Consider the following 144,179-nt stretch of genomic DNA (forward strand, 5'->3'; position numbering starts at 1 on the left):
CCACGGGGGTAAAATTGAAAAAAGTTGAAAAAATTTTTTTTTTTGGACTTAGTCATTTTTCCGGTGTTTATCAGACTTTCAGATAGGGGAAATGTCAGTGAGTGTTCCGATTTCAGTTCCAGAGCGATTCGCCCAATGAGTCCTTGATATTTAGTCGTTTTCAGCCAATATTTTGGATTTTTGAAAATTTCACTTTTTTGTGAAAATATCCACTAAATGAGGGAATAATATGTGTGAGGATACCCCAGGAGAGTTCCAAATGTGTGTGGGTAGAATATATATCCCACAGGGGTAAAATTGAAAAAAGTTGAAAACATTTTTTTTTTGGACTTAGTCATTTTTACGGCGTTTATCAGACTTTCAGATAGGGGAAATGTCAGTGAGTGTTCCGATTTCAGTTCCAGAGCAATTCGCCCAATGAGTCCTTGATATTTAGTCGTTTTCAGCCAATATTTTGGATTTTTGAAAATTTCAATTTTTTGTGAAAATATCCACTAAATGAGGGAATAATATCTGTGAGTGCAACCCAGGAGAGTTCCAAATGTGTGTGGGTAGAATATATATCCCACGGTAGTAAAATTGAAAAAAGTTGAAAAATCATTATTTTTTGGACTTTGTTATTTTTTCGGCATTCATCAGACTTTCAGAGAAGGGTAAATGTCAGTGAGTGTTCCGACTTCAGTTCCAGAGCGTTTCGCCCAATAAGTCCTTGATATTTAGTCGTTTTCAGAAAATATTTAGGATTTTTGAAAATTTCACTTTTTTTGTGAAAATATCCACTAAATGAGGGAATAATATGCGTGAGGATAACCCCAGGAGAGTTCCAAATGTGTGTGGGTAGAATATATAACCCACGGGGGTAAAATTGAAAAAAGTTGAAAAACATTTTTTTTGGACTTAGTCATTTTTCCGGCGTTTATCAGACTTTCAGATCAAGGAAATGTCAGTGAGCGTTGCGATTTCAGTCCCAGAACGATTCGCCCAATGAGACCTTGATATTTAGTCGTTTTCAGCCAATATTTTGGATTTTTGAAAATTTCACTTTTTTGTGAAAATATCCACTAAATGAGGAAATAATATGTGTGAGGGTACCCCAGGAGAGTTCCAAATGTGTGTGGGTAGAATATATATCCCACGGGGGTAAAATTGAAAAAAGTTGAAAAAAATTTTTTTTTGGACTTAGTCATTTTTCCGGCGTTTATCAGACTTTCAGATGGGGGAAATGTCAGTGAGCGTTCCGATTTCAGTTCCAGAGCGATTCGCCCAATGAGTTCTTGATATTTAGTCGTTTTCAGCCAATATTTTGTATTTTTGAAAATTTCACTTTTTTGGGAAAATATCCACTAAATGAGGGAATAATATGTGTGAGGGTACCCCAGGAGAGTTCCAAATGTGTGTGGGTATAATATATATCCCACGGGGGTAAAATTGAAAAAAGTTGAAAAATTTTTTTTTTTTTGGACGTTGTCATTTTTCGGAGTTTATCAGACTTTCAGATAGGGGAAATGTCAGTGAGTGTTCCGATTTCAGTTCCAGAGCGATTCGCCCAATGAGTCCTTGATATTTATTCGTTTTCAGCCAATATTTTGGATTTTTGAAAATTTCACTTTTTTGTGAAAATATCCACTAAATGAGGGAATAATATGTGTGAGGATACCCCAGGAAAGTTCCAAATGTGTGTGGGTAGAATATATATCCCACGGGGGGAAAATTGAAAAAAGTTGAAAAAATTTTTTTTTTGGACTTAGTCATTTTTCCGGCGTTTATCAGACTTTCAGACAGGGGAAATGTCAGTGAGCGTCCCGATTTCTGCTCCAGAGCGATTCGCCCAATGAGACCTTGATATTTAGTCGTTTACAGCCAATATTTTGGATTTTTGAAAATTTCACTTTTTTGTGAAAATATCCACTAAATGAGGGAATAATATGTGTGAGGGTACCCCAGGAGAGTTCCAAATGTGTGTGGGTAGAATATAAATCCCACGGGGGTAAAATTGAAAAAAGTTGAAAAAATTTTTTTTTTGGACTTAGTTAGTTTTCCGGCGTTTATCAGACTTTCAGATAGGGGAAATGTCAGTGAGCGTTCCGATTTCAGTTCCAGAGCGATTCGCCCAATGAGCTCTTGATATTTAGTCGTTTTCAGCCAATATTTTGGATTTTTGAAAATTTCACTTTTTTGTGAAAATATCCACTAAATGAGGGAATAATATGTGTGAGGATACCCCATGAGAGTTCCAAATGTGTGTGGGTAGAATATATATCCCACAGGGGTAAAATTGAAAAAAGTTGAAAACATTTTTTTTTTGGACTTAGTCATTTTTCCGGCGTTTATCAGACTTTCAGATAGGGGAAATGTTAGTGAGTGTTCCGATTTCAGTTCCAGAGCGATTCGCCCAATGAGTCTTTGATATTTAGTCGTTTTCAGCCAATATTTTGGATTGTTGAAAATTTCACTTTTTTGTGAAAATATCCACTAAATGAGGAAATAATATGTGTGAGGGTACCCCAGGAGAGTTCCAAATGTGTGTGGGTAGAATATATATCCCACGGGGGTAAAATTGAAAAAAGTTGAAAAGCATTTTTTTTTGGACTTAGTCATTTTTCCGGCGTTTATCAGACTTTCAGATCATGGAAATGTCAGTGAGCATTCCGATTTCAGTTCCAGAGTGATTCGCCCAATGAGTCCTTTGATATTTAGTTGTTTTCAGCCAATTTTCTGGATTTTTGAAAATTTCACTTTTTTGTGAAAATATCCAATAAATGAGGGAATAATATGTGTGAGGGTACCCCAGGAGAGTTCCAAATGTGTGTGGGTAGAATATATATCCCACGGGGGTAAAATTGAAAAAAGTTGAAAAATCATTATTTTTTGGACTTTGTTATTTTTTCGGCATTCATCAGACTTTCAGACAGGGGAAATGTCAGTGAGCGTTCCGATTTCTGTTCCAGAGCGATTCGCCCAATGAGACCTTGATATTTAGTCGTTTTCAGCCAATATTTTGGATTTTTGAAAATTTCACTTTTTTGTGAAAATATCCACTAAATGAGGGAATAATATGTGTGAGGGTACCCCAGGAGAGTTCCAAATGTGTGTGGGTAGAATATATATCCCACGGGGGCAAAATTGAAAAAAGTTGAAAAAATTTTTTTTTTGGACTTAGTCATTTTTCCGGCGTTTATCAGACTTTCAGATAGGGGAAATGTCAGTGAGCGTTCCGATTTCAGTTCCAGAGCGATTCGCCCAATGAGTTCTTGATATTTAGTCGTTTTCAGCCAATATTTTGTATTTTTGAAAATTTCACTTTTTTGTGAAAATATCCACTAAATGAGGGAATAATATGTGTGAGGGTACCCCAGGAGAGTTCCAAATGTGTGTGGGTAGAATATATATCCCACGGGGGTAAAATTGAAAAAAGTTGAAAAATTTTTTTTTTTTGGACGTCATTTTTTACGGCATTTATCAGACTTTCAGATAGGGGAAATGTCAGTGAGTGTTCCGATTTCAGTTCCAGAGCGATTCGCCCAATGAGTCCTTGATATTTAGTCGTTTTCAGCCAATATTTTGGATTTTTGAAAATTTCACTTTTTTGTGAAAATATCCACTAAATGAGGGAATAATATGTGTGGGGATACCCCAGGAGAGTTCCAAATGTGTGTGGGTAGAATATATATCCCACGGGGGTAAAATTGAAAAAGGTTGAAAAATTAATTTTTTTTGGACTTTGTTATTTTTTCGGCATTTATTAGACTTTCAGAGAGGTGAAATGTCAGTGAGCATTCCGATTTCAGCTCCAGAGCGATTCGCCCAATGAGTCCTTGATATTTAGTCGTTTTCAGCCAATTTTCTGGATTTTTGAAAATTTCACTTTTTTGTGAAAATATCCACTAAATGAGGGAATAATATGTGTGAGGGTACCCCAGGAGAGTTCCAAATGTGTGTGGGTAGAATATATATCCCACGGGGGTAAAATTGAAAAAAGGTGAAAACAAATTTTTTTTGGACTTAGTCATTTTTCCGGCGTTTATCAGACTTTCAGTTAGGGGAAATGTCAGTGAGTGTTCCGATTTCAGTTCCAGAGCGATTCGCCCAATGAGTCCTTGATATTTAGTCGTTTTCAGCCAATATTTTGAATTTTTGAAAATTTCACTTTTTTGTGAAAATATCCACTAAATGAGGGAATAATATGTGTGAGGATACCCCAGGAGAGTTCCAAATGTGTGTGGGTAGAATATATAGCCCACGGGGGTAAAATTGAAAAAAGTTGAAAACATTTTTTTTTGTACTTAGTCATTTTTCCAGCGTTTATCAGACTTTCAGATAGGGGAAATGTCAGTGAGTGTTCCGATTTCAGTTCCAGAGCGATTCGCCCAATGAGTCCTTGATATTTAGTCGTTTTCAGCCAATTTTTTGGATTTTTGAAAATGTCACTTTTTTGTGAAAATATCCACTAAATGAGGGAATAATATGTGTGAGGATACCCCAGGAGAGTTCCAAATGTGTGTGGGTAGAATATATATCCCACGCGAGTAAAATTGAAAAAAGTTGAAAAAATTTTTGGGGGGACTTAGTCATTTTTCTGGCATTTATCAGACTTTCAGATAGGGGAAATGTCAGTGAGCGTTCCGATTTCAGTTCCAGAGCGATTCGCCCAATGGGTCCTTGATATTTAGTCGTTTTCAGCCAATTTTCTGGATTTTTGAAAATTTCACTTTTTAGTGAAAATATCTACTAAATGAGGGAATAATATGTGTGAGGGTACCCCAGGAGAGTTCCAAATGTGAGTGGGTAGAATATATATCCCACGGGGTAAAATTGAAAAAAGTTGGCAAAAAATTTTTTTGGACTTAGTCATTTTTCCGGCATTTATCAGACTTTCAGATAGGGGAAATGTCAGTGAGCGTTCCGATTTCAGTTCCAGAGTGATTCGCCCAATAAGTCCTTGATATTTAGTCGTTTTCAGCCAATTTTCTGGATTTTTGAAAATTTCACTTTTTTGTGAAAATATCCACTAAATGAGGGAATAATATGTGTGAGGATACCCCACGAGAGTTCCAAATGTGTGTGGGTAGAATATATATCCCACGGGGGTAAAATTGAAAAAAGTTGAAAAATTTTTTTGGGGGGACTTAGTCATTTTTCCGGCGTTTATCAGACTTTCAGATAGGGGAAATGTCATTGAGCATTCCGATTTCAGTTCCAGAGCGATTCGCCCAATGAGTCCTTGATATTTAGTCATTTTCAGCCAATATTTTGGATTTTTGAAAATTTCACTTTTTTGTTAAAATATCCACTAAATGAGGGAATAATATGTGTGAGGATACCCCAGGAGAGTTCCAAATGTGTGTGGGTAAAGTATATATCCCACGGGGATAAAATTGAAAAAAGTTGAAAACAATTTTTTTTTGGACTTAGTCATTTTTCCGGCGTTTATCAGACTTTCAGATAGGGGAAATGTCAGTGAGCGTTCCGATTTCAGTTCCAGAGCGATTCGCCCAATATGTCCTTGATATTTAGTCGTTTTCAGCCAATATTTAAGATTTTTGAAAAATTTCACTTTTTTGTGAAAATATCCACTAAATGAGGGAATAATATGTGTGAGGGTACCCCAGGAGAGTTCCAAATGTGTGTGGGTAGAATATATATCCCACGGGAGTAAAATTGAAAAAAGTTGAAACTTTTTTTGGGGGACTTAGTCATTTTTCCGGCATTTATCAGACTTTCAGATAGTGGAAATGTCAGTGAGCGATCCGATTTCAGTTCCAGAGCGATTCGCCCAATGAGTCCTTGATATTTAGTCGTTTTCAGCCAATTTTCTGGATTTTTGAAAATTTCACTTTTTTGTGAAAAGATTCACTAAATGAGGGAATAATATGTGTGAGGGTACCCCAGGAGATTTCCAAATGTGTGTGGGTAGAATATGTATCCCACAGGGGTAAAATTGAAAAAAGGTGAAAAAAAATTTTTTTTGGACTTAGTCATTTTTCCGGCGTTTATCAGACTTTCAGATAGGGGAAATGTCAGTGAGCGTTCCGATTTCAGTTCCAGAGCGATTCGCCCAATGAGTCCTTGATATTTAGTCATTTTCAGCCAATATTTAGAATTTTTGAAAATTTCACTTTTTTGTGAAAATATCCACTAAATGAGGGAATAATATGTGTGAGGATACCCCAGGAGAGTTCCAAATGTGTGTGGGTAGAATATATATCCCACGGGGTAAAATTGAAAAAAGTTGAAAAATTTTTTGGGGGGACTTAGTCATTTTTCCAGCGTTTATCAGACTTTCAGATAGGGGAAATGTCAGTGAGCGTTCCGATTTCAGTTCCAGAGCGATTCGCCCAATGAGTCCTTGATATTTAGTCGTTTTCAGCCAATATTTTGGATTTTTGAAAATTTCACTTTTTTGTGAAAATATCCACTAAATGAGGGAATAATATGTGTGAGGGTACCCCAGGAGAGTTCCAAATGTGTGTGGGTAGAATATATATCCCACGGGGGTAAAATTGAAAAAAGTTGAAAAAAAATTTTTTTTGGACTTAGTCATTTTTCCGGCGTTCATCAGACTTTCAGATAGGTAAATGTCAGTGAGCGTTCCGATTTCAGTTCCAGAGTGATTTGTTCAATGAGTCCTTGATATTTAGTCGTTTTCAGCCAATTTTCTGGATTTTTGAAAATTTCACTTTTTTGTGAAAATATCCACTAAATGAGGGAATAATATGTGTGAGGATACCCCAGGAGAGTGCCAAATGTGTGTAGTTAGAATATATATCCCATGGGGGTAAAATTGAAAAAAGTTGAAAAAAATTTTTTTTTGGACTTAGTCATTTTTCCGGCGTTTATCAGACTTTCAGATAGGGGAAATGTCATTGAGCGTTTCGATTTCAGTTAAAGAGCGATTCGCCCAATGAGTCCTTGATATTTAGTCGTTTTCAGCCAATTTTCTGCATTTTTGAAAATTTCACTTTTTTGTGAAAATATCCACTAAATGAGGGAATAATATGTGTGAGGATACCCCAGGAGAGTTCCAAATGTGTGTGGGTAGAATATATATCCCACGGGGGTAAAATTGAAAAAAGTTGAAAACATTTTTTTTTTGTACTTAGTCATTTTTCCAGCGTTTATCAGACTTTCAGATAGGGGAAATGTCAGTGAGTGTTCCGATTTCAGTTCCAGAGCGATTCGCCCAATGAGTCCTTGATATTTAGTCGTTTTCAGACAATATTTTGGATTTTTGAAAATTTCACTTTTTTGTGAAAATATCCACTAAATGAGGGAATAATATGTGTGAGGGTACCCCAGGAGAGTTCCAAATGAGTGTGGGTAGAATATATATCCCACGGGGGTAAAATTGAAAAAAGTTGAAAAATTTTTATTTTTTGGACTTAGTCATTTTTCCGGCATTTATCAGATTTTCAGAGAAGGGGAAATGTCAGTGAGTGTTCCGATTTCAGTTCCAGAGCAATTTGCCCAATGAGTCCTTAATATTTAGTCGTTTTCAGCCAATATTTTGGATTTTTGAAAATTTCACTTTTTTGGGAAAATATCCACTAAATGAGGGAATAATATGTGTGAGGATACCCCAGGAGAGTTCCAAATGTGTGTGGATAGAATATATATCCCACAGGGGTAAAATTGAAAAAAGTTGAAAACATTTTTTTTTTGGACTTAGTCATTTTTCCGGCGTTTATCAGACTTTCAGATAGGGGAAATGTCAGTGAGTGTTCCGATTTCAGTTCCAGAGCGATTCGCCCAATGAGTCTTTGATATTTAGTCGTTTTCAGCCAATATTTTGGATTGTTGAAAATTTCACTGTTTTGTGAAAATATCCACTAAATGAGAGAATAATATCTGTGAGTGCAACCCAGGAGAGTTCCAAATGTGTGTGGGTAGAATATATATCCCACGGGGGTAAAATTGAAAAAAGTTGAAAAAATTTTTTTTTTGGACTTAGTCATTTTTCCGGCGTTTATCAGACTTTCAGATAGGGGAAATGTCAGTGAGTGTTCCGATTTCAGTTCCAGAGCCATTCGCCCAATGAGTCCTTGATATTTAGTCGTTTTCAGCCAATATTTTGGATTTTTGAAAATTTCAATTTTTTGTGAAAATATCCACTAAATGAGGGAATAATATCTGTGAGTGCAACCCAGGAGAGTTCCAAATGTGTGTGGGTAGAATATATATCCCACGGGGGTAAAATTGAAAAAAGTTGAAAAATCATTATTTTTTGGACTTTGTTATTTTTTCGGCATTTATCAGACTTTCAGAGAAGGGTAAATGTCAGTGAGTGTTCCGACTTCAGTTCCAGAGCGTTTCGCCCAATAAGGCCTTGATATTTAGTCGTTTTCAGCCAATATTTTGGATTTTTGAAAATTTCACTTTTTTGTGAAAATATCCACTAAATGAGGGAATAATATGCGTGAGGATAACCCCAGGAGAGTTCCAAATGTGTGTGGGTAGAATATATATCCCACGGGGGTAAAATTGAAAAAAGTTGAAAAACATTTTTTTTGGACTTAGTCATTTTTCCGGCGTTTATCAGACTTTCAGATCAAGGAAATGTCAGTGAGCGTTGCGATGTCAGTCCCAGAGCGATTCGCCCAATGAGTCCTTGATATTTAGTCGTTTTCAGCCAATATTCTGGATTTTTGAAAATTTCACTTTTTTGTGAAAATATCCACTAAATGAGGGAATAATATGTGTGAGGATACCCCAGGAGAGTTCCAAATGTGTGTGGGTAGAATATATATCCCACGGGGGTAAAATTGAAAAAAGTTTAAAAATTTTTTTTTTTGGAATTAGTCATTTTTCCGGCGTTTATCAGAATTTCAGATAGGGGAAATGTCAGTGAGCGTTCCGATTTCAGTTCCAGAGCGATTCGCCCAATGAGTCCTTGATATTTAGTCGTTTTCAGCCAATATTTTGGATTTTTGAAAATTTCACTTTTTTGTGAAAATATCCACTAAATGAGGGAATAATATGTGTGAGGATAACCCCAGGAGAGTTCCAAATGTGTGTGGGTAGAATATATATCCCACGGGGGTAAAATTGAAAAAAGTTGAAAAACATTTTTTTTGGACTTAGTCATTTTTCCGGCGTTTATCAGACTTTCAGATCAAGGAAATGTCAGTGAGCGTTGCGATTTCAGTCCCAGAGCGATTCGCCCAATGAGTATTTGATATTTAGTCGTTTTCAGCCAATTTTCTGGATTTTTGAAAATTTCACTTTTTTGTGAAAATATCCACTAAATGAGGGAATAATATGTGTGAGGATACCCCAGGAGACTTCCAAATGTGTGTGGGTAGAATATATATCCCACGGGGGTAAAATTGAAAAAAGTATAAAAAATTTTTTTTTTGGACTTAGTCATTTTTCTGGCGTTTATCAGTCTTTCAGATAGGGGAAATGTCAGTGAGTGTTCCGATTTCAGTTCCAGAGCCATTCGCCCAATGAGTCCTTGATATTTAGTCGTTTTCAGCCAATATTTTGGATTTTTGAAAATTTCAATTTTTTGTGAAAATATCCACTAAATGAGGGAATAGTATCTGTGAGTGCAACCCAGGAGAGTTCCAAATGTGTGTGGGTAGAATATATATCCCACGGGGGTAAAATTGAAAAAAGTTGAAAAATCATTATTTTTTTTACTTTGTTATTTTTTCGGCATTTATCAGACTTTCAGAGAAGGGTAAATGTCAGTGAGTGTTCCGATTTCAGTTCCAGAGCGTTTCGCCCAATAAGGCCTTGATATTTAGTCGTTTTCAGCCAATATTTTGGATTTTTGAAAATTTCACTTTTTTGTGAAAATATCCACTAAATGAGGGAATAATATGTGTGAGGATAACCCCAGGAGAGTTCCAAATGTGTGTGGGTAGAATATATATCCCACGGGGGTAAAATTGAAAAAAGTTGAAAAAATTTTTTTTTTTGGACTTAGTCATTTTTCCGGTGTTTATCAGACTTTCAGATAGGGGAAATGTCAGTGAGTGTTCCGATTTCAGTTCCAGAGCGATTCGCCCAATGAGTCCTTGATATTTAGTCGTTTTCAGCCAATATTTTGGATTTTTGAAAATTTCACTTTTTTGTGAAAATATCCACTAAATGAGGGAATAATATGTGTGAGGATACCCCAGGAGAGTTTCAAATGTGTGTGGGTAGAATATGTATCCCACAGGGGTAAAATTGAAAAAAGTTGAAAACATTTTTTTTTTGGACTTAGTCATTTTTCCGGCGTTTATCAGACTTTCAGATCAAGGAAATGTCAGTGAGCGTTGCGATTTCAGTCCCAGAGCGATTCGCCCAATGAGTCCTTGATATTTAGTCGTTTTCAGCCAATTTTCTGGATTTTTGAAAATTTCACTTTTTTGTGAAAATATCCACTAAATGAGGGAATAATATGTGTGAGGATACCCCAGAAGACTTCCAAATGTGTGTGGGTAGAATATATATCCCACGGGGGTAAAATTGAAAAAAGTATAAAAAAAATTTTTTTTGGACTTAGTCATTTTTCCGGCGTTTATCAGACTTTCAGATAGGGGAAATGTCAGTGAGTGTTCCGATTTCAGTTCCAGAGCCATTCGCCCAATGAGTACTTGATATTTAGTCGTTTTCAGCCAATATTTTGGATTTTTGAAAATTTCAATTTTTGGTGAAAATATCCACTAAATGAGGGAATAATATCTGTGAGTGCAACCCAGGAGAGTTCCAAATGTGTGTGGGTAGAATATATATCCCACGGGGGTAAAATTGAAAAAAGTTGAAAAATCATTATTTTTTGGACTTTGTTATTTTTTCGGCATTTATCAGACTTTCAGAGAAGGGTAAATGTCAGTGAGTGTTCCGACTTCAGTTCCAGAGCGTTTCGCCCAATAAGGCCTTGATATTTAGTCGTTTTCAGCCAATATTTTGGATTTTTGAAAATTTCACTTTTTTGTGAAAATATCCACTAAATGAGGGAATAATATGTGTGAGGATACCCCAGGAGAGTTCCAAATGTGTGTGGGTAGAATATATATCCCACAGGGGTAAAATTGAAAAAAGTTGAAAACATTTTTTTTTTGGACTTAGTCATTTTTACGGCGTTTATCAGACTTTCAGATAGGGGAAATGTCAGTGAGTGTTCCGATTTCAGTTCCAGAGCAATTCGCCCAATGAGTCCTTGATATTTAGTCGTTTTCAGCCAATATTTTGGATTTTTGAAAATTTCAATTTTTTGTGAAAATATCCACTAAATGAGGGAATAATATCTGTGAGTGCAACCCAGGAGAGTTCCAAATGTGTGTGGGTAGAATATATATCCCACGGTAGTAAAATTGAAAAAAGTTGAAAAATCATTATTTTTTGGACTTTGTTATTTTTTCGGCATTCATCAGACTTTCAGAGAAGGGTAAATGTCAGTGAGTGTTCCGACTTCAGTTCCAGAGCGTTTCGCCCAATAAGTCCTTGATATTTAGTCGTTTTCAGCCAATATTTAGGATTTTTGAAAATTTCACTTTTTTTGTGAAAATATCCACTAAATGAGGGAATAATATGCGTGAGGATAACCCCAGGAGAGTTCCAAATGTGTGTGGGTAGAATATATATCCCACGGGGGTAAAATTGAAAAAAGTTGAAAAACATTTTTTTTGGACTTAGTCATTTTTCCGGCGTTTATCAGACTTTCAGATCAAGGAAATGTCAGTGAGCGTTGCGATTTCAGTCCCAGAACGATTCGCCCAATGAGTCCTTGATATTTAGTCGTTTTCAGCCAATTTTCTGGATTTTTGAAAATTTCACTTTTTTGTGAACATATCCACTAAATGAGGGAATAATATGTGTGAGGATACCCCAGGAGACTTCCAAATGTGTGTGGGTAGAATATATATCCCACGGGGGTAAAATTGAAAAAAGTTTAAAAAATTTTTTTTTTGGAATTAGTCATTTTTCCGGCGTTTATCAGACTTTCAGATAGGGGAAATGTCAGTGAGCATTCCGATTTCAGTTCCAGAGCGATTCGCCCAATGAGTCCTTGATATTTAGTCGTTTTCAGCCAATTTTCTGGATTTTTGAAAATTTCACTTTTTTGTGAAAACATCCACTAAATGAGGGAATAATATGTGCGAGGGTACCTCAGGAGAGTTCCAAATGTGTGTGGGTAGAATATATATCCCACGGGGGTAAAATTGAAAAAAGTTGAAAAATTTTTTTTTTTGGACGTTGTCATTTTTCCGGCATTTATCAGACTTTCAGAGAAGGGGAAATGTCAGTGAGCGTTCCGATTTCAGTTCCAGAGCGATTCACCCAATGAGTCCTTGATATTTAGTCGTTTTCAGCCAATATTTTGGATTTTTGAAAATTTCACTTTTTTGTGAAAATATCCACTAAATGAGGGAATAATATGTGTGAGGGTACCCCAGGAGAGTTCCAAATGTGTGTGGGTAGAATATATATCCCACGGGGGAAAAATTGAAAAAAGTTGAAAAAATTTTTTTTTTTGGACTTAGTCATTTTTCCGGCATTTATCAGACTTTCAGACAGGGGAAATGTTAGTGAGCGTTCCGATTTCTGTTCCAGAGCGATTCGCCCAATGAGACCTTGATATTTAGTCGTTTTCAGCCAATATTTTGGATTTTTGAAAATTTCACTTTTTTGTGAAAGTATCCACTAAATGAGGGAATAATATGTGTGAGGATAACCCCAGGAGAGTTCCAAATGTGTGTGGGTAGAATATATATCCCACGGGGGTAAAATTGAAAAAAGTTGAAAAAATTTTTTTTTTTGGACTTAGTCATTTTTCCGGTGTTTATCAGACTTTCAGATAGGGGAAATGTCAGTGAGTATTCCGATTTCAGTTCCAGAGCGATTCGCCCAATGAGTCCTTGATATTTAGTCGTTTTCAGCCAATATTTTGGATTTTTGAAAATTTCACTTTTTTGTGAAAATATCCACTAAATGAGGGAATAATATGTGTGAGGGTACCCCAGGAGAGTTCCAAATGTGTGTGGGTAGAATATATATCCCACGGGGGTAAAATTGAAAAAAGTTGAAAAAAATTTTTTTTTGGACTTAGTCATTTTTCCGGCGTTTATCAGACTTTCAGATGGGGGAAATGTCAGTGAGCGTTCCGATTTCAGTTCCAGAGCGATTCGCCCAATGAGTTCTTGATATTTAGTCGTTTTCAGCCAATATTTTGTATTTTTGAAAATTTCACTTTTTTGTGAAAATATCCACTAAATGAGGGAATAATATGTGTGAGGGTACCCCAGGAGAGTTCCAAATGTGTGTGGGTATAATATATATCCCACGGGGGTAAAATTGAAAAAAGTTGAAAAATTTTTTTTTTTTGGACGTTGTCATTTTTCGGCGTTTATCAGACTTTCAGATAGGGGAAATGTCAGTGAGTGTTCCGATTTCAGTTCCAGAGCGATTCGCCCAATGAGTCCTTGATATTTATTCGTTTTCAGCCAATATTTTGGATTTTTGAAAATTTCACTTTTTTGTGAAAATATCCACTAAATGAGGGAATAATATGTGTGAGGATACCCCAGGAGAGTTCCAAATGTGTGTGGGTAGAATATATATCCCACGGGGGGAAAATTGAAAAAAGTTGAAAAAATTTTTTTTTTGGACTTAGTCATTTTTCCGGCGTTTATCAGACTTTCAGACAGGGGAAATGTCAGTGAGCGTTCCGATTTCTGCTCCAGAGCGATTCGCCCAATGAGACCTTGATATTTAGTCGTTTACAGCCAATATTTTGGATTTTTGAAAATTTCACTTTTTTGTGAAAATATCCACTAAATGAGGGAATAATATGTGTGAGGGTACCCCAGGAGAGTTCCAAATGTGTGTGGGTAGAATATATATCCCACGGGGGTAAAATTGAAAAAAGTTGAAAAACATTTTTTTTGGACTTAGTCATTTTTCCGGCGTTTATCAGACTTTCAGATAGGGGAAATGTCAGTGAGCATTCCGATTTCAGTTCCAGAGCGATTCGCCCAATGAGTCCTTGATATTTAGTCGTTTTCAGCCAATTTTCTGGATTTTTGAAAATTTCACTTTTTTGTGAAAACATCCACTAAATGAGGGAATAATATGTGCGAGGGTACCTCAGGAGAGTTCCAAATGTGTGTGGGTAGAATATATATCCCACGGGGGTAAAATTGAAAAAAGTTGAAAAATTTTTTTTTTTGGACGTTGTCATTTTTCCGGCATTTATCAGACTTTCAGAGAAGGGGAAATGTCAGTGAGCGTTCCGATTTCAGTTCCAGAGCGATTCACCCAATGAGTCCTTGATATTTAGTCGTTTTCAGCCAATATTTTGGATTTTTGAAAATTTCACTTTTTTGTGAAAATATCCACTAAATGAGGGAATAATATGTGTGAGGATACCCCAGGAGAGTTCCAAATGTGTGTGGGTAGAATATATATCCCACGGGGGGAAAATTGAAAAAAGTTGAAAAATTTTTTTTTTTGGACGTTGTCATTTTTCCGGCATTTATCAGACTTTCAGAGAAGGGGAAATGTCAGTGAGCGTTCCGATTTCAGTTCCAGAGCGATTCGCCCAATGAGTCCTTGATATTTATTCGTTTTCAGCCAATATTTTGGATTTTTGAAAATTTCACTTTTTTGTGAAAATATCCACTAAATGAGGGAATAATATGTGTGAGGATACCCCAGGAGAGTTCCAAATGTGTGTGGGTAGAATATATATCCCACGGGGGGAAAATTGAAAAAAGTTGAAAAAATTTTTTTTTTGGACTTAGTCATTTTTCCGGCGTTTATCAGACTTTCAGACAGGGGAAATGTCAGTGAGCGTTCCGATTTCTGCTCCAGAGCGATTCGCCCAATGAGACCTTGATATTTAGTCGTTTACAGCCAATATTTTGGATTTTTGAAAATTTCACTTTTTTGTGAAAATATCCACTAAATGAGGGAATAATATGTGTGAGGGTACCCCAGGAGAGTTCCAAATGTGTGTGGGTAGAATATATATCCCACGGGGGTAAAATTGAAAAAAGTTGAAAAACATTTTTTTTGGACTTAGTCATTTTTCCGGCGTTTATCAGACTTTCAGATAGGGGAAATGTCAGTGAGCATTCCGATTTCAGTTCCAGAGCGATTCGCCCAATGAGTCCTTGATATTTAGTCGTTTTCAGCCAATTTTCTGGATTTTTGAAAATTTCACTTTTTTGTGAAAACATCCACTAAATGAGGGAATAATATGTGCGAGGGTACCTCAGGAGAGTTCCAAATGTGTGTGGGTAGAATATATATCCCACGGGGGTAAAATTGAAAAAAGTTGAAAAATTTTTTTTTTTGGACGTTGTCATTTTTCCGGCATTTATCAGACTTTCAGAGAAGGGGAAATGTCAGTGAGCGTTCCGATTTCAGTTCCAGAGCGATTCACCCAATGAGTCCTTGATATTTAGTCGTTTTCAGCCAATATTTTGGATTTTTGAAAATTTCACTTTTTTGTGAAAATATCCACTAAATGAGGGAATAATATGTGTGAGGGTACCCCAGGAGAGTTCCAAATGTGTGTGGGTAGAATATATATCCCACGGGGGAAAAATTGAAAAAAGTTGAAAAAATTTTTTTTTTTGGACTTAGTCATTTTTCCGGCATTTATCAGACTTTCAGACAGGGGAAATGTCAGTGAGCGTTCCGATTTCTGTTCCAGAGCGATTCGCCCAATGAGACCTTGATATTTAGTCGTTTTCAGCCAATATTTTGGATTTTTGAAAATTTCACTTTTTTGTGAAAATATCCACTAAATGAGGGAATAATATGTGTGAGGGTACCCCAGGAGAGTTCCAAATGTGTGTGGGTAGAATATATATCCCACGGGGTTAAAATTGAAAAAAGTTGAAAAAAATTTTTTTTTGGACTTAGTCATTTTTCCGGCGTTTATCAGACTTTCAGATAGGGGAAATGTCAGTGAGTGTTCCGATTTCAGTTCCAGAGCCATTCGCCCAATGAGTCCTTGATATTTAGTCGCTTTCAGCCAATATTTTGGATTTTTGAAAATTTCAATTTTTTGTGAAAATATCCACTAAATGAGGGAATAATATGTGTGAGAATACCCCAGGAGAGTTCCAAATGTGTGTGGGTAGAATATATATCCCACAGGGGTAAAATTGAAAAAAGTTGAAAACATTTTTTTTTTGGACTTAGTCATTTTTACGGCCTTTATCAGACTTTCAGATAGGGGAAATGTCAGTGAGTGTTCCGATTTCAGTTCCAGAGCAATTCGCCCAATGAGTCCTTGATATTTAGTCGTTTTCAGCCAATATTTTGGATTTTTGAAAATTTCAATTTTTTGTGAAAATATCCACTAAATGAGGGAATAATATCTGTGAGTGCAACCCAGGAGAGTTCCAAATGTGTGTGGGTAGAATATATATCCCACGGGGGTAAAATTGAAAAAAGTTGAAAAACATTTTTTTTGGACTTAGTCATTTTTCCGGCGTTTATCAGACTTTCAGATCAAGGAAATGTCAGTGAGCGTTGCGATTTCAGTCCCAGAACGATTCGCCCAATGAGTCCTTGATATTTAGTCGTTTTCAGCCAATTTTCTGGATTTTTGAAAATTTCACTTTTTTGTGAACATATCCACTAAATGAGGGAATAATATGTGTGAGGATACCCCAGGAGACTTCCAAATGTGTGTGGGTAGAATATATATCCCACGGAGGTAAAATTGAAAAAAGTTTAAAAAATTTTTTTTTTGGAATTAGTCATTTTTCCGGCGTTTATCAGACTTTCAGATAGGGGAAATGTCAGTGAGCGTTCCGATTTCAGTTCCAGAGCGATTCGCCCAATGAGTCCTTGATATTTAGTCGTTTTCAGCCAATTTTCTGGATTTTTGAAAATTTCACTTTTTTGTGAAAACATCCACTAAATGAGGGAATAATATGTGCGAGGGTACCTCAGGAGAGTTCCAAATGTGTGTGGGTAGAATATATATCCCACGGGGGTAAAATTGAAAAAAGTTGAAAAATTTTTTTTTTTGGACGTTGTCATTTTTCCGGCATTTATCAGACTTTCAGAGAAGGGGAAATGTCAGTGAGCGTTCCGATTTCAGTTCCAGAGCGATTCACCCAATGAGTCCTTGATATTTAGTCGTTTTCAGCCAATATTTTGGATTTTTGAAAATTTCACTTTTTTGTGAAAATATCCACTAAATGAGGGAATAATATATGTGAGGGTACCCCAGGAGAGTTCCAAATGTGTGTGGGTAGAATATATATCCCACGGGGGAAAAATTGAAAAAAGTTGAAAAAAAATTTTTTTTTGGACTTAGTCATTTTTCCGGCGTTTATCAGACTTTCAGATGGGGGAAATGTCAGTGAGCGTTCCGATTTCAGTTCCAGAGCGATTCGCCCAATGAGTTCTTGATATTTAGTCGTTTTCAGCCAATATTTTGTATTTTTGAAAATTTCACTTTTTTGTGAAAATATCCACTAAATGAGGGAATAATATGTGTGAGGGTACCCCAGGAGAGTTCCAAATGTGTGTGGGTATAATATATATCCCACGGGGGTAAAATTGAAAAAAGTTGAAAAATTTTTTTTTTTTGGACGTTGTCATTTTTCGGCGTTTATCAGACTTTCAGATAGGGGAAATGTCAGTGAGTGTTCCGATTTCAGTTCCAGAGCGATTCGCCCAATGAGTCCTTGATATTTATTCGTTTTCAGCCAATATTTTGGATTTTTGAAAATTTCACTTTTTTGTGAAAATATCCACTAAATGAGGGAATAATATGTGTGAGGATACCCCAGGAGAGTTCCAAATGTGTGTGGGTAGAATATATATCCCACGGGGGGAAAATTGAAAAAAGTTGAAAAAATTTTTTTTTTGGACTTAGTTATTTTTCCGGCGTTTATCAGACTTTCAGATAGGGGAAATGTCAGTGAGCGTTCCGATTTCAGTTCCAGAGCGATTCGCCCAATGAGCTCTTGATATTTAGTCGTTTTCAGCCAATATTTTGGATTTTTGAAAATTTCACTTTTTTGTGAAAATATCCACTAAATGAGGGAATAATATGTGTGAGGATACCCCATGAGAGTTCCAAATGTGTGTGGGTAGAATATATATCCCACAGGGGTAAAATTGAAAAAAGTTGAAAACATTTTTTTTTTGGACTTAGTCATTTTTCCGGCGTTTATCAGACTTTCAGATAGGGGAAATGTTAGTGAGTGTTCCGATTTCAGTTCCAGAGCGATTCGCCCAATGAGTCTTTGATATTTAGTCGTTTTCAGCCAATATTTTGGATTGTTGAAAATTTCACTTTTTTGTGAAAATATCCACTAAATGAGGGAATAATATCTGTGAGTGCAACCCAGGAGAGTTCCAAATGTGTGTGGGTAGAATATATATCCCACGGGGGTAAAATTGAAAAAAGTTGAAAAAAATTTTTTTTTTGTACTTGGTCATTTTTCCGGCGTTTATCAGACTTTCAGATAGGGGAAATGTCAGTGAGAGTTCCGATTTCAGTTCCAGAGCGATTCGCCAGATAAGTCCTTGATATTTCGTCGTTTTCAGGCAATTTTCAGAATTTTTGAAAATTTCACTTTTTTGTGAAAATATCCACTAAATGAGGAAATAATATGTGTGAGGGTACCCCAGGAGAGTTCCAAATGTGTGTGGGTAGAATATATATCCCACGGGGGTAAAATTGAAAAAAGTTGAAAAGCATTTTTTTTTGGACTTAGTCATTTTTCCGGCGTTTATCAGACTTTCAGATCATGGAAATGTCAGTGAGCATTCCGATTTCAGTTCCAGAGTGATTCGCCAAATGAGTCCTTTGATATTTAGTTGTTTTCAGCCAATTTTCTGGATTGTTGAAAATTTCACTTTTTTGTGAAAATATCCACTAAATGAGGGAATAATATCTGTGAGTGCAACCCAGGAGAGTTCCAAATGTGTGTGGGCAGAATATATATCCCACGGGGGTAAAATTGAAAAAAGTTGAAAAAATTTTTTTTTTGGACTTAGTCATTTTTCTGGCGTTTATCAGACTTTCAGATAGGGGAAATGTCAGTGAGCATTCCGATTTCAGTTCCAGAGCGATTCTCCCAATGAGTTCTTGATATTTAGTCGTTTTCAGCCAATATTTTGGATTTTTGAAAATTTCACTTTTTTGTGAAAATATCCACTAAATGAGGGAATAATATGTGTGAGGGTACCCCAGGAGAGTTCCAAATGTGTGTGGGTAGAATATATATCCCACGGGGGTAAAATTGAAAAAGGTTGAAAAATTAATTTTTTTTGGACGTTGCTATTTTTTCGGCATTTATCAGACTTTCAGAGAGGTGAAATGTCAGTGAGCGTTCCGATTTCAGTTACAGAGCGATTCGCCAGATGAGTCCTTGATATTTCGTCGTTTTCAGGCAATTTTCAGAATTTTTGAAAATTTCACTTTTTTGTGAAAATATCCACTAAATGAGGAAATAATATGTGTGAGGGTACCCCAGGTGAGTTCCAAATGTGTGTGGGTAGAATATATATCCCACGGGGGTAAAATTGAAAAAAGTTGAAAAACATTTTTTTTGGACTTAGTCATTTTTCCGGCGTTTATCAGACTTTCAGAAAGGGGAAATGTCAGTGAGCATTCCGATTTCTGTTCCAGAGTGAATCGCCCAACGAGTCCTTGATATTTCGACGTTTTCAGGCAATTTTCAGAATTTTTGAAAATTTCACCTTTTTGTGAAAATATCCACTAAATGAGGGAATAATATGTGTGAGGGTACCCCAGGAGAGTTCCAAATGTGTGTGGGAAGAATATATATCCCACAGGGGTAAAATTGAAAAAAGTTGAAAAAAATTTTTTTTTTGTACTTGGTCATTTTTCCGGCGTTTATCAGACTTTCAGATCATGGAAATGTCAGTGAGCATTCCGATTTCAGTTCCAGAGTGATTCGCCCAATGAGTCCTTTGATATTTAGCTGTTTTCAGCCAATTTTCTGGATTTTTGAAAATTTCACTTTTTTGTGAAAATATCCAATAAATGAGGGAATAATATGTGTGAGGGTACCCCAGGAGAGTTCCAAATGTGTGTGGGTAGAATATATATCCCACGGGGGTAAAATTGAAAAAAGTTGAAAAATCATTATTTTTTGGACTTTGTTATTTTTTCGGCATTCATCAGACTTTCAGACAGGGGAAATGTCAGTGAGTGTTCCGATTTCAGTTCCAGAGCGATTCGCCCAATGAGTCCTTGATATTTATTCGTTTTCAGCCAATATTTTGGATTTTTGAAAATTTCACTTTTTTGTGAAAATATCCACTAAATGAGGGAATAATATGTGTGAGGATACCCCAGGAGAGTTCCAAATGTGTGTGGGTAGAATATATATCCCACGGGGGGAAAATTGAAAAAAGTTGAAAAAATTTTTTTTTTGGACTTAGTTATTTTTCCGGCGTTTATCAGACTTTCAGATAGGGGAAATGTCAGTGAGCGTTCCGATTTCAGTTCCAGAGCGATTCGCCCAATGAGCTCTTGATATTTAGTCGTTTTCAGCCAATATTTTGGATTTTTGAAAATTTCACTTTTTTGTGAAAATATCCACTAAATGAGGGAATAATATGTGTGAGGATACCCCATGAGAGTTCCAAATGTGTGTGGGTAGAATATATATCCCACAGGGGTAAAATTGAAAAAAGTTGAAAACATTTTTTTTTTGGACTTAGTCATTTTTCCGGCGTTTATCAGACTTTCAGATAGGGGAAATGTTAGTGAGTGTTCCGATTTCAGTTCCAGAGCGATTCGCCCAATGAGTCTTTGATATTTAGTCGTTTTCAGCCAATATTTTGGATTGTTGAAAATTTCACTTTTTTGTGAAAATATCCACTAAATGAGGGAATAATATCTGTGAGTGCAACCCAGGAGAGTTCCAAATGTGTGTGGGTAGAATATATATCCCACGGGGGTAAAATTGAAAAAAGTTGAAAAAAATTTTTTTTTTGTACTTGGTCATTTTTCCGGCGTTTATCAGACTTTCAGATAGGGGAAATGTCAGTGAGAGTTCCGATTTCAGTTCCAGAGCGATTCGCCAGATAAGTCCTTGATATTTCGTCGTTTTCAGGCAATTTTCAGAATTTTTGAAAATTTCACTTTTTTGTGAAAATATCCACTAAATGAGGAAATAATATGTGTGAGGGTACCCCAGGAGAGTTCCAAATGTGTGTGGGTAGAATATATATCCCACGGGGGTAAAATTGAAAAAAGTTGAAAAGCATTTTTTTTTGGACTTAGTCATTTTTCCGGCGTTGATCAGACTTTCAGATCATGGAAATGTCAGTGAGCATTCCGATTTCAGTTCCAGAGTGATTCGCCAAATGAGTCCTTTGATATTTAGTTGTTTTCAGCCAATTTTCTGGATTGTTGAAAATTTCACTTTTTTGTGAAAATATCCACTAAATGAGGGAATAATATCTGTGAGTGCAACCCAGGAGAGTTCCAAATGTGTGTGGGTAGAATATATATCCCACGGGGGTAAAATTGAAAAAAGTTGAAAAAATTTTTTTTTTGGACTTAGTCATTTTTCTGGCGTTTATCAGACTTTCAGAAAGGGGAAATGTCAGTGAGCATTCCGATTTCAGTTCCAGAGCGATTCTCCCAATGAGTTCTTGATATTTAGTCGTTTTCAGCCAATATTTTGGATTTTTGAAAATTTCACTTTTTTGTGAAAATATCCACTAAATGAGGGAATAATATGTGTGAGGGTACCCCAGGAGAGTTCCAAATGTGTGTGGGTAGAATATATATCCCACGGGGGTAAAATTGAAAAAGGTTGAAAAATTAATTTTTTTTGGACGTTGCTATTTTTTCGGCATTTATCAGACTTTCAGAGAGGTGAAATGTCAGTGAGCGTTCCGATTTCAGTTACAGAGCGATTCGCCAGATGAGTCCTTGATATTTCGTCGTTTTCAGGCAATTTTCAGAATTTTTGAAAATTTCACTTTTTTGTGAAAATATCCACTAAATGAGGAAATAATATGTGTGAGGGTACCCCAGGTGAGTTCCAAATGTGTGTGGGTAGAATATATATCCCACGGGGGTAAAATTGAAAAAAGTTGAAAAACATTTTTTTTGGACTTAGTCATTTTTCCGGCGTTTATCAGACTTTCAGAAAGGGGAAATGTCAGTGAGCATTCCGATTTCTGTTCCAGAGTGAATCGCCCAACGAGTCCTTGATATTTCGACGTTTTCAGGCAATTTTCAGAATTTTTGAAAATTTCACCTTTTTGTGAAAATATCCACTAAATGAGGGAATAATATGTGTGAGGGTACCCCAGGAGAGTTCCAAATGTGTGTGGGAAGAATATATATCCCACAGGGGTAAAATTGAAAAAAGTTGAAAAAAATTTTTTTTTGTACTTGGTCATTTTTCCGGCGTTTATCAGACTTTCAGATAGGGGAAATGTCAGTGAGCATTCCGATTTCAGTTCCAGAGCGATTCTCCCAATGAGTTCTTGATATTTAGTCGTTTTCAGCCAATATTTTGGATTTTTGAAAATTTCACTTTTTTGTGAAAATATCCACTAAATGAGGGAATAATATGTGTGAGGGTACCCCAGGAGAGTTCCAAATGTGTGTGGGTAGAATATATATCCCACGGGGGTAAAATTGAAAAAGGTTGAAAAATTAATTTTTTTTGGACGTTGCTATTTTTTCGGCATTTATCAGAATTTCAGAGAGGTGAAATGTCAGTGAGCGTTCCGATTTCAGTTACAGAGCGATTCGCCAGATGAGTCCTTGATATTTCGTCGTTTTCAGGCAATTTTCAGAATTTTTGAAAATTTCACTTTTTTGTGAAAATATCCACTAAATGAGGGAATAATATGTGTGAGGGTACCCCAGGAGAGTTCCAAATGTGTGTGGGTAGAATATATATCCCACGGGGGTAAAATTGAAAAAGGTTGAAAAATTAATTTTTTTTGGACTTTGTTATTTTTTCGGCATTTATTAGACTTTCAGAGAGGTGAAATGTCAGTGAGCATTCCGATTTCAGCTCCAGAGCGATTCGCCCAATGAGTCCTTGATATTTAGTCGTTTTCAGCCAATTTTCTGGATTTTTGAAAATTTCACTTTTTTGTGAAAATATCCACTAAATGAGGGAATAATATGTGTGAGGGTACCCCAGGAGAGTTCCAAATGTGTGTGGGTAGAATATATATCCCACGGGGGTAAAATTGAAAAAAGGTGAAAACAAATTTTTTTTGGACTTAGTCATTTTTCCGGCGTTTATCAGACTTTCAGATAGGGGAAATGTCAGTGAGTGTTCCGATTTCAGTTCCAGAGCGATGCGCCCAATGAGTCCTTGATATTTAGTCGTTTTCAGCCAATATTTTGGATTTTTGAAAATTTCACTTTTTTGTGAAAATATCCACTAAATGAGGGAATAATATGTGTGAGGGTACCCCAGGAGAGTTCCAAATGTGTGTGGGTAGAATATATATCCAACGGGGGTAAAATTGAAAAAAGTTGAAAAAAATTTTTTTTTGGACTTAGTCATTTTTCCGGCGTTTATCAGACTTTCAGATGGGGGAAATGTCAGTGAGCGTTCTGATTTCAGTTCCAGAGCGATTCGCCCAATGAGTTCTTGATATTTAGTCGTTTTCAGCCAATATTTTGTATTTTTGAAAATTTCACTTTTTTGTGAAAATATCCACTAAATGAGGTAATAATATGTGTGAGGGTACCCCAGGAGAGTTCCAAATGTGTGTGGGTATAATATATATCCCACGGGGGTAAAATTGAAAAAAGTTGAAAAATTTTTTTTTTTTGGACGTTGTCATTTTTCGGCGTTTATCAGACTTTCAGATAGGGGAAATGTCAGTGAGTGTTCCGATTTCAGTTCCAGAGCGATTCGCCCAATGAGTCCTTGATATTTATTCGTTTTCAGCCAATATTTTTGATTTTTGAAAATTTCACTTTTTTGTGAAAATATCCACTAAATGAGGGAATAATATGTGTGAGGATACCCCAGGAGAGTTCCAAATGTGTGTGGGTAGAATATATATCCCACGGGGGGAAAATTGAAAAAAGTTGAAAAAATTTTTTTTTTGGACTTAGTCATTTTTCCGGCGTTTATCAGACTTTCAGATAGGGGAAATGTTAGTGAGTGTTCCGATTTCAGTTCCAGAGCGATTCGCCCAGTGAGTCTTTGATATTTAGTCGTTTTCAGCCAATATTTTGGATTGTTGAAAATTTCACTTTTTTGTGAAAATATCCACTAAATGAGGGAATAATATCTGTGAGTGCAACCCAGGAGAGTTCCAAATGTGTGTGGGTAGAATATATATCCCACGGGGGTAAAATTGAAAAAAGTTGAAAAAATTTTTTTTTTGGACTTAGTCATTTTTCTGGCGTTTATCAGACTTTCAGATAGGGGAAATGTCAGTGAGCATTCCGATTTCAGTTCCAGAGCGATTCTCCCAATGAGTTCTTGATATTTAGTCGTTTTCAGCCAATATTTTGGATTTTTGAAAATTTCACTTTTTTGTGAAAATATCCACTAAATGAGGGAATAATATGTGTGAGGGTACCCCAGGAGAGTTCCAAATGTGTGTGGGTAGAATATATATCCCACGGGGGTAAAATTGAAAAAGGTTGAAAAATTAATTTTTTTTGGACGTTGCTATTTTTTCGGCATTTATCAGACTTTCAGAGAGGTGAAATGTCAGTGAGCGTTCCGATTTCAGTTACAGAGCGATTCGCCAGATGAGTCCTTGATATTTCGTCGTTTTCAGGCAATTTTCAGAATTTTTGAAAATTTCACTTTTTTGTGAAAATATCCACTAAATGAGGAAATAATATGTGTGAGGGTACCCCAGGTGAGTTCCAAATGTGTGTGGGTAGAATATATATCCCACGGGGGTAAAATTGAAAAAAGTTGAAAAACATTTTTTTTGGACTTAGTCATTTTTCCGGCGTTTATCAGACTTTCAGAAAGCGGAAATGTCAGTGAGCATTCCGATTTCTGTTCCAGAGTGAATCGCCCAACGAGTCCTTGATATTTCGACGTTTTCAGGCAATTTTCAGAATTTTTGAAAATTTCACCTTTTTGTGAAAATATCCACTAAATGAGGGAATAATATGTGTGAGGGTACCCCAGGAGAGTTCCAAATGTGTGTGGGTAGAATATATATCCCACAGGGGTAAAATTGAAAAAAGTTGAAAAAAATTTTTTTTTTGTACTTGGTCATTTTTCCGGCGTTTATCAGACTTTCAGATAGGGGAAATGTCAGTGAGAGTTCCGATTTCAGTTCCAGAGCGATTCGCCAGATGAGTCCTTGATATTTCGTCGTTTTCAGGCAATTTTCAGAATTTTTGAAAATTTCACTTTTTTGTGAAAATATCCACTAAATGAGGAAATAATATGTGTGAGGGTACCCCAGGAGAGTTCCAAATGTGTGTGGGTAGAATATATATCCCACGGGGGTAAAATTGAAAAAAGTTGAAAAGCATTTTTTTTTGGACTTAGTCATTTTTCCGGCGTTTATCAGACTTTCAGATCATGGAAATGTCAGTGAGCATTCCGATTTCAGTTCCAGAGTGATTCGCCAAATGAGTCCTTTGATATTTAGTTGTTTTCAGCCAATTTTCTGGATTGTTGAAAATTTCACTTTTTTGTGAAAATATCCACTAAATGAGGGAATAATATCTGTGAGTGCAACCCAGGAGAGTTCCAAATGTGTGTGGGTAGAATATATATCCCACGGGGGTAAAATTGAAAAAAGTTGAAAAATCATTATTTTTTGGACTTTGTTATTTTTTCGGCATTCATCAGACTTTCAGACAGGGGAAATGTCAGTGAGCGTTCCGATTTCTGTTCCAGAGCGAATCGCCCAATGAGACCTTGATATTTAGTCGTTTTCAGCCAATATTTTGGATTTTTGAAAATTTCACTTTTTTGTGAAAATATCCACTAAATGAGGGAATAATATGTGTGAGGGTACCCCAGGAGAGTTCCAAATGTGTGTGGGTAGAATATATATCCCACGGGGGCAAAATTGAAAAAAGTTGAAAAAATTTTTTTTTTGGACTTAGTCATTTTTCCGGCGTTTATCAGTCTTTCAGATAGGGGAAATGTCAGTGAGCGTTCCGATTTCAGTTCCAGAGTGATTCGCCCAATGAGTTCTTGATATTTAGTCGTTTTCAGCCAATATTTTGTATTTTTGAAAATTTCTCTTTTTTGTGAAAATATCCACTAAATGAGGGAATAATATGTGTGAGGGTACCCCAGGAGAGTTCCAAATGTGTGTGGGTAGAATATATATCCCACGGGGGTAAAATTGAAAAAAGTTGAAAAATTTTTTTTTTTGGACGTCATTTTTTACGGCATTTATCAGACTTTCAGATAGGGGAAATGTCAGTGAGTGTTCCGATTTCAGTTCCAGAGCGATTCGCCCAATGAGTCCTTGATATTTAGTCGTTTTCAGCCAATATTTTGGATTTTTGAAAATTTCACTTTTTTGTGAAAATATCCACTAAATGAGGGAATAATATGTGTGGGGATACCCCAGGAGAGTTCCAAATGTGTGTGGGTAGAATATATATCCCACGGGGGTAAAATTGAAAAAGGTTGAAAAATTAATTTTTTTTGGACTTTGTTATTTTTTCGGCATTTATTAGACTTTCAGAGAGGTGAAATGTCAGTGAGCATTCCGATTTCAGCTCCAGAGCGATTCGCCCAATGAGTCCTTGATATTTAGTCGTTTTCAGCCAATTTTCTGGATTTTTGAAAATTTCACTTTTTTGTGAAAATATCCACTAAATGAGGGAATAATATGTGTGAGGATACCCCAGGAGAGTTCCAAATGTGTGTGGGTAGAATATATATCCCACGGGGGTAAAATTGAAAAAAGTTGAAAAATTTTTTGGGGGGACTTAGTCATTTTTCCGGAATTTATCAGACTTTCAGATAGGGGAAATGTCAGTGAGCGTTCCGATTTCAGTTCCAGAGCGATTCGCCCAATGAGTCCTTCATATTTAGTCGTTTTCAGCCAATTTTCTGGATTTTTGAAAATTTCACTTTTTAGTGAAAATATCTACTAAATGAGGGAATAATATGTGTGAGGGTACCCCAGGAGAGTTCCAAATGTGAGTGGGTAGAATATATATCCCACGGGGTAAAATTGAAAAAAGTTGGCAAAAAATTTTTTTGGACTTAGTCATTTTTCCGGCATTTATCAGACTTTCAGATAGGGGAAATGTCAGTGAGTGTTCCGATTTCAGTTCCAGAGCGATTCGCCCAATGAGTCCTTGATATTTAGTCGTTTTCAGCCAATATTTTGGATTTTTGAAAATTTCACTTTTTTGTGAAAATATCCACTAAATGAGGGAATAATATGTGTGAGGATACCCCACGAGAGTTCCAAATGTGTGTGGGTAGAATATATATCCCACGGGGGTAAAATTGAAAAAAGTTGAAAAATTTTTTTGGGGGGACTTAGTCATTTTTCCGGCGTTTATCAGACTTTCAGATAGGGGAAATGTCAGTGAGCGTTCCGATTTCAGTTCCAGAGCGATTCGCCCAATATGTCCTTGATATTTAGTCGTTTTCAGCCAATATTTAAGATGTTTGAAAAATTTCACTTTTTTGTGAAAATATCCACTAAATGAGGGAATAATATGTGTGAGGGTACCCCAGGAGAGTTCCAAATGTGTGTGGGTAGAATATATATCCCACGGGAGTAAAATTGAAAAAAGTTGAAACTTTTTTTGGGGGACTTAGTCATTTTTCCGGCATTTATCAGAGTTTCAGATAGTGGAAATGTCAGTGAGCGATCCGATTTCAGTTCCAGAGCGATTCGCCCAATGAGTCCTTGATATTTAGTCGTTTTCAGCCAATTTTCTGGATTTTTGAAAATTTCACTTTTTTGTGAAAAGATTCACTAAATGAGGGAATAATATGTGTGAGGGTACCCCAGGAGATTTCCAAATGTGTGTGGGTAGAATATGTATCCCACAGGGGTAAAATTGAAAAAAGGTGAAAAAAAATTTTTTTTGGACTTAGTCATTTTTCCGGCGTTTATCAGACTTTCAGATAGGGGAAATGTCAGTGAGCGTTCCGATTTCAGTTCCAGAGCGATTCGCCCAATGAGTCCTTGATATTTAGTCGTTTTCAGCCAATATTTTGGATTTTTGAAAATTTCACTTTTTTGTGAAAATATCCACTAAATGAGGGAATAATATGTGTGAGAATACCCCAGGACAGTTCCAAATGTGTGTGGGTAGAATATATATCCCACGGGGGTAAAATTGAAAAAAGTAAAAAAAATTTTTTTGGGGACTTAGTCATTTTTCCAGCGTTTATCAGACTTTCAGATAGGGGAAATGTCAGTGAGCGTTCCGATTTCAGTTCCAGAGCGATTCGCCCAATGAGTCCTTGATATTTAGTCGTTTTCAGCCAATATTTTGGATTTTTGAAAATTTCACTTTTTTTGTGAAAATATCCACTAAATGAGCGAATAATATGTGTGAGGGTACCCCAGGAGAGTTCCAAATGTGTGTGGGTAGAATATATATCCCACGGGGGTAAAATTGAAAAAAGTTGAAAAATTTTTTTTGGGGACTTAGTCATTTTTCCAGCGTTTATCAGACTTTCAGATAGGGGAAATGTCAGTGAGCGTTCCGATTTCAGTTCCAGAGCGATTCGCACAATGAGTCCTTGATATTTAGTCGTTTTCAGCCAATATTTATGATTTTTTAAAATTTCACTTTCTTGTGAAAATATCCACTAAATGAGGGAATAATATGTGTGAGGGTACCCCAGGAGAGTTCCAAATGTGTGTGGGTAGAATATATATCCCACGGGGGTAAAATTGAAAAAAGTTAAAAAAAATTTTTTTTTGGACTTAGTCATTTCTCCAGCGTTTATCAGACTTTCAGATAGGGGAAATGTCAGTGAGCGTTTCGATTTCAGTTCCAGAGTGATTCGCCCAATGAGTCCTTGATATTTAGTCATTTTCAGCCAATATTTTGAATTTTTGAAAATTTCACTTTTTTGTGAAAATATCCACTAAATGAGGGAATAATATGTGTGAGGATACCCCAGGAGAGTTCCAAATGTGTGTCGGTAGAATATATATCCCACGGGGGTAAAATTGAAAAAAGTTGAAAACAATTTTTTTTTGGACTTAGTCATTTTTCCGGCGTTCATCAGACATTCAGATAGGGGAAATGTCAGTGAGCGTACCGATTTCAGTTCCAGAGCGATTCTCCCAATGAGTCCTTGATATTTAGTCGTTTTCAGCCAATATTTTGGATTTTTGAAAATTTCACTTGTTTGTGAAAATATCCACTAAATGAGGGTATAATATGTGTGAGGATACCCCAAGATAGTTCCAAATGTGTGTGGGTAGAATATATATCCCACGGGGTAAAATTGAAAAAAGTTGAAAAATTTTTTGGGGGGACTTAGTCATTTTTCCAGCGTTTATCAGACTTTCAGATAGAGGAAATGTCAGTGAGCGTTCCGATTTCAGTTCCAGAGCGATTCGCCCAATGAGTCCTTGATATTTAGTCGTTTTCAGCCAATATTTTGGATTTTTGAAAATTTCACTTTTTTGTGAAAATATCCACTAAATGAGGGAATAATATGTGTGAGGGTACCCCAGGAGAGTTCCAAATGTGTGTGGGTAGAATATATATCCCACGGGGGTAAAATTGAAAAAAGTTGAAAAAAAATTTTTTTTGGACTTAGTCATTTTTCCGGCGTTCATCAGACTTTCAGATAGGGAAATGGCAGTGAGCGTTCCGATTTCAGTTCCAGAGTGATTCGTCCAATGAGTCCTTGATATTTAGTCGTTTTCAGCCAATTTTCTGGATTTTTGAAAATTTCACTTTTTTGTGAAAATATCCACTAAATGAGGGAATAATATGTGTGAGGATACCCCAGGAGAGTTCCAAATGTGTGTGGGTAGAATATATATCCCACGGGAGTAAAATTGAAAAAAGTTGAAAAAATTTTTTGGGGGGACTTAGTCATTTTTCCAGCATTTATCAGACTTTCAGATAGGGGAAATGTCAGTGAGCGTTCCGATTTCAGTTCCAGAGTGATTCGCCCAATGAGTCCTTGATATTTAGTCGTTTTCAGCCAATTTTCTGGATTTTTGAAAATTTCACTTTTTTGTGAAAATATCCACTAAATGAGGGAATAATATGTGTGAGGGTACCCCAGGAGAGTTCCAAATGTGTGTGGGTAGAATATATATCCCACAGGGGTAAAATTGAAAAAAGTTGAAAACATTTTTCTTTTTGGACTTGGTCATTTTTCCGGCGTTTATCAGATTTTCAGATACGGGAAATGTCATTGAGCGTTCCGATTTCAGTTCCAGAGCGATTCGCCCAATGAGTCCTTGATATTTAGTCGTTTTCAGCCAATATTTTGGATTTTGGAAAATTTCACTTTTTTGTGAAAATATCCACTAAATGAGGGAATAATATGTGTGAGGATACCCCAGGAGAGTGCCAAATGTGTGTAGTTAGAATATATATCCCATGGGGGTAAAATTGAAAAAAGTTGAAAAAAATTTTTTTTTGGACTTAGTCATTTTTCCGGCGTTTATCAGACTTTCAGATAGGGGAAATGTCATTGAGCGTTTCGATTTCAGTTCCAGAGCGATTCGCCCAATGAGTCCTTGATATTTAGTCGTTTTCAGCCAATTTTCTGCATTTTTGAAAATTTCACTTTTTTGTGAAAATATCCACTAAATGAGGGAATAATATGTGTGAGGATACCCCAGGAGAGTTCCAAATGTGTGTGGGTAGAATATATATCCCACGGGGCTAAAATTGAAAAAAGTTGAAAAATTTTTTTGGGGGGACTTAGTCATTTTTCCGGCGTTTATCAGACTTTCAGATAGGAGAAATGTCAGTGAGTGTTCCGATTTCAGTTCCAGAGCGATTCACCCAATGAGTCTTTGATATTTAGTCGTTTTCAGCCAATATTTTGGATTTTGGAAAATTTCACTTTTTTGTGAAAATATCCACTAAATGAGGGAATAATATGTGTGAGGATACCCCAGGAGAGTTCGAAATGTGTGTGGTTAGAATATATATCCCACGGGGGTAAAATTGAAAAAAGTTGAAAACATTTTTTTTTGTACTTAGTCATTTTTCCAGCGTTTATCAGACTTTCAGATAGGGGAAATGTCAGTGAGCGTTCCGATTTCAGTTCCAGAGCGATTCGCCCAATGAGTCCTTGATATTTAGTCGTTTTCAGCCAATATTTTGGATTTTTGAAAATTTCACTTTTTTGTGAAAATATCCACTAAATGAGGGAATAATATGTGTGAGGGTACCCCAGGAGAGTTCCAAATGTGTGTGGGTAGAATATATATCCCACGGGAGTAAAATTGAAAAAAGTTGAAAAATTTTTTTGGGGGGACTTAGTCATTTTTCCGGCATTTATCAGACTTTCAGATATCGGAAATGTCAGTGAGTGTTCCCATTTCAGTTCCAGAGCGATTCGCCCATTGAGTCCTTGATATTTAGTTGTTTTCAGCCAATTTTCTGGATTTTTGAAAATTTCACTTTTTTGTGAAAATATCCACTAAATGAGGGAATAATATGTGTGAGGATACCCCAAGAGAGTTCCAAATGTGTGTGGGTAGAATATATATCCCACGGGGGTAAAATTGAAAAAAGTTGAAAAAAATGTTTTTTTCGACTTAGTCATTTTTCCGGCGTTTATCAGACTTTCAGATAGGGAAAATGTCATTGAGCGTTCCGATTTCAGTTCCAGAGCGATTCGCCCAATGAGTCCTTGATATTTAGTCGTTTTCAGCCAATTTTCTGGATTTTTGAAAATTTCACTTTTTTGTGAAAATATCCACTAAATGAGGGAATAATATGTTTGAGGATACCCCAGGAGAGTTCCAAATGTGTGTGGGTAGAATATATATCCCACGGGGGTAAAATTGAAAAAAGTTGAAAAAAATTTTTTTTTGGACTTAGTCATTTTTTCGGCGTTTATCAGACTTTCAGATAGGGGAAATGTCATTGAGCGTTCCGATTTCAGTTCCAGAGCGATTCGCCCAATGAGTCCTTGATATTTAGTCGTTTTCAGCCAATATTTTGGATTTTTGAAAATTTCACTTTTTTGTGAAAATATCCACTAAATGAGGGAATAATATGTGTGAGGATACCCCAGGAGAGTTCCAAATGTGTGTCGGTAGAATATATATCCCACGGGGGTAAAATTGAAAAAAGTTGAAAACAATTTTTTTTTGGACTTAGTCATTTTTCCGGCGTTCATCAGACATTCGGATAGGGGAAATGTCAGTGAGCGTACCGATTTCAGTTCCAGAGCGATTCTCCCAATGAGTCCTTGATATTTAGTCGTTTTCAGCCAATATTTTGGATTTTTGAAAATTTCACTTGTTTGTGAAAATATCCACTAAATGAGGGTATAATATGTGTGAGGATACCCCAAGATAGTTCCAAATGTGTGTGGGTAGAATATATATCCCACGGGGTAAAATTGAAAAAAGTTGAAAAATTTTTTGGGGGGACTTAGTCATTTTTCCAGCGTTTATCAGACTTTCAGATAGAGGAAATGTCAGTGAGCGTTCCGATTTCAGTTCCAGAGCGATTCGCCCAATGAGTCCTTGATATTTAGTCGTTTTCAGCCAATATTTTGGATTTTTGAAAATTTCACTTTTTTGTGAAAATATCCACTAAATGAGGGAATAATATGTGTGAGGGTACCCCAGGAGAGTTCCAAATGTGTGTGGGTAGAATATATATCCCACGGGGGTAAAATTGAAAAAAGTTGAAAAAAAATTTTTTTTGGACTTAGTCATTTTTCCGGCGTTCATCAGACTTTCAGATAGGGAAATGGCAGTGAGCGTTCCGATTTCAGTTCCAGAGTGATTCGTCCAATGAGTCCTTGATATTTAGTCGTTTTCAGCCAATTTTCTGGATTTTTGAAAATTTCACTTTTTTGTGAAAATATCCACTAAATGAGGGAATAATATGTGTGAGGATACCCCAGGAGAGTTCCAAATGTGTGTGGGTAGAATATATATCCCACGGGAGTAAAATTGAAAAAAGTTGAAAAAATTTTTTGGGGGGACTTAGTCATTTTTCCAGCATTTATCAGACTTTCAGATAGGGGAAATGTCAGTGAGCGTTCCGATTTCAGTTCCAGAGTGATTCGCCCAATGAGTCCTTGATATTTAGTCGTTTTCAGCCAATTTTCTGGATTTTTGAAAATTTCACTTTTTTGTGAAAATATCCACTAAATGAGGGAATAATATGTGTGAGGGTACCCCAGGAGAGTTCCAAATGTGTGTGGGTAGAATATATATCCCACAGGGGTAAAATTGAAAAAAGTTGAAAACATTTTTCTTTTTGGACTTGGTCATTTTTCCGGCGTTTATCAGATTTTCAGATACGGGAAATGTCATTGAGCGTTCCGATTTCAGTTCCAGAGCGATTCGCCCAATGAGTCCTTGATATTTAGTAGTTTTCAGCCAATATTTTGGATTTTGGAAAATTTCACTTTTTTGTGAAAATATCCACTAAATGAGGGAATAATATGTGTGAGGATACCCCAGGAGAGTGCCAAATGTGTGTAGTTAGAATATATATCCCATGGGGGTAAAATTGAAAAAAGTTGAAAAAAATTTTTTTTTGGACTTAGTCATTTTTCCGGCGTTTATCAGACTTTCAGATAGGGGAAATGTCATTGAGCGTTTCGATTTCAGTTCCAGAGCGATTCGCCCAATGAGTCCTTGATATTTAGTCGTTTTCAGCCAATTTTCTGCATTTTTGAAAATTTCACTTTTTTGTGAAAATATCCACTAAATGAGGGAATAATATGTGTGAGGATACCCCAGGAGAGTTCCAAATGTGTGTGGGTAGAATATATATCCCACGGGGCTAAAATTGAAAAAAGTTGAAAAATTTTTTTGGGGGGACTTAGTCATTTTTCCGGCGTTTATCAGACTTTCAGATAGGAGAAATGTCAGTGAGTGTTCCGATTTCAGTTCCAGAGCGATTCACCCAATGAGTCTTTGATATTTAGTCGTTTTCAGCCAATATTTTGGATTTTGGAAAATTTCACTTTTTTGTGAAAATATCCACTAAATGAGGGAATAATATGTGTGAGGATACCCCAGGAGAGTTCGAAATGTGTGTGGTTAGAATATATATCCCACGGGGGTAAAATTGAAAAAAGTTGAAAACATTTTTTTTTGTACTTAGTCATTTTTCCAGCGTTTATCAGACTTTCAGATAGGGGAAATGTCAGTGAGCGTTCCGATTTCAGTTCCAGAGCGATTCGCCCAATGAGTCCTTGATATTTAGTCGTTTTCAGCCAATATTTTGGATTTTTGAAAATTTCACTTTTTTGTGAAAATATCCACTAAATGAGGGAATAATATGTGTGAGGGTACCCCAGGAGAGTTCCAAATGTGTGTGGGTAGAATATATATCCCACGGGAGTAAAATTGAAAAAAGTTGAAAAATTTTTTTGGGGGGACTTAGTCATTTTTCCGGCATTTATCAGACTTTCAGATATCGGAAATGTCAGTGAGTGTTCCCATTTCAGTTCCAGAGCGATTCGCCCATTGAGTCCTTGATATTTAGTTGTTTTCAGCCAATTTTCTGGATTTTTGAAAATTTCACTTTTTTGTGAAAATATCCACTAAATGAGGGAATAATATGTGTGAGGATACCCCAAGAGAGTTCCAAATGTGTGTGGGTAGAATATATATCCCACGGGGGTAAAATTGAAAAAAGTTGAAAAAAATGTTTTTTTCGACTTAGTCATTTTTCCGGCGTTTATCAGACTTTCAGATAGGGAAAATGTCATTGAGCGTTCCGATTTCAGTTCCAGAGCGATTCGCCCAATGAGTCCTTGATATTTAGTCGTTTTCAGCCAATTTTCTGGATTTTTGAAAATTTCACTTTTTTGTGAAAATATCCACTAAATGAGGGAATAATATGTTTGAGGATACCCCAGGAGAGTTCCAAATGTGTGTGGGTAGAATATATATCCCACGGGGGTAAAATTGAAAAAAGTTGAAAAAAATTTTTTTTTGGACTTAGTCATTTTTTCGGCGTTTATCAGACTTTCAGATAGGGGAAATGTCATTGAGCGTTCCGATTTCAGTTCCAGAGCGATTCGCCCAATGAGTCCTTGATATTTAGTCGTTTTCAGCCAATATTTTGGATTTTTGAAAATTTCACTTTTTTGTGAAAATATCCACTAAATGAGGGAATAATATGTGTGAGGATACCCCAGGAGAGTTCCAAATGTGTGTGGGTAGAATATATATCCCACGGGGGTAAAATTGAAAAAAGTTGAAAACATTTTTTTTTGTACTTAGTCATTTTTCCGGCATTTATCAGACTTTCAGATATCGGAAATGTCAGTGAGTGTTCCCATTTCAGTTCCAGAGCGATTCGCCCATTGAGTCCTTGATATTTAGTTGTTTTCAGCCAATTTTCTGGAATTTTGAAAATTTCACTTTTTTGTGAAAATATCCACTAAATGAGGGAATAATATGTGTGAGGATACCCCAAGAGAGTTCCAAATGTGTGTGGGTAGAATATATATCCCACGGGGGTAAAATTGAAAAAAGTTGAAAACATTTTTCTTTTTGGACTTGGTCATTTTTCCGGCGTTTATCAGACTTTCAGATAGGGGAAATGTCAGTGAGCGTTCCGATTTCAGTTCCAGAGCGATTCGCCCAATGAGTCCTTGATATTTAGTCGTTTTCAGCCAATATTTTGGATTTTTGAAAATTTCACTTTTTTGTGAAAATATCCACTAAATGAGGGAATAATATGTGTGAGGATACCCCAGGAGAGTTCCAAATGTGTGTGGGTAGAATATATATCCCACGGGGGTAAAATTGAAAAAAGTTGAAAACAATTTTTTTTTGGACTTAGTCATTTTTCCGACGTTTATCAGACTTTCAGATAGGGGAAATGTCATTGAGCGTTCCGATTTCAGTTCCAGAGCGATTCGCCCAATGAGTCCTTGATATTTAGTCGTTTTCAGCCAATTTTCTGGATTTTTGAAAATTTCACTTTTTTGTGAAAATATCCACTAAATGAGGGAATAATATGTGTGAGGGTACCCCAGGAGAGTTCCAAATGTGTGTGGGTAGAATATATATCCCACGGGGGTAAAATTGAAAAAAGTTGAAAACATTTTTCTTTTTGGACTTGGTCATTTTTCCGGCGTTTATCAGACTTTCAGATAGGGGAAATGTCAGTGAGTGTTCCGATTTCAGTTCCAGAGCGATTCGCCCAATGAGTCCTTGATATTTAGTCGTTTTCAGCCAATATTTTGTATTTTTGAAAACTTCACTTTTTTGTGAAAATATCCACTAAATGAGGGAATAATATGTGTGAGGGTACCCCAGGAGAGTTCCAAATGTGTGTGGGTAGAATATATATCCCACGGGAGTAAAATTGAAAAAAGTTGAAAAATTTTTTTGGGGGGACTTAGTCATTTTTCCGGCATTAATCAGACTTTCAGATAGCGGAAATGTCAGTGAGTGTTCCGATTTCAGTTCCAGAGCGATTCGCCCATTGAGTCCTTGATATTTAGTCGTTTTCAGCCAATTTTCTGGATTTTTGAAAATTTCACTTTTTTGTGAAAATATCCACTAAATGAGGGAATAATATGTGTGAGGATACCCCAGGAGAGTTCCAAATGTGTGTGGGTAGAATATATATCCCATGGGACTAAAATTGAAAAAAGTTGAAAATTTTTTTTGGGGGGACTTAGTCATTTTTCGGGCATTTATCAGACTTTCAGATAGCGGAAATGTCATTGAGCGTTCCGATTTCAGTTCCAGAGCGATTCGCCCATTGAGTCCTTGATATTTAGTCGTTTTCAGCCAATTTTCTGGATTTTTGAAAATTTCACTTTTTTGTGAAAATATCCACTAAATGAGGGAATAATATGTGTGAGGATACCCCAGGAGAGTTCCAAATGTGTGTGGGTAGAATATATATCCCACGGGGGTAAAATTGAAAAAAGTTGAAAACATTTTTTTTTTGTACTTAGTCATTTTTCCAGCGTTTATCAGACTTTCAGATAGGTGAAATGTCAGTGAGTGTTCCGATTTCAGTTCCAGAGCAATTCGCCCAATGAGTCCTTGATATTTAGTCGTTTTCAGCCAATATTTTGGATTTTTGAAGATTTCACTTTTTTGTGAAAATATCCACTAAATGAGGGAATAATATGTGTGAGGGTACCCCAGGAGAGTTCCAAATGTGTGTGGGTAGAATATATATCCCACGGGACTAAAATTGAAAAAAGTTGAAAAATTTTTTGGGGGGGACTTAGTCATTTTTCCGGCATTTATCAGACTTTCAGATAGCGGAAATGTCAGTGAGTGTTCCGATTTCAGTTCCATAGCGATTCGCCCAATGAGTCCTTGATATTTAGTCGTTTTCAGCCAATTTTCTGGATTTTTGAAAATTTCACTTTTTTGTGAAAATATCCACTAAATGAGGGAATAATATGTGTGAGGATACCCCAGGAGAGTTCCAAATGTGTGTGGGTAGAATATATATCCCACGGGGGTAAAATTGAAAAAAGTTGAAAACATTTTTCTTTTTGGACTTGGTCATTTTTCCGGCGTTTATCAGACTTTCAGATAGGGGAAATGTCAGTGAGCTATCCGATCTTAGTTCCAGAGCGATTCGCCCAATGAGTCCTTGATATTTAGTCGTTTTCAGCCAATTTTCTGGATTTTTGAAAATTTCACTTTTTTGTGAAAAGATTCACTAAATGAGGGAATAATATGTGTGAGGGTACCCCAGGAGATTTCCAAATGTGTGTGGGTAGAATATGTATCCCACGGGGGTAAAATTGAAAAAAGTTGAAAACAATTTTTTTTTGGACTTAGTCATTTTTCCGGCGTTTATCAGACTTTCAGATAGGGGAAATGTCAGTGAGCGTTCCGATTTCAGTTCCAGAGTGATTCGCCCAATGAGTCCTTGATATTTAGTCGTTTTCAGCCAATTTTCTGGATTTTTGAAAATTTCACTTTTTTGTGAAAATATCCACTAAATGAGGGAATAATATGTGTGAGGGTACCCCAGGAAAGTTCCAAATGTGTGTGGGTAGAATATATATCCCACGGGGGTAAAATTGAAAAAAGTTGAAAACAATTTTTTTTTGGACTTAGTCATTTTTCCGGCGTTTATCAGACTTTCAGATAGGGGAAATGTCAGTGAGCGTTCCGATTTCAGTTCCAGAGTGATTCGCCCAATGAGTCCTTGATATTTAGTCGTTTTCAGCCAATTTTCTGGATTTTTGAAAATTTCACTTTTTTGTGAAAATATCCACTAAATGAGGGAATAATATGTGTGAGGGTACCCCAGGAAAGTTCCAAATGTGTGTGGGTAGAATATATATCCCACGGGGGTAAAATAGAAAAAAGTTGAAAACAATTTTTTTTTGGACTTAGTCATTTTTCCGACGTTTATCTGACTTTCAGATAGGGGAAATGTCATTGAGCGTTCCGATTTCAGTTCCAGAGCGATTCGCCCAATGAGACCTTGATATTTAGTCGTTTTCAGCCAATTTTCTGGATTTTTGAAAATTTCACTTTTTTGTGAAAATATCCACTAAATGAGGGAATAATATGTGTGAGGGTACCCCAGGAGAGTTCCAAATGTGTGTGGGTAGAATATATATCCCACGGGGGTAAAATTGAAAAAAGTTGAAAAAAATTTTTTTTTGGACTTAGTCATTTTTCCGGCGTTTATCAGACTTTCAGATAGGGGAAATATCAGTGAGCGTTCCGATTTCAGTTCCAGAGCGATTTGCCCAATGAGTCGTTGATATTTAGACGTTTTCAGCCAATATTTTGGATTTTTGAAAATTTCACTTTTTTGTGAAAATATCCACTAAATGAGGGAATAATATGTGTGAGGATACCCCAGGAGAGTTCCAAATGTGTGTGGGTAGAATATATATCCCACGGGAGTAAAATTGAAAAAAGTTGAAACTTTTTTTAGGGGGACTTAGTCATTTTTCCGGCATTGATCAGACTTTCAGATAGGGGAAATGTCAGTGAGCTATCCGATTTCAGTTCCAGAGCGATTCGCCCAATGAGTCCTTGATATTTAGTCGTTTTCAGCCAATTTTCTGGATTTTTGAAAATTTCACTTTTTTGTGAAAAGATTCACTAAATGAGGGAATAATATGTGTGAGGGTACCCCAGGAGATTTCCAAATGTGTGTGGGTAGAATATGTATCCCACGGGGGTAAAATTGAAAAAAGTTGAAAACATTTTTCTTTTTGGACTTGGTCATTTTTCCGGCGTTTATCAGACTTTCAGATAGGGGAAATGTCAGTGAGCGTTCCGATTTCAGTTCCAGAGCGATTCGCCCATTGAGTCCTTGATATTTAGTCGTTTTCAGCCAATATTTTGGATTTTTGAAAATTTCACTTTTTTGTGAAAATATCCACTAAATGAGGGAATAATATGTGTGAGGATACCCCAGGAGAGTTCCAAATGTGTGTGGGTAGAATATATATCCCACGGGAGTAAAATTGAAAAAAGTTGAAACTTTTTTTGGGGGACTTAGTCATTTTTCCGGCATTGATCAGACTTTCAGATAGGGGAAATGTCAGTGAGCTATCCGATTTCAGTTCCAGAGCGATTCGCCCAATGAGTCCTTGATATTTAGTCGTTTTCAGCCAATTTTCTGGATTTTTGAAAATTTCACTTTTTTGTGAAAATATCCACTAACTGAGGGAATAATATGTGTGAGGGTACCCCAGGAGAGTTCCAAATGTGTGTGGGTAGAATATATATCCCACAGGGGTAAAATTGAAAAAAGTTGAAAACATTTTTCTTTTTGGACTTGGTCATTTTTCCGGCGTTTATCAGACTTTCAGATAGGGGAAATGTCAGTGAGCGTTCCGATTTCAGTTCCAGAGCGATTCGCCCAATGAGTCCTTGATATTTAGTCGTTTTCAGCCAATATTTTGGATTTTTGAAAATTTCACTTTTTTGTGAAAATATCCACTAAATGAGGGAATAATATGTGTGAGGATACCCCAGGAGAGTTCCAAATGTGTGTGGGTAGAATATATATCCCACGGGGGTAAAATTGAAAAAAGTTGAAAAAATTTTTTTTTTGGACTTAGTCATTTTTCCGGCGTTTATCAGACTTTCAGATAGGGGAAATATCAGTGAGCGTTCCGATTTCAGTTCCAGAGCGATTCGCCCAATGAGTCGTTGATATTTAGACGTTTTCAGCCAATATTTTGGATTTTTGAAAATTTCACTTTTTTGTGAAAATATCCACTAAATGAGAGAATAATATGTGTGAGGATACCCCAGGAGAGTTCCAAATGTGTGTGGGTAGAATATATATCCCACGGGAGTAAAATTGAAAAAAGTTGAAACTTTTTTTGGGGGGACTTAGTCATTTTTCCGGCATTGATCAGACTTTCAGATAGGGGAAATGTCAGTGAGCTATCCGATTTCAGTTCCAGAGCGATTCGCCCAATGAGTCCTTGATATTTAGTCGTTTTCAGCCAATTTTCTGGATTTTTGAAAATTTCACTTTTTTGTGAAAAGATTCACTAAATGAGGGAATAATATGTGTGAGGATACCCCAGGAGAGTTCCAAATGTGTGTAGGTAGAATATATATCCCACGGGGGTAAAATTGAAAAAAGTTGAAAACAATTTTTTTTTGGACTTAGTCATTTTTCCGGCGTTTATCAGACTTTCAGATAGGGGAAATGTCAGTGAGCGTTTCGATTTCAGTTCCAGAGTGATTCGCCCAATGAGTCCTTGATATTTAGTCGTTTTCAGCCAATTTTCTGGATTTTTGAAAATTTCACTTTTTTGTGAAAATATCCACTAAATGAGGGAATAATATGTGTGAGGGTACCCCAGGAAAGTTCCAAATGTGTGTGGGTAGAATATATATCCCACGGGGGTAAAATTGAAAAAAGTTGAAAACAATTTTTTTTTGGACTTAGTCATTTTTCCGACGTTTATCAGACTTTCAGATAGGGGAAATGTCATTGAGCGTTCCGATTTCAGTTCCAGAGCGATTCACCCAATGAGTCCTTGATATTTAGTCGTTTTCAGCCAATTTTCTGGATTTTTGAAAATTTCATTTTTTTGTGAAAATATCCACTAAATGAGGGAATAATATGTGTGAGGGTACCCCAGGAGAGTTCCAAATGTGTGTGGGTAGAATATATATCCCACGGGGGTAAAATTGAAAAAAGTTGAAAACATTTTTCTTTTTGGACTTGGTCATTTTTCCGGTGTTTATCAGACTTTCAGATAGGGGAAATGTCAGTGAGCGTTCCGATTTCAGTTCCAGAGTGATTCGCCCAATGAGTCCTTGATATTTAGTCGTTTTCAGCCAATTTTCTGGATTTTTGAAAATTTCACTTTTTTGTGAAAATATCCACTAAATGAGGGAATAATATGTGTGAGGGTACCCCAAGAAAGTTCCAAATGTGTGTGGGTAGAATATATATCCCACGGGGGTAAAATTGAAAAAAGTTGAAAACAATTTTTTTTTGGACTTAGTCATTTTTCCGACGTTTATCCGACTTTCAGATAGGGGAAATGTCATTGAGCGTTCCGATTTCAGTTCCAGAGCGATTCGCCCAATTAGTCCTTGATATTTAGTCGTTTTCAGCCAATTTTCTGGATTTTTGAAAATTTCACTTTTTTGTGAAAATATCCACTAAATGAGGGAATAATATGTGTGAGGGTACCCCAGGAGAGTTCCAAATGTGTGTGGGTAGAATATATATCCCACAGGGGTAAAATTGAAAAAAGTTGAAAACATTTTTCTTTTTGGACTTGGTCATTTTTCCGGCGTTTTTCAGACTTTCAGATAGGGGAAATGTCAGTGAGCGTTCCGATTTCAGTTCCAGAGCGATTCGCCCAATGAGTCCTTGATATTTAGTCGTTTTCAGCCAATATTTTGGATTTTTGAAAATTTCACTTTTTTGTGAAAATATCCACTAAATGAGGGAATAATATGTGTGAGGATACCCCAAGAAAGTTCCAAATGTGTGTGGGTAGAATATATATCCCACGGGGGTAAAATTGAAAAAAGTTGAAACTTTTTTTGGGGGGACTTAGTCATTTTTCCGGCATTGATCAGATTTTCAGATAGGGGAAATGTCAGTGAGCTATCCGATTTCAGTTCCAGAGCGATTCGCCCAATGAGTCCTTGATATTTAGTCGTTTTCAGCCAATTTTCTGGATTTTTGAAAATTTCACTTTTTTGTGAAAAGATTCACTAAATGAGGGAATAATATGTGTGAGGGTACCCCAGGAGATTTCCAAATGTGTGTGGGTAGAATATATATCCCACGGGGGTAAAATTGAAAAAAGTTGAAAACTATTTTTTTTTGGACTTAGTCATTTTTCCGACGTTTATCAGACTTTCAGATAGGGGAAATGTCATTGAGCGTTCCGATTTCAGTTCCAGAGCAATTCGCCCAATGAGTTCTTGATATTTAGTCGTTTTCAGCCAATTTTCTGGATTTTTGAAAATTTCACTTTTTTGTGAAAATATCCACTAAATGAGGGAATAATATGTGTGAGGGTACCCCAGGAGAGTTCCAAATGTGTGTGGGTAGAATATATATCCCACGGGGGTAAAATTGAAAAAAGTTGAAAACATTTTTCTTTTTGGACTTGGTCATTTTTCCGGCGTTTATCAGACTTTCAGATAGGGGAAATGTCAGTGAGCGTTCCGATTTCAGTTCCAGAGCGATTCGCCCAATGAGTCCTTGATATTTAGTCGTTTTCAGCCCATATTTTGGATTTTTGAAAATTTCACTTTTTTGTGAAAATATCCACTAAATGAGGGAATAATATGTGTGAGGATACCCCAGGAGAGTTCCAAATGTGTGTGGGTAGAATATATATCCCACGGGGGTAAAATTGAAAAAAGTTGAAAACAATTTTTTTTTGGACTTAGTCATTTTTCCGGCGTTTATCAGACTTTCAGATAGGAGAAATGTCAGTGAGAGTTCCGATTTCAGTTCCAGAGTGATTCGCCCAATGAGTCCTTGATATTTAGTCGTTTTCAGCCAATTTTCTGGATTTTTGAAAATTTCACTTTTTTGTGAAAATATCCACTAAATGAGGGAATAATATGTGTGAGGGTACCCCAGGAAAGTTCCAAATGTGTGTGGGTAGAATATATATCCCACGGGGGTAAAATTGAAAAAAGTTGAAAACAATTTTTTTTTGGACTTAGTCATTTTTCCGACGTTTATCAGACTTTCAGATAGGGGAAATGTCATTGAGCGTTCCGATTTCAGTTCCAGAGCAATTCGCCCAATGAGTTCTTGATATTTAGTCGTTTTCAGCCAATTTTCTGGATTTTTGAAAATTTCACTTTTTTGTGAAAATATCCACTAAATGAGGGAATAATATGTGTGAGGGTACCCCAGGAGAGTTCCAAATGTGTGTGGGTAGAATATATATCCCACGGGGGTAAAATTGAAAAAAGTTGAAAACATTTTTCTTTTTGGACTTGGTCATTTTTCCGGCGTTTATCAGACTTTCAGATAGGGGAAATGTCAGTGAGCGTTCCGATATCAGTTCCAGAGCGATTCGCCCAATGAGTCCTTGATATTTAGTAGTTTTCAGCCAATATTTTGGATTTTTGAAAATTTCACTTTTTTGTGAAAATATCCACTAAATGAGGGAATAATATGTGTGAGGATACCCCAGGAGAGTTCCAAATGTGTGTGGGTAGAATATATATCCCACGGGGGTAAAATTGAAAAAAGTTGAAAACATTTTTTTTTGGACTTAGTCATTTTTCCGGCGTTTATCAGACTTTCAGATAGGGGAAATATCAGTGAGCGTTCCGATTTCAGTTCCAGAGCGATTCGCCCAATGAGTCGTTGATATTTAGATGTTTTCAGCCAATATTTTGGATTTTTGAAAATTTCACTTTTTTGTGAAAATATCCACTAAATGAGGGAATAATATGTGTGAGGATACCCCAGGAGAGTTCCAAATGTGTGTGGGTAGAATATATATCCCACGGGAGTAAAATTGAAAAAAGTTGAAACTTTTTTTGGGGGGACTTAGTCATTTTTCCGGCATTGATCAGACTTTCAGATAGGGGAAATGTCAGTGAGCGTTCCGATTTCAGTTCCAGAGCGATTCGCCCAATGAGTCCTTGATATTTAGTCGTTTTCAGCCAATTTTCTGGATTTTTGAAAATTTCACTTTTTTGTGAAAAGATTCACTAAATGAGGGAATAATATGTGTGAGGATACCCCAGGAGAGTTCCAAATGTGTGTGGGTAGAATATATATCCCACGGGGGTAAAATTGAAAAAAGTTGAAAACAATTTTTTTTTGGACTTAGTCATTTTTCCGGCGTTTATCAGACTTTCAGATAGGGGAAATGTCAGTGAGCGTTCCGATTTCAGTTCCAGAGTGATTCGCCCAATGAGTCCTTGATATTTAGTCGTTTTCAGCCAATTTTCTGGATTTTTGAAAATTTCACTTTTTTGTGAAAATATCCACTAAATGAGGGAATAATATGTGTGAGGGTACCCTAGGAAAGTTCCAAATGTGTGTGGGTAGAATATATATCCCACGGGGGTAAAATTGAAAAAAGTTGAAAACAATTTCTTTTTGGACTTGGTCATTTTTCCGGCGTTTATCAGACTTTCAGATAGGGGAAATGTCAGTGAGCGTTCCGATTTCAGTTCCAGAGCGATTCGCCCAATGAGTCGTTGATATTTAGACGTTTTCAGCCAATATTTTGGATTTTTGAAAATTTCACTTTTTTGTGAAAATATCCACTAAATGAGGGAATAATATGTGTGAGGATACCCCAGGAGAGTTCCAAATGTGTGTGGGTAGAATATATATCCCACGGGAGTAAAATTGAAAAAAGTTGAAACTTTTTTTGGGGGGACTTAGTCATTTTTCCGGCATTGATCAGACTTTCAGATAGGGGAAATGTCAGTGAGCTATCCGATTTCAGTTCCAGAGCGATTCGCCCAATGAGTCCTTGATATTTAGTCGTTTTCAGCCAATTTTCTGGATTTTTGAAAATTTCACTTTTTTGTGAAAAGATTCACTAAATGAGGGAATAATATGTGTGAGGGTACCCCAGGAGATTTCCAAATGTGTGTGGGTAGAATATGTATCCCACGGGGGTAAAATTGAAAAAAGTTTAAAAAAAATTTTTTTTGGACTTAGTCATTTTTCCGGCGTTTATCAGACTTTCAGATAGGGGAAATGTCAGTGAGCGTTCCGATTTCAGTTCCAGAGCGATTCGCCCAATGAGTCCTTGATATTTAGTCGTTTTCAGCCAATTTTCTGGATTTTTGAAAATTTCACTTTTTTGTGAAAATATCCACTAAATGAGGGAATAATATGTGTGAGGATACCCCAGGAGAGTTCCAAATGTGTGTGGGTAGAATATATATCCCACGGGAGTAAAATTGAAAAAAGTTGAAACTTTTTTTGGGGGACTTAGTCATTTTTCCGGCATTGATCAGACTTTCAGATAGGGGAAATGTCAGTGAGCTATCCGATTTCAGTTCCAGAGCGATTCACCCAATGAGTCCTTGATATTTAGTCGTTTTCAGCCAATTTTCTGGATTTTTGAAAATTTCGCTTTTTTGTGAAAATATCCACTAAATGAGGGAATAATATGTGTGAGGGTACCCCAGGAAAGTTCCAAATGTGTGTGGGTAGAATATATATCCCACGGGGGTAAAATTGAAAAAAGTTGAAAACAATTTTTTTTTGGACTTAGTCATTTTTCCGACGTTTATCAGACTTTCAGATAGGGGAAATGTCATTGAGCGTTCCGATTTCAGTTCCAGAGCGATTCGCCCAATGAGTCCTTGATATTTAGTCGTTTTCAGCCAATTTTCTGGATTTTTGAAAATTTCACTTTTTTGTGAAAATATCCACTAAATGAGGGAATAATATGTGTGAGGGTACCCCAGGAGAGTTCCAAATGTGTGTGGGTAGAATATATATCCAACGGGGGTAAAATTGAAAAAAGTTGAAAACATTTTTCTTTTTGGACTTGGTCATTTTTCCGGCGTTTATCAGACTTTCAGATAGGGGAAATGTCAGTGAGCGTTCCGATTTCAGTTCCAGAGCGATTCGCCCAATGAGTCCTTGATATTTAGTCGTTTTCAGCCAATATTTTGGATTTTTGAAAATTTCACTTTTTTGTGAAAATATCCACTAAATGAGGGAATAATATGTGTGAGGATACCCCAGGAGAGTTCCAAATGTGTGTGGGTAGAATATATATCCCACGGGGGTAAAATTGAAAAAATTTTTTTTTTGGACTTAGTCATTTTTCCGGCGTTTATCAGACTTTCAGATAGGGGAAATATCAGTGAGCGTTCCGATTTCAGTTCCAGAGCGATTCGCCCAATGAGTCGTTGATATTTAGACGTTTTCAGCCAATATTTTGGATTTTTGAAAATTTCACTTTTTTGTGAAAATATCCACTAAATGAGGGAATAATATGTGTGAGGATACCCCAGGAGAGTTCCAAATGTGTGTGGGTAGAATATATATCCCACGGGAGTAAAATTGAAAAAAGTTGAAACTTTTTTTGGGGGACTTAGTCATTTTTCCGGCATTGATCAGACTTTCAGATAGGGGAAATGTCAGTGAGCTATCCGATTTCAGTTCCAGAGCGATTCGCCCAATGAGTCCTTGATATTTAGTCGTTTTCAGCCAATTTTCTGGATTTTTGAAAATTTCACTTTTTTGTGAAAAGATTCACTAAATGAGGGAATAATATGTGTGAGGGTACCCCAGGAGATTTCCAAATGTGTGTGGGTAGAATATGTATCCCACGGGGGTAAAATTGAAAAAAGTTGAAAAAAAATTTTTTTTGGACTTAGTCATTTTTCCGGCGTTTATCAGACTTTCAAATAAGGGAAATGTCAGTGAGCGTTCCGATTTCAGTTCCAGAGTGATTCGCCCAATGAGTCCTTGATATTTAGTCGTTTTCAGCCAATTTTCTGGATTTTTGAAAATTTCACTTTTTTGTGAAAATATCCACTAAATGAGGGAATAATATGTGTGAGGGTACCCCAGGAGAGTTCCAAATGTGTGTGGGTAGAATATATATCCCACAGGGGTAAAATTGAAAAAAGTTGAAAACATTTTTATTTTTGGACTTGGTCATTTTTCCGGCATTGATCAGACTTTCAGATAGGGGAAATGTCAGTGAGCTATCCGATTTCAGTTCCAGAGCGATTCGCCCAATGAGTCCTTGATATTTAGTCGTTTTCAGCCAATTTTCTGGATTTTTGAAAATTTCACTTTTTTGTGAAAATATCCACTAAATGAGGGAATAATATGTGTGAGGGTACCCCAGGAGAGTTCCAAATGTGTGTGGGTAGAATATATATCCAACGGGGGTAAAATTGAAAAAAGTTGAAAACATTTTTCTTTTTGGACTTGGTCATTTTTCCGGCGTTTATCAGACTTTCAGATAGGGGAAATGTCAGTGAGCGTTCCGATTTCAGTTCCAGAGCGATTCGCCCAATGAGTCCTTGATATTTAGTCGTTTTCAGCCAATATTTTGGATTTTTGAAAATTTCACTTTTTTGTGAAAATATCCACTAAATGAGGGAATAATATGTGTGAGGATACCCCAGGAGAGTTCCAAATGTGTGTGGGTAGAATATATATCCCACGGGGGTAAAATTGAAAAAATTTTTTTTTTGGACTTAGTCATTTTTCCGGCGTTTATCAGACTTTCAGATAGGGGAAATATCAGTGAGCGTTCCGATTTCAGTTCCAGAGCGATTCGCCCAGTGAGTCGTTGATATTTAGACGTTTTCAGCCAATATTTTGGATTTTTGAAAATTTCACTTTTTTGTGAAAATATCCACTAAATGAGGGAATAATATGTGTGAGGATACCCCAGGAGAGTTCCAAATGTGTGTGGGTAGAATATATATCCCACGGGAGTAAAATTGAAAAAAGTTGAAACTTTTTTTGGGGGACTTAGTCATTTTTCCGGCATTGATCAGACTTTCAGATAGGGGAAATGTCAGTGAGCTATCCGATTTCAGTTCCAGAGCGATTCGCCCAATGAGTCCTTGATATTTAGTCGTTTTCAGCCAATTTTCTGGATTTTTGAAAATTTCACTTTTTTGTGAAAAGATTCACTAAATGAGGGAATAATATGTGTGAGGGTACCCCAGGAGATTTCCAAATGTGTGTGGGTAGAATATGTATCCCACGGGGGTAAAATTGAAAAAAGTTGAAAAAAAATTTTTTTTGGACTTAGTCATTTTTCCGGCGTTTATCAGACTTTCAAATAGGAGAAATGTCAGTGAGCATTCCGATTTCAGTTCCAGAGTGATTCGCCCAATGAGTCCTTGATATTTAGTCGTTTTCAGCCAATTTTCTGGATTTTTGAAAATTTCACTTTTTTGTGAAAATATCCACTAAATGAGGGAATAATATGTGTGAGCGTACCCCAGGAGAGTTCCAAATGTGTGTGGGTAGAATATATATCCCACAGGGGTAAAATTGAAAAAAGTTGAAAACATTTTTATTTTTGGACTTGGTCATTTTTCCGGCATTGATCAGACTTTCAGATAGGGGAAATGTCAGTGAGCTATCCGATTTCAGTTCCAGAGCGATTCGCCCAATGAGTCCTTGATATTTAGTCGTTTTCAGCCAATTTTCTGGATTTTTGAAAATTTCACTTTTTTGTGAAAAGATTCACTAAATGAGGGAATAATATGTGTGAGGATACCCCAGGAGAGTTCCAAATGTGTGTGGGTAGAATATATATCCCACGGGGGTAAAATTGAAAAAAGTTGAAAACAATTATTTATTGGACTTAGTCATTTTTCCGGCGTTTATCAGACTTTCAGATAGGGGAAATGTCAGTGAGCGTTCCGATTTCAGTTCCAGAGTGATTCGCCCAATGAGTCCTTGATATTTAGTCGTTTTCAGCCAATTTTCTGGATTTTTGAAAATTTCACTTTTTTGTGAAAAGATTCACTAAATGAGGGAATAATATGTGTGAGGATACCCCAGGAGAGTTCCAAATGTGTGTGGGTAGAATATATATCCCACGGGGGTAAAATTGAAAAAAGTTGAAAACAATTATTTATTGGACTTAGTCATTTTTCCGGCATTGATCAGACTTTCAGATAGGGGAAATGTCAGTGAGCTATCCGATTTCAGTTCCAGAGCGATTCGCCCAATGAGTCCTTGATATTTAGTCGTTTTCAGCCAATTTTCTGGATTTTTGAAAATTTCACTTTTTTGTGAAAATATCCACTAAATGAGGGAATAATATGTGTGAGGATACCCCAGGAGAGTTCCAAATGTGTGTGGGTAGAATATATATCCCACGGGGGTAAAATTGAAAAAATTTTTTTTTTGGACTTAGTCATTTTTCCGGCGTTTATCAGACTTTCAGATAGCGGAAATATCAGTGAGCGTTCCGATTTCAGTTCCAGAGCGATTCGCCCAATGAGTCGTTGATATTTAGACGTTTTCAGCCAATATTTTGGATTTTTGAAAATTTCACTTTTTTGTGAAAATATCCACTAAATGAGGGAATAATATGTGTGAGGATACCCCAGGAGAGTTCCAAATGTGTGTGGGTAGAATATATATCCCACGGGAGTAAAATTGAAAAAAGTTGAAACTTTTTTTGGGGGACTTAGTCATTTTTCCGGCATTGATCAGACTTTCAGATAGGGGAAATGTCAGTGAGCTATCCGATTTCAGTTCCATAGCGATTCGCCCAATGAGTCCTTGATATTTAGTCGTTTTCAGCCAATTTTCTGGATTTTTGAAAATTTCACTTTTTTGTGAAAATATCCACTAAATGAGGGAATAATATGTGTGAGGGTACCCCAGGAAAGTTCCAAATGTGTGTGGGTAGAATATATATCCCACGGGGGTAAAATTGAAAAAAGTTGAAAACAATTTTTTTTTTGGACTTAGTCATTTTTCCGACGTTTATCAGACTTTCAGATAGGGGAAATGTCATTGAGCGTTCCGATTTCAGTTCCAGAGCGATTCGCCCAATGAGTCCTTGATATTTAGTCGTTTTCAGCCAATATTTTGGATTTTTGAAAATTTCACTTTTTTGTGAAAATATCCACTAAATGAGGGAATAATATGTGTGAGGATACCCCAGGAGAGTTCCAAATGTGTGTGGGTAGAATATATATCCCACGGGGGTAAAATTGAAAAAAGTTGAAAAAATTTTTTTTTTGGACTTAGTCATTTTTCCGGCGTTTATCAGACTTTCAGATAGGGGAAATATCAGTGAGCGTTCCGATTTCAGTTCCAGAGCGATTCGCCCAATGAGTCGTTGATATTTAGACGTTTTCAGCCAATATTTTGGATTTTTGAAAATTTCACTTTTTTGTGAAAATATCCACTAAATGAGGGAATAATATGTGTGAGGATACCCCAGGAGAGTTCCAAATGTGTGTGGGTAGAATATATATCCCACGGGAGTAAAATTGAAAAAAGTTGAAAACATTTTTATTTTTGGACTTGGTCATTTTTCCGGCATTGATCAGACTTTCAGATAGGGGAAATGTCAGTGAGCGTTCCGATTTCAGTTCCAGAGTGCTTCGCCCAATGAGTACTTGATATTTAGTCGTTTTCAGCCAATTTTCTGGATTTTTGAAAATTTCACTTTTTTGTGAAAATATCCACTAAATGAGGGAATAATATGTGTGAGGGTACCCCAGGAAAGTTCCAAATGTGTGTGGGTAGAATATATATCCCACGGGGGTAAAATTGAAAAAAGTTGAAAACAATTTTTTTTTGGACTTAGTCATTTTTCCGACGTTTATCAGACTTTCAGATAGGGGAAATGTCATTGAGCGTTCCGATTTCAGTTCCAGAGCGATTCGCCCAATGAGTCCTTGATATTTAGTCGTTTTCAGCCAATTTTCTGGATTTTTGAAAATTTCACTTTTTTGTGAAAATATCCACTAAATGAGGGAATAATATGTGTGAGGGTACCCCAGGAGAGTTCCAAATGTGTGTGGGTAGAATATATATCCCACGGGGGTAAAATTGAAAAAAGTTGAAAACATTTTTCTTTTTGGACTTGGTCATTTTTCCGGCGTTTATCAGACTTTCAGATAGGGGAAATGTCAGTGAGCGTTCCGATTTCAGTTCCAGAGCGATTCGCCCAATGAGTCCTTGATATTTAGTCGTTTTCAGGCAATATTTTGGATTTTTGAAAATTTCACTTTTTTGTGAAAATATCCACTAAATGAGGGAATAATATGTGTGAGGATACCCCAGGAGAGTTCCAAATGTGTGTGGGTAGAATATATATCCCACGGGGGTAAAATTGAAAAAAGTTGAAAACATTTTTTTTTTGGACTTAGTCATTTTTCCGGCGTTTATCAGACTTTCAGATAGGGGAAATATCAGTGAGTGTTCCGATTTCAGTTCCAGAGCGATTCGCCCAATGAGTCGTTGATATTTAGACGTTTTCAGCCAATATTTTGGATTTTTGAAAATTTCACTTTTTTGTGAAAATATCCACTAAATGAGGGAATAATATGTGTGAGGATACCCCTGGAGAGTTCCAAATGTGTGTGGGTAGAATATATATCCCACGGGAGTAAAATTGAAAAAAGTTGAAACTTTTTTTGGGGGACTTAGTCATTTTTCCGGCATTGATCAGAATTTCAGATAGGGGAAATGTCAGTGAGCTATCCGATTTCAGTTCCAGAGCGATTCGCCCAATGAGTCCTTGATATTTAGTCGTTTTCAGCCAATTTTCTGGATTTTTGAAAATTTCACTTTTTTGTGAAAAGATTAACTAAATGAGGGAATAATATGTGTGAGGGTACCCCAGGAGATTTCCAAATGTGTGTGGGTAGAATATGTATCCCACGGGGGTAAAATTGAAAAAAGTTGAAAAAAAAATTTTTTTGGACTTAGTCATTTTTCCGGCGTTTATCAGACTTTCAAATAGGGGAAATGTCAGTGAGCGTTCCGATTTCAGTTCCAGAGTGATTCGCCCAATGAGTCCTTGATATTTAGTCGTTTTCAGCCAATTTTCTGGATTTTTGAAAATTTCACTTTTTTGTGAAAATATCCACTAAATGAGGGAATAATATTCGTGAGGGTACACCAGGAAAGTTCCAAATATGTGTGGGTAGAATATATATCCCACGGGGGTAAAATTGAAAAAAGTTGAAAACAATTTTTTTTTGGACTTAGTCATTTTTCCGACGTTTATCAGACTTTCAGATAGGGGAAATGTCATTGAGCGTTCCGATTTCAGTTCCAGAGCGATTCGCCCAATGAGTCCTTGATATTTAGTCGTTTTCAGCCAATTTTCTGGATTTTTGAAAATTTCACTTTTTTGTGAAAATATCCACTAAATGAGGGAATAATATGTGTGAGGGTACCCCAGGAGAGTTCCAAATGTGTGTGGGTAGAATATATATCCAACGGGGGTAAAATTGAAAAAAGTTGAAAACATTTTTCTTTTTGGACTTGGTCATTTTTCCGGCGTTTATCAGACTTTCAGATAGGGGAAATGTCAGTGAGCGTTCCGATTTCAGTTCCAGAGCGATTCGCCCAATGAGTCCTTGATATTTAGACGTTTTCAGCCAATATTTTGGATTTTTGAAAATTTCACTTTTTTGTGAAAATATCCACTAAATGAGGGAATAATATGTGTGAGGATACCCCAGGAGAGTTCCAAATGTGTGTGGGTAGAATATATATCCCACGGGAGTAAAATTGAAAAAAGTTGAAACTTTTTTTGGGGGACTTAGTCATTTTTCCGGCATTGATCAGACTTTCAGATAGGGGAAATGTCAGTGAGCTATCCGATTTCAGTTCCAGAGCGATTCGCCCAATGAGTCCTTGATATTTAGTCGTTTTCAGCCAATTTTCTGGATTTTTGAAAATTTCACTTTTTTGTGAAAATATCCACTAAATGAGGGAATAATATGTGTGAGGGTACCCCAGGAGAGTTCCAAATGTGTGTGGGTAGAATATATATCCCACAGGGGTAAAATTGAAAAAAGTTGAAAACATTTTTATTTTTGGACTTGGTCATTTTTCCGGCATTGATCAGACTTTCAGATAGGGGAAATGTCAGTGAGCTATCCGATTTCAGTTCCAGAGCGATTCGCCCAATGAGTCCTTGATATTTAGTCGTTTTCAGCCAATATTTTGGATTTTTGAAAATTTCACTTTTTTGTGAAAATATCCACTAAATGAGGGAATAATATGTGTGAGGATACCCCAGGAGAGTTCCAAATGTGTGTGGGTAGAATATATATCCCACGGGGGTAAAATTGAAAAAAGTTGAAAACATTTTTTTTTTGGACTTAGTCATTTTTCCGGCGTTTATCAGACTTTCAGATAGGGGAAATATCAGTGAGCGTTCCGATTTCATTTCCAGAGCGATTCGCTCAATGAGTCGTTGATATTTAGACGTTTTCAGCCAATATTTTGGATTTTTGAAAATTTCACTTTTTTGTGAAAATATCCACTAAATGAGGGAATAATATGTGTGAGGATACCCCAGGAGAGTTCCAAATGTGTGTGGGTAGAATATATATCCCACGGGAGTAAAATTGAAAAAAGTTGAAACTTTTTTTGGGGGACTTAGTCATTTTTCCGGCATTGATCAGACTTTCAGATATGGGAAATGTCAGTGAGCTATCCGATTTCAGTTCCAGAGCGATTCGCCCAATGAGTCCTTGATATTTAGTCGTTTTCAGCCAATTTTCTGGATTTTTGAAAATTTCACTTTTTTGTGAAAAGATTCACTAAATGAGGGAATAATATGTGTGAGGGTACCCCAGGAGATTTCCAAATGTGTGTGGGTAGAATATGTATCCCACGGGGGTAAAATTGAAAAAAGTTGAAAAAAAATTTTTTTTGGACTTAGTCATTTTTCCGGCGTTTATCAGACTTTCAAATAGGGGAAATGTCAGTGAGCGTTCCGATTTCAGTTCCAGAGTGATTCGCCCAATGAGTCCTTGATATTTAGTCGTTTTCAGCCAATTTTCTGGATTTTTGAAAATTTCACTTTTTTGTGAAAATATCCACTAAATGAGGGAATAATATTCGTGAGGGTACACCAGGAAAGTTCCAAATATGTGTGGGTAGAATATATATCCCACGGGGGTAAAATTGAAAAAAGTTGAAAACAATTTTTTTTTGGACTTAGTCATTTTTCCGACGTTTATCAGACTTTCAGATAGGGGAAATGTCATTGAGCGTTCCGATTTCAGTTCCAGAGCGATTCGCCCAATGAGTCCTTGATATTTAGTCGTTTTCAGCCAATTTTCTGGATTTTTGAAAATTTCACTTTTTTGTGAAAATATCCACTAAATGAGGGAATAATATGTGTGAGGGTACCCCAGGAGAGTTCCAAATGTGTGTGGGTAGAATATATATCCCACAGGGGTAAAATTGAAAAAAGTTGAAAACATTTTTATTTTTGGACTTGGTCATTTTTCCGGCATTGATCAGACTTTCAGATAGTGGAAATGTCAGTGAGCTATCCGATTTCAGTTCCAGAGCGATTCGCCCAATGAGTCCTTGATATTTAGTCGTTTTCAGCCAATTTTCTGGATTTTTGAAAATTTCACTTTTTTGTGAAAAGATTCACTAAATGAGGGAATAATATGTGTGAGGATACCCCAGGAGAGTTCCAAATGTGTGTGGGTAGAATATATATCCCAAGGGGGGAAAATTGAAAAAAGTTGAAAACAATTATTTTTTGGACTTAGTCATTTTTCCGGCGTTTATCAGACTTTCAGATAGGGGAAATGTCAGTGAGCGTTCCGATTTCAGTTCCAGAGTGATTCGCCCAATGAGTCCTTGATATTTAGTCGTTTTCAGCCAATTTTCTGGATTTTTGAAAATTTCACTTTTTTGTGAAAATATCCACTAAATGAGGGAATAATATGTGTGAGGGTACCCCAGGAAAGTTCCAAATGTGTGTGGGTAGAATATATATCCCACGGGGGTAAAATTGAAAAAAGTTGAAAACAATTTTTTTTTGGACTTAGTCATTTTTCCGACGTTTATCAGACTTTCAGATAGGGGAAATGTCAGTGAGCGTTCCGATTTCAGTTCCAGAGCGATTCGCCCAATGAGTCCTTGATATTTAGTCGTTTTCAGCCAATATTTTGGATTTTTGAAAATTTCACTTTTTTGTGAAAATATCCACTAAATGAGGGAATAATATGTGTGAGGATACCCCAGGAGAGTTCCAAATGTTTGTGGGTAGAATATATATCCCACGGGGGTAAAATTGAAAAAAGTTGAAAACATTTTTTTTTTGGACTTAGTCATTTTTCCGGCATTGATCAGACTTTCAGATAGGGGAAATGTCAGTGAGCTATCCGATTTCAGTTCCAGAGCGATTCGCCCAATGAGTCCTTGATATTTAGTCGTTTTCAGCCAATTTTCTGGATTTTTGAAAATTTCACTTTTTTGTGAAAAGATTCACTAAATGAGGGAATAATATGTGTGAGGGTACCCCAGGAGATTTCCAAATGTGTGTGGGTAGAAAATGTATCCCACGGGGGTAAAATTGAAAAAAGTTGAAAAAAAATTTTTTTTGGACTTAGTCATTTTTCCGGCGTTTATCAGACTTTCAAATAGGGGAAATGTCAGTGAGCGTTCCGATTTCAGTTCCAGAGTGATTCGCCCAATGAGTCCTTGATATTTAGTCGTTTTCAGCCAATTTTCTGGATTTTTGAAAATTTCACTTTTTTGTGAAAATATCCACTAAATGAGGGAATAATATTCGTGAGGGTACACCAGGAAAGTTCCAAATATGTGTGGGTAGAATATATATCCCACGGGGGTAAAATTGAAAAAAGTTGAAAACTATTTTTTTTTGGACTTAGTCATTTTTCCGACGTTTATCAGACTTTCAGATAGGGGAAATGTCATTGAGCGTTCCGATTTCAGTTCCAGAGTGATTCGCCCAATGAGTCCTTGATATTTAGTCGTTTTCAGCCAATTTTCTGGATTTTTGAAAATTTCACTTTTTTGTGAAAATATCCACTAAATGAGGGAATAATATGTGTGAGGGTACCCCAGGAAAGTTCCAAATGTGTGTGGGTAGAATATATATCCCACGGGGGTAAAATTGAAAAAAGTTGAAAACTATTTTTTTTTGGACTTAGTCATTTTTCCGACGTTTATCAGACTTTCAGATAGGGGAAATGTCATTGAGCGTTCCGATTTCAGTTCCAGAGCGATTCGCCCAATGAGTCCTTGATATTTAGTCGTTTTCAGCCAATATTTTGGATTTTTGAAAATTTCACTTTTTTGTGAAAATATCCACTAAATGAGGGAATAATATGTGTGAGGATACCCCAGGAGAGTTCCAAATGTGTGTGGGTAGAATATATATCCCACGGGGGTAAAATTGAAAAAAGTTGAAAAAATTTTTTTTTTGGACTTAGTCATTTTTCCGGCGTTTATCAGACTTTCAGATAGGGGAAATATCAGTGAGCGTTCCGATTTCAGTTCCAGAGCGATTTGCCCAATGAGTCGTTGATATTTAGACGTTTTCAGCCAATATTTTGGATTTTTGAAAATTTCACTTTTTTGTGAAAATATCCACTAAATGAGGGAATGATATGTGTGAGGATACCCCAGGAGAGTTCCAAATGTGTGTGGGAAGAATATATATCCCACGGGAGTAAAATTGAAAAAAGTTGAAACTTTTTTTGGGGCACTTAGTCATTTTTCCGGCATTGATCAGACTTTCAGATAGGGGAAATGTCAGTGAGCTATCCGATTTCAGTTCCAGAGCGATTCGCCCAATGAGTCCTTGATATTTAGTCGTTTTCAGCCAATTTTCTGGATTTTTGAAAATTTCACTTTTTTGTGAAAAGATTCACTAAATGAGGGAATAATATGTGTGAGGGTACCCCAGGAGATTTCCAAATGTGTGTGGGTAGAATATGTATCCCACGGGGGTAAAATTGAAAAAAGTTGAAAAAAAATTTTTTTTGGACTTAGTCATTTTTCCGGCGTTTATCAGACTTTCAGATAGGGGAAATGTCAGTGAGCGTTTCGATTTCAGTTCCAGAGTGATTCGCCCAATGAGTCCTTGATATTTAGTCGTTTTCAGCCAATTTTCTGGATTTTTGAAAATTTCACTTTTTTGTGAAAATATCCACTAAATGAGGGAATAATATGTGTGAGGGTACCCCAGGAAAGTTCCAAATGTGTGTGGGTAGAATATATATCCCACGGGGGTAAAATTGAAAAAAGTTGAAAACTATTTTTTTTTTGACTTAGTCATTTTTCCGACGTTTATCAGACTTTCAGATAGGGGAAATGTCATTGAGCGTTCCGATTTCAGTTCCAGAGCGATTCGCCCAATGAGTCCTTGATATTTAGACGTTTTCAGCCAATATTTTGGATTTTTGAAAATTTCACTTTTTTGTGAAAATATCCACTAAATGAGGGAATAATATGTGTGAGGATACCCCAGGAGAGTTCCAAATGTGTGTGGGTAGAATATATATCCCACAGGGGTAAAATTGAAAAAAGTTGAAAACATTTTTCTTTTTGGACTTGGTCATTTTTCCGGCGTTTATCAGACTTTCAGATAGGGGAAATGTCAGTGAGTGTTCCGATTTCAGTTCCAGAGCGATTCGCCCAATGAGTCCTTGATATTTAGTCGTTTTCAGCCAATATTTTGGATTTTTGAAAATTTCACTTTTTTGTGAAAATATCCACTAAATGAGGGAATAATATGTGTGAGGATACCCCAGGAGAGTTCCAAATGTGTGTGGGTAGAATATATATCCCACGGGAGTAAAATTGAAAAAAGTTGAAACTTTTTTTTGGGGGACTTAGTCATTTTTCCGGCGTTTATCAGACTTTCAGATAGGGGAAATGTCAGTGAGCGTTCCGATTTCAGTTCCAGAGCGATTCGCCCAATGAGTCCTTGATATTTAGTCGTTTTCAGCCAATATTTTGGATTTTTGAAAATTTCACTTTTTTGTGAAAATATCCACTAAATGAGGGAATAATATGTGTGAGGATACCCCAGGAGAGTTCCAAATGTGTGTGGGTAGAATATATATCCCACGGGGGTAAAATTGAAAAAAGTTGAAAACAATTTTTTTTTGGACTTAGTCATTTTTCCGGCGTTTATCAGACTTTCAGATAGGGGAAATGTCAGTGAGCGTTCCGATTTCAGTTCCAGAGTGATTCGCCCAATGAGTCCTTGATATTTAGTCGTTTTCAGCCAATTTTCTGGATTTTTGAAAATTTCACTTTTTTGTGAAAATATCCACTAAATGAGGGAATAATATGTGTGAGGGTACCCCAGGAAAGTTCCAAATGTGTGTGGGTAGAATATATATCCCACGGGGGTAAAGTTGAAAAAAGTTGAAAACAATTTTTTTTTGGACTTAGTCATTTTTCCGACGTTTATCAGACTTTCAGATAGGGGAAATGTCATTGAGCGTTCCGATTTCAGTTCCAGAGCGATTCGCCCAATGAGTCCTTGATATTTAGTCGTTTTCAGCCAATTTTCTGGATTTTTGAAAATTTCACTTTTTTGTGAAAAGATTCACTAAATGAGGGAATAATATGTGTGAGGGTACCCCAGGAGATTTCCAAATGTGTGTGGGTAGAATATGTATCCCACGGGAGTAAAATTGAAAAAAGTTGAAAAAAAATTTTTTTTGGACTTAGTCATTTTTCCGGCGTTTATCAGACTTTCAGATAGGGGAAATGTCAGTGAGCGTTCCGATTTCAGTTCCAGAGTGATTCGCCCAATGAGTCCTTGATATTTAGTCGTTTTCAGCCAATTTTCTGGATTTTTGAAAATTTCACTTTTTTGTGAAAATATCCACTAAATGAGGGAATAATATGTGTGAGGGTACCCCAGGAAAGTTCCAAATGTGTGTGGGTAGAATATATATCCCACGGGGGTAAAATTGAAAAAAGTTGAAAACTATTTTTTTTTTGACTTAGTCATTTTTCCGACGTTTATCAGACTTTCAGATAGGGGAAATGTCATTGAGCGTTCCGATTTCAGTTCCAGAGTGATTCGCCCAATGAGTCCTTGATATTTAGACGTTTTCAGCCAATATTTTGGATTTTTGAAAATTTCACTTTTTTGTGAAAATATCCACTAAATGAGGGAATAATATGTGTGAGGATACCCCAGGAGAGTTCCAAATGTGTGTGGGTAGAATATATATCCCACGGGAGTAAAATTGAAAAAAGTTGAAACTTTTTTTGGGGGACTTAGTCATTTTTCCGGCATTGATCAGACTTTCAGATAGGGGAAATGTCAGTGAGCTATCCGATTTCAGTTCCAGAGCGATTCGCCCAATGAGTCCTTGATATTTAGTCGTTTTCAGCCAATTTTCTGGATTTTTGAAAATTTCACTTTTTTGTGAAAAGATTCACTAAATGAGGGAATAATATGTGTGAGGGTACCCCAGGAGATTTCCAAATGTGTGTGGGTAGAATCTGTATCCCACGGGGGTAAAATTGAAAAAAGTTGAAAAAAAATTTTTTTTGGACTTAGTCATTTTTCCGGCGTTTATCAGACTTTCAGATAGGGGAAATGTCAGTGAGCGTTCCGATTTCAGTTCCAGAGCGATTCGCCCAATGAGTCCTTGATATTTAGTCGTTTTCAGCCAATATTTTGGATTTTTGAAAATTTCACTTTTTTGTGAAAATATCCACTAAATGAGGGAATAATATGTGTGAGGATACCCCAGGAGAGTTCCAAATGTGTGTGGGTAGAATATATATCCCACGGGGGTAAAATTGAAAAAAGTTGAAAACAATTTTTTTTTGGACTTAGTCATTTTTCCGGCGTTTATCAGACTTTCAGATAGGGGAAATGTCAGTGAGCGTTCCGATTTCAGTTCCAGAGCGATTCGCCCAATGAGTCCTTGATATTTAGTCGTTTTCAGCCAATATTTTGGATTTTTGAAAATTTCACTTTTTTGTGAAAATATCCACTAAATGAGGGAATAATATGTGTGAGGATACCCCAGGAGAGTTCCAAATGTGTGTGGGTAGAATATATATCCCACGGTGGTAAAATTGAAAAAAGTTGAAAAAATTTTTTTTTTGTACTTAGTCATTTTTCCGGCATTTATCAGACTTTCAGATAGGGGAAATATCAGTGAGCGTTCCGATTTCAGTTCCAGAGCGATTCGCCCAATGAGTCCTTGATATTTAGACGTTTTCAGCCAATATTTTGGATTTTTGAAAATTTCACTTTTTTGTGAAAATATCCACTAAATGAGGGAATAATATGTGTGAGGATACCCCAGGAGAGTTCCAAATGTGTGTGGTTAGAATATATATCCCACGGGAGTAAAATTGAAAAAAGTTGAAACTTTTTTTGGGGGACTTAGTCATTTTTCCGGCATTGATCAGACTTTCAGATAGGGGAAATGTCAGTGAGCTATCCGATTTCAGTTCCAGAGCGATTCGCCCAATGAGTCCTTGATATTTAGTCGTTTTCAGCCAATTTTCTGGATTTTTGAAAATTTCACTTTTTTGTGAAAAGATTCACTAAATGAGGGAATAATATGTGTGAGGGTACCCCAGGAGATTTCCAAATGTGTGTGGGTAGAATATGTATCCCACGGGGGTAAAATTGAAAAAAGTTGAAAAAAAATTTTTTTTGGACTTAGTCATTTTTCCGGCGTTTATCAGACTTTCAGATAGGGGAAATGTCAGTGAGCGTTCCGATTTCAGTTCCAGAGTGATTCGCCCAATGAGTCCTTGATATTTAGTCGTTTTCAGCCAATTTTCTGGATTTTTGAAAATTTCACTTTTTTGTGAAAATATCCACTAAATGAAGGAATAATATGTGTGAGGGTACCCCAGGAGAGTTCCAAATGCGTGTGGGTAGAATATATATCCCACGGGGGTAAAATTGAAAAAAGTTGAAAACATTTTTCTTTTTGGACTTGGTCATTTTTCCGGCGTTTATCAGACTTTCAGATAGGGGAAATGTCAGTGAGCGTTCCGATTTCAGTTCCAGAGCGATTCGCCCAATGAGTCCTTGATATTTAGTCGTTTTCAGCCAATATTTTGGATTTTTGAAAATTTCACTTTTTTGTGAAAATATCCACTAAATGAGGGAATAATATGTGTGAGGATACCCCAGGAGAGTTCCAAATGTGTGTGGGTAGAATATATATCCCACGGGGGTAAAATTGAAAAAAGTTGAAAACAATTTTTTTTTGGACTTAGTCATTTTTCAGGCGTTTATCAGACTTTCAGATAGAGGAAATGTCAGTGAGCGTTCCGATTTCAGTTCCAGAGTGATTCGCCCAATGAGTCCTTGATATTTAGTCGTTTTCAGCCAATTTTCTGGATTTTTGAAAATTTCACTTTTTTGTGAAAATATCCACTAAATGAGGGAATAATATGTGTGAGGGTACCCCAGGAAAGTTCCAAATGTGTGTGGGTAGAATATATATCCCAAGGGGTAAAATTGAAAAAAGTTGAAAAATTTTTTTTGGGGACTTAGTCATTTTTCCAGCGTTTATCAGACTTTCAGATAGGGGAAATGTCAGTGAGCGTTCCGATTTCAGTTCCAGAGCGATTCGCCCAATGAGTCCTTGATATTTAATCGTTTTCAGCCAATTTTCTGGATTTTTGAAAATTTCACTTTTTTGTGAAAATATCCACTAAATGAGGGAATAATATGTGTGAGGATACCCCAGGAGAGTTCAAAATGTGTGTGGGTAGAATATATATCCCACGGGGGTAAAATTGAAAAAAGTTGAAAAAAATTTTTTTTTGGACTTAGTCATTTTTCCGGCGTTTATCAGACTTTCAGATCGGGGAAATGTCAGTGAGCGTTCCGATTTCAGTTCCAGTGCGATTCGCCCAATGAGTCCTTGATATTTAGTCATTTTCAGCCAATATTTTGGATTTTTGAAAATTTCACTTTTTTGTGAAAATATCCAATAAATGAGGGAATAATATGTGTGAGGGTACCCCACGAGAGTTCCAAATGTGTGTGGGTAGAATATATATCCCACGAGGGTAAAATTGAAAAAAGTTGAAAACATTTTTCTTTTTGGACTTGGTCATTTTTCCGGCGTTTATCATACTTTCAGATAGGGGAAATGTCAGTGAGCGTTCCGATTTCAGTTCCAGAGCGATTCGCCCAATGAGTCCTTGATATTTATTCGTTTTCAGCCAATATTTTGGATTTTTGAAAATTTCACTTTTTTGTGAAAATATCCACTAAATGAGGGAATAATATGTGTGAGGATACCCCAGGAGATTTCCAAATGTGTGTGGGTAGAATATATATCCCACGGGAGTAAAATTGAAAAAAGTTGAAACTTTTTTTGGGGGACTTAGTCATTTTTCCGGCATTGATCAGACTTTCAGATAGGGGAAATGTCAGTGAGCTATCCGATTTCAGTTCCAGAGCCATTCGCCCAATGAGTCCTTGATATTTAGTCGTTTTCAGCCAATATTTTGGATTTTTGAAAATTTCACTTTTTTGTGAAAATATCCACTAAATGAGGGAATAATATGTGTGAGGATACCCCAGGAGAGTTCCAAATGTGTGTGGGTAGAATATATATCCCACGGGGGTAAAATTGAAAAAAGTTGAAAACAATTTTTTTTTGGACTTAGTCATTTTTCAGGCGTTTATCAGACTTTCAGATAGGGGAAATGTCAGTGAGCGTTCCGATTTCAGTTCCAGAGTGATTCGCCCAATGAGTCCTTGATATTAAGTCGTTTTCAGCCAATTTTCTGGATTTTTGAAAATTTCACTTTTTTGTGAAAATATCCACTAAATGAGGGAATAATATGTGTGAGGGTACCCCAGGAAAGTTCCAAATGTGTGTGGGTAGAATATATATCCCACGGGGGTAAAATTGAAAAAAGTTGAAAAATTTTTTTTGGGGACTTAGTCATTTTTCCAGCGTTTATCAGACTTTCAGATAGGGGAAATGTCTGTGAGAGTTCCCATTTCAGTTCCAGAGCGATTCTCCCAATGAGTCCTTGATATTTAGTAGTTTTCAGCCAATATTTTGGATTTTTGAAAATTTCACTTTCTTGTGAAAATATCCACTAAATGAGGGAATAACATGTGTGAGGGTACCCAGGAGAGTTCCAAATGTGTGTGGGTAGAATATATATCCCACGGGGGTAAAATTGAAAAAAGTTAAAAAAATTTTTTTTTTGGACTTAGTCATTTTTCCGGCGTTTATCAGACTTTCAGATAGGGGAAATGTCAGTGAGCGTTCCGATTTCAGTTCCAGAGTGATTCGCCCAATGAGTCCTTGATATTTAGTCGTTTTCAGCCAATTTTCTGGATTTTTGAAAATTTCACTTTTTTGTGAAAATATCCACTAAATGAGGGTATAATATGTGTGAGGATACCCCAAGAAAGTTCCAAATGTGTGTGGGTAGAATATATATCCCACGGGGGCAAAATTGAAAAAAGTTGAAAAATTTTTTTGGGGGACTTAGTCATTTTTCCAGTGTTTATCAGACTTTCAGATAGGGGAAATGTCAGTGAGCGTTCCGATTTCAGTTCCAGAGCGATTCGCCCAATGAGTCCTTGATATTTAATCGTTTTCAGCCAATTTTCTGGATTTTTGAAAATTTCACTTTTTTGTGAAAATATCCACTAAATGAGGGAATAATATGTGTGAGGATACCCCAGGAGAGTTCCAAATGTGTGTGGGTAGAATATATATCCCACGGGGGTAAAATTGAAAAAAGTTGAAAACATTTTTTTTTTTGTACTTAGTCATTTTTCCAGCGTTTATCAGACTTTCAGATAGGTGAAATGTCAGTGAGTGTTCCGATTTCAGTTCCAGAGCGATTCGCCCAATGGGTCCTTGATATTTAATCGTTTTCAGCCAATTTTCTGGATTTTTGAAAATTTCACTTTTTTGTGAAAATATCCACTAAATGAGGGAGTAATATGTGTGAGGGTACCCCTGGAGAGTTCCAAATGTGTGTGGGTAGAATATATATTCCACGGGGGTAAAATTGAAAAAAGTTGAAAAAATTTTTTTTTTAGACTTAGTCATTTTTCCAGCGTTTATCAGACTTTCAGACAGGGGAAATGTCAGTGAGCGTTCCGATTTCAGTTCCAGCGTGATTCGCCCAATGGGTCCTTGATATTTAGTCGTTTTCAGCCAATTTTCTGGATTTTTGAAAATGTCACTTTTTTGTGAAAATATCCACTAAATGAGGGAATAATATGTGTGAGGGTACCCCAGGAGAGTTCCAAATGTGTGTGGGTACAATATATATACCACGGGGGTAAAATTGAAAAAAGTTGAAAAAATTTTTTTTTTGGACTTAGTCATTTTTCCGCCGTTTATCAGACTTTCAGATAGGGGAAATGTCAGTGAGTGTTCCGATTTCAGTTCCAGAGCGATTCGACGGATGAGTCCTTGATATTTCGTCGTTATCAGCCTATTTTCTGGATGTTTGAAAATTTCACTTTTTTGTGAAAATATCCACTAAATGAGGGAATAATATGTGTTAGAGTACCCCAGGAGAGTTCCAAATGTGTGTGGGTAGAATATATATCCCACAGGGGTAAAATTGAAAAAAGTTGAAAACATTTTTTTTTGGTACTTAGTCATTTTTCCTGCTTTTTTCTGACTTTCAGATAGGGGAAATGTCAGTGAGCATTCCTATTTCAGTTCCAGAGCGATTCGCCCAATGAGTCCTTGATATTTAGTCGTTTTCAGTCAATTTTCTGGATTTTTGAAAATTTCACTTTTTTGGGAAAATATCCACTAAATGAGGGAATAATATGTGTGAGGGTACTCCAGAAGAGCTGCATATCTTTGTGGGTAGAATATATATCCCACAGGGTTAAAATTGAAAAAAGTTGAAAAAATAATTTTTTTGTACTTAATCATTTTTCCGGCATTTATCAGACTTTCAGATAGGGGAAATGTCAGTGAGCATTCCGATTTCAGTTCCAGAGCGATTTGCCGGATGAGTCCTTCATATTTAGTCGTTTTCAGCCAATTTTCTGGATGTTTGAAAATTACACTTTTTTGTGAAAATATCCACTAAATGAGGGAATAATATGTGTGAGGGTACCCCAGGAGAGTTCCAAATGTGTGTGGGTAGAATATATATACCACGGGGGTAAAATTGAAAAAAGTTGAAAAAATTTTTTTTTTGGACTTAGTCATTTTTCAGGCATTTATCAGACTTTCAGATAGGGGAAATGTCAGTGAGCGTTCCGATTTCAGTACAAGAGCGGTTCGCCCAATGAGTCCTTGATATTTAGTCGTTTTCAGTCAATTTTCTGGATTTTTGAAAATTTCACATTTTTGTGAAAATATCCACTAAATGAGGGAATAATATGTGTGAGGGTACCCCAGGAGAGTTCCAAATCTGTGTGGGTAGAATATATATCCCACAAGGTTAAAATTGAAAAAAGTTGATAACATTTTTTTTTTGTACTTAGTCATTTTTCCTGCTTTTATCCGTCTTTCAGATAGGGGAAATGTCATTGAGCATTCCGATTTCAGTTCCAGAGCGATTCGCCCAATGAGTCCTTGATATTTAGTCGTTTTCAGTCAATTTTCTGGATTTTTGAAAATTTCACTTTTTTGTGAAAATATCCACTAAATGAGGGAATAATATGTGTGAGAGCACCCCAGGAGAGTTCCAAATGTGTGTGGGTAGAATATATATCCCACAGGGTTAAAATTGAAAAAAGTTGAAAAAATTTTTTTTTTTGTACTTAGTCATTTTTCCGGCGTTTATCAGACTTTCAGATAGGGAAATGTCAGTGAGCGTTCCGATTTCAGTTCCAGAGTGATTCGCCGGATGAGTCCTTGATATTTAGTCAATTTCAGCCAATTTTCTGGATTTTTGAAAATTTCACTTTTTTGTGAAAATATCCACTAAATGAGGGAATAATATGTGTGAGGGCACACCAGGAGTGTTCCAAATGTGTGTGGGTAGAATATATATCCCACAGGGTTAAAATTGAAAAAAGTTAAAAAAAAAAATTTTTTGGACTTAGTCATTTTTCCGGCGTTTATCAGACTTTCAGATAGGGGAAATGTCAATGAGCATTCCGATTTCAGTTCCAGACAATTCGCCCAATGAGTGCTTGATATTTCGTAGTTTTGAGCCAATATTTTGGATTTTTGAAAATTTCACTTTTCTGTGAAAATATCCACTAAATGAGGGAATAATATGTGTGAGGGTATGTCAGGAGAGTTCCAAATGTGTGTGGGTAGAATATATATCCCACGGGGGTAAAATTGAAAAAAGTTGAAATTTTTTTTTTTCTGTACTTAGTCATTTTTCCGGCGTTTATCAGACTTTCAGATAGGGGAAATGTCAATGAATGTTCCGATTTCAGTTCCAGAGCGATTCATCGGATGAGTCGTTGATATTTTGTCGTTTTCAGGCAATTTTCAGAATTTTTGAAAATTTCACTTTTTTGTGAAAATATCCACGAAATGAGGGAATAATATGTGTGAGGGTACCCCAGGAGAGATCCACATTTGTGTGGGTAGAATATATATCCCACAGGGTTAAAATTGAAAAAAGTTGAAAAAATTTTTTTTTTCTACTTAGTCATTTTTCCGGCGTTTATCAGACTTTCAGATAGTGGAAATGTCAGTGAGCGTTTCGATTTCACTTCCAGAGCGATTTTCCGCATGAGTCCTTGATGTTAAGTCATTTTCAGCCAATTTTCTGCATTATTGAAAATTTCACTTTTTTGTGAAAATATCCATTAAATGAGGGAATAATATGTGTGAGTGCACCCCAGGAGAGTTCCAAATGTGTGTGGGTAGAATATATATCACACAGGGTTAAAATTGAAAAAAGTTGAAAAAAATTTTTTTTTGTACTTAGTCATTTTTCCGGCATTTATCAGACTTTCAGAGAGGGGAAATGTCAGTGAGCGTTCCGATTGCAGTTCCAGAGCAATTCGACTGATGAGTCCTTGATATTTAGTCATTTTCAGCAAATTTTCTGCATTTTTGAAAATTTCACTTTTTTGTGAAAATATCCACTAAATGAGGGAATAATATGTGTGAGGGTACCTCAGGAGAGTTCCAAATGTGTGTGGGTAGAATATATATCCCACGGGGGTAAAATTGAAAAAAGTTTAAAAAAATTTTTTTTTGGACTTAGTCATTTTTCTGGCGTTTATCAGACTTTCAGATAGGGGAAATGTCAGTGAGCATTCCATTTTCAGTTCCAGAGCGATTCGCCGGATGAGTCCTTGATATTTAGTCATTTTCAGCCAATTTTCTGCATTTTTGAAAATTTCACTTTTTTTGTGAAAATATCAACTAAATGAGGGAATAATATGTGTGAGGGTAACTCAGGAGAGTTCCAAATGTGTGTCGGTAGAATATATATCCCACGGTAGTAAAATTGAAAAAAGTTGAAAACATTTTTTTTTTTTACTTAGTCATTTTTTCGGCGTTTATCAGACTTTCAGATAGCGGAAATGTCAGTGAGCGTTCCGATTTCAGTTCCAGAGCGATTCGCCGGATGATTACTTGATATTTCGTCGTTTTCAGCCAATATTGTGGATTTTTGAAAATTTCACTTTTCTGTGAAAATATCCACTAAATGAGGGAATAATATGTGTGAGGGTACCCCAGGAGAGTTCCAAATGTGTGTGGGTAGAATATATATCCCACAGGGTTAAAATTGAAAAAAGTTGAACTTTTTTTTTTTTCTGTACTTAGTCATTTTTCCGGCGTTGATCAGACTTTCAGATAGAGGAAATGTCAGTGAGCATTCCGATTTCATTTCCAGAGTGATTCGCCGCATGGGTCCTTGATATTTAGTCGTTTTCAGCCAATTTTCTGGATTTTTGAAAATTTCATTTTTTTGTGAAAATATCCACTAAATGAGGGAATAATATCTGTGAGGGTACCCCAGGAGAGCTCCAAATGTGTGTGGGTAGAATATATATCCCACGGTGGTAAAATTGAAAAAAATTTTTTTTTGGACTTAGTCATTTTTCCGGCGTTGATCAGACTTTCAGATAGAGGAAAAGTCAGTGAGCATTCCGATTTCAGTTCCAGAGCCATTCGCCCAATGAGTACTTGATATTTAGTCGTTTTCAGCCAATTTTCTGGATTTTTGAAAATTTCACTTTTTTGTGAAAATATCCACTAAATGAGGGAATAATATGTGTGAGGGTACCCCGGAGAGTTCCAAATGTGTGTGGGTAGAATATATATCCCACAGAGTTAAAATTGAAAAAAGTTGAAAAAAATTTTTTTTTCTACTTAGTCATTTTTCCGGCGTTTATCAGACTTTCAGATAGGGGAAATGTCAGTGAGCGTTTCGATTTCACTTCCAGAGCGATTTTCCGGATGAGTCCTTGATGTTAAGTCATTTTCAGCCAATTTTCTGCATTATTGAAAATTTCACTTTTTTGCGAAAATATCCATTAAATGAGGGAATAATATGTGTGAGTGCACCCCAGGAGAGTTCCAAATGTGTGTGGGTAGAATATATATCCCACAGGGTTAAAATTGAAAAAAGTTGAAAAAAATTTTTTTTTGTACTTAGTCATTTTTCCGGCATTTATCAGACTTTCAGAGAGGGGAAATGTCAGTGAGCGTTCCGATTGCAGTTCCAGAGCGATTCGACTGATGAGTCCTTGATATTTAGTCATTTTCAGCCAATTTTCTGCATTTTTGAAAATTTCACATTTTTTGTGAAAATATCAACTAAATGAGGGAATAATATGTGTGAGGGTAACTCAGGAGAGTTCCAAATGTGTGTGGGTAGAATATATATCCCACGGTAGTAAAATTGAAAAAAGTTGAAAACATTTTTTTTTTTACTTAGTCATTTTTTCGGCGTTTATCAGACTTTCAGATAGCGGAAATGTCAGTGAGGGTTCCGATTTCAGTTCCAGAGCGATTCGCCGGATGATTACTTGATATTTCGTCGTTTTCAGCCAATATTGTGGATTTTTGAAAATTTCACTTTTCTGTGAAAATATCCACTAAATGAGGGAATAATATGTGTGAGGGTACCCCAGGAGAGTTCCAAATGTGTGTGGGTAGAATATATATCCCACAGAGTTAAAATTGAAAAAAGTTGAAAAAAATTTTTTTTTCTACTTAGTCATTTTTCCGGCGTTTATCAGACTTTCAGATAGGGGAAATGTCAGTGAGCGTTTCGATTTCACTTCCAGAGCGATTTTCCGGATGAGTCCTTTATGTTAAGTCATTTTCAGCCAATTTTCTGCATTATTGAAAATTTCACTTTTTTGCGAAAATATCCATTAAATGAGGGAATAATATGTGTGAGTGCACCCCAGGAGAGTTCCAAATGTGTGTGGGTAGAATATATATCCCACAGGGTTAAAATTGAAAAAAGTTGAAAAAAATTTTTTTTTGTACTTAGTCATTTTTCCGGCATTTATCAGACTTTCAGAGAGGGGAAATGTCAGTGAGCGTTCCGATTGCAGTTCCAGAGCGATTCGACTGATGAGTCCTTGATATTTAGTCATTTTCAGCAAATTTTCTGCATTTTTGAAAATTTCACTTTTTTGTGAAAATATCCACTAAATGAGGGAATAATATGTGTGAGGGTACCCCAGGAGAGTTCCAAATGTGTGTGGGTAGAATATATATCCCACAGGGTTAAAATTGAAAAAAGTTGAAAATTATTTTTTTTCTGTACTTTGTCATTTTTCCGGCGTTTATCAGACTTTCAGGTAGGGGAAATGTCAATGAGCGGTCCGATTTCAGTTCCAGAGCGATTCGCCGGATGAGTCCTTGATATTTCGTCGTTTTCAGGCAATTTTCGGAATTTTTGAAAATTTCACTTTTTTGTGAAAATATCCACTAAATGAGGGAATAATATGTGTGAGGGTACCCCAGGAGAGCTCCAAATGTGTGTGGGTAGAATATATATCCCACGGTGGTAAAATTGAAAAAAATTTTTTTTTGGACTTAGTCATTTTTCCGGCGTTGATCAGACTTTCAGATAGGGGAAATGTCAGTGAGCATTCCGATTTCATTTCCAGAGCGATTCGCCGCATGAGTCCTTGATTAGAGATGAGCTGTGTTCGACTAGAACTGTTCGCCAATCTCAAATTCGAGCTGTTTCAGGCGGTGTTCGAGTTGTTCGACGAACCCGAACGATTTGCAAAAAATTCGGCTGTTCGAGGTTATGTTCGATAACTGTTCGTGCACCAAAATCGTGTCCTGCATGTCTGGCGCTATTTAGAGCACCAATCATGCAGGGATTGTCTGCCACTCACTGTAATGCCACAGCCATGGTGGTTGTGGCATTAGAGTGATTGCCCAAATCGATGGGAACTGTGCTCACAGTGAAACATGAAAAGCCGGCAATTCAGCAGCGGCATACACCGGTACCCGACAATTTAGAACCGAAAGAATAGAGCTTCACACATAGATTAGATAGATAAAAACATGTCAGTCACATATATAAGAAGTACAGTGACAGTGTTGATTACTGTACTTGTCATTTAGTGTAAAGGATTTATAAAAAAAAATGTTAGTGTTTTCATGCACCGTCTCTTTAAAAAAGCCGGCCGGCAATTCAGCAGCGGTACCCGACAATTTAGAATAGAAGGAATAGAGAATCACACATAAATTAGATAGATAGAAACATGTCAGTCACATATATAAGAAGTACAGTGACAGTGTTGATTACTGTACTTGACATTTAGTGTAAAGGATTTATTAAAAAAAATATTAGTGTTTTCATGCACCGTCTCTTTCAAAAAGCCGGCCGGCAATTCAGCAGCGGTACCCGACAATTTAGAAAGGAAGGAATAGAGCATCACACATAGATTAGATAGATAGAAACATGTCAGTCACATATATATGAAGTACAGTGACAGTGTTGATTACTGTACTTGTCATTTAGTGTTAAAATAAAGGATTTATTTAAAAAAAAATTAGCGTGGGGTTCCCCTTAATTTTAGGCTCTAGCGGAGGTTAAGCAGACGACTGGGGCAGATGTTTGAAGCCTGGGAAGGGGGTAATACCCATGGAGCTTCCCAGGCTACTAATATCAGACCCCAGCTGAATGCCTAGCCTTTACTAGCTATTAAAATGGGGGACCCCCCCAAAAAATTGACGTGGGGTCCCCCCTATTTTAATAGCTAGCAAAGGCTAGGCAGACAGCTGGGGGCTGATATTAATAGCCCAGGAAGGGTGCCATGAATATTGGCCCCCTCCCAGGCTAGAAACACCAGCCGTCAGCCACCCCAGAAATGGCACATCCATAGGATGCGCCAATTCTGGCACTTAGCCTCACTCTTCCCACTGCCCTGTAGCGGTGGCAGTGGGGTAATAGGGCTGGGGTTGATGTCAGCTTATAATGCCAGCTGACATCAAGCCCAGGTTAGTAATGGAGAGGCGTCTATAAGACACCCCCATTACTAACCCCATAGTCAAAGTTAAAAAAAACCACAAACACCCAGAATAAAGTCCTTTAATCGAAATAAAGACACAATTCTTTATTGTTCTAAATTAAACCATACTTACCGTCACGCCCATTCCAGCTGAAGCCAACGATCCCCTGCAATAAAAGAAAAATAATAAAGCAACATCATCCTTACCTTTCCATGGTTCCCACGACAGCTTCAGCTCTGCTACATCGAGATGACAGGCTGGACCGCAGCAGAACGCTGCCATCCAGCCTGTCATCCCGCGGACACTGAGAAGCGCAGGCATGCTTGCGCTCCTCAGCGTCTCTCTGTGACGGCATCCAGATGAGCCGAGGTCATGTCCAATGAACTCGGATCACCTCATGCACGTCACTGACAGCGTGGGAAAATTCTCCTGCACTCAGCGCTTCAGCGTGAGAATTCTCCCACGCTGAAGCGCTGAGTGCAGGAGAATTTTCCCACGCTGTCAGTGACGTGCATGAGGTGAGCCGAGTTCATTGGACATTAACTCGGCTCATCTGGATGCCCTCACAGAGAGACACTGTGGAGCGCAAGCATGCCTGCGCTTCTCAGTGTCTGCGGGATGACAGGCTGGATGGCAGCGTTCTGCAGGTCCAGCCTGTCATCTCGATGTAGCAGAGCTGGAGCCGTCCTGGGAACCATGGAAAGGTAAGGATGATGTTGCTTTATTATTTTTCTTTTATTTCAGGAGATCGTTGGCTTCAGCTGGAATGGGCGTGACGGTAAGTATGATTTAATTTAGGACAATAAAGAATTGTGTGTTTATTTCAATTAAAGGACTTTTTTCTGGGTGTTGTGTTTTTTTTAAATACTTTACTAGAAATTCATGGTGGTCATGTCTAATATTGGCGTGACCCCATGAATTTCGGGCTTAGGGCCGCCATGAATTTCTAGTAAAGTATTTAAAAAAAACACAACACCCAGAATAAAGTCCTTTAATTGAAATAAACACACAATTCTTTATTGTTCTAAATTAAACCATATTTACCATCACACCCATTCCAGCTGAAGCCAACGATCTCCTGCAATAAAAGAAAAATAATAAACCAACATCATCCTTACCTTTCCATGGTTCCCAGGACAGCTTCAGCTCTGCTACATCGAGATGACAGGCTGGACCGCAGCAGAAAGCTGCCATCCAGCCTGTCATCCCGCAGACACTGAGAAGCGCAGGCATGCTTGCGCTCCTCGGTGTCTCGCTGTGACGGCATAAAGATGAGCCGAGGTCATGTCCAATGAACTCAGCTCACCTCATGCACGTCACTGACAGCGTGGGAAAATTCTTACGCTGAAGTGCTGAGTGCAGGAGAATTCTCCCACGCTGTAAGTGACGTGCATGAGGTGAGCAGAGATCATTGGACATGAACTCACCTCATGCACGTCACTGACAGCGCTTCAGCGTGAGAATTTTCCCACGCTGTCAGTGACGTGCATGAGGTGAGTTCATGTCCAATGATCTCTGCTCACCTCATGCACGTCACTGACAGCGTGGGAGAATTCTCCTGCACTCAGCGCTTCAGCGTGAGAATTCTCCCACGCTGAAGCGCTGAGTGCAGGAGAATTTTCCCACGCTGTCAGTGACGTGCATGAGGTGCGCCGAGTTCATTGGACATGACCTCGGCTCATCTGGATGCCGTCACAGCGAGACACTGAGGAGCGCAAGCATGCCTGCGCTTCTCAGTGTCCGCAGGATGACAGGCTGGATGGCAGCTTTCTTCTGCGGTCCAGCCTGTCATCTCGATGTAGCAGAGCTGAAGCTGTCCTGGGAACCATCGAAAGGTAAGGATGATGTTGGTTTATTATTTTATTTTTAATACAGGAGATCGTTGGCTTCAGCTGGAATGGGCGTGACGGTAAGTATGGTTTAATTTAGAACAATAAAGAATTGTGTGTTTATTTTAATTAAAGGACTTTATTCTGGGTGTTTGTGTTTTTTTTAACTTTTACTATGGGGTTAGTAATGGGGGTGTCTTATAGACGCCTCTCCATTACTAACCTGGGCTTGATGTCAGCTGGCATTATAAGCTGACATCAACCCCAACCCTATTACCCCACTGCCACCGCTACAGGGCAGTGGGAAGAGCGAGGCTTAGTGCCAGAATTGGCGCATCCTATGGATGCGCCATTTCTGGGGCGGCTGATGGCTGGTGTTTCTAGCCTGGGAGGGGGCCAATATTCATGGCACCCTTCCTGAGCTATTAATATCAGCCCCCAGCTGTCTGCCTAGCCTTTGCTAGCTATTAACATAGGGGGGACCCCACGTCATTTTTTTTGGCGGGGTCCCCCATTTTAATAGCTAGTAAAGGCTAGGTATTCAGCTGGGGGCTGATATTAGTAGCCTGGGAAGCTCCAAGGGTATTACCCCCTTCCCAGGCTTCAAACCTCTGCCCCAGCCGTCTGCTTAACCTCCGCTAGAAACTAAAATTACGGGGAACCCCACGCCAATTTTTATTTTAATAAATCCTTTATTTTAACACTAAATGACAAGTACAGTAACCAACACTGTCGCTGTACTTATTATAAATGTGACTGACATGTTTCTATCTATCTAATCTATGTGTGAAGCTCTATTCTTTCTGTTATAAATTGTCGGGTACCGCTGCTGAATTGCCGGCCGGCTTTTTTAAAGAGACGGTGCATGAAAACACTAATATTTTTTTTACTAAATCCTTTACACTAAATGACAAGTGCAGTAACCAACGCTGTCACTGTGCTTCTTATATGTGTGACTGACATGTTTCTATCTATCTAATCTATGTGTGATGCTCTATTCCTTCTTGTCTAATTTGTCGGGTACCGGTGTATGCCGCTGCGGAATTTGCCGGCCGGCTTTTTTAAAGAGAGTGTCTTCTGAGCAGTTTGTCAGCTTTTGGACACCTTTGCAGGTGTTTTCTATGTGTTTCTATGTGTTTTTGTTTGCCTGCCATTGGTTTTAACGGTGTTCGACGCTGTTCTAAGGTGTTCGACGAACAGTTCGACGAACAGTTCCTCGAACATCCCGGTGTTCGACGAACCGAACCCGAACACTATGGGGGTGGTTCAACACTATCCTTGATATTTAGTCGTTTTCAGCCAATTTTCTGGATTTTTGAAAATTTCATTTTTTGTGAAAATATCCACTAAATGAGGGAATAATATCTGTGAGGGTACCCCAGGAGAGCTCCAAATGTGTGTGGGTTGAATATATATCCCACGGTGGTAAAATTGAAAAAAAATTTTTTTTTTGGACTTAGTCATTTTTCCGGCGTTTATCAGACTTTCAGATAGGGGAAATGTCAGTGAGCATTCCGATTTCAGTTCCAGAGCGATTCGCCCAATGAGTCCTTGATATTTAGTTAATTTCAGCCAATTTTCTGGATTTTTGAAAATTTCACTTTTTTGTGAAAATATCCACTAAATGAGGGAATAATATGTGTGACGGCACCCCAGGAGTGTTCCAAATGTGTGTGGGTAGAATATATATCCCACAGGGTTAAAATTGAAAATAGTTGAAAAAAAATTTTTTTTGTACTTAGTCATTTTTCCGGCTTTTATCAGACTTTCAGATAGGGGAAATGTCAGTGAGCATTCCGATTTCAGTTCCAGAGCAATTCGCCCAATGAGTCCTTGATATTTCGACGTTTTCAGGCAATTTTCTGGATTTTTGAAAATTTCACTTTTTTGTGAAAATATCCACTAAATGAGGGAATAATATGTGTGAGGGTACCCCGGAGAGGTCCAAATATGTGTGGGTAGAATATATATCCCACAGGGTTAAAATTGAAAAAAGTTGAAAAAAAAATTTTTTTTCTACTTAGTCATTTTTCCGGCGTTTATCAGACTTTCAGATAGGGGAAATGTCAGTGAGCATTCCGATTTCACTTCCAGAGCGATTTTCCGGATGATTCCTTGATATTAAGTCAATTTCAGCCAATTTTCTGCATTATTGAAAATTTCACTTTTTTGTGAAAATATCCACTAAATGAGGGAATATGTGTGAGTGCACCCCAGGAGAGTTCCAAATGTGTGTGGGTAGAATATATATCCCACAGGGTTAAAATTGTAAAAAGTTGAAAAAAAATTTTTTTCTACTTAGTCATTTTTCCGGCGTTTATCAGACTTTCAGATAGGGGAAATGTCAGTGAGCATTCCGATTTCAGTTCCAGGGCGATTGGCCGGATGAGTCCTTGATATGTCGTCGTTTTCAGGCAATTTTCTGAATTTTTTAAAATTTCATTTTTTTGTGAAAATATCCACTAAATGAGGGAATAATATGTGTGAGGGCACCCCAGGAGAGTTCTAAATGTGTGTGGGTAGAATATATATCCCACAGGGTTAAAATTGAAAAAAGTTGAAAAAATTTTTTTTTTTGTACTTAGTCTTTTTTCCGGCGTTTATCAGACTTTCAGATAGCGGAAATGTCAGTGAGCGTTCCGATTTCAGTTCCAGAGCAATTCGCGGGATGATTACTTGATATTTCGTCATTTTCAGCCAATATTTTGGATTTTTGAAAATTTCACTTTTCTGTGAAAATATCCACTAAATGAGGGAATAATATGTGTGAGGGTACCCCAGGAGAGTTCCAAATGTGTGTGGGTAGAATATATATCCCACAGGGTTAAAATTGAAAAAAGTTGAAAAAAATTTTTTTTTTTGGACTTAGTCATATTTCTGGCATTTATCAGACTTTCAGATAGGGGAAATTTCAATGAGTGTTCCGATTTCAGTTCCAGAGCGATTCGCCCAATGAGTCTTTGATATTTAGTCATTTTCAGCCAATATTTTGGATTTTTGAAAATTTCACTTTTCTGTGAAAATATCCACAAAATGAGGGAATAATATGTGTGAGGGCACCCCAGGAGAGATCCAAATGTGTGTGGGTAGAATATATATACCACAGTGTTAAAATTGAAAAAAGTTGAAAACATTTTTTTTTTGTACTTAGTCATATTTCCGGCGTTTATCAGACTTTCAGATAGGGGAAATGTCAATGAGCGTTCTGATTTCAGTTCTAGAGCGATTCGCCCAATGAGTCCTTGATATTTAGTCGTTTTCAGCCAATTTTCTAGATTTTTGAAAATTTCACTTTTTTGTGAAAATATCCACTAAATGAGGGAATAATATGTGTGAGGGCACCCCAGGAGAGTTCCAAATGTGTGTGGGTAGAATATATATCCCACAGGGTTAAAATTGAAAAAAGTTGAAAAATTGTTTTTTTTGTACTTAGTCATTTTTCCGGCGTTTATCAGACTTTCAGATAGGGGAAATGTCAGTGAGCGTTCCAATTTCAGTTCCAGAGCGATTCGCCAGATGATTACTTGATATTTCGTCGTTTTCAGGCAATTTTCTGAATTTTTGAAAATGTAATTTTTTTGTGAAAATATCCACTAAATGAGGGAATAATATGTGTGAGGGTACCACTGGAGAGTTCCTAATGTGTGTGGGAAGAATATATATCCCACAGGGTTAAAATTGAAAAAGGTTGAAAAAAATTTTTTTTTTTGGACTTAGTCATTTTTCCGGCGTTTATCAGACTTTCATATAGGGGAAATGTCAGTGAGCGTTCCGATTTCAGTTCCAGAGCGATTCGCCCAATGAGTCCTTGATATTTAATCGTTTTCAGCCAATTTTCTGGATTTTTGAAAATTTTACTTTTTTGTGAAAATATCCACTAAATGAGGGAATAATATGTGTGAGGGTACTCCAGGAGAGTGAGTTCCAAATGTGTGTGGGTAGAATATATATCCCACAGGGTTAAAATTGAAAAAAGTTGAAAAATTGTTTTTTTTGTACTTAGTCATTTTTCCGGCGTTTATCAGACTTTCAGATAGGGGAAATGTCAGTGAGCGTTCCAATTTCAGTTCCAGAGCGATTCGCCAGATGATTTCTTGATATTTCGTCGTTTTCAGGCAATTTTCTGAATTTTTGAAAATGTAATTTTTTTGTGAAAATATCCACTAAATGAGGGAATAATATGTGTGAGGGTACCACAGGAGAGTTCGTAATGTGTGTGGGAAGAATATATATCCCACAGGGTTAAAATTGAAAAAGGTTGAAAAAAATTTTTTTTTTTGGACTTAGTCATTTTTCCGGCGTTTATCAGACTTTCATATAGGGGAAATGTCAGTGAGCGTTCCGATTTCAGTTCCAGAGCGATTCGCCCAATGAGTCCTTGATATTTAATCGTTTTCAGCCAATTTTCTGGATTTTTGAAAATTTTACTTTTTTGTGAAAATATCCACTAAATGAGGGAATAATATGTGTGAGGGTACTCCAGGAGAGTTCCAAATGTGTGTGGGTAGAATATATATCCCACAGGATTAAAATTGAAAAAAGTTGAAAAAATTTTTTTTTTGTAATTTAGTCATTTTTCCGGCGTTTATCAGACTTTCAGATAGGGGAAATGTCAGTGAGCGTTCCGATTTCAGCTCCAGAGCGATTCGCCGGATGAGTCCATGATATTAAGTCAATTTCAGCCAATTTTCTGCATTTTTGAAAATTTCACTTTTTTGTGAAAATATCCACTAAATGAGGGAATAATATGTTGGAGGGAACTCCAGGAGAGTTCCAAATGTGTGTGGGTAGAATATATATCCCACGGGGGTAAAATTGAAAAAAGTTGAAAAATTTTTTTTTTTCGGACTTAGTCATTTTTCCAGCGTTTATCAGACTTTCAGATAGGGGAAATGTCAGTGAGCATTCCGATTTCAGTTCCAGACCGATTCGCCCAATGAGTCCTTGGTATTTAGTCATTTTCAGCCAATTTTCTGGATTTTTGAAAATTTCACTTTTTTGTGAAAATATCCACTAAATGAGGGAATAATATGTGTGAGGGTACCGCAGGAGAGTTCCAAAGGTGTGTGGGTAGAAGATATATCCCACGGGGGTAAAATTGAAAAAAGTTTAACAAAATTTTTTTTTGGACTTAGTCATTTTTCTGGCATTTATCAGACTTTCAGATAGGGGGAATGTCAGTGAGCATTCCGATTTCAGTTCCAGAGCGATTCGCCCAATGAGTCCTTGATATTTAGTCGTTTTCAGCCAATTTTCTGGATTTTTGTAAATTTCACTTTTTTGGGAAAATATCCACTAAATGAGGGAATAATATGTGTGAGGGTACTGCAGGAGAGTTCCAAATGTGTGTGGGTAGAATATATATCCCACGAGGGTAAAATTGAAAAAAGTTTAACAAAAATTTTTTTGGTACTCAGTCATTTTTCCGGCGTTTATCAGACTTTCAGATAGGGCAAATGTCAGTGAGCGTTCCGATTTCAGATCCAGAGCGATTCGCCCAATGAGTCCTTGATATGTTGTCGTTTTCAGCCAATTTTCAGGATTTTTTAAAATTTCACTTTTTTTGTGAAAGTATCCACTAAATGAGGGAATAATATGTGTGAGGGTACCCCAGGAGAGTTCCAAATGTGTGTGGGTAGAATATATATCCCACGGGGGTAAAATTGAAAAAAGTTAAAAAAAAAATTTTTTTGGACTTAGTAATTTTTCCGGCGTTTATCAGACTTTCAGATAGGGGAAATGTCAGTGAGCGTTCCGATTTCCATTCCAGAGCGATTCGACGGATGAGTACTTGATATTTCGTCGTTTTCAGGTAATTTTCTGAATTTTTGAAAATTTCACTTTTTTGTGAAAATATCCACTAAATGAGGGAATAATATGTGTGAGGGTACCCCAGGAGAGTACCAAATGTGTGTGGGTAGAATATATATCCTACGGGGGTAAAATTGAAAACATATTTTTTTTGGACTTAGTCATTTTTCCGGCGTTTATCAGACTTTCAGATAGGGGAAATGTCAGTGAGCGTTCCGATTTCAGTTCCAGAGCGATTCGCCCAATGAGTTCTTGATATTTAGTCGTTTTTAGCCAATTTTCTGGATTTTTGAAAATTTCACTTTTTTGTGAAAATATCCACTAAATGAAGGAATAATATGTGTGAGGGCACCCCAGGAGAGTTACAAATGTGTGTGGGTAGAATATATATCCCACGGGGGTAAAATTGAAAAAAGTTGAAAAAATTTTTTTTTTTGGATTCAGTCATTTTTCCGGCGTCTATCAGACTTGCAGATAGGGGAAATGTCAGTGAGCGATCCGATTTCAGTTCCAGAGCGATTCACCCAAAGAGTCCTTGATATTTAGTCGTTTTCAGCCAATTTTCTGGATTTTTGAAAATTTCACTTTCTTGTGCAAATATCCACTAAATGAGGGAACCCCAGGAGAGTTCCACATGTGTGTGGGTAGAATATATATCCCACGGGGGTAAAATTAAAAAAAGTTGAAAAAATTTTTTTTTTGGACTTAGTCATTTCTCCAGCGTTTATCAGACTTTCAGATAGGGCAAATGTCAGTGAGCGTTCCGATTTCAGTTACAGAGCGATTCGCCCAATGAGTCCTTGATATTTAGTCCTTTTCAGCCAATTTTCTGGATTTTTTAAAATTTCACTTTTTTGGGAAAATATCCACTAAATGAGGGAATAATATGTGTGAGAGTACTGCAGGAGAGTTCCAAATGTGTGTGGGTAGAATATATATCCCACAGGGGTAAAATTTAAAAAAGTTGAAAAAAATTTTTTTTGGACTTTGTAATTTTTCCGGCGTTTATCAGACTTTCAGATAGGGGAAATGTCAGTGAGCGTTCCGATTTCCATTCCAGAGCGATTCGACGGATGAGTACTTGATATTTCGTCGTTTTCAGGTAATTTTCTGAATTTTTGAAAATTTCACTTTTTTGTGAAAATATCCACTAAATGAGGGAATAATATGTGTGAGGGTACCCCAGGAGAGTACCAAATGTGTGTGGGTAGAATATATATCCCACGGGGGTAAAATTGAAAACATATTTTTTTTGGACTTAGTCATTTTTCCGGCGTTTATCAGACTTTCAGATAGGGGAAATGTCAGTGAGCGTTCCGATTTCAGTTCCAGAGCGATTCACCCAAAGATTCCTTGATATTTAGTCGTTTTCAGCCAATTTTCTGGATTTTTGAAATTTTCACTTTTTTTGTGAAAATATCCACTAAATGAGGGAATAATATGTGTGAGGGCACCCCAGGAGAGTTCCAAATGTGTGTGGGTAGAATATATATCCCACAGGGTTAAAATTGAAAAAAGTTGAAAAAAAATTTTTTTTTGCACTTGGTCATTTTTCCGGCATTTATCAGACTTATAGATAGGGGAAATGTCAGTGAGCGTTCCAATTTCAGTTCCAGAGCGATTTTCCGGGTGAGTCCTTGATATTTCGTTGGTTTTGGGCAATTTTCTGAATTTTTTAAAATTTCACTTTTTTGTGAAAATATCCACTAAATGAGGGAATAATATGTGTGAGGGTATCCCAGGAGAGTTCCAAATGTGTGTGGGTAGAATATATATCCCACGGGGGTAAAATTGAAAAAAGTTGAAAATTTTTTTTTTTTGAGACAGTCATTTTTACGGCGTTTATCAGACTTTCAGATAGGGGAAATGTCAGTGAGCGTTCTGATTTCAGTCCAGAGCGATGCACCCAATGAGTCCTTGATATTTAGTCGCTTTCAGCCAATTTTCTGGATTTTTGAAAATTTCACTTTTTTGGGAAAATATCCACTAAATGAGGGAATAATATGTGTGAGGGTATGACAGGAGACTTCCAAATGTGTGTGGGTAGAATATATATCCCACGGGGGTAAAATTGAAAAAATGAAAAAAATTATTTTTTTAACTTAGTCATTTTTCCGGCGTTTATCAGACTTTCAGATAGGGGAAATGTCAGTGAGCATTCCGATTTCAGTTCCAGAGCAATTCGCCCAATGAGTCCTTGATATTTAGTCGTTTTCAGCCAATTTTCTGGATTTTTGAAAATTTCACTTTTTTGTGAAAATATCCACTAAATGAGGGAATAATAAGTGTGAGGGTACCCCAGGAGAGTTCCAAATGTGTGTGGGTAGAATATATGTCCCACAGGGTTAAAATTGAAAAAAGTTGAAAAAAAAATATTTTTTGTACATGGTCATTTTTCCGGCATTTATCAGACTTATAGATAGGGGAAATGTCAGTGAGCGTTCCAATTTCAGTTCCAGAGTGATTCGCCGGGTGAGTCCTTGATATTTCGTTAGTTTTGGGCAATTTTCTGAATTTTTGAAAATTTCACTTTTTTGTGAAAATATCCACTAAATGAGGGAATAATATGTGTGAGGGTACTCCAGGAGAGTTCCAAATGTGTGTGGGTAGAATATATATCCCACAGGGGTAAAATTGAAAACATATTTTTTTTGGACTTAGTCATTTTTCCGGCGTTTATCAGACTTTCAGATAGGGGAAATGTCAGTGAGCGTTCCGATTTCAGTTCCAGAGCGATTCACCCAAAGAGTCCTTGATATTTAGTCGTTTTCAGCCAATTTTCTGGATTTTTGAAATTTTCACTTTTTTTGTGAAAATATCCACTAAATGAGGGAATAATATGTGTGAGGGCACCCCAGGAGAGTTCCAAATGTGTGTGGGTAGAATATATATCCCACGGGGGTAAAATTGAAAAAAGTTGAAAAAAATTTTTTTTTTGGATTTAGTCATTTTTCCGGCGTTTATCAGACTTTCAGAGAGGGGAAATGTCAGTGAGCATTCCGATTTCAGTTCCAGAGCGATTCACCCAATGAGTCCTTGATATTTTGTCGTTTTCAGCCAATATTTTGGATTTTTGAAAATTTCACTTTTTTTGTGAAAATATCCACTAAATGAGGGAATAATATGTGTGAGGGTACCGCAGAAGAGTTCCAAATGTGTGTGGGTAGAATATATATCCCACGGGGGTAAAATTGAAAAAAGTTTAAAAACAATTTTTTTTGGACTTAGTCATTTCTCCGGCGTTTATCAGACTTTCAGATAGGGCAAATGTCAGTGAGCGTTCCGATTTCAGTTACAGAGCGATTCGCCCAATGAGTCCTTGATATTTAGTCCTTTTCAGCCAATTTTCTGGATTTTTTAAAATTTCACTTTTTTGGGAAAATATCCACTAAATGAGGGAATAATATGTGTGAGGGTACTGCAGGAGAGTTCCAAATGTGTGTGGGTATAATATATATCCCACGGGGGTAAAATTTAAAAAAGTTGAAAAAAAATTTTTTTGGACTTCGTAATTTTTCCGGCGTTGATCAGACTTTCAGATAGGGCAAACGTCAGTGAGTTTTGCGATTTCATTTCCAGAGCGTTTCGCCCAATGAGTCCTTGAAAATTAGTCATTTTCAGCCAATTTTCAGGATTTTTGAAAATTTCACTTTTTTTGTGAAAGTATCCACTAAATGAGGGAATAATAAGTGTGAGGGTACCCCAGGAAAGTTCCAAATGTGTGTGGGTAGAATATATATCCCACGGGGGTAAAATTGAAAAAAGTTGAAAAAAATGTTTTTTTGGACTTAGTCATTTTTCCGGCGTTCATCAGACTTTCAGATAGCGGAAATGTCAGTGAGCGTTCCGATTTCAGTTCCAGAGCGATTCGCCCAATGAGTCCTTGACATTTAGTCGTTTTCAGGCAATTTTCGAAAATTTCACTTTTTTGTGAAAATATCCACTAAATGAGGGAACAATATGTGTGAGGGTACCCCAGGAGAGTTCCAAATGTGTGTGGGTAGAATATATATCCCACGGGGGTAAAATTGAAAAAGTTGAAAAAAAATTTTTTTTGGACTTAGTCATTTTTACGGCGTTTATCTGACTTTCAGATAGGGGAAATGTCAGTGAGCATTCCGATTTCAGTTCCAGAGCGGTTCGCCCAATGAGTCCTTGATATTTAGTCGTTTTCAGCCAATTTTCTGGATTTTTGAAAATTTCACTTTTTTTGGGAAAATATCCACTAAATGAGGGAATAATAAGTGTGAGGGTACCCCAGGAGAGTTCCAAATGTGTGTGGGTAGAATATATATCCCACAGGGTTAAAATTGAAAAAAGTTGAAAAAAAATTTTTTTTTGCACTTGGTCATTTTTCCGGCATTTATCAGACTTATAGATAGGGGAAATGTCAGTGAGCGTTCCAATTTCAGTTCCAGAGCGATTTTCCGGGTGAGTCCTTGATATTTCGTTGGTTTTGGGCAATTTTCTGAATTTTTTAAAATTTCACTTTTTTGTGAAAATATCCACTAAATGAGGGAATAATATGTGTGAGGGTATCCCAGGAGAGTTCCAAATGTGTGTGGGTAGAATATATATCCCACGGGGGTAAAATTGAAAAAAGTTGAAAATTTTTTTTTTTTGAGACTTAGTCATTTTTACGGCGTTTATCAGACTTTCAGATAGGGGAAATGTCAGTGAGCGTTCTGATTTCAGTCCAGAGCGATGCACCCAATGAGTCCTTGATATTTAGTCGTTTTCAGCCAATTTTCTGGATTTTTGAAAATTTCACTTTTTTGGGAAAATATCCACTAAATGAGGGAATAATATGTGTGAGGGTATGACAGGAGACTTCCAAATGTGTGTGGGTAGAATATATATCCCACGGGGGTAAAATTGAAAAAATGAAAAAAATTATTTTTTTAACTTAGTCATTTTTCCGGCGTTTATCAGACTTTCAGATAGGGGAAATGTCAGTGAGCATTCCGATTTCAGTTCCAGAGCAATTCGCCCAATGAGTCCTTGATATTTAGTCGTTTTCAGCCAATTTTCTGGATTTTTGAAAATTTCACTTTTTTGTGAAAATATCCACTAAATGAGGGAATAATAAGTGTGAGGGTACCCCAGGAGAGTTCCAAATGTGTGTGGGTAGAATATATATCCCACAGGCTTAAAATTGAAAAAAGTTGAAAAAAAAATATTTTTTGTACATGGTCATTTTTCCGGCATTTATCAGACTTATAGATAGGGGAAATGTCAGTGAGCGTTCCAATTTCAGTTCCAGAGTGATTCGCCGGGTGAGTCCTTGATATTTCGTTGGTTTTGGGCAATTTTCTGAATTTTTGAAAATTTCACTTTTTTGTGAAAATATCCACTAAATGAGGGAATAATATGTGTGAGGGTACTCCAGGAGAGTTCCAAATGTGTGTGGGTAGAATATATATCCCACAGGGGTAAAATTGAAAACATATTTTTTTTGGACTTAGTCATTTTTCCGGCGTTTATCAGACTTTCAGATAGGGGAAATGTCAGTGAGCGTTCCGATTTCAGTTCCAGAGCGATTCACCCAAAGAGTCCTTGATATTTAGTCGTTTTCAGCCAATTTTCTGGATTTTTGAAATTTTCACTTTTTTTGTGAAAATATCCACTAAATGAGGGAATAATATGTGTGAGGGCACCCCAGGAGAGTTCCAAATGTGTGTGGGTAGAATATATATCCCACGGGGGTAAAATTGAAAAAAGTTGAAAAAAAATTTTTTTTTGGATTTAGTCATTTTTCCGGCGTTTATCAGACTTTCAGAGAGGGGAAATGTCAGTGAGCATTCCGATTTCAGTTCCAGAGCGATTCACCCAAAGAGTCCTTGATATTTAGTCGTTTTCAGCCAATTTTCTGGATTTTTGAAATTTTCACTTTTTTTGTGAAAATATCCACTAAATGAGGGAATAATATGTGTGAGGGTTCCGCAGGAGAGTTCCACATGTGTGTGGGTAGAATATATATCCCATGGGGGTAAAATTAAAAAAAGTTGAAAAAATTTTTTTTTTGGACTTAGTCATTTTTCCGACGTTTAGCAGACTTTCAGATAGGGCAAATGACAGTGAGCATTCCGATTTCAGTTCCAGAGCGATTCGCCCAATGAGTCCTTGATATTTTGTCGTTTTCAGCCAATATTTTGGATTTTTGAAAATTTCACTTTTTTTGTGAAAATATCCACTAAATGAGGGAATAATATGTGTGAGGGTACCGCAGGAGAGTTCCAAATGTGTGTGGGTAGAATATATATCCCACGGGGGTAAAATTGAAAAAAGTTTAAAAACAATTTTTTTTGGACTTAGTCATTTCTCCGGCGTTTATCAGACTTTCAGATAGGGCAAATGTCAGTGAGCGTTCCGATTTCAGTTACAGAGCGATTCGCCCAATGAGTCCTTGATATTTAGTCCTTTTCAGCCAATTTTCTGGATTTTTTAAAATTTCACTTTTTTGGGAAAATATCCACTAAATGAGGGAATAATATGTGTGAGGGTACTGCAGGAGAGTTCCAAATGTGTGTGGGTAGAATATATATCCCACGGGGGTAAAATTTAAAAAAGTTGAAAAAAAATTTTTTTGGACTTCGTAATTTTTCCGGCGTTGATCAGACTTTCAGATAGGGCAAACGTCAGTGAGTTTTGCGATTTCAGTTCCAGAGCGATTCGCCCAATGAGTCCTTGAAAATTAGTCATTTTCAGCCAATTTTCAGGATTTTTGAAAATTTCACTTTTTTTGTGAAAGTATCCACTAAATGAGGGAATAATAAGTGTGAGGGTACCCCAGGAAAGTTCCAAATGTGTGTGGGTAGAATATATATCCCACGGGGGTAAAATTGAAAAAAGTTGAAAAAAATGTTTTTTTGGACTTAGTCATTTTTCCGGCGTTCATCAGACTTTCAGATAGCGGAAATGTCAGTGAGCGTTCCGATTTCAGTTCCAGAGCGATTCGCCCAATGAGTCCTTGACATTTAGTCGTTTTCAGGCAATTTTCGAAAATTTCACTTTTTTGTGAAAATATCCACTAAATGAGGGAACAATATGTGTGAGGGTACCCCAGGAGAGTTCCAAATGTGTGTGGGTAGAATATATATCCCACGGGGGTAAAATTGAAAAAGTTGAAAAAAAATTTTTTTTGGACTTAGTCATTTTTACGGCGTTTATCTGACTTTCAGATAGGGGAAATGTCAGTGAGCATTCCGATTTCAGTTCCAGAGCGGTTCGCCCAATGAGTCCTTGATATTTAGTCGTTTTCAGCCAATTTTCTGGATTTTTGAAAATTTCACTTTTTTGGGAAAATATCCACTAAATGAGGGAATAATATGTGTGAGGGTATGACAGGAGACTTCCAAATGTGTGTGGGTAGAATATATATCCCACGGGGGTAAAATTGAAAAAATGAAAAAAAAATTTTTTTTAACTTAGTCATTTTTCCGGCGTTTATCAGACTTTCAGATAGGGGAAATGTCAGTGAGCATTCCGATTTCAGTTCCAGAGCAATTCGCCCAATGAGTCCTTGATATTTAGTCGTTTTCAGCCAATTTTCTGGATTTTTGAAAATTTCACTTTTTTGTGAAAATATCCACTAAATGAGGGAATAATAAGTGTGAGGGTACCCCAGGAGAGTTCCAAATGTGTGTGGGTAGAATATATATCCCACAGGGTTAAAATTGAAAAAAGTTGAAAAAAAATTTTTTTTTGTACTTGGTCGTTTTTCCGGCATTTATCAGACTTATAGATAGGGGAAATGTCAGTGAGCGTTCCAATTTCAGTTCCAGAGCGATTCGCCGGGTGAGTCCTTGATATTTCGTTGGTTTTGGGCAATTTTCTGAATTTTTGAAAATTTCACTTTTTTGTGAAAATATCCACTAAATGAGGGAATAATATGTGTGAGGGTACTCCAGGAAAGTTCCAAATGTGTGTGGGTAGAATATATATCCCACGGGGGTAAAATTGAAAAAAGTTGAAAAAAATGTTTTTTTGGACTTAGTCATTTTTCCGGCGTTTATCAGAATTTCAGATAGGGGAAATGTCAGTGAGCATTCCGATTTCAGTTCCAGAGCAATTCGCCCAATGAGTCCTTGATATTTAGTCGTTTTCAGGTAATTTTCTGAATTTTTGAAAATTTCACTTTTTTGTGAAAATATCCACTAAATGAGGGAATAATATGTGTGAGGGTACCCCAGGAGAGTACCAAATGTGTGTGGGTAGAATATATATCCTACGGGGGTAAAATTGAAAACATATTTTTTTTGGACTTAGTCATTTTTCCGGCGTTTATCAGACTTTCAGATAGGGGAAATGTCAGTGAGCGTTCCGATTTCAGTTCCAGAGCGATTCGCCCAATGAGTCCTTGATATTTAGTCGTTTTTAGCCAATTTTCTGGATTTTTGAAAATTTCACTTTTTTGTGAAAATATCCACTAAATGAAGGAATAATATGTGTGAGGGCACCCCAGGAGAGTTCCAAATGTGTGTGGGTAGAATATATATCCCACGGGGGTAAAATTGAAAAAAGTTGAAAAAATTTTTTTTTTTGGATTCAGTCATTTTTCCGGCGTCTATCAGACTTTCAGATAGGGGAAATGTCAGTGAGCGATCCGATTTCAGTTCCAGAGCGATTCACCCAAAGAGTCCTTGATATTTAGTCGTTTTCAGCCAATTTTCTGGATTTTTGAAAATTTCACTTTCTTGTGCAAATATCCACTAAATGAGGGAATAATATGTGTGAGGGAACCCCAGGAGAGTTCCAAATGTGTGCTGGGTAGAATATATATCCCACGGGGGTAAAATTGAAAAAAGTTGAAAAATTTTTTTTTTTGGACTTAGTCAATTTTCCGGCGTTTATCAGAGTTTCAGATAGGGCAAATGTAAGTGAGCGTTCCGATTTCAGTTCCAGAGCGATTCGCCCAATGAGTCCTTGATATTTAGTCATCTTCAGCCAATTTTCTGGATTTTTGAAATTTTCACTTTTTTTGTGAAAATATCCACTAAATGAGGGAATAATATGTGTGAGGGTTCCGCAGGAGAGTTCCACATGTGTGTGGGTAGAATATATATCCCACGGGGGTAAAATTAAAAAAAGTTGAAAAAATTTTTTTTTTGGACTTAGTCATTTCTCCAGCGTTTATCAGACTTTCAGATAGGGCAAATGTCAGTGAGCGTTCCGATTTCAGTTACAGAGCGATTCGCCCAATGAGTCCTTGATATTTAGTCCTTTTCAGCCAATTTTCTGGATTTTTTAAAATTTCACTTTTTTGGGAAAATATCCACTAAATGAGGGAATAATATGTGTGAGGGTACTGCAGGAGAGTTCCAAATGTGTGTGGGTAGAATATATATCCCACAGGGGTAAAATTTAAAAAAGTTGAAAAAAATTTTTTTTGGACTTTGTAATTTTTCCGGCGTTTATCAGACTTTCAGATAGGGGAAATGTCAGTGAGCGTTCCGATTTCCATTCCAGAGCGATTCGACGGATGAGTACTTGATATTTCGTCGTTTTCAGGTAATTTTCTGAATTTTTGAAAATTTCACTTTTTTGTGAAAATATCCACTAAATGAGGGAATAATATGTGTGAGGGTACCCCAGGAGAGTACCAAATGTGTGTGGGTAGAATATATATCCCACGGGGGTAAAATTGCAAACATATTTTTTTTGGACTTAGTCATTTTTCCGGCGTTTATCAGACTTTCAGATAGGGGAAATGTCAGTGAGCGTTCCGATTTCAGTTCCAGAGCGATTCACCCAAAGAGTCCTTGATATTTAGTCGTTTTCAGCCAATTTTCTGGATTTTTGAAATTTTCACTTTTTTTGTGAAAATATCCACTAAATGAGGGAATAATATGTGTGAGGTCACCCCAGGAGAGTTCCAAATGTGTGTGGGTAGAATATATATCCCACGGGGGTAAAATTGAAAAAAGTTGAAAAAAATTTTTTTTTTGGATTTAGTCATTTTTCCGGCGTTTATCAGACTTTCAGAGAGGGGAAATGTCAGTGAGCGTTCCGATTTCAGTTCCAGAGCGATTCGCCCAATGAGTCCTTGATATTTAGTCGTTTTTAGCCAATTTTCTGGATTTTTGAAAATTTCACTTTTTTGTGAAAATATCCACTAAATGAAGGAATAATATGTGTGAGGGCACCCCAGGAGAGTTCCAAATGTGTGTGGGTAGAATATATATCCCACGGGGGTAAAATTGAAAAAAGTTGAAAAAATTTTTTTTTTTGGATTCAGTCATTTTTCCGGCGTCTATCAGACTTTCAGATAGGGGAAATGTCAGTGAGCGATCCGATTTCAGTTCCAGAGCGATTCACCCAAAGAGTCCTTGATATTTAGTCGTTTTCAGCCAATTTTCTGGATTTTTGAAAATTTCACTTTCTTGTGCAAATATCCACTAAATGAGGGAATAATATGTGTGAGGGAACCCCAGGAGAGTTCCAAATGTGTGCTGGGTAGAATATATATCCCACGGGGGTAAAATTGAAAAAAGTTGAAAAATTTTTTTTTTTGGACTTAGTCATTTTTCCGGCGTTTATCAGAGTTTCAGATAGGGCAAATGTAAGTGAGCGTTCCGATTTCAGTTCCAGAGCGATTCGCCCAATGAGTCCTTGATATTTAGTCATCTTCAGCCAATTTTCTGGATTTTTGAAATTTTCACTTTTTTTGTGAAAATATCCACTAAATGAGGGAATAATATGTGTGAGGGTTCCGCAGGAGAGTTCCACATGTGTGTGGGTAGAATATATATCCCACGGGGGTAAAATTAAAAAAAGTTGAAAAAATTTTTTTTTTGGACTTAGTCATTTCTCCAGCGTTTATCAGACTTTCAGATAGGGCAAATGTCAGTGAGCGTTCCGATTTCAGTTACAGAGCGATTCGCCCAATGAGTCCTTGATATTTAGTCCTTTTCAGCCAATTTTCTGGATTTTTTAAAATTTCACTTTTTTGGGAAAATATCCACTAAATGAGGGAATAATATGTGTGAGGGTACTGCAGGAGAGTTCCAAATGTGTGTGGGTAGAATATATATCCCACAGGGGTAAAATTTAAAAAAGTTGAAAAAAATTTTTTTTGGACTTTGTAATTTTTCCGGCGTTTATCAGACTTTCAGATAGGGGAAATGTCAGTGAGCGTTCCGATTTCCATTCCAGAGCGATTCGACGGATGAGTACTTGATATTTCGTCGTTTTCAGGTAATTTTCTGAATTTTTGAAAATTTCACTTTTTTGTGAAAATATCCACTAAATGAGGGAATAATATGTGTGAGGGTACCCCAGGAGAGTACCAAATGTGTGTGGGTAGAATATATATCCCACGGGGGTAAAATTGCAAACATATTTTTTTTGGACTTAGTCATTTTTCCGGCGTTTATCAGACTTTCAGATAGGGGAAATGTCAGTGAGCGTTCCGATTTCAGTTCCAGAGCGATTCACCCAAAGAGTCCTTGATATTTAGTCGTTTTCAGCCAATTTTCTGGATTTTTGAAATTTTCACTTTTTTTGTGAAAATATCCACTAAATGAGGGAATAATATGTGTGAGGGCACCCCAGGAGAGTTCCAAATGTGTGTGGGTAGAATATATATCCCACGGGGGTAAAATTGAAAAAAGTTGAAAAAAATTTTTTTTTTGGATTTAGTCATTTTTCCGGCGTTTATCAGACTTTCAGAGAGGGGAAATGTCAGTGAGCGTTCCGATTTCAGTTCCAGAGCGATTCACCCAAAGAGTCCTTGATATTTAGTCCTTTTCAGTCAATTTTCTGAATTTTTGAAAATTTCACTTTTTTGTGAAAATATCCACTAAATGAGGGAATAATATGTGTGAGGGTACTCCAGGCAAGTTCCAAATGTGTGTGGGTAGAATATATATCCCACGGGGGTAAAATTGAAAAAAGTTGAAAAAAATGTTTTTTTGGACTTAGTCATTTTTCCGGCGTTTATCAGACTTTCAGATAGGGGAAATGTCAGTGAGCGTTCCGATTTCAGTTCCAGAGCGATTCGCCCAATGAGTCCTTGATATTTAGTCGTTTTTAGCCAATTTTCTGGATTTTTGAAAATTTCACTTTTTTGTGAAAATATCCACTAAATGAAGGAATAATATGTGTGAGGGCACCCCAGGAGAGTTCCAAATGTGTGTGGGTAGAATATATATCCCACGGGGGTAAAATTGAAAAAGTTTAAAAAAAATTTTTTTTGGACTTAGTCATTTTTACGGCGTTTATCTGACTTTCAGATAGGGGAAATGTCAGTGAGCATTCCGATTTCAGTTCCAGAGCGATTCGCCCAATGAGTCCTTGATATTTAGTCGTTTTCAGGCAATTTTCGAAAATTTCACTTTTTTTGTGAAAATATCCACTAAATGAGGGAATAATATGTGTGAGGGTACCCCAGGAGAGTTCCAAATGTGTGTGGGTAGAATATATATCCCACGGGGGTAAAATTGAAAAAGTTTAAAAAAAATTTTTTTTGGACTTAGTCATTTTTACGGCGTTTATCTGACTTTCAGATAGGGGAAATGTCAGTGAGCATTCCGATTTCAGTTCCAGAGCGATTCGCCCAATGAGTCCTTGATATTTAGTCGTTTTCAGCCAATTTTCTGGATTTTTGAAAATTTCACTTTTTTTGGGAAAATATCCACTAAATGAGGGAATAATAAGTGTGAGGGTACCCCAGGAGAGTTCCAAATGTGTGTGGGTAGAATATATATCCCACAGGGTTAAAATTGAAAAAAGTTGAAAAAAAATTTTTTTTTGCACTTGGTCATTTTTCCGGCATTTATCAGACTTATAGATAGGGGAAATGTCAGTGAGCGTTCCAATTTCAGTTCCAGAGCGATTTTCCGGGTGAGTCCTTGATATTTCGTTGGTTTTGGGCAATTTTCTGAATTTTTGAAAATTTCACTTTTTTGTGAAAATATCCACTAAATGAGGGAATAATATGTGTGAGGGTATCCCAGGAGAGTTCCAAATGTGTGTGGGTAGAATATATATCCCACGGGGGTAAAATTGAAAAAAGTTGAAAAATTTTTTTTTTTGAGACTTAGTCATTTTTACGGCGTTTATCAGACTTTCAGATAGGGGAAATGTCAGTGAGCGTTCTGATTTCAGTCCAGAGCGATTCACCCAATGAGTCCTTGATATTTAGTCGTTTTCAGCCAATTTTCTGGATTTTTGAAAATTTCACTTTTTTGGGAAAATATCCACTAAATGAGGGAATAATATGTGTGAGGGTATGACAGGAGACTTCCAAATGTGTGTGGGTAGAATATATATCCCACGGGGGTAAAATTGAAAAAAGTTGAAAAAAATGTTTTTTTGGACTTAGTCATTTTTCCGGCGTTTATCAGACTTTCAGATAGGGGAAATGTCAGTGAGCGTTCCGATTTCAGTTCCAGAACGATTCACCCAATGAGTCCTTGACATTTAGTCGTTTTCAGGCAATTTTCGAAAATTTCACTTTTTTTGTGAAAATATCCACTAAATGAGGGAATAATATGTGTGAGGGTACCCCAGGAGAGTTCCAAATGTGTGTGGGTAGAATATATATCCCACGGGGGTTAAATTGAAAAAGTTGAAAAAAAATTTTTTGGGGACTTAGTCATTTTTACGGTGTTTATCACACTTTCAGATAGGGGAAATGTCAGTGAGCATTCCGATTTCTGTTCCAGAGCGATTCGCCCAATGAGTCCATGATATTTAGTCGTTTTCAGCCAATTTTCTGGATTTTTGAAAATTTCACTTTTTTGTGAAAATATCCACTAAATGAGGGAATAATATGTGTGAGGGTACCCCAGGAGAGTTCCAAATGTGTATGGGTAGAATATATATCCCACGGGGGTAAAATTGAAAAAAGTTGAAAAAAAATTTTTTTGGGACTTAGTCATTTTTCCGTCGTTTATCAGACTTTCAGATAGCGGAAATGTCAGTGAGCATTCCGATTTCAGTTCCAGAGCAATTCGCCCAATGAGTCCTTGATATTTAGTCGTTTTCAGCCAATTTTCTGGATTTTTGAAAATTTCACTTTTTTGTGAAAATATCCACTAAATGAGGGAATAATAAGTGTGAGGGTACCCCAGGAGAGTTCCAAATGTGTGTGGGTAGAATATATATCCCACAGGGTTAAAATTGAAAAAAGTTGAAAAAAAATTTTTTTTTGTACTTGGTCATTTTTCCGGCATTTATCAGACTTATAGATAGGGGAAATGTCAGTGAGCATTCCAATTTCAGTTCCAGAGCGATTCGCCGGGTGAGTCTTTGATATTTCGTTGGTTTTGGGCAATTTTCTGAATTTTTGAAAATTTCACTTTTTTGTGAAAATATCCACTAAATGAGGGAATAATATGTGTGAGGGTACTCCAGGAAAGTTCCAAATGTGTGTTGGTAGAATATATATCCCACGGGGGTAAAATTGAAAAAAGTTGAAAAAAATGTTTTTTTGGACTTAGTCATTTTTCCGGCGTTTATCAGACTTTCAGATAGGGGAAATGTCAGTGAGCGTTCCGATTTCAGTTCCAGAGCGATTCACCCAATGAGTCCTTGACATTTAGTCGTTTTCAGGCAATTTTCGAAAATTTCACTTTTTTTGTGAAAATATCCACTAAATGAGGGAATAATATGTGTGAGGGTACCCCAGGAGAGTTCCAAATGTGTGTGGGTAGAATATATATCCCACGGGGGTTAAATTGAAAAAGTTGAAAAAAAAATTTTTTGGGACTTTGTCATTTTTACGGCGTTTATCACACTTTCAGATAGGGGAAATGTGAGTGAGCATTCCGATTTCTGTTCCAGAGCGATTCGCCCAATGAGTCCTTGATATTTAGTCGTTTTCAGCCAATTTTCTGGATTTTTGAAAATTTCACTTTTTTGGGAAAATATCCACTAAATGAGGGAATAATATGTGTGAGGGTATGACAGGAGACTTCCAAATGTGTGTGGGTAGAATATATATCCCACGGGGGTAAAATTGAAAAAAGTTGAAAATTTTTTTTTTTTGAGACTTAGTCATTTTTACGGCGTTTATCAGACTTTCAGATAGGGGAAATGTCAGTGAGCATTCCGATTTCAGTTCCAGAGCAATTCGCCCAATGAGTCCTTGATATTTAGTCGTTTTCAGCCAATTTTCTGGATTTTTGAAAATTTCACTTTTTTGTGAAAATATCCACTAAATGAGGGAATAATAAGTGTGAGGGTACCCCAGGAGAGTTCCAAATGTGTGTGGGTAGAATATATATCCCACAGGGTTAAAATTGAAAAAAGTTGAAAAAAAATTTTTTTTTGTACTTGGTCATTTTTCCGGCATTTATCAGACTTATAGATAGGGGAAATGTCAGTGAGCATTCCAATTTCAGTTCCAGAGCGATTCGCCGGGTGAGTCTTTGATATTTCGTTGGTTTTGGGCAATTTTCTGAATTTTTGAAAATTTCACTTTTTTGTGAAAATATCCACTAAATGAGGGAATAATATGTGTGAGGGTACTCCAGGAAAGTTCCAAATGTGTGTTGGTAGAATATATATCCCACGGGGGTAAAATTGAAAAAAGTTGAAAAAAATGTTTTTTTGGACTTAGTCATTTTTCCGGCGTTTATCAGACTTTCAGATAGGGGAAATGTCAGTGAGCGTTCCGATTTCAGTTCCAGAGCGATTCACCCAATGAGTCCTTGACATTTAGTCGTTTTCAGGCAATTTTCGAAAATTTCACTTTTTTTGTGAAAATATCCACTAAATGAGGGAATAATATGTGTAAGGGTACCCCAGGAGAGTTCCAAATGTGTGTGGGTAGAATATATATCCCACGGGGGTAAAATTGAAAAAAGTTGAAAAATTTTTTTTTTTGGGACTTAGTCATTTTTACGGCGTTTATCAGACTTTCAGATAGGGGAAATGTCAGTGAGAGTTCAGATTTCAGTTCCAGAGCGATTCGCCAAATGAGTCCTTGATATTTAGTCGTTTTCAGCTAATTTTCTAGATTTTTGAAAATTTCACTTTTTTGTGAAAATATCCACTAAATGAGGGAATAATATGTGTAAGGGTACCCCAGGAGAGTTCCAAATGTGTGTGGGTAGAATATATATCCCACGGGGGTAAAATTGAAAAAAGTTGAAAAATTTTTTTTTTTGGGACTTAGTCATTTTTACGGCGTTTATCAGACTTTCAGATAGGGGAAATGTCAGTGAGAGTTCAGATTTCAGTTCCAGAGCGATTCGCCAAATGAGTCCTTGATATTTAGTCGTTTTCAGCTAATTTTCTAGATTTTTGAAAATTTCACTTTTTTGTGAAAATATCCACTAAATGAGGGAATAATATGTGTGAGGGTACCCCAGGAGAGTTCCAAATGTGTGTGGGTAGAATATATATCCCACGGGAGTAAAAGTGAAAAAAGTTGAAAAAATTTTTTTTGGGGACTTACTCATTTTTCCGGCGTTTATCAGACTTTCAGATAGGGGAAATGTCAGTGAGCGTTCCGATTTCAGTTCCAGAGCGATTCGCCCAATGAGTCCTTGATATTTAGTCGTTTTCAGCCAATTTTCTTGATTTTTGAAAATTTCACTTTTTTGTGAAAATATCCACTAAATGAGGGAATAATATGTGTGAGGGTACCCCAGGAGAGTTCCAAATGTGTGTGGGTAGAATATATATCCCACAGGGTTAAAATTGAAAAAAGTTGAAAAAAAATTTGTTTTTGTACTTGGTCATTTTTCCGGCATTTATCAGACTTATAGATAGGGGAAATGTCAGTGAGTGTTCCAATTTCAGTTCCAGAGCGATTCGCCGGGTGAGTCCTTGATATTTCGTTGGTTTTGGGCAATTTAATGAATTTTTGAAAATTTCACTTTTTTGTGAAAATATCCACTAAATGAGGGAATAATATGTGTGAGGGTACCCCAGGAAAGTTCCAAATGTGTGTGGGTAGAATATATATCCCACGGGGGTAAAATTGAAAAAAGTTGAAAATATTTTTTTTTTGGGACTTAGTCATTTTTACGGCGTTTATCAGACTTTCAGATAGGGGAAATGTCAGTGAGAGTTCCGATTTCAGTTCCAGAGCGGTTCACCAAATGAGTCCTTGATATTTAGTCGTTTTCAGCCAATTTTCTGGATTTTTGAAAATTTCACTTTTTTGTGAAAATATCCACTAAATGAGGAAATAATATGTGTGAGGGTACCCCAGGAGATTTCCAAATGTGTGTGGGTAGAATATACAGTACAGACCAAAAGTTTGGACACACCTTCTCATTTAAACATTTTTCTGTATTTTTAGGACTATGAAAATTGTACATTCACACTGAAGGCATCAAAACTATGAATTAACACATGTGGAATTATATACTTAACAAAAAAGTGTGAAACAACTGAAAATATGTCTTATATTCTAGGTTCTTCAAAGTAGCCACTTCTTGCTATGATTACTGCTTTGCACACTCTTGGCATTCTCTTGTTGAACTTCAAGAGGTAGTCACCGGAAATGGTTTTCACTACACAGGTGTGCCTTGTCAGGTTTAGTAAGTGGGATTTCTTGTCTTATAAATGGGGTTGGGACCATCAGTTGTGTTGTGCAGAAGTCTGGTGGATACACAGCTGATAGTCCTACTGAATAGACTGTTAGAAATTGTATAATGGCAAGAAAAAAGCAGCTAAGTAAAGAAAAACGAGTGGCCATCATTACTTTAAGAAATGAAGGTCAGTCAGTCCGAAAAATTGGGAAAACTTTGAAAGTGTCCCCAAGTACAGTTGCAAAAACCATCAAGCGCTACAAAGAAACTGGCTCACATGAGGACCGCCCCAGAAAAGGAAGACCAAGAGTCACCTCTGCTTCTGAGGATAAGTTTATCCGAGTCACCAGCCTCAGAAATCGCAGGTTAACAGCAGCTCAGATTAGAGACCAGGTCAATGCCACACAGAGTTCTAGCAGCAGACACATCTCTTCAACAACTGTTAAGAGGAGACTTTGTGCAGCAGGCCTTCATGGTAAAATAGCTGCTAGGAAACCACTGCTAAGCAGAGGCAACAAGCAGAAGAGACTTGTTTGGGCTAAAGAACACAAGGAATGGACACTAGACCAGTGGAAATCTGTGCTTTGGTCTGATGAGCCCAAATTTGAGATCTTTGGTTCCAACCACCGTGTCTTTGTGCGATGCAGAAAAAGTGAATGGATGGACTCTACATGCCTGGTTCCCACCGTGAAGCATGGAGAAGGAAGGTGTGATGGTTTGAGGGTGCTTTGCTGGTGACACTGTTGGGGATTTATTCAAAATTGAAGGCATACTGAACGAGCATGGCTACCACAGCATCTTGCAGCGGCATGCTATTCCATCCGGTTTGCGTTTAGTTGGACCACCATTTATTTTTCAACAGGACAATGACCCCAAACACACCTCCAGGCTGTGTAAGAGCTATTTGACCAAGGAAGAGAGTGATGGGGTGCTACGCCAGATGACCTGGCCTCCACAGTCACCAGACCTGAACCCAATCGAGATCTTTTGGGATGAGCTGGACCACAGAGTGAAGGCAAAAGGGCCAACAAGTGCTAAGCATCTCTGGGAACTCCATCAAGATTGTTGGATGACCATTTCTGGTGACTACCTCTTGAAGCTCATCAAGAGAATGTCAAGAGTGTGCAAAGCAGTCATCAAAGCAAAAGGTGGCTAGTTTGAAGAACCTAGAATATAAGACATATTTTCAGTTGTTTCACACTTTTTGTTAAGTATATAATTCCACGTGTTAATTCATAGTTTTGATGCCTTCAGTGTGAATGTACAATTTTCATAGTCACGAAAATACAGAAAAATCTTTAAATGAGAAGGTGTGTCCAAACTTTTCGTCTGTACTGTATATCCCACGGGGGTAAAATTGAAAAAAGCTGAAAAAAATTTTTTTTTGGACTTAGTCATTTTTCCAGCGTTTATCAGACTTTCAGATAGGAGAAATGTCAGTGAGCGTTCCGATTTCAGTTCCAGAGCGATTCGCCCAATGAGTCCTTGATATTTAGTCATTTTCAGCCAATTTTCTGGATTTTTGAAAATTTCACTTTTTTTGTGAAAATATCCACTAAATGAGGGAATAATATGTGTGAGGGTATCCCAGGAGAGTTCCAAATGTGTGTGGGTAGAATATATATCCCACGGGGGTAAAATTGAAAAAAGTTGAAAAATATTTTTTTTTCTTGGACTTAGTCATTTTTCCGGCGTTTATCAGACTTTCAGATAGGGGAAATGTCAGTGAGCGTTACGATTTCAGTTCCACAGCGATTCACCCAATGAGTCCTTGATATTTAGTCCTTTTCAGCCAATTTTCTGGATTTTTTAAAATTTCACTTTTTTGGGAAAATATCCACTAAATGAGGGAATAATATGTGTGAGGGTACTGCAGGAGAGTTCCAAATGTGTGTGGGTATAATATATATCCCACGAGGGTAAAATTGAAAAAAGTTGAAAAATTTTTTTTTGAGACTTAGTCATTTTTCTGCCGTTTATCAGACTTTCAGATAGCGGAAATGTCAGTGGGCGTTCGGATTTCAGTTCCAGAGCGATTCAATGAATGAGTCCTTGATATATCGTCGTTTTCAGGCAATTTTCTGAATTTTTGAAAATTTCACTTTTTGGTGAAAATATCCACTAAATGAGGGAATAATATGTGTGAGGGTACCCCAGGAGAGTTCCAAATGTGTGTGGGTAGAATATATATCCCACGGGGGTAAAATTGGAAAAAGTTGAAAAAAAATTTTTTTTGGACTTAGTCATTTTTCCGGCGTTTATCAGACTTTCAGAAAGGGGAAATGTCAGTGAGCATTCCGATTTCAGTTCCAGAGTGATTTGCCCAATGAGTCCTTGATATTTAGTCGTTTTCAGCCAATATTTAGGATTTTTGAAAATTTCACTTTTTTGTGAAAATATCCACTAAATGAGGGAATAATATGTGTGAGGGTACCCCAGGAGAGTTCCAAATTTGTGTGGGTAGAATATATATCCCACGGGGGTAAAATTGAAAAAAGTTGAAAAATTTTTTTTTTTGGACTTAGTCATTTTTCCGTCGTTTATCAGACTTTCAGATAGGGCAAATGTCAGTGAGCGTACCGATTTCAGTTCCAGAGCGATTCGCCCAATGAGTCCTTGATATTTAGCCGTTTTCAGCCAATTTTCTGGATTTTTGAAAATTTCACTTTTTTGTGAAAATATCCACTAAATGAGGGAATAATATGTGTAAGGGTACCCCAGGAGAGTTCCAAATGTGTGTGGGTAGAATATATATCCCACAGGGGTAAAATTGAAAAAAGTTGAAAAAAAATTTTTTTGGGACTTAGTCATTTTTCCGGGGTTTATCAGACTTTCAGACAGGGGAAATGTCAGTGAGCATTTCGATTTCAGTTCCAGAGCGATTCGCCCAATGAGTCCTTCATAATTAGTCGTTTTCAGCCAATTTTCTGGATTTTTGAAAATTTCACTTTTTTGGGAAAATATCCACTAAATGAGGGAATAATATGTGTGAGGGTACCCCAGGAGAGTTCCAAATGTGTGTGGGTAGAATATATATCCCACAGGGTTAAAATTGTAAAAAGTTGAAAAAAATTTTTTTTTTGCACTTAGTCATTTTTCCGGCGTATATCAGACTTTCAGATAGTGGAAATGTCAGTGAGCATTCCAATTTCAGTTCCAGAGCGATTCGCCGGATGAGTCCTTGATATTTAGTCATTTTCAGATAATTTTCTGGATTTTTGAAAATTTCACTTTTTTGTGAAAATATCCACTAAATGAGGGAATAATATGTGTGAGGGTACCCCAGGAGACTTCCAAATGTGTGCGGGTAGAATATATATCCCACGGGGGTAAAATTGAAAAAAGTTGAAAAATTTTTTTTTGAGACTTAGTCATTTTTCTGCCGTTTATCAGAGTTTCAGATAGCGGAAATGTCAGTGGGCATTCCGATTTCAGTTCCAGAGCGATTCACCGGATGAGTCCTTGATATATAGTCGTTTTCAGGCAATTTTCTGGATTTTTGAAAATTTCACTTTTTTTGTGAAAATATCCACTAAATAAGATAATAATATGTGTGAGGGTACCCCAGGAGAGTTCCAAATGTGTGTGAGTAGAATATATATCCCACGGGGGTAAAATTGAAAAAAGTTGAAATTTTTTTTTTTGAGACTTAGTCATTTTTCTGGCGTTTATCAGACTTTCAGATAGGGGAAAAGTCAGTGAGCGTTCCGATTTCAGTTCCAGAGCTATTCGCCGGATAATTCCTTGATATGTAGTCGTTTTCAGCCAATTTTCTGGATTTTTGAAAATTTCACTTTTTTTGTGAAAATATCCACTAAATAAGGGAATAATATGTGTGAGGGTATCCCAGGAGAGTTCCAAATGTGTGTGGGTAGAATATATATCCCACGGGGGTAAAATTGAAAAAAGTTGAAAAATATTTTTTTTCTTGGACTTAGTCATTTTTCCGGCGTTTATCAGACTTTCAGATAGGGGAAATGTCAGTGAGCGTTACGATTTCAGTTCCACAGCGATTCACCCAATGAGTCCTTGATATTTAGTCCTTTTCAGCCAATTTTCTGGATTTTTTAAAATTTCACGTTTTTGTGAAAATATCCACTAAATGAGGGAATAATATGTGTGAGGGTACCCCAGGAGAGTTCCAAATTTGTGTGGGTAGAATATATATCCCACGGGGGTAAAATTGAAAAAAGTTCAAAAAATTTTTTTTTTGGACATAGTCATTTTTCCGGCGTTTATCAGACTTTCAGATAGGGGAAATGTCAGTGAGCATTCCGATTTCAGTTCCAGAGCTATTCGCCGGATGAGTCCTTGATATGTAGTCGTTTTCAGCCAATTTTCTGGATTTTTGAAAATTCCACTTTTTTTGTGAAAATATCCACTAAATGAGGGAATAATATGTGTGAGGGTACCCCAGGAGAGTTCCAAATTTGTGTGGGTAGAATATATATCCCACGGGGTAAAATTGAAAAAAGTTGAAATTTTTTTTTTTTGAGACTTAGTCATTTTTCTGGCGTTTATCAGACTTTCAGATAGGGGAAAAGTCAGTGAGCGTTCCGATTTCAGTTCCAGAGCTATTCGCCGGATGAGTCCTTGATATGTAGTCGTTTTCAGACAATTTTCTGGATTTTTGAAAATTTCACTTTTTTTGTGAAAATATCCACTAAATGAGGGAATAATATGTGTGAGGGTATCCCAGGAGAGTTCCAAATGTGTGTGGGTAGAATATATATCCCACGGGGGTAAAATTGAAAAAAGTTGAAAATATTTTTTTTCTTGGACTTAGTCATTTTTCCGGCGTTTATCAGACTTTCAGATAGGGGAAATGTCAGTGAGCGTTACGATTTCAGTTCCACAGCGATTCACCCAATGAGTCCTTGATATTTAGTCCTTTTCAGCCAATTTTCTGGATTTTTTAAAATTTCACGTTTTTGTGAAAATATCCACTAAATGAGGGAATAATATGTGTGAGGGTACCCCAGGAGAGTTCCAAATTTGTGTGGGTAGAATATATATCCCACGGGGGTAAAATTGAAAAAAGTTCAAAAAATTTTTTTTTTGGACATAGTCATTTTTCCGGCGTTTATCAGACTTTCAGATAGGGGAAATGTCAGTGAGCATTCCGATTTCAGTTCCAGAGCTATTCGCCGGATGAGTCCTTGATATGTAGTCGTTTTCAGCCAATTTTCTGGATTTTTGAAAATTCCACTTTTTTTGTGAAAATATCCACTAAATGAGGGAATAATATGTGTGAGGGTACCCCAGGAGAGTTCCAAATTTGTGTGGGTAGAATATATATCCCACGGGGTAAAATTGAAAAAAGTTGAAATTTTTTTTTTTTGAGACTTAGTCATTTTTCTGGCGTTTATCAGACTTTCAGATAGGGGAAAAGTCAGTGAGCGTTCCGATTTCAGTTCCAGAGCTATTCGCCGGATGAGTCCTTGATATGTAGTCGTTTTCAGACAATTTTCTGGATTTTTGAAAATTTCACTTTTTTTGTGAAAATATCCACTAAATGAGGGAATAATATGTGTGAGGGTATCCCAGGAGAGTTCCAAATGTGTGTGGGTAGAATATATATCCCACGGGGGTAAAATTGAAAAAAGTTGAAAATATTTTTTTTCTTGGACTTAGTCATTTTTTCGGCGTTTATCAGACTTTCAGATAGGGGAAATGTCAGTGAGCGTTACGATTTCAGTTCCACAGCGATTCACCCAATGAGTCCTTGATATTTAGTCCTTTTCAGCCAATTTTCTGGATTTTTTAAAATTTCACTTTTTTGGGAAAATATCCACTAAATGAGGGAATAATATGTGTGAGGGTACTGCAGGAGAGTTCCAAATGTGTGTGGGTATAATATATATCCCACGAGGGTAAAATTGAAAAAAGTTGAAAAAAATTTTTTTTTTGCACTTGGTCATTTTTCCGGCATTTATCAGACTTATAGATAGGGGAAATGTCAGTGAGCGTTCCAATTTCAGTTCCAGAGCGATTTTCCGGGTGAGTCCTTGATATTTCGTTGGTTTTGGGCAATTTTCTGAATTTTTGAAAATTTCACTTTTTTGTGAAAATATCCACTAAATGAGGGAATAATATATGTGAGGGTACCCCAGGAGAGTTCCAAATGTGTGTGGGTAGAATATATATCCCACGGGGGTAAAATTGAAAAAAGTTGAAAAAAATTTTTTTTTGGACTTAGTCATTTTTACGCCGTTTATCAGACTTTCAGATAGGGGAAATGTCAGTGACCATTCCGATTTCAGTTCCAGAGTTATTCGCCTAATGAGACCTTGATATTTAGTCATTTTCAGCCAATTTTCTGGATTTTTGAAAATTTCACTTTTTGGGGAAAATATCCACTAAATGAGGGAATAATAAGTGTGAGGGTACCCCACGAGAGTTCCAAATGTGTGTGGGTAGAATATATATCCCACAGGGTTAAAATTGAAAAAAGTTGAAAAAATTTTTTTTTTGTACTTAGTCATTTTTCCGGCATTTATCAGACTTATAGATAGGGGAAATGTAAGTGAGCGTTCCGATTTCAGTTCCAGAGCGATTCGCCGGGTGAATCCTTGATATTTCGTTGGTTTTGGGCAATTTTCTGAATTTTTGAAAATTTCACTTTTTTGTGAAAATATCCACTAAATGAGGGAATAATATGTGTGAGGGTACCCCAGGAGAGTTCCAAATGTGTGTGGGTAGAATATATATCCCACGGGGGTAAAATTGAAAAAAGTTGAAAAATTTTTTTTTGGGGACTTAGTCATTTTTACGGCGTTTATCAGACTTTCAGATAGGGGAAATGTCAGTGAGAGTTCCGATTTCAGTTCCAGAGCGATTCGCCAAATGAGTCCTTGATAGTTAGTCGTTTTCAGCCAATTTTCTGGACTTTTGAAAATTTCACTTTTTTGTGAAAATATCCACTAAATGAGGGAATAATATGTGTGAGGGTACCCCAGGAGAGTTCCAAATGTGTGTGGGTAGAATATATATCCCACGGGGGTAAAATTGAAAAAAGTTGAAAAAAAATTTTTTGGGGACTTACTCATTTTTCCGGGGTTTATCAGACTTTCAGATAGGGGAAATGTCAGTGAGCATTTCAATTTCAGTTCCAGAGCGATTCGCCCAATGAGTCCTTGATATGTAGTCGTTTTCAGCCAATTTTCTGGATTTTTGAAAATTTCACTTTTTTGTGAAAATATCCACTAAATGAGGGAATGATATGTGTGAGGTTACCCCAGGAGAGTTCCAAATGTGTGTGGGTAAAATATATATCTCATGGGGGTAAAATTGAAAAAAGTTGAAAAAAATTTTTTTTTGGACTTAGTCATTTTTCCGGCGTTTATCAGACTTTCAGATAGGGGAAATGTCAGTGGGTGTTCCGATTTCAGTTCCAGAGCGATTCGCCGGATGATTCCTTGATATATAGTCGTTTTCAGGCAATTTTCTGGATTTTTGAAAATTTCACTTTTTTGTGAAAATATCCACTAAATGAGATAATAATATGTGTGAGGGTACCCCAGGAGATTTCCAAATGTGTGTGAGTAGAATGTATATCCCACGGGGGTAAAATTGAAAAAAGTTGAAATTTTTTTTTTTGAGACTTAGTCATTTTTCTGGCGTTTATCAGACTTTCAGATAGGGGAAAAGTCAGTGAGTGTTCCGATTTCAGTTCCAGAGCTATTCGCCGGATGAGTCCTTGATATGTAGTCGTTTTCAGCCAATTTTCTGGATTTTTGAAAATTTCACTCTTTTGTGAAAATATCCACTAAATGAGGGAATAATATGTGTGAGGGTACCCCAGGAGAGTTCCAAATGTGTGTGGGTAGAATATATATCCCACGGGGGTAAAATTGAAAAAAGCTGAAAAAAATTTTTTTTGGGACTTAGTCATTTTTCCGGCGTCTATCAGACTTTCACATAGGGGAAATGTCAGTGAGAGTTCCGATTTCAGTACCAGAGAGATTCGCCCAATGATTCCTTGATATTTAGTCGTTTTCAGCCAATTTTCTTGATTTTTGAAAATTTCACTTTTTTGTGAAAATATCCACTAAATGAGGGAATAATATGTGTAAGGGTACCCCAGGAGAGTTCCAAATGTGTGTGGGTAGAATATATATCCCACAGGGGTAAAATTGAAAAAAGTTTAAAAAAAATTTTTTTTGGACTTAGTCATTTTTCCGGGGTTTATCAGACTTTCAGATAGGGGAAATGTCAGTGAGCATTTCGATTTCAGTTCCAGAGTGATTCGCCCAATGAGTCCTTCATAATTAGTCATTTTCAGCCAATTTTCTGGATTTTTGAAAATTTCACTTTTTTGTGAAAATATTCACTAAATGAGGGAATAATATGTGTGAGGGTACCCCAGGAGAGTTCCAAATGTGTGTGGGTCGAATATATATCCCACGGGGGTAAAATTGAAAAAAGTTGAAAAAAATATTTTTTTGGACTTAGTGATTTTTCCGGCGTTTATCAGACTTTCACATAGGGGAAATGTCAGTGAGAGTTCCGATTTCAGTACCAGAGCGATTCGCCCAATGAGTCCTTGATATTTAGTCGTTTTCAGGTAATTTTCTGGATTTTTGAAAATTTCACTTTTTTGTGAAAATATCCACTAAATGAGGGAATAATATATGTGAGGGTACCCCAGGAGAGTTCCAAATGTGTGTGGGTAGAATATATATCCCACGGGGGTAAAATTGAAAAAAGTTTAAAAATTTTTTTGAGACTTAGTCATTTTTCTGCCGTTCATCATACTTTCAGATAGCGGAAATGTCAGTGGGCGTTCCGATTTCAGTTCCAGAGCAATTCGCCGGATGAGTCCTTGATATATAGTCGTTTTCAGGCAATTTTCTGGATTTTTCAAAATTTCACTTTTTTGTGAAAATATCCACTAAATGAGATAATAATATGTGTGAGGGTACCCCAGGAGAGTTCCAAATGTGTGTGAGTAGAATATATATCCCACGGGGGTAAAATTGAAAAAAGTTGAAATTTTTTTTTTTCAGACTTTGTCATTTTTCTGGCGTTTATCAGACTTTCAGATAGGGGAAAAGTCAGTGAGCGTTCCGATTTCAGTTCCAGAGCTATTCGCCGGATGAGTCCTTGATATGTCGTCGTTTTCAGCCAATTTTCTGGAATTTTGAAAATTTCACTTTTTTTGTGAAAATATCCACTAAATGAGGGAATAATATGTGTGAGGGTACCCCAGGAAAGTTCTAAATGTGTGTGGGTAGAATATATATTCCACGGGGGTAAAATTTAAAAATGTGAAAAAAATTTTTTTTTTGTACTTAGTCATTTTTATGCCGTTTATCAGACTTTCATATAGGGGAAATGTCAGTGAGAGTTCCGATTTCAGTACCAGAGCGATTCGCCCAATGAGACCTTGATATTTAGTAGTTTTCAGCCAATTTTCTGGATTTTTGAAAATTTCACTTTTTTGTGAAAATATCCACTAAATGAGGGAATAATATGTGTGAGGGTACCCCAGGAGAGTTCCAAATGTGTGTGGGTAGAATATATATCCCACAGGGGTAAAATTAAAAAAAGTTGAAAAAAAATTTTTTGGGAACTTAGTCATTTTTCCGGGGTTTATCAGACTTTCAGATAGGGGAAATGTCAGTGAGCATTTCGATTTCAGTTCCAGAGCGATTCACCGGATGAGTCCTTGATATTTAGTCGTTTTCAGGCAATTTTCTGTATTTTTGAAAATTTCACTTTTTTGTGAAAATATCCACTAAATGAGGGAATAATATGTGTGAGGGTACCCCAGGAGAGTTCCAAATGTGTGTGGGTAGAATATATATCCCACGGGAGTAAAATTGAAAAAAGTTGAAAAAAATTTTTTTGGGAACTTACTCATTTTTCCGGCGTTCATCAGACTTTCAGATAGGTGAAATGTCAGTGAGAGTTCCAATTTAAGTTCCAGAGCCATTCGCCCAATGAGTTCTTGATATTTAGTCGTTTTCAGGCAATTTTCTGGATTTTTGAAAATTTTACTTTTTTGTGAAAATATCCACTAAATGAGATAATAATATGTGTGAGGGTACCCCAGGAGAGTTCCAAATTTGTGTGAGTAGAATATATATCCCACGGGGGTAAAATTGAAAAAAGTTGAAATTTTTTTTTTTTGAGACTTAGTCATTTTTGTGGCGTTTATCAGACTTTCAGATAGGGGAAATGTCAGTGAGCATTTAGATTTCAGTTCCAGAGCGATTTGCCTAATGAGTTCTTCATAATTAGTCGTTTTCAGCCAATTTTCTGGATTTTTGAAAATTTCACTTTTTTGTGAAAATATTCACTAAATGAGGGAATAATATGTGTGAGGGTACCCCAGGAGAGTTCCAAATGTGTGTGGGTAGAATATATATCCCACGGGGGTAAAATTGAAAAAAGTTGAAAAAAATATTTTTTGGGACTTAGTCATTTTTACGGCGTTTATCAGACTTTCATATAGGGGAAATGTCAGTGAGAGTTCCGATTTCAGGTCCAGAGCGATTCGCCCAATGAGTCCTTGATATTTAGTCGTTTTCAGCCAATTTTCTTGATTTTTGAAAATTTCACTTTTTTGTGAAAATATCCACTAAATGAGGGAATAATATGTGTAAGGGTACCCCAGGAGAGTTCCAAATGTGTGTGGGTAGAATATATATCCCACGGGGGTAAAATTGAAAAAAGTTTAAAAAAAATTTTTTTTGGACTTAGTCATTTTTCCGGGGTTTATCAGACTTTCAGATAGGGGAAATGTCAGTGAGCATTTCGATTTCAGTTCCAGAGCGATTCGCCCAATGAGTCCTTCATAATTAGTCATTTTCAGCCAATTTTCTGGATTTTTGAAAATTTCACTTTTTTGTGAAAATATTCACTAAATGAGGGAATAATATGTGTGAGGGTACCCCAGGAGAGTTCCAAATGTGTGTGGGTAGAATATATATCCCACGGGGGTAAAATTGAAAAAAGTTGAAAAAAATATTTTTTTGGACTTAGTCATTTTTCCGGCGTTTATCAGACTTTCACATAGGGGAAATGTCAGTGAGAGTTCCGATTTCAGTACCAGAGCGATTCGCCCAATGAGTCCTTGATATTTAGTCGTTTTCAGGTAATTTTCTGGATTTTTGAAAATTTCACTTTTTTGTGAAAATATCCACTAAATGAGGGAATAATATGTGTGAGGGTACCCCAGGAGAGTTCCAAATGTGTGTGGGTAGAATATATATCCCACGGGGGTAAAATTGAAAAAAGTTTAAAAATTTTTTTTTGAGACTTAGTCATTTTTCTGCCGTTCATCAGACTTTCAGATAGCGGAAATGTCAGTGGGCGTTCCGATTTCAGTTCCAGAGCGATTCGCCGGATGAGTCCTTGATATATAGTCGTTTTCAGGCAATTTTCTGGATTTTTCAAAATTTCACTTTTTTGTGAAAATATCCACTAAATGAGATAATAATATGTGTGAGGGTACCCCAGGAGAGTTCCAAATGTGTGTGAGTAGAATATATATCCCACGGGGGTAAAATTGAAAAAAGTTGAAATTTTTTTTTTTCAGACTTAGTCATTTTTCTGGCGTTTATCAGACTTTCAGATAGGGGAAAAGTCAGTGAGCGTTCCGATTTCAGTTCCAGAGCTATTCGCCGGATGAGTCCTTGATATGTAGTCGTTTTCAGCCAATTTTCTGGAATTTTGAAAATTTCACTTTTTTTGTGAAAATATCCACTAAATGAGGGAATAATATGTGTGAGGGTACCCCAGGAAAGTTCTAAATGTGTGTGGGTAGAATATATATTCCACGGGGGTAAAATTTAAAAATGTGAAAAATTTTTTTTTTTTGTACTTAGTCATTTTTATGCCGTTTATCAGACTTTCAGATAGGGGAAATGTCAGTGAGAGTTCCGATTTCAGTACCAGAGTGATTCGCCCAATGAGACCTTGATATTTAGTAGTTTTCAGCCAATTTTCTGGATTTTTGAAAATTTCACTTTTTTGTGAAAATATCCACTAAATGAGGGAATAATATGTGTGAGGGTACCCCAGGAGAGTTCCAAATGTGTGTGGGTAGAATATATATCCCACGGGGGTAAAATTGAAAAAAGTTGAAAAAAATTTTTTTTGGGACTTAGTCATTTTTCCGGGGTTTATCAGACTTTCAGATAGGGGAAATGTCAGTGAGCATTTCGATTTCAGTTCCAGAGCGATTCACCGGATGAGTCCTTGATATTTAGTCGTTTTCAGGCAATTTTCTGTATTTTTGAAAATTTCACTTTTTTGTGAAAATATCCACTAAATGAGGGAATAATATGTGTGAGGGTACCCCAGGAGAGTTCCAAATGTGTGTGGGTAGAATATATATCCCACGGGAGTAAAATTGAAAAAAGTTGAAAAAAATTTTTTTGGGAACTTACTCATTTTTCCGGCGTTCATCAGACTTTCAGATAGGTGAAATGTCAGTGAGAGTTCCAATTTAAGTTCCAGAGCCATTCGCCCAATGAGTTCTTGATATTTAGTCGTTTTCAGGCAATTTTCTGGATTTTTGAAAATTTCACTTTTTTGTGAAAATATCCACTAAATGAGATAATAATATGTGTGATCGTACCCCAGGAGAGTTCCAAATTTGTGTGAGTAGAATATATATCCCACGGGGGTAAAATTGAAAAAAGTTGAAAAAAATATTTTTTGGGACTTAGTCATTTTTACGGCGTTTATCAGACTTTCACATAGGGGAAATGTCAGTGAGAGTTCCGATTTCAGTACCAGAGCGATTCGCCCAATGACTCCTTGATATTTAGTCGTTTTCAGGTAATTTTCTGGATTTTTGAAAATTTCACTTTTTTGTGAAAATATCCACTAAATGAGGGAATAATATGTGTGAGGGTACCCCAGGAGAGTTCCAAATGTGTGTGGGTAGAATATATATCCCACGGGGGTAATATTGAAAAAAGTTGAAAAATTTTTTTTTGAGACTTAGTCATTTTTCTGCCGTTTATCAGACTTTCAGATAGCGGAAATGTCAGTGGGCGTTCCGATTTCAGTACCAGAGCGATTCGCCCAATGAGTCCTTGATATATAGTCGTTTTCAGGCAATTTTCTGGATTTTTGAAAATTTCACTTTTTTGTGAAAATATCCACTAAATGAGATAATAATATGTGTGAGGGTACCCCAGGAGAGTTCCAAATTTGTGTGAGTAGAATATATATCCCACGGGGGTAAAATTGAAAAAAGTTGAAATTTTTTTTTTTTGAGACTTAGTCATTTTTCTGGCGTTTATCAGACTTTCAGATAGGGGAAATGTCAGTGAGCATTTAGATTTCAGTTCCAGAGCGATTCGCCTAATGAGTCCTTCATAATTAGTCGTTTTCAGCCAATTTTCTGGATTTTTGAAAATTTCACTTTTTTTGTGAAAATATTCACTAAATGAGGGAATAATATGTGTGAGGGTACCCCAGGAGAGTTCCAAATGTGTGTGGGTAGAATATATATCCCACGGGGGTAAAATTGAAAAAAGTTGAAAAAAATATTTTTTGGGACTTAGTCATTTTTACGGCGTTTATCAGACTTTCATATAGGGGAAATGTCAGTGAGAGTTCCGATTTCAGGTCCAGAGCGATTCGCCCAATGAGTCCTTGATATTTAGTCGTTTTCAGCCAATTTTCTGGATTTTTGAAAATGTCACTCTTTTGTGAAAATATCCACTAAATGAGGGAATAATATGTGTGAGGGCACCCCAGGAGAGTTCCAAATGTGTGTGGGTAGAATATATATCCCACGGGGGTAAAATTGAAAAAAGTTGAAAAAAATATTTTTTTGGACTTAGTCATTTTTCCGGCGTTTATCAGACTTTCACATAGGGGAAATGTCAGTGAGAGTTCCGATTTCAGTACCAGAGCAATTCGCCCAATGAGTCCTTGATATTTAGTCGTTTTCAGGTAATTTTCTGGATTTTTGAAAATTTCACTTTTTTGTGAAAATATCCACTAAATGAGGGAATAATATGTGTGAGGGTACCCCAGGAGAGTTCCAAATGTGTGTGGGTAGAATATATATCCCACGGGGGTAAAATTGAAAAAAGTTTAAAAATTTTTTTTTGAGACTTAGTCATTTTTCTGCCGTTTATCAGACTTTCAGATAGCGGAAATGTCAGTGGGCATTCCGATTTCAGTTCCAGAGCGATTCGCCGGATGAGTCCTTGATATATAGTCGTTTTCAGGCAATTTTCTGGATTTTTCAAAATTTCACTTTTTTGTGAAAATATCCACTAAATGAGATAATAATATGTGTGAGGGTACCCCAGGAGAGTTCCAAATGTGTGTGAGTAGAATATATATCCCACGGGGGTAAAATTGAAAAAAGTTGAAATTTTTTTTTTTCAGACTTAGTCATTTTTCTGGCGTTTATCAGACTTTCAGATAGGGGAAAAGTCAGTGAGCGTTCCGATTTCAGTTCCAGAGCTATTCGCCGGATGAGTCCTTGATATGTAGTCGTTTTCAGCCAATTTTCTGGAATTTTGAAAATTTCACTTTTTTTGTGAAAATATCTACTAAATGAGGGAATAATATGTGTGAGGGTACCCCAGGAAAGTTCTAAATGTGTGTGGGTAGAATATATATTCCACGGGGGTAAAATTTAAAAATGTGAAAAAATTTTTTTTTTTGTACTTAGTCATTCTTATGCCGTTTATCAGACTTTCAGATAGGGGAAATGTCAGTGAGAGTTCCGATTTCAGTACCAGAGCGATTCGCCCAATGAGTCCTTGATATTTAGTAGTTTTCAGCCAACTTTCTGGATTTTTGAAAATTTCACTTTTTTGTGAAAATATCCACTAAATGAGGGAATAATATGTGTGAGGGTACCCCAGTAGAGTTCCAAATGTGTGTGGGTAGAATATATATCCCACGGGGGTAAAATTGAAAAAAGTTGAAAAAAAATTTTTTTGGGACTTAGTCATTTTTCCGGGGTTTATCAGACTTTCAGATAGGGGAAATGTCAGTGAGCATTTCGATTTCAGTTCCAGAGCGATTCACCGGATGAGTCCTTGATATTTAGTCGTTTTCAGGCAATTTTCTGTATTTTTGAAAATTTCACTTTTTTGTGAAAATATCCACTAAATGAGGGAATAATATGTGTGAGGGTACCCCAGGAGAGTTCCAAATGTGTGTGGGTAGAATATATATCCCACGGGAGTAAAATTGAAAAAAGTTGAAAAAAATTTTTTTGGGGACTTACTCATTTTTCCGGCGTTCATCAGACTTTCAGATAGGTGAAATGTCAGTGAGAGTTCCAATTTAAGTTCCAGAGCCATTCGCCCAATGAGCTCTTGATATTTAGTCGTTTTCAGCCAATTTTCTGGATTTTTGAAAATTTCACTTTTTTGTGAAAATATCCACTAAATGAGGGAATAATATGTGTGAGGGTACCCCAGGAGAGATCCAAATGTGTGTGGGTAGAATATATATCCCACGGGGGTAAAATTGAAAAAAGTTGAAAATTTTTTTTTGGATACTTAGTCATTTTTCTGCCGTTTATCAGACTTTCAGATAGCGGAAATGTCAGTGGGCGTTCCGATTTCAGTTCTAGAGCGATTCGCCGGATGATTCCTTGATATATAGTCGTTTTCAGGCAATTTTCTGGATTTTTGAAAATTTCACTTTTTTGTGAAAATATCCACTAAATGAGATAATAATATGTGTGAGGGTACCCCAGGAGAGTTCCAAATGTGTGTGGGTAGAATATATATCCCAAGGGGGTAAAATTGAAAAAAGTTGAAAAAAATTTTTTTTGGGACTTAGTCATTTTTCCTGCGTTTATCAGACTTTCACATAGGGGAAATGTCAGTGAGAGTTCCGATTTCAGTACCAGAGCGATTCGACCAATGAGTCCTTGATATTTAGTCGTTTTCAGCCAATTCTCTTGATTTTTGAAAATTTCACTTTTTTGTGAAAATATCCACTAAATGAGGGAATAATATGTGTGAGGGTACCCCAGGAGAGTTCCAAATGTTTGTGGGTAGAATATATATCCCACGGGGGTAAAATTGAAAAAAGTTGAAAAAAAATTTTTTTTGGACTTAGTCATTTTTCGGGGGTTTATCAGACTTTCAGATAGGGAAAATGTCAGTGAGCATTTCGATTTCAGTTCCAGAGCGATTCGCCCAATGAGTCCTTCATAATTAGTCGTTTTCAGACAATTTTCTGGATTTTTGAAAATTTCACTTTTTTGTGAAAATATTCACTAAATGAGGGAATAATATGTGTGAGGGTACCCCAGGAGAGTTCCAAATGTGTGTGGGTAGAATATATATCCCACGGGGGTAAAATTGAAAAAAGTTGAAAAAAATATTTTTTGGGACTTAGTCATTTTTACGGCGTTTATCAGACTTTCATATAGGGGAAATGTCAGTGAGAGTTCCGATTTCAGGTCCAGAGCGATTCGCCCAATGAGTCCTTGATATTTATTCGTTTTCAGCCAATTTTCTGGATTTTTGAAAATTTCACTCTTTTGTGAAAATATCCACTAAATGAGGGAATAATATGTGTGAGGGCACCCCAGGAGAGTTCCAAATGTGTGTGGGTAGAATATATATCCCACGGGGGTAAAATTGAAAAAAGTTGAAAAAAATATGCTTTTGGACTAAGTCATTTTTCCAGCGTTTATCAGACTTTCACATAGGGGAAATGTCAGTGAGAGTTCCGATTTCAGTACCAGAGCGATTCGCCCAATGAGTCCTTGATATTTAGTCGTTTTCAGGTAATTTTCTGGATTTTTGAAAATTTCACTTTTTTGTGAAAATATCCACTAAATGAGGGAATAATATGTGTGAGGGTACCCCAGGAGAGTTCCAAATGTGTGTGGGTAGAATATATATCCCACGGGGGTAAAATTGAAAAAAGTTGAAAAAAATTTTTTTTGGGACTTAGTCATTTTTCCGGGGTTTATCAGACTTTCAGATAGGGGAAATGTCAGTGAGCATTTCGATTTCAGTTCCAGAGCGATTCGCCTTATGAGTCCTTCATAATTAGTCGTTTTCAGCCAATTTTCTGGATTTTTGAAAATTTCACTTTTTGTGAAAATATTCACTAAATGAGGGAATAATATGTGTGAGGGTACCCCAGGAGAGTTCCAAATGTGTGTGGGTAGAATATATATCCCACGGGGGTAAAATTGAAAAAAGTTGAAAAAAATATTTTTTGGGACTTAGTCATTTTTACGGCTTTTATCAGACTTTCATATAGGGGAAATGTCAGTGAGAGTTCCGATTTCAGGTCCAGAGCGATTCGCCCAATGAGTCCTTGATATTTAGTCGTTTTCAGCCAATTTTCTGGATTTTTGAAAATTTCACTTTTTTGTGAAAATATCCACTAAATGAGGGAATAATATGTGTGAGGGTACCCCAGGAGAGTTCCAAATGTGTGTGGGTAGAATATACAGTACAGACCAAAAGTTTGGACACACCTTCTCATTTAAAGATTTTTCTGTATTTTCATGACTATGAAAATTGTACATTCACACTGAAGGCATCAAAACTATGAATTAACACATGGGGAATTATATACTTAACAAAAAAGTGTGAAACAACTGAAAATATGTCTTATATTCTAGGTTCTTCAAAGTTGCCACCTTTTGCTTTGATGACTGCTTTGCACACTCTTGGCATTCTCTTGATGAGCTTCAAGAGGTAGTCACAGGAAATGGTCTTCCAACAATCTTGAAGGAGTTCCCAGAGATGCTTAGCACTTGTTGGCCCTTTTGCCTTCACTCTGCGGTCCAGCTCACCCCAAACCATCTCGATTGGGTTTAGGTCTGGTGACTGTGGAGGCCAGTTCATCTGTCGTAGCACCCCATCACTCTCCTTCTTGGTCAAATAGCCCTTACACAGCCTAGAGGTGTGTTTAGGGTCATTGTCCTGTTGAAAAATAAATGATGGTCCAACTAAATGCAAACCAGATGGAATAGCATGCCGCTGCAAGATGCTGTGGTAGCCATGCTGGTTCAGTATGCCTTCAATTTTGAATAAATCCCCAACAGTGTCACCAGCAAAGCACCCCCACTCCATCATACTTCCTCCTCCATGCTTCACGGTGGGAACCAGGCATGTAGAGTCCATCCGTTCACCTTTTCTGCGTCGCACAAAGACACGGTGGTTGGAACCAAAGATCTCAAATTTGGACTCATCAGACCAAAGCACAGATTTCCACTGGTCTAATGTCCATTCCTTGTGTTCTTTAACCCAAACAAGTCTCTTCTGCTTGTTGCCTGTCCTTAGCAGTGGTTTCCTAGCAGCTATTTTACCATGAAGGCCTGCTGCACAAAGTCTCCTCTTACCTCTTAGTTGTTGAAGAGATGTGTCTGCTGCTAGAACTCTGTTTGGCATTGACCTAGTCTCTCATCTGAGCTGCTGTTAATCTGCGATTTCTGAGGCTGGTGACTCGGATAAGCTTATTCTCAGAAGCAGAGGTGACTCTTGGTCTTCCTTTCCTGGGGCGGTCCTCAAGTGAGCCAGTTTCTTTGTAGCGCTTGATGTTTTTTGCAACTGCACTTGGGGACACTTTCAAAGTTTTCCCAATTTTTCGCACTGACTGACCTTCATTTCTTAAAGTAATGATGGCCACTCGTTTTTCTTTACTTAGCTGCTTTTTTCTTGCCATAATACAAATTCTAACAGTCTATTCAGTAGGACTATCAGCTGTGTTTCCACCAGACTTCTGCACAACACAACTGATGGTCCCAACCCCATTTATAAGGCAAGAAATACCACTTAATAAACCTGACAGGGCACACCTGTGAAGTGAAAACCATTTCCAGTGACTACCTCTTGAAGCTCATCAAGAGAATGCCAAGAGTGTGCAAAGCAGTCATCAAAGCAAAAGGTGGCTACTTTGAAGAACCTAGAATATAAGACATATTTTCAGTTGTTTCACACTTTTTTGTTAAGTATATAATTCCCCATGTGTTAATTCATAGTTTTGATGCCTTCAGTGTGAATGTACAATTTTCATAGTCATGAAAATACAGAAAAATCTTTAAATGAGAAGGTGTGTTCAAACTTTTGGTCTGTACTGTATATCCCACGGGGGTAAAATTGAAAAAAGTTGAAAAATTTTTTTTTTGGTACTTAGTAATTTTTCCGGCGTTTAATAAACTTTCAGATAGGGGAAATGTCAGTGAGCGTTCCGATTTCAGTTCCAGAGTGATTCGCCCAATGAGTCCTTGATATTTAGTCGTTTTCAGCCAATTTTCTGAATTTTTGAAAATTTCTCTTTTTTGTGAAAATATCCACTAAATCAGGGAATAATATATGTGAGGGTACCCCAGGAGAGTTCCAAATGTGTGTGGGTACAATATATATCCCACGAGGGTAAAATTGAAAAAAGTTGAAAAAAATTTTCTTTTGTACTTAGTCATTTTTAGGCCGTTTATCAGACTTTCAGAGAGGGGAAATGTCAGTGAGAGTTCATATTTCAGTACCAGAGCGATTCGCCCAATGAGTCCTTGATATTTAGTCGTTTTCAGCCAATTTTCTGGATTTTTGAAAATTTCACTTTTTTGTGAAAATATCCACTAAATGAGGGAATAATATGTGTGAGGGTACCCCAGGAGAGATCCAAATGTGTGTGGGTAGAATATATATCCCACGGGGATAAAATTGAAAAAAGTTAAAAAAAAAATTTTTTGGGACTTAGTCATTTTTCTAGCTTTTATCAGACTTTCAGATAGGGGAAATGTCAGTGAGCGTTCCGATTTCAGTTCCAGAGCGATACGCCCAATGAGTCCTTGATATTTAGTCGTTTTCAGTCAATTTTCTGGATTTTTGAAAATGTCACTTTTTTGTGAAAATATCCACTAAATCAGGGAATAATATGTGTGAGGGTACCCCAGGAGAGTTCCAAATGTGTGTGGGTAGAATATATATCTCACGGGGGTAAAATTGAAAAAAGTTGAAAAAAATTTTTTTTGGGACTTAGTCATTTTTCCGGCGTTTATCAGACTTTCAGATAGGGGAAATGTCAGTGAGAGTTGCGATTTCAGTTCCAGAGCGATTCACCCAATGAGTCCTTGATATGTAGTCATTTTCATCCAATTTTCTGTATTTTTGAAAATTTCACTTTTTGTGAAAATATCCACTAAATGAGGGAATAATATGTGTGAGGGTACCCCAGGAGAGTGTGAAATGTGTGTGGGTAGAATATATATCCCACAGGGTTAAAATTGAAAAAAGTTAAAAAAAAAAATTTTTTTGCACTTAGTCATTTTTCCGGCGTTTATCAGACTTTCAGATAGAGGAAATGTCAGTGAGAGTTGCGATTTCAGTTCCAGAGCGATTCGCCCAATGAGTCCTTGATATGTAGTCGTTTTCATCCCTTTTTCTTTATTTTTGAAAATTTCACTTTTTTGTGAAAATATCCACTAAATGAGGGAATAATATGTGTGAGGGTACCCCAGGAGAGTTCCAAATGTGTGTGGGTAGAATATATATCCCACGGGGGTAAAATTGAAAAAAGTTTTAAAAATTTTTTTTTGGGACTTAGTCATTTTTCCATCGTTTATCAGACCTTCAGATAGGGGAAATGTCAGTGAGAGTTCCGATTTCAGTTCCAGAGCGATTCGCCCAATGAGTCCTTGATATTTAGTCGTTTTCAGCCAATTTTCTGGATTTTTTACAATTTCACTTTTTTGTGAAAATATCCACTAAATGAGGGAATAATATGTGTGAGGGTACCCCAGGAGAGTTCCAAATGTGTGTGGGTAGAATATATATCTATATCCCACGGGGGTAAAATTGAAAAAAGTTGAAAAAATTTTTTTTTTGGACTTAGTAATTTTTCCGGCGTTTATCAGACTTTCAGATAGGGGAAATGTCAGTGAGCATTCTGATTTCAGTTCTAGAGCGATTCGCCCAATGAGTCCTTGATATTTAGTCGTTTTCAGCCAATTTTCTGGATTTTTGAAAATTTCTCTTTTTTGTGAAAAAATCCACTAAATGAGGGAATAATATGTGTGAGGGTACCCCAGGAAAGTTCCAAATGTGTGTGGTAGAATATATATCCCACAGGGGTAAAATTGAAATAAGTTGAAAAACATTTTTTTTTGGACTTAGTCATTTTTCCGGCGCTTATCAGACTTTCAGATAGGGGACATGTCAGTGAGCGTTCCAATTTCAGTTCCAGAGCGATTCGCCGGGTGAGTCCTTGATATTTCGTTGGTTTTAGGCAATTTTCTGAATTTTTGAAAATTTCACTTTTTTGTGAAAATATCCACTAAATGAGGGAATAATATGTGTGGGGGTACCCCAGGAGAGTTCCAAATGTGTGTGGGTAGAATATATATCCCACGGGGGTAAAATTGAAAAAAAAATTTTTGGTGACTTAGTCATTTTTCCGGCGTTTATCAGACTTTCAGATAGAGGAAATGTCAGTGAGCGTTCCGATTTCAGTTCCAGAGCGATTCGCCGGGTGAGCCCTTGATATTTCGTTGGTTTAAGGAAATTTTCTGAATTTTTGAAAATCTCTCTTTTTTGTGAAAAAATCCACTAAATGAGGGAATAATATGTGTGGGTGTACCCCAGGAGAGTTCCAAATGTGTGTGGGTAGAATATATATCCCACAGGGGTAAAATTGAAAAAAGTTGAAAAACATTTTTTTTGGACTTAGTCATTTTTCCGGCGCTTATCAGTCTTTCAGATAGGGGACATGTCAGTGAGCGTTCCAATTTCAGTTCCAGAGCGATTCGCCGGGTGAGCCCTTGATATTTCGTTGGTTTAAGGAAATTTTCTGAATTTTTGAAAATCTCTCTTTTTTGTGAAAAAATCCACTAAATGAGGGAATAATATGTGTGGGTGTACCCCAGGAGAGTTCCAAATGTGTGTGGGTAGAATATATATCCCACGGGGGTAAAATTGAAAAAAGTTGAAAATAATTTTTTTTTGGACTTAGTCATTTTTCCGGCGTTTATCAGACTTTCAGATAGGGGAAATGTCAGTGAGCATTGCGATTTCAGTTCCATAGCGATGCGCCCAATGAGTCCTTGATATTTAGTCATTTTCAGCCAATATTTTGGATTTTTGAAAATGTCACTTTTTTGTGAAAATATCCACTAAATGAGGGAATAATATGTGTGTGGGTACCCCAGGAGAGTTCCAAATGTGTGTGGGTAGAATGTATATCCCACGGGGTAAAATTGAAAAAAGTTGAAAAAAATTTTTTTTTGGACTTAGTCATTTTTCCGGCGTTTATCAGACTTATAGATAGGGGAAATGTCAGTGAGCGTTCCGATTTCAGTTCCAGAGCGATTCGCTGGGTGAGTCCTTGATATTTCGTTGGTTTTAGGCAATTTTATGGATTTTTGAAAATTTCACTTTTTTGTGAAAATATCCACTAAATGAGGGAATAATATGTGTGAGGGTACCCCAGGAGAGTTCCAAATGTGTGTGGGTAGAATATATATCCCACGGGGTAAAATTGAAAAAAGTTGAAAAAAAATTTTTTTTGTACTTAGTCATTTTTCCGGCGTTTATCACACTTTCAGATAGGGGAAATGTCAGTGAGCGTTCCCATTTCAGTTCCATAGCGTTGCGCCCAATGAGTCCTTGATATTTAGTCGTTTTCAGCCAATTTTCTGGATTTTTGAAAATTTCACTTTTTTGTGAAAATATCCACTAAATGAGGGAATAATATGTGTGTGGGTACCCCAGGAGAGTTCCAAATGTGTGTGGGTAGAATATATATCCCAAGGGATAAAATTGAAAAAAGTTGAAAAAAATTTTTTTTGGGACTTAGTCATTTTTCCGGCGTTTATCAGACTTTCAGATAGGGGAAATGTCAGTGAGCATTCCGATTTCAGTTCCAGAGCGAATTGACCAATGAGTCCTTGATATTTAGTCATTTTTAGCCAATTTTCTGGATTTTTGAAAATTTCACTTTTTTGTGAAATATCCACTAAATGAGGGAATAATATGTGTGAGGGTACCCCAGGAGAGTTCCAAATGTGTGTGGGTAGAATATATATCCCACGGGGGTAAAATTGAAAAACGTTGAAAAAAAATTTTTTTGGGACTTAGTCATTTTTCCGGCGTTTATCAGACTTTCAGATAGGGGAAATGTCAGTGAGCATTCCGATTTCAGTTCCATAGCGATGCGCCCAATGATATTTAGTCGTTTTCAGCCAATTTCCTGGATTTTTGAAAATTTCACTTTTTTTATAGGGGAAATGTCAGTGAGCGTTCAGATTTCAGTTCCATAGCGATGCGCCTATTGAGTCCTTGATATTTAGTCGTTTTCAGTCAATTTTCGGGATTTTTGAAAATTTCACTTTTTTGTGAAAATATCCACTAAATGAGGGAATAATATGTGTGAGGGTACCCCAGGAGAGTTCCAAATGTGGTGGGTAGAATATATATCCCACGGGGGTAAAATTGAAAAAAGTTTAAAAAATTTTTTTTTGGACTTAGTCATTTTTCCGGCGTTTATCAGACTTACAGATAGGGGAAATGTCAGTGAGCATTGCGATTTCAGTTCCATAGCGATGCGCCCAATGAGTCCTTGATATTTAGTCGTTTTCAGCCAATTTTCTTTATTTTTGAAAATTTCACTTTTTTGTGGAAATATCCACTAAATGAGGGAATAATATGTGTGTGGGTACCCCAGGAGAGTTCCAAATGTGTGTGGGTAGAATATATATCCCACGGGGTAAAATTGAAAAAAGTTGAAAAAATTTTTTTTTTGGACTTAGTCATTTTTACGGTGTTTATCAGACTTATAGATAGGGGAAATGTCAGTGAGCGTTCCGATTTCAGTTCCAGAGCGATTCGCCGGGTGAGTCCTTGATATTTCGTTGGTTTTAGGCAATTTTCTGGATTTTTGAAAATTTCACTTTTTTGTGAAAATATCCACTAAATGAGGGAATAATATGTGTGAGGTTACCCCAGGAGAGTTCCAAATGTGTGTGGGTAGAATATATATCCCACGGGGGTAAAATTGAAAAACGTTGAAAAAATATTTTTTTTGGACTCAGTCATTTTTCCGGCGTTTATCAGACTTTCAGATAGGGGAAATGTCAGTGAGCATTCCGATTTCAGTTCCATAGCGATGCGCCCAATGATATTTAGTCGTTTTCAGCCAATTTCCTGGATTTTTGAAAATCTCACTTTTTTATAGGGGAAATGTCAGTGAGCGTTCCGATTTCAGTTCCCTAGCGATGCGCCTATTGAGTCCTTGATATTTATTCGTTTTCAGTCAATTTTCGGGATTTTTGAAAATTTCACTTTTTTGTGAAAATATCCACTAAATGAGGGAATAATATGTGTGAGGGTACCCCAGGAGAGTTTCAAATGTGTGTGGGTAGAATATATATCCTACCGGGTTAAAATTGAAAAAAGTTGAAAAAAATTTTTTTTTTGCACTTAGTAATTTTTCCGGCGTTTATCAGACTTTCAGATAGGGGAAATGTCAGTGAGCATTCCAATTTCTGTTCCAGAGCAATTTGCCAGATGAGTCCTTGATATTTAGTGGTTTTCAGCCAATTTTCTGGATTTTTGAAAATTTCACTTTTTTTTGAAAATATCCACTAAATGAGGGAAAAATATGTGTGAGGGTACCGCAGGAGAGTTCCAAATGTGGTGGGTAGAATATATATCCCACGGGGGTAAAATTGAAAAAAGTTTAAAAAATTTTTTTTTTGGACTTAGTAATTTTTCCGGCGTTTATCAGACTTACAGATAGGGGAAATGTCAGTGAGCATTGCGATTTCAGTTCCATAGCGATGCGCCCAATGAGTCCTTGATATTTAGTCGTTTTCAGCCAATTTTCTGGATTTTTGAAAATTTCACTTTTTTGTGATAATATCCACTAAATGAGGGAATAATATGTGTGAGGGTACCCCAGGAGATTTACAAATGTGTGTGTGTAGAATATATATCCCACAGGGTTAAAATTGAAAAAAGTTGAAAAAAATTTTTTTTTTTGTACTTACTCATTATTCCGGCATTTATCAGACTGATATATAGGGGAAATGTCAGTGAGTGTTCCGATTTCAGTTCCAGAGCGATTCGCCGGGTGAGTCCTTGATATTTCGTTGGTTTTAGGCAATCTTCAGAATTTTTGAAAATTTCACTTTTTTGTGAAAATATCCACTAAATGAGGGAATAATATGTGTGAGGGTAGCCCAGGAGAGTTCCAAATGTGTGTGGGTAGAATATATATCCCACGGAGGTAAAATTGAAAAAAGTTGAAAAATTTTTTTTTTTTTGTACTTAAGTCATTTTTCCGGCGTTTATCACACTTTCAGATAGGGGAAATGTCAGTAAGCGTTCCGATTTCAGTTCCAGAGCGATTAGCCTAATGATTCCTTGATATTTAGTCGTTTTCTGCCAATTTTCTGGATTTTTGAAAATTTCACTTTTTTATGAAAATATCTACTAAATGAGGGAATAATATGTGTGAGGGTACCCCAGGAGAGCTCCAAATGTGTGTGGGTAGAATATATATCCCACGGGGGTAAAATTGAAAAAAGTTGAAACATTTTTTTGGGGGGTCTTAGTCATTTTTCTGGCGTTTATCAGACTTTCAAATAGGGGAAATGTCTGTGAGCATTCAGATTTCAGTTCCAGAGCGTTTTGCCCAATGAGTCCTTGATATTTAGTCGTTTTCAGCCAATTTTCTGTATTTTTGAAAATTTCACTTTTTTGTGAAAATATCCACTAAATGAGGGAATAATATGTGTGAGGGTACCCCAGGAGAGTTCCAATTGTGTGTGGGTAGAATATATATCCCACGTTGGTAAAATTGAAAAAAGTTGAAAAAATATTTTTTTTTGACTTAGTAATTTTTCCGGCGTTTATCACACTTTCAGATAGGGGAAATGTCAGTGAGCATTCCGATTTCAGTTCCAGAGTGATGCACCCAATGAGCCTTGATATTTAGTCGTTTTCAGACAATTTTCTGGATTTTTGAAAATTTCACTTTTTTGTGAAAATATCCACTAAATGAGGGAATAATATGTGTGAGGGTACCCCAGGAGAGTTCCAATTGTGTGTGGGTAGAATATATATCCCACGTTGGTAAAATTGAAAAAAGTTGAAAAAATATTTTTTTTTGACTTCGTAATTTTTCCGGCGTTTATCACACTTTCAGATAGGGGAAATGTCAGTGAGCATTCCGATTTCAGTTCCAGAGCGATTTGCCAATGAGTTCTTGATATTTAGCTGTTTTCAGCCAATTTTCTGGATTTTTGAAAATTGCACTTTTTTGTGAAAATATCCACTAAATGAGGGAATAATATGTGTGAGGGTACCCAAGGAGAGTTCCAAATGTGTGTGGGTAGAATATATATCCCGCAGGGTTAAAATTGAAAAAAGTTGAAAAAAATATTTTTTTTGCACTTAGTCATTTTTCCGGCGTTTATCAGACTTTCAGATAGGGGAAATATCCGTGAGCATTCCGATTTCAGTTCCAGAGCGATTCGCCCAATGAGTCCTTGATATTTAGTCGTTTTCAGCCAATTTTCTGGATTTTTGAAAATTTCACTTTTTTGTTAAAATATCCACTAAATGAGGGAATAATATGTGTGAGGGTATCCCAGGAAAGTTCCAAATGTGTGTGGGTAGAATATATATCCCACGGGGGTAAAATTGAAAAAAGTTGAAAAAAATTTTTTTTGAACTTAGTCATTTTTCTGGCGTTTATCAGACTTTCAGATAGGGGAAATGTCAGTGAGCATTCCGATTTCAGTTCCAGAGCGATTCGCCCAAAGAGTCCTTGATATTTAGTCGTTTTCAGTCAATTTTCTGGATTTTTGAAAATGTCACTTTTTTGTGAAAATATCCACTAAATGAGGGAATAATATATGTGAGGGTACCGCAGGAGAGTTCCAAATGTGTGTGGGTAGATTATATATCCCACGAGGGTAAAATTGAAAAAAGTTGAAAAATATTTTTTTTTCGACATAGTCATTTTTCCGGCGTTTATCAGACTTTCAGATAGGGGAAATGTCAGTGACCATTCCGATTTCAGTTCCAGAGCGATTCGCCCAATGAGTCCTTGATATTTAGTCGTTTTCAGCCAATTTTCTGGATTTTTGAAAATTTCACTTTTTTGTGAAAATATCCACTAAATGACGGAATAATATGTGTGAGGGTACCCCAGGAGAGTTCCAAATGTGTGTGGGTAGAATATATATCCCACAGGGTTAAAATTGAAAAAAGTTAAAAAAAATTTCTTTTTGGACTTAGTCATTTTTCCGGCGTTTATCAGACTTTCAGATAGGGGAAATGTCAGTGAGCATTCCGATTTCAGTTCCAGAGCGATTCGCCCAATGAGTCCTTGATATTTAGACGTTCTCAGCCAATTTTCTGGATTTTTGAAAATTTCACTTTTTTGTGAAAATATCCACTAAATGAGGGAATAATATATGTGAGGGTACCGCAGGAGAGTTCCAAATGTGTGTGGGTAGATTATATATCCCACAGGGTTAAAATTGAAAAAAAATTTTTTTTTTCTAATTAGTCATTTTTCCGGCTTTTATCAGACTTATAGATAGGGGAAATGTCAGTGAGCGTTCCGATTTCAGTTCCAGACCGATTCGCCGGGTGAGTCCTTTTTATTTCGTTGGTTTTAGGCAATTTTCTGAATTTTTGAAAATTTCACTTTTTTGTGAAAATATCCACTAAATGAGGGAATAATATGTGTGAGGGTACCCCATTAGAGTTCAAATGTGTGTGGGTAGAATATATATCCCACGGGGGTAAAATTGAAAAAAGTTGAAAAATTTTTTTTTGAGGACTTAGTCATTTTTCCGGCGTTAATCAGACTTTCAGATAGGGGAAATGTCAGTGATCATTCCGATTTCAGTTCCAGAGCGATTCGCCCAATGAGTCTTTGATATTTAGTCGTTTTCAGCCAATTTTCTGGATTTTTGAAAATTTCACTTTTTTGTGAAAATATCCACTAAATGAGGGAATAATATGTGTGAGGGTACCCCAGGAGAGTTCCAAATGTGTGTGGGTAGAATATATATCCCACAGGGTTAAAATTGAAAAAAGTTAAAAAAAAATTCTTTTTGGACTTAGTCATTTTTCCGGCGTTTATCAGACTTTCAGATAGGGGAAATGTCAGTGAGCATTCCGATTTCAGTTCCAGAGCGATTCGCCCAATGAGTCCTTGATATTTAGACGTTTTCAGCCAATTTTCTGGATTTTTGAAAATTTCACTTTTTTGTGAAAATATCCACTAAATGAGGGAATAATATATGTGAGGGTACCGCAGGAGAGTTCCAAATGTGTGTGGGTAGATTATATATCCCACGGGGGTAAAATTGAAAAAAGTTGAAAAAAAATTTTTTTTGGACTTAGTCATTTTTCTGGCGTTTATCAGACTTTCAGATAGGGGAAATGTCAGTGACCATTCCGATTTCAGTTCCAGAGCGATTCGCCCAATGAGTCCTTGATATTTAGTCATTTTCAGCCAATTTTCTGGATTTTTGAAAATTTCACTTTTTTGTGAAAATATCCACTAAATGACGGAATAATATGTGTGAGGGTACCCCAGGAGAGTTCCAAATGTGTGTGGGTAGAATATATATCCCACAGAGTTAAAATTGAAAAAAGTTGAAAAAAATATTTTTTTGCACTTAGTCATTTTTCCGGCGTTTATCAGACTTTCAGATAGGGGAAATGTCAGTGAGCATTCCGATTTCAGCTCCAGAGCGATTCGCCCAATGAGTCCTTGATATTTAGTCGCTTTCAGTCAATTTTCTGGATTTTTGAAAATTTCACTTTTTTGTGAAAATATCCACTAAATGAGGGAATAATATGTGTGAGGGTACCCCAGGAGAGTTCCAAATGTGTGTGGGTAGAATATATATCCCACAGCGTTAAAATTGAAAAAAAAAATTTTTTTCTAATTAGTCATTTTTCCGGCTTTTATCAGACTTATAGATAGGGGAAATGTCAGTGAGCGTTCCGATTTCAGTTCCAGACCGATTCGCCGGGTGAGTCCTTTTTATTTCGTTGGTTTTAGGCAATTTTCTGAATTTTTGAAAATTTCACTTTTTTGTGAAAATATCCACTAAATGAGGGAATAATATGTGTGAGGGTACCCCAGGAGAGTTCAAATGTGTGTGGGTAGAATATATATCCCACGGGGGTAAAATTGAAAAAAGTTGAAAAAAAATTTTTGGGGGGCTTAGTCATTTTTCCGGCGTTTATTAGACTTTCAGATAGGGGAAATGTCAGTGAGCATTCCAATTTCAGTTCCAGAGCGATTCGCGAAAAGAGTGCTTGATATTTATTCATTTTCAACCAATTTTCTGGATTTTTGAAAATTTCACTTTTTTGTGAAAATATCAACTAAATGAGGGAATAATATGTGTGAGGGTACCCCAGGAGAGTTCCAAATGTGTGTGGGTAGAATATATATCCCACAGGGTTAAAATTGCAAAAAGTTGAAAAAAAATTTTTTTTTGGACTTAGTCATTTTTCCAGCGTTCATCAGACTTTCAGATAGGGGAAATGTCAGTGAGCATTCCAATTTCAGTTCCAGAGCGATTTGCCAGATGATTCCTTGATATTTAGTCGTTTTCAGCTAATTTTCTGGATTTTTGAAAATTTCACTTTTTTGTGAAAATATCGACTAAATGAGGGAATATTATGTGTGAGGGTACCCCAGGAGAGTGCCAAATGTGTGTGGGTAGAAGATATATCCCACAGGGTTAAAATTGAAAAAAGTTGAAAAAAATTTTTTGGGGACTTAGTCATTTTTCTGATGTTTATCAGACTTTCAGATAGGGGAAATGTCAGTGAGCATTCCGATTTCAGTTCCAGAGCAATTCGCCCAATGAGTCCTTGATATTTAGTCGTTTTCAGCCAATTTTCTGGATATTTGAAAATTTCACTTTTTTGTGAAAAAATCCACTAAATGAGGGAATAATATGTGTGAGGGTACACCAGGAGAGTTCCAAATGTGTGTGGGTAGAATATATATCCCACGGGGGTAAAATTGAAAAAAGTTGAAAAAAAATTTTTTTGGGACTTAGTCATCTTTCCGGTGTTTATCAGACTTTCAGATAGGGGAAATGTCAGTGAGCATTCCGATTTCAGTTCCAGAGCGATTCGCCTAATGAGTCCTTGATATTTAGTCATTTTCAGACAATTTTCTGGATTTTTGAAAATTTCACTTTTTGGTGAAAATATCCCCTAAATGAGGGAATAATATGTGTGAGGGTACCCCAGGAGAGTTCCAAATGTGTGTGGGTAGAATATATATCCCACAGGGTTAAAATTGAAAAAAGTTGAAAGAAAAATTTTTTTTGCACTTAGTCATTTTTCCAGCGTTTATCAGACTTTCAGATAGGGGAAATGTGAGTGAGCATTCCAATTTCAGTTCCAGAGCGATTCTCCTAATGAGTCCTTGATATTTAGTCGTTTTCAGCCAATTTTCTGGATTTTTGAAAATTTCACTTTTTGGTGAAAATATCCACTAAATGAGGGAATAATATGTGTGAGGGTAACCCAGGAAAGTTCCAAATGTGTGTGGGTAGAATATATGTCCCACAGGGTTAAAATTGAAAAAAGTTGAAAAAAAAATTTTTTTTGCACTTAGTCATTTTTCCGTCGTTTATCAGACTTTCAGATAGGGGAAATGTCAGTGAGCATTCCAATTTCCAGTGCGATTCGCCGGATGAGTCCTTGATATTTAGTCGTTTTCAGACAATTTTCTGGATTTTTGAAAATTTCACTTTTTTGTGAAAAAATACACTAAATGAGGGAATAATATGTGTGAGGGTACCCCAGAAGAGTTCAAAATGTATGTGGTTAGAATATATATCCCACAGGGTTAAAATTGAAAAAAGTTGAAAAAAAATATTTTTTTGCACTTAGTCATTTTTCCGGCGTTTATAAGACTTTCAGATACGGGAAATGTCAGTGAGCATTCCAATTTCAGTTCCAGAGCGATTCGCCCAATGAGTCCTTGATATTTAGTCGTTTTCAGCCAATTTTCTGGATTTTTGAAAATTTCACTTTTTTGTGAAAATATCCACTAAATGAGGGAATAATATGTGTGAGGGTACCCCAGGAGAGTTCCAAATGTGTGTGGGTAGAATATATATCCCACGGGGGTAAAATTGAAATAAGTTTAAAAATTTTTTTTTGGGGACTTAGTCATTTTTCCGGTGTTTATCAGACTTTCAGTGAGGGGAAATGTCAGTGAGCATTCCGATTTCAGTTCCAGAGCGATTCGACAATGAGTCTTTCATATTTAGTCGTTTTCAGACAATTTTCTGGATTTTTGAAAATTTCACTTTTTTGTGAAAATATCCACTAAATGAGGGAATAATATGTGTGAGGGTACCCCAGGAGAGTTCCAAATGTGTGTGGGTAGAATATATATCCCACAGGGTTAAAATTGAAAAAAGTTGAAAAAAAATTTTTTTTTTGACTTAGTCATTTTTCCAGCGTTTATCAGACTTTCAGATAGGGGAAATGTCAGTGAGCATTCCAGTTTCAGTTCCAGAGCGATTTGCCAGATGAGTCCTTGATATTTAGTCGTTTTCAGCCAATTCTCTGGATTTTTGAAAATTTCACTTTTTTGTGAAAATATCGACTAAATGAGGGAATATTATGTGTGAGGGTACCCCAGGAGAGTGCCAAATGTGTGTGGGTAGAAGATATATCCCACAGGGTTAAAATTGAAAAAAGTTGAAAAAAAATTTTTTGGGACTTAGTCATTTTTCTGGTGTTTATCAGACTTTCAGATAGGGGAAATGTCAGTGAGCATTCCGATTTCAGTTCCAGAGCAATTCGCCCAATGAGTCCTTGATATTTAGTCGTTTTCAGCCAATTTTCTGGATTTTTGAAAATTTCACTTTTTTGTGAAAAAATCCACTAAATGAGGGAATAATATGTATGAGGGTACACCAGGAGAGTTCCAAATGTGTGTGGGTAGAATATATATCCCACGGGGGTAAAATTGAAAAAAGTTGAAAAAAAATTTTTTTGGGACTTAGTCATCTTTCCGGTGTTTATCAGACTTTCAGATAGTGGAAACGTTAGTAAGCATTCCGATTTCAGTTCCAGAGCGATTCGCCCAATGAGTCCTTGATATTTAGTCGTTTTCAGCCAATTTTCTGGATTTTTGAAAATTTCACTTTTTGGCGAAAATATCCACTAAATGAGGGAATAATATGTGTGAGGGTACCCCAGGAGAGTTCCAAATGTGTGTGGGTAGAAGATATACCCCACAGGGTTAAAATTGAAAAAAGTTGAAAAAAAATATTTTTTTGCACTTAGTCATTTTTCCAGCGTTTATCAGACTTTCAGATAGGGGAAATGTCAGTGAGCATTCCGATTTCAGTTCCAGAGCGATTCTCCTAATGAGTCCTTGATATTTAGTCGTTTTCAGCCAATTTTCTGGATTTTTGAAAATTTCACTTTTTGGTGAAAATATCCACTAAATGAGGGAATAATATGTGTGAGGGTAACCCAGGAAAGTTCCAAATGTGTGTGGGTAGAATATATGTCCCACAGGGTTAAAATTGAAAAAAGTTGAAAAAAAAATTTTTTTTGCACTTAGTCATTTTTCCGTCGTTTATCAGACTTTCAGATAGGGGAAATGTCAGTGAGCATTCCAATTTCCAGTGCGATTCGCCGGATGAGTCCTTGATATTTAGTCGTTTTCAGACAATTTTCTGGATTTTTGAAAATTTCACTTTTTTGTGAAAAAATACACTAAATGAGGGAATAATATGTGTGAGGGTACCCCAGAAGAGTTCAAAATGTATGTGGTTAGAATATATATCCCACAGGGTTAAAATTGAAAAAAGTTGAAAAAAAAATATTTTTTTGCACTTAGTCATTTTTCCGGCGTTTATAAGACTTTCAGATACGGGAAATGTCAGTGAGCATTCCAATTTCAGTTCCAGAGCGATTCGCCCAATGAGTCCTTGATATTTAGTCGTTTTCAGCCAATTTTCTGGATTTTTGAAAATTTCACTTTTTTGTGAAAATATCCACTAAATGAGGGAATAATATGTGTGAGGGTACCCCAGGAGAGTTCCAAATGTGTGTGGGTAGAATATATATCCCACGGGGGTAAAATTGAAATAAGTTTAAAAAAATTTTTTGGGGGACTTAGTCATTTTTCCGGTGTTTATCAGACTTTCAGTGAGGGGAAATGTCAGTGAGCATTCCGATTTCAGTTCCAGAGCGATTCGACAATGAGTCTTTCATATTTAGTCGTTTTCAGACAATTTTCTGGATTTTTGAAAATTTCACTTTTTTGTGAAAATATCCACTAAATGAGGGAATAATATGTGTGAGGGTACCCCAGGAGAGATCCAAATGTGTGTGGTTAGAATATATATCCCACAGGGTTAAAATTGATAAAAGTTGAAAAAAAATTTTTTTTTGCACTTAGTCATTTTTCCGGCGTTTATCAGACTTTCAGGTAGGGGAAATGTCAGTGAGCGTTCCAGTTTCAGTTCCAGAGCGATTCGCCCAATGAGTCCTTGATATTTAGTCGTTTTCAGCCAATTTTCTGGATTTTTGAAAATTTCCCTTTTTTGTGAAAATATCCACTAAATGAGGGAATAATATGTGTGAGGGTACCCAGGAGAGTTCCAAATGTGTGTGGGTAGAATATATATCCCACAAGGTTAAAATTGAAAAAAGTTGAAAAAAAAATTTTTTTTGCACTTAGTCATTTTTCCGTCGTTTATCAGACTTTCAGATAGGGGAAATGTCAGTGAGCATTCGAATTTCCAGTGCGATTCGCCGGATGAGTCCTTGATATTTAGTCGTTTTCAGACAATTTTCTGGATTTTTGAAAATTTCACTTTTTGGTAAAAATATCCACTAAATGAGGGAATAATATGTGTGAGAGTACCCCAGGAGAGTTCAAAATGTATGTGGGTAGAATATATATCCCACAGGGTTAAAATTGAAAAAAGTTGAAAAAAAAATTTTTTTTCCACCTAGTCATTTTTCCGGCGTTTATCAGACTTTCAGATAGGGGAAATGTTAGTGAGCATTCCAATTTCAGTTCCAGAGCCATTCGCCGGATGAGTCCTTGATATTTAGTCGTTTTCAGCCAATTTTCTGGATTTTTGAAAATCTCACTTTTTGGCGAAAATATCCACTAAATGAGGGAATAATATGTGTGAGAGTACCCCAGGAGAGTTCCAAATGTGTGTGGGTAGAATATATATCCCACAGGGTTAAAATTGAAAAAAGTTGAAAAAAAATTTTTTTTTGCACTGTCATTTTTCCAGCGTTTATCAGACTTTCAGATACGGGAAATGTCAGTGAGCATTCCAATTTCATTTCCAGAGCGATTCGCTGGATGAGTCCTTGATATTTAGTCGTTTTCAGCCAATTTTCTGGATTTTTGAAAATTTCACTTTTTTGTGAAAATATCCACTAAATGAGGGAATAATATGTGTGAGAGCACCCCAGGAGAGTTCCAAATGTGTGGGTAGAATATATATCCCACAGGGTTAAAATTGAAAAAAGTTGAAAAAAAAATTTTTTTTGCACTTTGTCATTTTTCCAGCATTTATCAGACTTTCAGATAGGGGAAATGTCAGTGAGCATTCCAATTTCAGTTCCAGAGCGATTCGCCGAAAGAGTGCTTGATATTTATTCATTTTCAACCAATTTTCTGGATTTTTGAAAATTTCACTTTTTTGTGAAAATATCAACTAAATGAGGGAATAATATGTGTGAGGGTAACCCAGGAAAGTTCCAAATGTGTGTGGGTAGAATATATATCTCACAGGGTTAAAATTGAAAAAAGTTGAAAAAAAAATTTTTTTTGCACTTAGTCATTTTTCCGTCGTTTATCAGACTTTCAGATAGGGGAAATGTCAGTGAGCATTCCAATTTCCAGTGCGATTCGCCGGATGAGTCCTTGATATTTAGTCGTTTTCAGACAATTTTCTGGATTTTTGAAAATTTCACTTTTTTGTGAAAAAATACACTAAATGAGGGAATAATATGTGTGAGGGTACCCCAGAAGAGTTCAAAATGTATGTGGTTAGAATATATATCCCACAGGGTTAAAATTGAAAAAAGTTGAAAAAAAAATATTTTTTTGCACTTAGTCATTTTTCCGGCGTTTATAAGACTTTCAGATACGGGAAATGTCAGTGAGCATTCCAATTTCAGTTCCAGAGCGATTCGCCCAATGAGTCCTTGATATTTAGTCGTTTTCAGCCAATTTTCTGGATTTTTGAAAATTTCACTTTTTTGTGAAAATATCCACTAAATGAGGGAATAATATGTGTGAGGGTACCCCAGGAGAGTTCCAAATGTGTGTGGGTAGAATATATATCCCACGGGGGTAAAATTGAAATAAGTTTAAAAAAATTTTTTGGGGGACTTAGTCATTTTTCCGGTGTTTATCAGACTTTCAGTGAGGGGAAATGTCAGTGAGCATTCCGATTTCAGTTCCAGAGCGATTCGACAATGAGTCTTTCATATTTAGTCGTTTTCAGACAATTTTCTGGATTTTTGAAAATTTCACTTTTTTGTGAAAATATCCACTAAATGAGGGAATAATATGTGTGAGGGTACCCCAGGAGAGATCCAAATGTGTGTGGTTAGAATATATATCCCACAGGGTTAAAATTGATAAAAGTTGAAAAAAAATTTTTTTTTGCACTTAGTCATTTTTCCGGCGTTTATCAGACTTTCAGGTAGGGGAAATGTCAGTGAGCGTTCCAGTTTCAGTTCCAGAGCGATTCGCCCAATGAGTCCTTGATATTTAGTCGTTTTCAGCCAATTTTCTGGATTTTTGAAAATTTCCCTTTTTTGTGAAAATATCCACTAAATGAGGGAATAATATGTGTGAGGGTACCCAGGAGAGTTCCAAATGTGTGTGGGTAGAATATATATCCCACAAGGTTAAAATTGAAAAAAGTTGAAAAAAAAATTTTTTTTGCACTTAGTCATTTTTCCGTCGTTTATCAGACTTTCAGATAGGGGAAATGTCAGTGAGCATTCGAATTTCCAGTGCGATTCGCCGGATGAGTCCTTGATATTTAGTCGTTTTCAGACAATTTTCTGGATTTTTGAAAATTTCACTTTTTGGTAAAAATATCCACTAAATGAGGGAATAATATGTGTGAGAGTACCCCAGGAGAGTTCAAAATGTATGTGGGTAGAATATATATCCCACAGGGTTAAAATTGAAAAAAGTTGAAAAAAAAATTTTTTTTCCACCTAGTCATTTTTCCGGCGTTTATCAGACTTTCAGATAGGGGAAATGTTAGTGAGCATTCCAATTTCAGTTCCAGAGCCATTCGCCGGATGAGTCCTTGATATTTAGTCGTTTTCAGCCAATTTTCTGGATTTTTGAAAATCTCACTTTTTGGCGAAAATATCCACTAAATGAGGGAATAATATGTGTGAGAGTACCCCAGGAGAGTTCCAAATGTGTGTGGGTAGAATATATATCCCACAGGGTTAAAATTGAAAAAAGTTGAAAAAAAATTTTTTTTTGCACTGTCATTTTTCCAGCGTTTATCAGACTTTCAGATACGGGAAATGTCAGTGAGCATTCCAATTTCATTTCCAGAGCGATTCGCTGGATGAGTCCTTGATATTTAGTCGTTTTCAGCCAATTTTCTGGATTTTTGAAAATTTCACTTTTTTGTGAAAATATCCACTAAATGAGGGAATAATATGTGTGAGAGCACCCCAGGAGAGTTCCAAATGTGTGGGTAGAATATATATCCCACAGGGTTAAAATTGAAAAAAGTTGAAAAAAAAATTTTTTTTGCACTTTGTCATTTTTCCAGCATTTATCAGACTTTCAGATAGGGGAAATGTCAGTGAGCATTCCAATTTCAGTTCCAGAGCGATTCGCCGAAAGAGTGCTTGATATTTATTCATTTTCAACCAATTTTCTGGATTTTTGAAAATTTCACTTTTTTGTGAAAATATCAACTAAATGAGGGAATAATATGTGTGAGGGTACCCCAGGAGAGTTCCAAATGTGTGTGGGTAGAATATATATCTCACAGGGTTAAAATTGAAAAAAGTTGAAAAATAAATTTTTTTTGGACTTAGTCATTTTTCCAGCGTTTATCAGACTTTCAGAAAGGGGAAATGTCAGTGAGCATTCCAATTTCAGTTCCAGAGCGATTTGCCAGATGAGTCCTTGATATTTAGTCGTTTTCAGCCAATTTTCTGGATTTTTGAAAATTTCACTTTTTTGTGAAAATATCCACTAAATGAGGGAATATTATGTGTGAGGGTACCCTAGGAGAGTGCCAAATGTGTGTGGGTAGAATATATATCCCACGGGGTAAAATTGAAATAAGTTTAAAAAAATTTTTTTGGGGACTTAGTCATTTTTCCGGTGTTTATCAGACTTTCAGTGAGGGGAAATGTCAGTGAGCATTCCGATTTCAGTTCCAGAGCGATTCGACAATGCGTCTTTCATATTTAGTCGTTTTCAGAGAATTTTCTGGATTTTTGAAAATTTCACTTTTTTGTGAAAATATCCACTAAATGAGGGAATAATATGTGTGAGGGTACCTCAGAAGAGTTCAAAATGTATGTGGTTAGAATATATATCCCACAGGGTTAAAATTGAAAAAAGTTGAAAAAAAATATTTTTTTGCACTTAGTCATTTTTCCGGCGTTTATAAGACTTTCAGATACGGGAAATGTCAGTGAGCATTCCAATTTCAGTTCCAGAGCGATTCGCCCAATGAGTCCTTGATATTTAGTCGTTTTCAGCCAATTTTCTGGATTTTTGAAAATTTCACTTTTTGGCGAAAATATCCACTAAATGAGGGAATATTATGTGTGAGGGTACCCCAGGAGAGTGCCAAATGTGTGTGGGTAGAAGATATATCCCACAGGGTTAAAATTGAAAAAAGTTGAAAAAATTTTTTTGGGACTTAGTCATTTTTCTGGTGTTTATCAGACTTTCAGATAGGGGAAATGTCAGTGAGCATTCCGATTTCAGTTCCAGAGCGATTCGCCCAATGAGTCCTTGATATTTAGTCGTTTTCAGCCAATTTTCTGGATTTTTGAAAATTTCACTTTTTTGTGAAAAAATCCACTAAATGAGGGAATAATATGTGTGAGGGTACCCCAGGAGAGATCCAAATGTGTGTGGGTAGAATATATATCCCACAGGGTTAAAATTGAAAAAAGTTGAAAAAAATATTTTTTTTGCACTTAGTCATTTTTCCGGCGTTTATCAGACTTTCAGATAGGGGAAATGTCAGTGAGCATTCCGATTTCAGTTCCAGAGCAATTTGCCCAATGAGTCCTTGATATTTAGTCGTTTTCAGCCAATTTTCTGGATTTTTGAAAACTTCACTTTTTGGCGAAAATATCCACTAAATGAGGGAATAATATGTGTGAGAGTACCCCAGGAGAGTTCCAAATGTGTGTGGGTAGAATATATATCCCACAGGGTTAAAATTGAAAAAAGTTGAAAAAAAATTTTTTTTTGCACTTAGTCATTTTTCCGTCGTTTATCAGACTTTCAGATAGGGGAAATGTCAGTGAGCATTCCAATTTCCAGTGCGATTCGCCGGATGAGTCCTTGATATTTAGTCGTTTTCAGACAATTTTCTGGATTTTTGAAAATTTCACTTTTTAGTGAAAAAATCCACTAAATGAGGGAATAATATGTGTGAGGGTACCCCAGAAGAGTTCAAAATGTATGTGGTTAGAATATATATCCCACAGGGTTAAAATTGAAAAAAGTTGAAAAAAAATATTTTTTTTGCACTTAGTCATTTTTCCGGTGTTTATAAGACTTTCAGATACGGGAAATGTCAGTGAGCATTCCAATTTCAGTTCCAGAGCGATTCGCCCAATGAGTCCTTGATATTTAGTCGTTTTCAGCCAATTTTCTGGATTTTTGAAAATTTCACTTTTTTGTGAAAAAATCCACTAAATGAGGGAATAATATGTGTGAGGGTACCCCAGGAGAGTTCCAAATGTGTGTGGGTAGAATATACATCCCACGGGGGTAAAATTGAAATAAGTTTAAAAAAATTTTTTTGGGGACTTAGTCATTTTTCCGGTGTTTATCAGACTTTCAGTGAGCATTCCGATTTCAGTTCCAGAGCGATTCGCCCAATGAGTCCTTGATATTTAGTCGTTTTCAGACAATTTTCTGGATTTTTGAAAATTTCACTTTTTTGTGAAATAATCCACTAAATGAGGGAATAATATGTGTGAGGGTACCCCAGGAAAGTTCCAAATGTGTGTGGGTAGAATACATATCCGACGGGGGTAAAATTGAAAAAAGATGAAAAATTTTTTTTTTTGGACTTAGTCATTTTTCCGGCGTTTATCAGACTTTCAGATAGGGGAAATGTCAGTGATCGTTCCGATTTCAGTTCCAGAGCGATTCGTCCAATGAGTCCTTGATAGTGTTGAGCGAACATGCTCGACACTGCTCGGTACTCGCCCGAGCATCACGCTACTCGGGATGTTCGGCGAGCACCGAGCATTTCCGGGTTACTCGGTCGGGAGCTCGGGTCTCCGCCCTACATGTTTGGCGCTCTTTACAGAGCCAATGAACATGCAGGGATTGCCAGCCAGTCACTGTAATGCCGCAGCCATGTTGTTAGTGGGCATTACAGTCATTGGCTGGCCGCACAGCGTCACCTCGAGTATTTAAAACCGGGCGCCGCCATCTTGGACACAGTTGCTCCGGATCAGACAGTGTAGGGACAGCGCTGCTGATTTAGGGAGAGATATATCCTGCAAAATAGTTAGTGTAGGGTCTGTAAAGGCTGCCAGATCAAACAAACAGTCCTTCTCAGGACTAATATCCATCCCAGGTATATCAGGCAGGCAGGCAGGCAGGCTGTATAGGAGACGCAGTGGTTATACCAGCAAACGCTGCATTACAGTCCTGTGTGCTGCTCCTGTTGCTGAAATTGCTGGACTTAGCTCCAGGTCCCGGGGGCCAGGAAAAATCCTTTTTTTTATCCTCCTTCACAATGTACAAATACCCATCTTATTAACCTTTTGGTGTCCCCCCCCACCCAAAAAAAAAAGTGTGCCTCTGATTTTTCAGACACAAATATATCTGTTGAAAATAGTCTGGTGTAGGCCAGAGAAACAGAAGTGTGGTTTTACAGTTCTATGGGCCATTTGTATCTAAAAAAAACAGTTTGAGTGTGTCGCTCACTGTTCAGCCGCAAATATATATATATTTTAAAAAGCCTGGTATACACCAGTAAATTATTACTGTGGTTTTGATGTTCCACGGTAAAACATCTCTATTATCCTGTTTTTGGCATTTTTTGCTGTATTAAAATAATAATAGTGTCTCCCTGATTTTTCAGACACAAATATATCTGTTGAAAATAGTCTGGTGTAGGCCAGAGAGACAGAAGTGTGCTTTTGCTGTTCCACGGTAAAAAATCTCTATCATCCTGCTTTTTGCATTTTTTGCTGTAAAAAAAAAAAAAAAATAGTGTCTCCCTGATTTTTCAGACACAAATATATCTGTTGAAAATAGTCTGGTGCAGGCCCGAGAAATACAAGTGTGGTTTTGCAGTTCCACGGTACAAACCTCTGTATTATCCACTTTTGGGCCATTTGTATCTAAAAAAAACAGTTTGAGTGTGTCGCTCACTGTTCAGCCGCAAATATATATATATTTTAAAAAGCCTGGTATACACCAGTAAATTATTACTGTGGTTTTGATGTTCCACGGTAAAACATCTCTATTATCCTGTTTTTGGCATTTTTTGCTGTATTAAATAATAATAGTGTCTCCCTGATTTTTCAGACACAAATATATCTGTTGAAAATAGTCTGGTGTAGGCCAGAGAGACAGAAGTGTGCTTTTGCTGTTCCACGGTAAAAAATCTCTATCATCCTGCTTTTTGCATTTTTTGCTGTAAAAAAAAAAAAAAAATAGTGTCTCCCTGATTTTTCAGACACAAATATATCTGTTGAAAATAGTCTGGTGCAGGCCTGAGAAATACAAGTGTGGTTTTGCAGTTCCACGGTACAAACCTCTGTATTATCCACTTTTGGGCCATTTGTATCTAAAAAAAACAGTTTGAGTGTGTCGCTCACTGTTCAGCCGCAAATATATATATATTTTAAAAAGCCTGGTATACACCAGTAAATTATTACTGTGGTTTTGATGTTCCACGGTAAAACATCTCTATTATCCTGTTTTTGGCATTTTTTGCTGTATAAAAATAATAATAGTGTCTCCCTGATTTTTCAGACACAAATATATCTGTTGAAAATAGTCTGGTGTAGGCCCGAGAAATACAAGTGTGGTTTTGCAGTTCCACGGTACAAACCTCTGTATTATCTACTTTTGGGCCATTTGTATCTAAAAAAAACAGTTTGAGTGTGTCGCTCACTGTTCAGCCGCAAATATATATATATTTTAAAAAGCCTGGTATACACCAGTAAATTATAACTGTGGTTTTGCTGTTCCACGGTAAAAAATCTCTATTATTCAGGTTTTGGTAGTTTTTTCCGTAAAGAAAAACAGTAGTGTCTCCTGACTATTGTGACACAAAAATATATCTGTTGAAAATAGTCTTGTGTAGGCCCGACATCCCAGTGTGGTTTCGCAGTTCCACGGGTCAAATCGCTGTACTATCCAGTTTTGGGCCTTTGGTATCTAAAAAAAAAGCAGTTTGAGTGTGTCGCTCACTGTTCAGCCGCAGATATCTCTATTTAAAAAAGTGTGGTATGCCCCAGTAAACAATAACTGTGGTTTTCCTCTTCCACGGTTCTAATCTACTCTTTATTACCCTTTTTCCATTGATAGTGCAAGTGTAAGCTATTTTACTTCATTTACAATGGGCAAGGCGCGTGGCAAGGGACGTGGAAGTGGACGTTCTGATGATGGTTCGTGCAGAGGACGGGGCCGTGGCCAAGGTGAAAATGTGCCACAACCAACAACCACATCTTCTCGCTCCCACTTCTTGACCGAATTACTAGGGAAGCACAGAACAACACCAGTATTGAGAACTGATCAGTGTGAACAGGTTATTAATTGGATAGCAGACAATACTTCCAGTTACCTGGGCACCACCACCTCCGGTCTGTCTTCCACGCGGTCAACTCTTAGTAGCCGTGAGTCTCGACCGCATACTCCTCCTCACCCTGATGCTCCTTCCTCCCACCATGCCGAGTGTCGTCAGACAGCAAGTGATCCCACACTTGGACACTCTGAAGAGCTGTTCACTGGTCCATTTCCATATTTGGGCCCCTCGCCTGATACGCTTGAAGTGGTGGCAGAGGAGATCCCATGTTGCGATGCCCAAATATTTGAACAGCCACGGCCACAGGAAGTCGACGTTGGCAATCTGTCACAAGAGGTGGACGATGACGAGACACAATTGCCAGGAAGTGAGGAGAAGGATCGTGGTGCGCAAGAGGAAGAGGAGGAGGTGGTGGATGATCTAGTAACTGACCCAACGTGGAAGGAGGACATGCAGAGTGAGGCCAGCAGCACACAGGGGGAGGGAGGCAGAGTACCCCAACAGGCAGGAAGAAGCAGTGTGGTGGCCGCAGACAGAAGGCAGGCAACCGTTCCCCGTAACACCAACACGAGGGACGTTGCCAGCACAAGCGGTAGGTCTTCCAGAGTCTGGAATTTTTTTAAAGACTCTGCTGATAACCCCAAAAAGGCCATATGTTCAACCTGCCATGCTAGCATCAGCAGGGGTGACAAAACTACCAGCCTGACCACCACCAGCATGATCAGGCACATGGCAGCAAAGCACCCGACTTTGTGGGGCGAAACCCAGGGTCCACGACCAGTGTCAGCGGGTGTTACCACTGCTTCTTCCACTGTTGTGCGTGCAATAGAACCCCCTGTTGTGTGTGCAAGGCAATCCCCTGTCCATACTGCATGTAAAAATGCCCCCTCCTCTCAGTCTTCACTTGTTATGGCAGTTTCTCAAGAAACAGCATCAACGTCCACGTCCACGTCCCACCGCAGCGTTCAATTGTCCATATCCCAGACCTTTGAACGAAAGCGGAAATTTGCAGCTAACGCCCCACAGGCCACAGTCCTAAATTCGCACATTTCACGACTGCTTGCATTGGAAATGCTGCCTTTTAGGCTGGTGGAGACGGAATCCTTCCGCAATCTTATGGCGGTGGCCGTCCCTCGGTACTTGGTCCCCAGCCGACACTATTTTGCCCGGTGTGCCATCCCCGCACTACACAAGCACGTGTCCCAAAGCATCTGCCGTGCCCTCAACAACGCAGTTACTGGGAGAGTCCACCTGACAACGGACACGTGGACAAGTGCTTGTGGCCAGGGACGGTACATCTCTCTGACGGCACACTGGGTAAACATAGTGGAAGCCGGGACCCAGTCGGACCTTGGGACGGAACACATCCTCCCCACACCGATGATTGCGGGCCCTATGTCAGTCAGAGTTGCCCCCACAGTGTACAGCTCCTGCGCATCCTCCTCCTCCTCCTCATGTTCAGCCTCCATCTCAGATATCACCACATCAGTTACAAGCTGGAAGCATTGCAGTACTGCCTCCGCCAAGCGGCAACAGGCTGTGCTGAAACTCATAAGCTTAGGTGATAAACCTCACACTGCTTGTGAGTTGTGGACAGCTGTGAAAGAGCAGGCAGATCTGTGGCTGAGACCGCTGAACCTACATCCCGGCATGGTCGTGTGTGACAATGGCCGTAACCTGGTGGCAGCTCTGAGGCGAGGTGAGATCACACACGTACCATGCCTGGCTCATGTGCTTAACCTCGTGGTTCAGCGGTTTCTTAAATCGTACCCCGAGTTGCCAGATCTGCTCGTGAAAGTACGCCGCCTGTCAGCTCATTTTCGCAAGTCAGCTACAGCTTCCGCCGCCCTTGCTGTGTTGCAGCAGCGTTTGCAGCTTCCGGCACACCGACTGGTGTGTGATGTCCCCACACGTTGGAACTCTACCCTCCACATGTTGCAAAGGATTTGTGAGCAGAAGAGAGCAGTTGTGGAGTACCAGCTGCAACAAGGCCGTCGATATTCAGGTCAGACTCCACACATAAGACCTCAGGAGTGGACCTGGATGTCTGACATATGTACCATCCTGACAAACTTTGAGGAGGCCACCAAGATGGTGAGTGGCGATGACGCCATCATTAGTGTCAGCATCCCACTTGTCTGTCTTTTGCAACGCTCTCTGCAGAGAATTAAAGAGGAGGCATTGCAGCCAGAGTATGATGAGATGGATCAAGAAGCTGTAGCGGGTGATTACACACAGCCCAGCCTCATCTCATCCCAACGTGCATTGGGGGACAATGAGGGAGAGGAGGAGGAGGAGGAGGAGGAGGAAGAACAGGAGCTGCTATCATGCGTTGTAGACGGTAGTACCTGTACAAGTGTCATACCGTTGGTTCAGCGTGGGTGGCCTGAGGACAGGGGGGAGGAAGAAGAGGAGGAGGAGGAGAGCATGGTCAGTTGTCATCTTTGTGAGGACACGGAAATCTTGCCCCTTACCAGTCTGGCACGCATGGCTGACTTTATGTTACGCTGCCTTAACCGTGACCCTCGCGTTGTCAAAATGTTGGGTGACAGTCATTACTGGTTGGTGACACTTGTAGACCCCCGCTACAAGGAGAAATTTCACTCTCTTATTCCTGAGGTGGAGAGGTCTACAAAAATGGGGCAATACCAGAAGGCCCTTGCTGCAGAACTCTTAAAAAAATTCCCATCTGAACACGCTAGCGGCAGAGGTCACAGTTCGTTGCCCAACCAAGGCGTACAGGCGAGAGAGATGCAACTCCAATCCAGCAGAGGCAGGGGAACACTGTCAACGTTCTGGGACAGTTTTCTGAAACCCGCCCAGCTTACAGGCCCTGAGGCGCGGGGTACTCTCACAAGGAGTGGAAAGTTTCAAAAGATGGTGAGGGAGTACCTTGCCGATCGTACCAGCATCCTCCGTGTTTCCTCTGTGCCTTTTAATTATTGGGTATCCAAGCTGGACACTTGGAATGAACTCGCTCTGTACGCCTTGGAGGTCCTGGCCTGCCCTGCTGCTAGCGTGTTATCTGAGCGTGTTTTTAGTGCCGCTGGGGGAATTATAACTGATAAGCGCACTCGCCTGTCAACTGACAATGCTGACAAGCTGACCCTTATCAAAATGAACAAGGGCTGGATTGGACCAGACTTCTCATCACCACCAAATGACAGCAGAGCAACATAAAGTCAAATACATTGTGTTATTTCGGGAGGTGTATTCACATGCACCCCTTCACACCCACACATGGGTATACGCTTCCTCATTTCGGCTGTTTAATCTTCTTCTCCTTATCCTCAGCCTCCACAACCACTATATCACCAGGGTGCCAGCATTGCAAGTTCCTCCGTCCTAATTTTTGGCAGCTTTTGCTGGGAATGCATAAGCAAATACTATGGGAGACCCACTCCCCAATAATGGGACTTATGTTTGTAATATGCTGTACTGCATGGCTCCTGTAAGGGGCATTGCAAGTTGCTCCGTCCTAATTTTTGGCAGCTTTTGCTTGCAAGGCATAAGCAAATACTATGGGACACCCACTTCCCAATAATGGGACTTATGTTTGTAATATGCTGTACTGAATGGCTCTTTTAAGGGGCTTTGCAGTGCAGTTCAGGGTCTTTACTGATGATTATAAGGTAGACCCTCCCGGGAGTACTGGCTAGTATAAGAGGCCAGGTCAGTCTGTGAGCAAGCAGGAGTTCCCCTGGCCAGGTGGAGTTGTAGGCCTCCCCGTCTGTCTGCACTCTTCCTGGCTACCTTGCTGTAAGCGGGTAGAAGTAGCCCACGTCCCTGAGTGTACCGTGTAGTGCTCACCCGTATGGCTGGTGACTTGGGGCCTTCTGTTAGCCTCCGCTCCACAACAGCGGTGCTGGTCCCTTGCTTGTGACTGAGCCTCCGGGCTTCTATGGCCAGAGGACCAGAAATCCCCTGCTGGCTGGTTTGTGCTGCTGGATATATAAGTCCTCACAGCTTCGGACTCCTGTGTCCGGTTCCTATTGTCTTCTGCCAGGGCGAGCTCTGCTCAGCTTCCAGCCCCTCGTCTTTAGCTCCTAGCTCCTGCAGAGCTCCTTGCTGTTACTTTCCCTTGCTCTCACTCTGACTCTGACTGTTCTCTGTTCTCTGACTCACTCAACCCCACCCCAGATCCAGTTTATAAGGGCAGAGTTCTCCCCTCCCAGGACTGGGGCATGAGGATGTTGCATGTTTAAGGGATCCTGACCAGGAAACCTCCCACTTGCTCTCCGACGTAATCTCTATTACTGTGGTGACCAGACCCCTGGGGTGCCACACATGGCTCTTGTAAGGGGCATTGCAGTACCTCATAATTTTTGGAAAGCCTTCCATTCACTGCTTAGGCCAACAGTGCACAGGAGACCCAGTTGCTATAAATGGAAAAAAAGGTTTAGTTAACGCCCTCTGACCTCCATGTCATTTCCAAGGGGCATTGGAGTGCCTCGAAATTTTTGGTAGGCATTGCACTCACTGTATGCCCTATAACTGTGTAGCCGAACCGCTCCTTTTGTTACAGAAACATATCCTACAAGACATATCTGGTTGACTGGCCTGATATTGATGTGAATGGTCCCTGTTCCTCCTGCTCTTTCTCCTTTGCCACTACCTCATCCATCATTTATCACCTGAAGCTTTGTTTTAACGGGAGTCATAGAACTTGGATAGTAGCAGGAAAACATCCAGCAATCCTCGAAGGAGGTAGGATATGCGCCAAAACGCTGACCTCCTCAGGCCTAGCGCTACTACATACACGCACTTGCATTACAACAAAACAAAGCAGATGCTAACTTCTATCATCCTCATGATGCTCCTCACCTTGGCACTTTCAACTCCCCTGATGGAGAAGCCAGGGCCCACCGGAAGAGTCTGATAGTCCGGTGGGCTCAGCCAATGCTGCCCTAAAGCAGGCCAGGCTAAGAAAAGTGTGGGAAAGGTTACCGGTACAAATAGGGATGGCTGGGGACCGAGTATGGACACCCGGCCACCCCCTGGAGGCTGGGGAGCAAGCGGGGACACCCGGCCACCAGTCGGCTGGGGACTGAGTATGGATACCAGGCCGCCGACACAGCCATGGCGTGGTGGCCAGATTCCGCCTCCACATGCCTAAAAGGCCCAATTTAAAGTGCAAGCAAGCAGTATGGTATTGCAGCCTGGGGGTGGGTGGGTGGCAGGCTGCATACTTGCGCTTGCATTGCAAGGAATGGGAGAGGTACAATTGAACACTGCCCTGGGACAAGGACTTGAATGGGGATAGTTGCAAGTCTGCAACGACAGGTGCAAGGTGGGAGGCATCTTCGCATGTACCATGAACAGGGGTTTGGCATGCACACACTACAGCGGAATAGGCTCTCCTTCCCACTAAATGCACTGGGGAGGGCACAGGTAATGTTTTGGTATACGCGCTTAATCTTATGTATAAGGCACACCAGGACAAATAGGGGCGGCTGGGGACTGAGTATGGATACCTCGCTGCCGAAGCAGCCACGAGGTAGTGGCCAGCTTCGGCCTCCTCTAAACTAAAAGGCCCCATTTCAAGTGCAAGCTAGCAGTATGGAATTGCAGTCTGGGGGTGGGTGGGTGGCAGGCTGCACACTTACACTTGCATTAAAAGAAAACATAGCAGATGCTAACTTCTGTCATCATCATCATGCTCCTCACCTTGGCACTCTCAACTCCACCGATGGAGAAGTC

The sequence above is a fragment of the Phyllobates terribilis genome, unplaced genomic scaffold, assembly GCF_046119375.1.
Source record: "Phyllobates terribilis strain yellow unplaced genomic scaffold, ASM4611937v1 Scaffold_106__1_contigs__length_5700502, whole genome shotgun sequence".
NCBI lineage: Eukaryota > Metazoa > Chordata > Amphibia > Anura > Dendrobatidae > Phyllobates > Phyllobates terribilis.